This window comes from Thamnophis sirtalis, unplaced genomic scaffold (assembly GCF_051295495.1).
Source record: "Thamnophis sirtalis isolate CommonGarterSnake01/CBP01778 unplaced genomic scaffold, rThaSir2_p1.2 scaffold_2, whole genome shotgun sequence".
NCBI lineage: Eukaryota > Metazoa > Chordata > Lepidosauria > Squamata > Natricidae > Thamnophis > Thamnophis sirtalis.
The window spans coordinates 11,194,402-11,338,580 of record NW_028261382.1 but is presented as its reverse complement, the minus strand read 5'-3'; the positions used below and the strand labels follow the sequence as shown (position 1 = coordinate 11,338,580).

The following is a 144,179-nucleotide window of genomic DNA, read 5'->3' as shown; positions in this document are numbered from 1 at the left end:
CTACCGGTTCAGGCAAACTGGCCCGAACTGGTAGCAATTCATCCCTGTTCTATTCCCTTTTCATTATGGCGATGGGAGTGGTAAGACCATTTTTTTCCATCTGAGAACCTTTCCTTGGCTACGTCTACTAAGGAAGAGCAAACAGTGGTGTTTTTTTTTCTCCTGGGATCTCTCATTTTCTTATTGCCGTCTTCCCCATCAACAAACATTACGACTGGGCAATGAATGCCTTGTGAAAATCGCCTGGTTTAAAGGGCCGAACGAACCTAAATAGCTGGCACAGATACCAGCGAGAGGCACTTCCTTTCCAACAGAGAGCAAACATTTGTAGCTGTCCACATTGTGTCATTTCGTGCCCTGAAGAGGAGCATCCAGTTTATTTGGTTCTTTGAAACACAAGCTGGTTTTTATACTACCTTCTCCAAATTTTAGCTTGGAGGAGACATAAAGGGACTGAGCCAATCATGGAGGTCCGTGAAAACTTTCATCTTGGAAATTCCATGACCGAGTCTGTTTTTCTTTCCCTCCTGGAAAACAGGGCGCATCCTTTGAGGAGGAAACCTTGATGTCTTAAGCTTTGCAGGCCCTTATGAAATTCTTGGAATGGCCCTCCCTTTCCAAAATGGCTTTTGCTGAATGTGACTCGCGGACACAGCTATTAATTAATATTGTTGTTCGGTGATTTGCATTTCAAGAGAAAGGGGAAATAGAAGAATAAGAGAGTTGGAAGGGACCTTGGAGGTCTTCTAGTCCAACCCTCTGCTTAGGCAGGAAACCCTACACCACTTCAGGCAAATGGTGAAGAGCCGAGGTGGCACAGTGGTTAGGGTGCAGTACTGCAGGCCACTTCAGCTGACTGTTATCTGCAGTTCAGCGGTTCTAATCTCACCGGCTCAAGGTTGACTCAGCCTTCCATCCTTCCGAGGTGGGTGAAATGAGGACCCAGACTGTGGGGGCAATATGCTGACTCTGTAAACCGCTTAGAGAGGGCTGAAAGCCCTATGAAGCGGTATATAAGTCTAACTGCTATTGCTATTGCTAAATGATTATCCAACCTCTTCTTAAAAACTTCCAGTGTTGAAGCACCCACAACTTCTGGAGGCAAGTTGTTCCACTGATTAATTATTCTGTCAGGAAATTTCTCCTTAGTTCTAGGTTGCTTCTCTCCTTGATTAGTTTCCACCCATTGCTTCTTGTCCTGCCCTCAGGTGCTTTGGAGAATAATTTCGCTCCCTTTTCTTTGTGGCAGCCCCTGAGATATTGGAACACTGCTATCATGTCTCCCCTAGTCCTTCTTTTCATTAAATGAGACATGCCTGATTTCTGCAACCGTCCTTCGTATTTTTTTTTAGTCTCCAGTCCCCTAATCCTCTTTGTTGCTCTTCTCTGCACTCTTTCTAGAGTGAGATCTTTCTAGAGTCTTTTTCCAGACACCAGCTGGAATGGATTGCAAATGCCTGAAGCCCATTGCTAGGCATTTAACAAGCATCCCTTGCAGAAGCTGAGCTTGGTGGGCTGATCTTCCGAGCTTCAGCCTCAAGTGAAGCCGCAGCAAAGTGACACCATCCCCTGGGATGGCAGAGCTGCAGCAGGAGGTCATCTTGCATGGGATCAACTTTGATAGGTTCCTTTTGTGGTTCGCCAGTGGCCAGCAGAGCTGGCAGCAGATTCGGACAGTGAGGAAGTTGTGGAGGAACATGGGCCAGTCCTGGAGTCTGGGGAAGGCTCTGATGAGGGCTCTGTGTCAGAGGCAGAGAGGGGGCAAGAGCCGTATGCCAGTTATCAGCTGCCTTCAGAGTCAGACATCAGTGAGGCAGATGAACAGCTGGAGCCTGTTCCCAGTGTGCGCATGTGCAGAGTTGCCAGACAAAGGGAACAGCTAAAGAACAGGGGTCGACTTAGGAGTAAGGCCACAGGTGGACGATGAATGGCCCCTCCCAGAGGAAATAAAAGAGGAGCAAAAGGGGAGTGGAGTTTGCAGGAGACAATTAGCTCGCTTAATTGGTTCGTGACTCTCCGAGACTCCTTGCCAAATTCTGCAGATATCCGCCTGTCAGCTCTCCAAGCCAGATAAGGTCTGTGGCTGTAAATCTTCCTTTGAAAGACTTTACCTGGATGTGAATGAGCAGAATTCACAGTCAATTAATAAAAGGGTTTTTTGTTGGGACAAGGTGTTTGCTTCATGCTCTTGGGAAGCCTCGGTCAGAACAGTTCCATAAGACTGGAAGCCTAAAGCAAGACCCTTCCCTGGTTTTCAGTGGGGTTTTTTTTTGTTGGCTACCTCTTGCTATTCTAAATTCCTACTGTTTTGTTAAGCTTCTGAGGAACCTGGCCTGTTTAAAGCAACCTTTTAAGAATGACATTGACAAAAGACGAAGGAGGAAAAGCTCCCCCTGTTTTTCCCTTTTACTGCCATCTCTCTGATGTGCAGAGTTGTTTCCCCTTCCAGTAAGTTTATTTTGGAAACCAATTCGAGTTACTGTTGGCATTCTCTGAGGCTTCCCTGGCAGAGTTTACGTGAGCTGCTGCATTCATAATGGAGTTCCTATTTCGTTCTCTCCCTCCGCTAAAGGGCAGCCGTTGGTTGGCATGGATGCCTGTGTGAAAATGCGCTTCCCACTCGCATCCTTGTAGCCTAAACCTGCAACTGGTATTTAATTTTGAAGTTATATAAAGCATCAGAGATGCAAGAATAAAACATACCTACGCAAACCAGCAGGATTTTTCTGGCTGAAAGAATTCTCAACCGTCCTACAATAGTTTGGGACTTTATGCCACATTTCACAGAATAGAATAGAATCGTGAAGCTGGGAGGGATCTTGGAGGTCTTCTAGCCCAACCCTCTGCCCAAGGCAGGAGACCTTATAAGAATAGCAATAGCCCTTAGGCTTCTATATTGACCCACACTACTTTATAGCAGGGATCACCAACTGGTGGTCTATGAAAACGTTTTGGGAGAAAAATTATTTGCATTTATAATCCTTGCCTCTTTAAGCAAGGAAAGGAAAAGAGAACCAGGTTGTCCTCAGCAGAGGAAAATATGTAAATGTAACAAAGGTTAGAGGGGAGGGAAGGAGGACAGTAGGGAAGTCAGGATGGAGAGGAGAAAGGAGAGGAATAGGAAAGGCAGAAGAAGGGGGGAAGGATAAAGAGGAGGAAGAGAAAGAAGAGAAGGGAAAGAAGGTGGGAAGAAAGAAGGAGAGAAGAAAGAGAAGAAACTGGGGGAGGAAGGAGGGAGGGAAGAGGAGAGGGTAGTAAAGAGGGAAAGAGGGAGGGAAAGAAAGAGAGAAGGAATGTTGAAAGGAAGGAAGGAAGGAGGGAGGAAAGGAGAGAGATTAAGAGAAAAGGAAGGAGGAGGGAAAGAGGAAGGGAAGGAGGGAAGGTATGTGAGAAGGAGGGGGGGATCGAGGGAGGGAAAGGAGGGGGAAGGAAAGGAGGAAAGGAGAAAAGAAAGGAGGGAAGGCAGGGGAGAAGGAAGTAAGGGGGGGAGGGAAGAAAAGGGTATGGAAAAGAAAGAAATGAGGGAAGAGAAGAGGGAGGGAAGGAATAAGATACCTAACCTTTGATGTTTATATGATTTGATAGTATGGGAATATCTTGAAATGTAGTTGTATTGTTTTTTACAAGTTATGGATGTTGTATTTTCGTGTTACCAATAAAATCTTATTTTAAAAAAAAAGAAAAAAAAGAAAACGTTTTGGCAGAAAAAATATTTGCATTTTTTATATTACACTAAATCAGAGGTCCTCAAACTGTGGCCCCTGGGCCGGGTACATGCAATGAACGCTTGTGTTGCTGCAGAGAGTCTCCCCCTTCGGGGTCTTTTTGTGCGGGGCAGAGGGGGGCAGAAATTCCGACTTGGGGTCTGCTTCAGCCTCCTGGTGGGGGGCTTTGGGCGAAGGCTGGAGGGAAGCACTGTTGGTGGCAAAGAGCCGGAGGGCCTCGTTCCAGTGGGACTGCATCATGGCCTGGAACTGGCTGACCATCTCAGCCCGCTGAGCCTCCAGGCACCGGTACCTGGCCTTGCACTCCCACGGGTCTTCCCTCTGCTTGGAAAGCCTATGCTCGTAGTCCTCAGTGAGGTGCTTCTGCTGAGCCACCTTCTCAGTCAGATCCAATTCAAACTGAGCCAGCTGTTTTGCAAACTCTTTCTGTTGGTGGCTGCTTAGCTCCAACAACTCCCGAGCTCCATTTTCAGCAGCAACGGCCTCCTGCAACCCTCCGCCAGCGAAAATGGAGTTTGGAGGGCCACGTGCAGCCCTCCTGAACTCCATTTTCACTGGCAGAGGAACCGTGGCCCAGTCCTTTGCTGTTTCCAGGGTGGCCCTGAGGCCCGCGTGCCTTGAGTTTGATACCCCTGACATAGCCGAGGTGGCGCAGTGGTTAGAGTGCAGCACTGCAGGCTACTTTAGCTGACTGCAGTTCTGCAGTTCGGCTGTTCAAATCTCACCGGCTCAGGGTTGACTTAGCCTTCCATCCTTCCGAGGTGGGTAAAATGAGGACCCGGATTGTTGTTGGGGGCAATATGCTGACTCTGTAAACCGCTTAGAGAGGGCTGAAAGCCCTATGAAGTGGTATATAAGTCTAACTGCTATTGCTATTGCTAGAGGTTTGGGAACATCTACTTTATCTCTCTCTCATAGAGGTAAAGGTTCCCCTCACACATATGTGCTTGTCGTTCCCAACTCTAGGGGGTGGTGGTCATCTCCGTTTCAAAGTCGAAGAGCCAGTGCTGTCCGGAGACATCTCGGTGGTCATTTGGCCAACATGACTAAACACCGAAGGGGCATGAAACCCTGTTACCTTCCCACCAAAGGTTTTCCTATTTTTCTACTTGCATTTTTACATGCTTTCGAACTGCTAGGTTGGCAGAAGCTGGGACAAGTAACAGGAGCTCACTCCGTTATGCGGCGCTAGGGATTTGAACCGTCGAACTGCCCACCTTTCTGATCGACAAGCTCAGTGTCTTAGCCACTGAGCCACCACATCCCTAAATCTTTCTCTCATACACACATACATATCACATTTCCTTGCATCCCACCCCGACCCCCACCAGTTCCCTAGATTGTATCGCTCTTTCTTCTGAGAAATAGCTGGCCTCCGCTTCTGGTGTGCGAAACGCCTTCGCCTCGAATGTATCTCCAATTATGGGCCATTTGGAAGCAGCCACTGCTGACCTTGCTTGGCAGATGGCGGCTAGACTGTTTTGGAAACGAGATGCAGGGAATTGAACACAATGCCCTCGCACTCTGGCTGGTGTTTTTATTCTCTCTTTCCACCTCCCTTCAGGTCTGCTTCGTTTTTTTACGAGGGATGCTTCAGCTCCTTGGCAAGCCAGAAGATTCCCCAAGTCTTGTTTAGTCTTAGGCTGATATTTAAATAGCAAGCCAGCGCTAAGGTGACGAGCAAAGATTAGAAGCGGCTGTGGAGGAGGAGATGGTAAATCAGCTGCTTTATGAGCAGAAGGCTGGAGGGTGACTTTTTGCAATAAAAGAAAAGGTCAGGTAGTGGGTGAGGATGAAGTTTCTGGCTGAAGCGCTGGACAGACGCTGTGGGTGAGGGTGGAGCAGTCTTTCTCAACCATTTTTTAGCAAGGACAAAACCCTGGAAATAATTTTAAGGTTTCAAGGAACTCTTGAATGAAAACCAGTGTATTATATCTCTGGCTAGCATGACAGAATAGGCAAAATTTAAAGATCCCCCCCCCCCCCCCAATCACAATCTTTCTTGCAACCCTGGAATTCCATGAAATCTCTCTTGAGAAAAGTTGGTGTAAAGTCGGCAACCTTAAACACTCAAAAAGTCACAAAGGTCCTAATTGGAAGTCCCCGTTCAATTCTAGAGCTGACCGGAGGTCCTGTTCCCCCACCATAGAGTTGCCTCCAAGCGTGGCATCCTTTTCCCTCTGCTGACCGGAAGTCCGGTTTCCCCACCATAGAGTCTCCTCCTAACGCAGCATCCTTTTCCTTTTACTGACTGGAAGTCTGGTTCCCCTACCATAGAGTCTCCTCCTAGCGCAGCATCCTTTTTCCTTTTACTGACCAGTAACACTGACCAGGAGCCACAGCAGAGGGATGAAAGAGCCACATGCGGCTCCAGAGCCACTGGTTGCTGATGCCCAGGGTAGACAGAGCTGGGCTTCATGGTGTTGGTCTATGGCAACTTCCCAGGATAAAGTTGCCACAGCCCAGGGCCATGTGATCCTCTTGTGTGACCATCGGACAAGCACAGCCAATGAGGAAGCCAGATTCACTTCACAATGATATTATTAACTTAACAACTGCAGTGATTTTGTGGTGAGAAAGGTTTTTAAAATGGAGCAAAGCTCCCTCAACAAATGTCTCATTTAGCAGCGTAAATTTGGGGTTCCCCTTATGGTCATCCACTGAGGACTACCTGTAGTTGGAATTGATGTGGGGCAGAGCTGCCCCATTGTTGGGGGTTTGTTTGTAGGAAGAAATAAGAGACGCGGTGGCTCAGGGGCTAAGACGCTGAGCTTGTCGATCAGAAAGGACAGCAGTTCAGCGGTTCGAATCCCTAGTGCCGCGTAACGGAGTGAGCTTCTGTCACTTGTCCCAGTTTCTGCCAATCTAGCAGTTCTAAAGCATATAACAAATGCAAGTAGGAAAATAGGAACCACCTTTGGTGGGAAGGGAACAGCGTTCCATGCATCTTCGGTGTTTAGTCATGCCAGCCACAAGACCACGGAGACGTCTTCATACTGCGCCGGCTCTTCGGCTTTGAAAAGAAGATGAGCACCGCCCTCTAGAGTCGGGAATGACTAGCACATATGTGCGAGGGGAACTTTTACCTTTACCTTTTAGAAATATGAAATGAGGAAACAAATCAAGATAACAGCAAGGCTAGAGATAAGTCCAGGCAATCTGGAGGCCTTCCATATTTCTGAGTTCAGCTAGGGGTGTGTGTGAGCATGCAGATTTCAGAACGATGGTTAATGTTTAACCTGACGCACTGTTTTCGACAGAGAGGGAAGTATGTGCAAAATGCCGATTGTGCAAATCCAGGAACGTTGATTGGCAGATTTAATAGCTATCGTGTGGTCTTGCTTAAACTCAGCTTGATAGCACGGCTACATTGTTTTTACCCCAGTGGACCGAGATAGTGAAGGAGAATGATTTTTCCCAACAGGGGCAGCCATAGTATCTGGAATAAATATTTTATATTGGCCAAGAAAAGTTCATAGGGGAAATGAAGAATTTTAATGGCAGGGGGTGTTAGACCATTCCTGGGGTCATCTGTAATGCTGACACTTGAGTCTCGTGTATGATTAATTCTTTTGTTGACTTGGCGCCAAAAAAACATCCACCGATGTATTGGAAGGTCACGACATGTTAGGAGAGATGGAATTTTCACTGGCCTAGATTTATTAGCTGATATCAGTTAGTGGCCAGAATGCTGAGTTGACATATCCCGCAAAGCTAAGGTTTATTTAATTGATTTAATTTTGGCTTATAGCATGCTGTGTAAATTCCACCCGTGTACTTTTGCAAACCCATGTAGTTGTTAAGGTTGGGTAGAAACACTGTTCGTGGGGGGGGAGGGGCGTGGAGGTAAGGCGATTGTTGGGCCAAGAATGCGATGCATCTATAGGAATTTTAATTGCCCCTGTGGAACTCATAAAAATAATTTGGGACCTGCTCTTGTTTAGCATTAGGGTAGAGAAAAGCTTTTCCAGGCCTATAAACCTGTAATAATTGCAGAATGGATGTTCTGTTTGTTGTCAATGTTCTACCACTATAATTTCAGCCTCTTGTCTTATCTTTGCATCCATTCTTTGCGTAATGGGTGTGGTGGCCTAACCTCTTGTCCAAGGCTGGATCAAATTGCTGATCATTTGATGGAGGGCAAAGACTTTCAGTAGGTTCTGCCTTGTGAGGAAGATCAGAAGAGGAGTTTTTAGGAAAGGATAAAGATAGCTGGTGAAGTTGGGTGAAAAAAAATTGGACACGTCATGAATACAAAAGGACAACAAGTCAGCAACAGCCCAGGTCTTTTTTCTTTGCCAGCTTTGAGGACAGGAAAAGTGGATCACATCGTCAAAATATTCATTCATGCAATGAATGAATTCAATTGGCCTGACTTAATCATGTGCCCATATCTTCTTAATCATGTGCATCTTCCAGAATGCGACAACATGCAGTAGCCAATTCACCATGGCCAACTCATCATGGTTAACTCACCATGGCCAATTCATCATGATCAATCCGCCATGGCCAACTCATGATGGTCAACTTGCTATGGCCAACTCATCATGATCAATCTGCCATGGCCAACTCATGATGGTCAACTTGCCATGGCCAACTCATCATGATCAATCTGCCATGGCCAACTCATGATGGTCAACTTGCCATGGCCAACTCATCATGGTTAACTCACCATGGCCAACTCATCATGATCAATCCGCCATGGCCAACTCATGATGGTCAACTCACCATGGCCAACTCACCAAAGGATAACTCACTGCGGGACAATTCAACAGTTCAATTTAATTATTTTAAATGGTTAAATAATTATTTTATTTTTTCTCATTTGCATTTCATTCTCTCTCTCCTTTGGTATTCTTTCTTCAATGATTCTAGTCCATCATTTCTTCGATATTAGTGTAACTCTTGTCCCACAGTGAGTGGCCCCATGGCGAATTGTTCCATGGCGAGCTGGCCGTGGTAAGTTGGGTGCGGCGAGTTCACCATGGTGAATTGGCTGTGGCAAGTTGGTTATGGGCAAGTTGTCTTCTGCTTCTTCCATAATGCTGGAGATCTTAATTTTGCTTTTCATGAACTGAAGGGAGAATAGCTCTGCTAGCAGACCTTGGGTCTTGCAAAATGATTTACAAAGTTGAAGATTCCTTTCTCATGATGAAAGATTTGCAATCAGAGAACCGATCTGTGTGTCTGCTACTGTTGATTCTTATCAACAGTCTCCTAGACTTTCCTCTAGTGAAATTGGCAGTGAAGGCCAACCTAATAAATCTGCATATCTCATCCTGTCTTGAGCCAATGATAGCAAAAGTTGCCAGAGACACTCGCAAAAAGAGCTTCTCTTCAATGCTTTGTTGCAAGTCTGTTAAGATGAAATCTGAACAGAGATGCAAATTAACTAGTTGGCCTAAAATGGTTACAATGGGAAGTGTCCAAATTGCTTTGGGTAAGATTGAAAGGAATGTTAACACTTGGAATCCTTCACTCGAATATATTAGCTTGGGTTCAGGAGGTGGAATGCATTAAAAAGAGATCTTGGCACAAGATATAATTTAGAAAGAGTGGTTATACCATTCTCGCTAGGGATGGAATAAAATCTGGAAGAAACATGGAGATGCTGTTTTCAGCAAGAACCATTGATCTTGTAGAATGATGGCAACTAGAAAATATGAGCTACTGCATGTCAACCACAATCCATTTTGCACCTTCCTATCCAGGTTCCTCTATCAGTTTTGTAGCATTTAGAAGAAAAGGGGACATCTCAACCAGCTTGTTCTTCTAATACTAGCTGTGGCATGAATTGATTATGCTTTATGGGCTAATAAGATGGAGATGTGGACTTCAACAAGAGAGAGGTTTGAAGAAAGACCTCTGTTCATTACTCCAGCATAGATGGTCTTCTTTATTCTCCAAGTGGTGTCAGCTGTAGGATGATTCCTTGATTGAACAGAAGAGATAGCATCTCTTTGTTGCTGTCTTCCTTTCCAGTTTAATCTGTTTAGGAACACAGCAGCTTTGCCATGCTAGCCAATGGGAAGAAGTATAAGAAATAAGTCTCCTATTAGGTCTTTTCCAATAGACGCAAACTCATTGGAGGTACATCATAAAAATAGTAGTTTTTCTTCCCCCGTCTTGCTACCCACCAGCTGGTTTGGGACTACAACTCCCAGAATTGCCAGTCAGAGTGTTAGAACATCTGGAGAACACCAGACAGGGAACTCCTATTAATTTTTCCAGGCTCCCTATTGCATTGGAATAATAATATTGCTCTAGTAATATTGAGCTTTGAATGGGAATAACATAACAAAAACAACACAGCAAAACAAGACAATTGCAGGACTATAATAGTTTCTTTCTTTCTTTTTCTTTCTCTTTCTTTCTTTCTTTCTTTCTTTCTTTCCCTCTCTCTTTCATCTCACTTCTTCTTTCTTCTTCTACTCTCTTTCTTCACTGAATTAGAATAATAGTTTGAGTTTGAGTTTGAGTTTTATTTCATTTATATGCCGCCCTTTTCCCTAAGGGGACTCAGGGCGGCTCACAACTCAAAAAGGGAAGGGGGGATACAAACAGTTTAACAAGAACACAAAACTATACATAGTTAAAAAGCACAACAATCATACCATTCGAGATAGGGGCAGCAGATCTTTAGCCCCAGGCCTGTCGGAACAGCCAGGTTTTAAGGGCTATGCGGAAGGCCTGGAGGGTGATGAGGGTACGAATCTCCACGGGGAGCAGACACAGAGAAGGCCCTCCTCCGAGTAGTCGCCAGTTGGCACTGGCCGGCGGATGGAATTCGGAGGAGGCCTAATCTGTGGGATCTAATCGGTCTAGAGGAGGTAATTGGCAGCAGGCGGTCTCTCAAGTACCCAGGTCCAATACCATGAAGGGCTTTATAAGTGATGACTAGCGCCTTGAAGCGTATCCGGAGACCAATAGGCAGCCAGTGCAGCTCGCGGAGGATAGGTGTTACGTGGGTGAACCGAGGTGCACCCACAATCGCTCATGCGGCTGCATTCTGGACAAGCTGAAGTCGCCGAATACTCTTCAAGGGCTGCCCCATGTAGAGCACGTTGCAGTAGTCCAGTCTGGAGGTCACAAGGGCGCGAGTGACTGTTGTGAGATAATAGTTTTCTTTAATCTGTGCAGAGCTACAGTATATATGATTAATTCCTGGATCTGTGCTAACCAGCAAACATAGTTGGCTGTGGAGCATCCAATTTTCTCCCTCCTTCATTAGGGTGGGATGATGCCAGTAAAGAAAGAAAACTAGATGAGATGCATCTCCCCCCCCCCCCCGCTTTGTTTTTCAAAATGCGAAGAATTAGGAATTAACTCTAGGAAATTAATAACATGTGCTAAAGAGAAAGAAAGAGAGAGACCAATTGATAGTTGAGGGACACTTTGAAACAAGCAACAGCAGCGTTGAGCACATGCGTACTCCGCTAAGCCTCTCTGTATCCTACTTCCTTTTGAGTGTTATTCTTCTTTTCTGCTTTCTAAATTCTTAATCGCCCAATGATTAAATTCCTTGCTGGTGATACACTCAAGTGGGAGAGCAGAGTTAATACACCGAGGCTTGAGGCAGCCTGTTGCAGACATGCCTAGCTTAATAGGGACTTTTCTCTCTCTCCTCTTTTCCTCTTATGAGCAATTGTATTTGTCTTCAGAGGGAGAAAGAGGAAGAAGGTGGAAATGAAGCTTGAAGAGCTCTTAGGAGTTGCTGTTTTGTTGGCAACAAGGGTGCCAGTGAACTTCAATAATAGCTCTACTTTATAAGAAAATCTAGGGATGCAGTGGCTAAGACGCTGAGCTTGTCAGTCAGAAAGATCGGCGGTTCGAAGCCCTAGCACCTTGTAATGGAGTGAGCTCCCGTTACTTGTCCCACCTTCTGCCAACCTAGCAGTTTGAAAGCATGTAAAAACAATTAATCAATGGAACAACTTGCCTCCAAAAGTAGTGAATGCTCCAACACTGGACATTTTTAAGAAGATGTTGGATAACCATTTGTCTGAAGTCGTGTAGGGTTTCCTACCTAAGCAGGGTGTTGGACTAGAAGACCTCCAAAGTCCCTTCCAACTCTTATTACTCTATTCTAATGTATTCAGTTCCTTTTGCTAGCTGCTTCCAAGAAGACGAAAACAGAGCTATAGTGAGTTTATTTAAAAAGAAGGAAGAAAAAAATAAACACATTGGTGTGAAACGTTAAGCAAAAGAGTTATTTTAGGTTTGAGATTCTTGCTGCTGGGATCTTTTTTAAAGCTGATTGTAGCTTTGGGGTTTAGATATCTTTTGTGTACTGTGCTCTGCAGAACTTTACAGAGATTTAATACTGAGCTCTGTTTCTTCAAGAGCAAACATTTAGAATGGAAACCAGAGGGAGAAACAGCTTTCCAATAATAAAAAGTGGAGGGGAGGAAAGAAAAGCCATCTGTGATGCGGAATAGATCCTATTCCTCAAAGGAGTTGCAGATAGAGATATCAGCTTCTGGATTTCTCTGTGTCTTGGAGAAGAACTCTGTGATTTCTTGAAAGCCAAATAACTTTCAAGTGTTTTTTGCACCAGACAAAAATATAGCCAGTAAAGTTTTTTTTTAAAAGCAGAATTATTAGGGAGAAGGATTTTGTTGTTAGTTGCAAAGTCATGTCTGACCCATCGCAACCCCATAGACAACGTTCCTCCAGGCCTTCCTATCCTCTACTATCCTCTGGAGTCCATTTAAGCTCACACCCACTGCTTCGGTGACTCCATCCAGTCACTTCATTCTCTGTTGTCCCCTTCTTCTCTTGTCCTCAATCTTTCCCAGCATTAGGCTCTTCTCCAGGGATTCCTTCCTTCTCATTAGGTGGCCAAAGTATTTGGGTTTCATCTTCTGGATAAAGAGCAGTCAGAGTTGATCTCTAGGACTAACCGGTTTGATCACCTTGCAGTCCAAGGGACTCGCAGGAGTCTTCTCCAGCACCAGAGTGCATGGATCCTTAGAAGAATTCTAACGTGATTCTAAAGATAAAGGTAAAGGTTCCCCTCGCACATATGTGCTAGTCATTCCCGACTCTAGGAGGCAGTGTTCATCTCTGTTTCAAAGCCGAAGAGCCAGCACTGTCCGAAGACGTCTCTATGGTCATGAGCTGGCATGACTAAACACTGAAGGCACACAGAATGCTGTTACCTTCCCACCAAAGGTGGTTCCTATTTTTCTACTTGCATTTTACGTGCTTTCGAACTGCTGGGTTGGCAGAAGCTGGGACAAGTAACAGGAGCTCATTCTGTTACGCTGGTGCTAGGGATTCGAACTGCCAAACTGACGATTTTTCCGATCCACAAGCTCAGCATCTTAGCGTCCCTAAGATGATTCTCAAGCTTTATTAATAACTAAGGAAGCATAGGGCAAATTTTTAATCCTCTCTTTAAATCCTGATTAGCAAATCTCTCAGATTGTTTTTTTTAAAAAAAAAACAAGGAAAAAGATGAAAGAATATGTTCTAAATTTCAGAACATTTAGAACAGAAGCCGGAGTGAAATTCATAGGCTACCCTTCTGTAATTTTCTCTGGCAATAGTCCTGTTGTTTTTTTAGTTTCAGCCTGTGGCTTATGCATAAATAGACACCCATGGAGAGATGCTGTTTTTAAGTTAGACCTGCTGTAAATTCCTGCCAGGGGAAGAGGTTGGCAGGCGTGACTCTGGAGTTGTCTGCTGTAGGCGTGAGCTGTTGGCTTGCAACCAAGGGGCACGGTTATTATTACATTTTGGTGAGTAAAGATGGCAAGGAGAATGGCACCAGCATGACCGCCCCAGGGGAGAGTAAGTTTGGAAACTTTCGGCCAATGTTCAACCTGCGTGGATTAATATTAATAGTTGTGTTAAGTTTCTCCAAGACCAAACATGTCTACCTTAATACAATTTACCACCCACATTTGCTAGAAAATAGCCCTGCCAGAATTCAATGGTTCTAGGGCTCCAAGCCAAAGGAACCCAACCAATAGCAATAGCAGTTAGACATATACCGCTTCATAGGGCTTTCAGCCCTCTCTAAGCGGTTTACAGAGTCAGCATATTGCCCCCACAGTCTGGGTCCTCATTTTACCCACCTCGGAAGGATGGAAGGCTGAGTCAACTTTGAGCCGGTGAGATTTGAACTGCTGAACTGCAAATAACAGTCAGCTGAAGTGGCCTGCAGTACTGCACCCTAACCACTGCGCCACCTCGGCTCACCTTCCTCTATTCTGTAGGGGGGGAAACATGGATTTTGAAAAGCAAAGCTTCAAAAACTTATAGTTTTGGAAAAGAAGACTTTTGAAAGAAAAGGTTTGCTTTCCTTCATGAAAAGATTCTATTTTTTTTTCTAAAGGGTCAGCTAATTTAAATGCAGGTAGTCCTTGACTTATGGCCACCATTCAGCCCATCATTTCTGTTGCTAAGTGAGACATTGCTTAGGTGAGTTTTGTTTCCTTGTACGGGCTTTCTTGCTACACTTGTTATGTGATTCACTGCAGTTGTTAAGTGAGTATCCTGTTTGTGAAGTGAATCTGGCTTCCCCGTTGACTTTGCTTCTCGGAAAGTCACCAAAGGGGATCCTTTGACCCCAGGACGGTCATAAATATGAAGCACCTGAATTTTGATCACATGACCACAGGGATGTTGCAACCGTCAGAAGTGTGAGAAACAGTCATAAGTCACTTTTTTTCCAGTGCTGTTGCAACTTTGGGTGCTCACTAAATCAACTGTTGCAAGTTGACGATTACCAGTATTTATTTACTTAATTTGCTTGTTAAAAGTATGGGCCACTCATCTCACCGTCCAAAGTGACTCTGGGCAACTAGAATAGGATAAGTGTTCTGACCCCCACCTTGCTCATTCAGAAACTACAGCCAAACAGAACTTCAAAGGAAATATTTTTATCAGTCCTGGGTTTTGCTGGCTGCGAGCCCAAAATAAACGCAGATAAATTCTCTGGCAAAAAGTTAGACAGCAAATGCAAAAACAAACTCTTACACCAAACCACTTCTCCAAGTTGGTTTCTCTGAATCATGAACACAAACGGGGAACCTTGACTAGAACAGGAACGGAATGGAACGTTGACTTCTGCAACTAGGGCGTGGCACTATTAGTCTTTTATCCCCAGGAGGAGATCCTTAATGAGCCACAGCTGCTTGTTATCCTCTCCTGTGAGCATCCTGAAACCACTCACAGGAGGTTTCTGTGTCAGAGTCTGATAGCAGCTCCAAAGGCTCCTACCGAGCCACAACAGATAAGGATAGAGAGATTTGCTTTGTACCGAATCAAGATTCAGAGCTACAATTGATCAGCAGTAAGCTTTCAGGATTTGATTTGGAATGTTTTTTTAGATGTATTTGGAAAATTGGTGATTTCAGTATGGAAAACAGGATCTAGGATAGTAATGGCGAATCTTTTCGTCACACGGAAATAGCACGCATGCACATATGCACATTTACTGGGGCCGCGCTCTGAAAAAGCCGAACTTCTGGGTTCTAATGTGCACGTGCGCCCAATGATCAGCTGGTTGGGGCACATGTGCATGCAGGTTTTCAATGCTGCTACATGCGTGAAGGCATCGCACTCTGGAAAAGCCAAACTTCCAGGTACTGGCACGCATGCACACCTCGCAATCAGCTGGCCGGTGGGCAGGTGCCCACCGGCTTTCGCCACTGCCCTTTGCACGGACAGCTGATCATCATGCGCTCGTGTGGGCCAGAAACCTGGAAGACAGGCAAGGCTGCATGTGCTGGGCAACATTGCTTCGCACGCTACTTTGGGCACACGTGGCACATGTTCGCCATCATGGATCTAGGACAATTTGTTGCAGGAGAACTCGCCCTGGCTAATTTGCTGCTGGACAAGAGTTATACTAATATTGAAGAAATGGAGGAATAGGATTATTATATAAAGGAGGCCCCAAAACTGAACTTTCTTGTTTCTGCCTTTTGGAGACATTTCGCTACTCATCCAAGAAGCTTCTTCAGCTCTGACAGGATAGTGGGGGATGGAAGGATTGATGGATTGATCCCCATTATCCTCCGTGCTAAAGAAGCTTCTTGGATGAGAAATAAAAAGAAAAAAACAAGGAAGTCCAGTTGCCTCCTGAAAAAAAGCACTTTGGGACAACCGTGACTGAGAATCTCTACAGACTTTTTCGATAAAGGACATGCTACAGAGTGGCGTTTGGAAGATATCGGCCTGGCAGCTCTCCAAGGCTGATAAAGATCTGTAGTTGTGAAATCTCTTGAAAGACTGTTGGCCGGGACTTTGCTGGAGAGGAATTCCTTTTAACCTAAATAAAAGAGGTTTTATTGGGACGAGGAGTCGGCTTCATGATCTTGGGAAGCCTAGGCCAGAACACTTGTTGGTTCTAGAGCTTTCTTAACTCACCTACAGAACAGGTGCATTTTATAAACTCAGTTAAACTTAAACTCAGTTTTGAACTTTGGGGGCTACTGTGGTTCAGATAACAACAGCAAGCACAATAAACACCGGCTAATAATAGTAACCATTGCACAAGCAAGCTCACAGTTTTAACCACATGTTTGTGCTTGATTTCAGAAAAATAATAATAGGAAATGGCTTTAAAGGAGTCTAATCCTTTCCTGAAGTGCGTGTGGAGAAAATAGACACACTGTCCTGAAAAGAGACGTCTGCATTGCAAAACCCCAAGCGTTGAGGCTGTGTTTAATTTATAGTTCTCAGCTCTGGAACTAAAATTAGAATTTCTCATGTGTTTGGACAACTCTTGTTGACCCCTCAATCTGTGGAATGTAAGTTCCAGAGCAGAGAAGGACAATCTGTTAACGTCTGCCTGTCACAATGGGAATTGGGTAACTGTCATTTATTTCTCCCTTTAAGGAAGTGGGAAACATGTTACCCCCAAATTGGGCAAATAGCTTGTTTACCAAAAATGGTTTATCCTCACAATGATGCATAATGTCACAACTTTATTTATTTTTTTAAAGTCTGAAAACTTTTTTTCTTTTAGACTTTGAGCTGAATGAGATGGAAGTTTAATAGCTTTCCTCTGTTTGGGGTTAGGATTGTTATTCCCTGATTTTTTTTTTACTACCTCCTACCTAGAATATAAAGGAGAATGTGTTGGCTTAGTGGCTAAGATGCTGAGTTTGTGGATCAGAAAGGTCGGCAGTTTGGTGGTTCAAATCCCCAGCGCTGCGTAACGGAGTGAGCTCCCATTACTTGCCCCAACTTCTGCCAACCTAGCAGTTCAAAAATGTTTAATCCTGCCGGCACATGACCACAGAGACATCTTCGGACAGTGCTGGCTCTTTGGTTTTGAAATGGAGATGAATACTACCCCCTAGAGTTGGGAACAACTAGCACATACTGTATGTGCGAGGGGAACCTTTACCTTTACCCAGAATATGTTGTGAGTTTGGAGACAAAACCTTCTGCTTTTAGCTGGTTTTATTATTGTGAAGTGAAGGACTTAGTTTTATTGGGATAGCTTGATCCATTGGAGACTTCAAGGCCCAAGAGGCATCATTTCATCCTGTGATTTTGATCATCCACTTTGCAAACTCTGAACTTTGTGTGATACGTACCTTCTAACTGATCAGTGTAAAAATTGACATGGCGCTGTTCATGTCTGTTTACCAAATACAGTGGGTTAATCGGTCTCCATATGAGAAATCAAAATGAATAGTTAGATGCCAGAAATAGCAATAGCATTAAGACTTATATACTGCTTTACAGTGCATTCACAGCCTTCTCTAAGCGGTTTACAGGGACAGCATATTGCCCACAACAATCTGGGTCCTCATTTGACCCACCTCGGAAGGATGGAAGGCTGAGTCAACCTTGAGCCTGGTGAGATTCAACCTGCCAAATTGCAGGCAGCCAGCAGGCAGCAGAAATAGCCTGCAGTACTGCACTCTAACCACTGTGCCACCACGGCTCACAATCAATCTTATTGCAGATTGGAGATTTATCCAATCCAATCAAGCACTTGAAAACCAAACAGTTAGTCAGCCCAGTTTTTCATGTTCCCAGGTGGGCCTTTCCCTGCAGCAGCCTTCTCCTCCTTCCAAATTAACAGTTGTACAAAATTGTTACCCTTAAACTGCCATTTTTAAGGATGCACTGCTGACTTCTCGTTTAAGGGGATAATTGCCACCTTCGATCAAATGAAAGGGCCAGCCTTGTGTCTAGAAGACAGCCACACAAATGCCTATCTGGTTTAGATACCCAAGCAATAGCAGTAGACTTATATACCGCTTCATGCTTTTCAATGTCTTTTATTGATTTACTTGTATCCCAGCCTTATTGTTTATTGTTATAACTCAAGGCAGTGAGTAAAATCCGACACTCCTTTCTCCTTCTAATTTCCCCGGAACAACTGCCCTGAGTTGGGTTGGGCTGAGAGAGTGTGACTGGGCCAGGGGTGGGTTTCAACCAGTTCGCGGCGGTCCCTGCGAACCGGTTGGTCGCCGAACCCGGAAGTAAGTAACTTCCGGGAACAGCGAAGGGCGCGCCTGCCCGCCCGTGGTCCTTACCCGGTTTTGACGAGTTCTGTGCTTCCACGCATGCGCAGGATGCATACAGCGCCTGCGCGATCGTCCAGGAGCAGCTGGAGCGTCGCACAGACGCTAGTACGCATGCGTGCACCACGCACATGCACGAGGACGCCACCGGCCCCGTTCCAACTGAACCGGTTGGAACGGGGCGAGAAACCCACCCCTGGACTGGGCCCAAAGTCACTGAGCTGATTTTTCATGGTTCACACTGGATCTGAACTCAAGATCTCCTGCTTTCTAACCTGGGACCTTAACTACTAGATCAAACTGGCTCTATATGATATGTATGAGCATTTAGGGTTGGTTGACAAGCCCGTGTCTCCTAAATTTTAGAAGTTGGTGCCTTGTTGGAGGATGCGGGGAATTATATTTATGGTTTTTGCAACAGTAGTGGAAATTGAGTGTAACTCCAATATAGAGGTTCCAGATGAATGCCTTTGCATGAAACTTCTCTGGTTTCAAGTCCTTTTGCAGAACCTATATGTGGCCTTCCCAGTGGCCATGTATGGCTGTGAAAGTTGGACCATAAGAAAGGCTGAGCGCCAAAGAATTGAGACCTTTGAACTCTGGTGCTGGAGAAGACTCCTGTGAGTCTTGTGGACTGCAAGGCAATTAAACTGGTCAGTCCTAGAGGAGATCAACCCTGACTGCTCTTTAGAAGACCAGATCCTGAAGATGCAACTCAAATACTCGGGCCATGAGGAATGACTCACTGGAGAAGAGCCTAATGCTGGGAATGATTGAGGGCAGAAGAAAAAGGAGATGACAAAGAATGAGGTGGCTGGATGGAGTCACCAAAGCAGTAGGTGTGAGCTTAAATGGACTCCGGGGGATGCTAGAGGACAGGAAGGCCTGGAGGAATGTTGTCCATGGAGTCGTGATGGGTTGGACATGACTTTGCAACTAGCAACAACATATGTGGTCTGCCAGTCCACTGAACTGGTCCATCTTCTTCTGCAACTGTCCTCTCCAACAAGGCATGCTCTGGATGTGTTGAAACTACAGCCCCCAGAATTCCTAGCTATTGGTTGGACTACCTAGGAATACTGGTTGTTGCAATCCAGAGGGTACCACATTAAAGAGGACAGTTCTAGACTCTCCCAACAGTTGTCAATGAGCCAATGGGATATGGGAGTAAGGGCATTAACTCAAAGACATCTAATCAAGCTTAACTTCCAGGCCCAGAGAAGACCGGAGAGGTGCTGAACCTGATGTATTTGACCCGTGCAAAAATTCAAACAGTTGATCCTATTCTAGTCCCAGTAACCTAGCTGTTGAATCTAGTAATTAATTATGTGTGTTAATTCAAACTACCCTTTTTTGCAAATAATTTCAGGTTGGTGTCAGGAGCAGACATTCAATTGATGTACATGTGGATCTGGATTCAATTTCTCAGGATGGTAGAGTCAGATAACCACGCCAAGGTGGCTTTTGATAAGGTAGGTCTGTCATTCAACATGATATATGTGTACAAGCAACAGTCCATGTAGTTTAATAGCTGCATGGTCTGGTTTTCTTGTATCTCAACCAGGGGATATTTTTTCCACCGGGATGGGTGCTCTGTCATATTTGTGTCTGAGAAGCTCTTTGACACAACCAATGCCATGGAGGTTTATGGTGCACTAGCCAGTTTTCTTGAAATACCTATAAAAGTCCATGACAAATGTCCTTTATATAAGTGACGGTTGGGTGAAAAATAGTGCTGAAAGATAGCAATAGCACTTAGACTATATACTGTGTCATAGTGTTTTACAACCCACTCGAAGCAGTTTACAGAGTCAGCCTCTTGCCCCCAACAATCTGGGTCCTCATTTTAATGACCTCGGAAGGATGGAAGGATGGGTTAATCTTGAATTCATCAGGATCAAACTCCAAACTGTGGTCAGATTAGTCTGCAGCACTGCATTCTAACCACTGCACCACCACGGCTCCTTGGCATATAGACTGTGTTTTCCAGCTAAGGTAGATGCCTTAAAATCAACTTTTATCGGCTCTCTGTCTTGGATAATAGCCTCCTAAATCAAGGCAGAGCAACAGGCTGATCAGGAAAATCTGGGAGTTGAAGCCTACACTTCTTCAAGCCACCAGAGTTGAGAAACACTGAGGTCGAAGGATCTGTTTCTTCACCCAGCAGTTAGTTAAACTGAGGAAGGCAGTGGCAAGACATGCCCTGTTGGCCACGCGCTTAAGACAGTTTGAAAGGAAGCACGGCCATGAATGAATGAAAAGGCTATTAATGACCACTAATCTTGTTAATATTGAAAGATAAGCTTCCTCCCTGTGGTTAAAAGCTGCTTGAATGCATCGGGCTGGCGGTTGCATAAGTCAAACAGCTAAGCCTCCTCCTGCCAAGTTCTTCTTAATGATATTATCAACTATGGAATGCTGGTAGCAGCATTGTAGTTTTTGATTTTTTTCTCACCGTTCCATATTAAAACCTTTTAAAAGAGGCGTTGTCAATAAGCATGTTCTTTTCAAGAGCTCTTATCATTAGCCCAAGCAGTTTCTAACAATCATCTGAAAATAATCCTAGTTATTATCTTCAGGTTCTCCTTGACTAGTCTTTCTTTCTTTCTTTCTTTCTTTCTTTCTTTCTTTCTTTCTTTCTTTCTTTCTTTCTTTCTTTCTTTGTCTTTCTTTTTGTCTGTCTGTCTGTCTTTTTTCTTTTGTTCCTTCCTTCCTTCCTTTTTTCTGTCTTTCTTTTTCTTTCTTTCTTTTGTTCCTTCCTTCCCTCCCTCTTTCTGCTTTCTGTCTGTCTTTCTGTCTGTCTTTCTTTCTGTCTTTCTTTCTGTCTTTCTGTCTGTCTTTCTTTCTCTTTCTTTTTGTCTGTCTTTCTTTCTCTTTCTTTTTGTCTGTCTGTCTGCCTTTTTTCTTTTGTTCCTTCCTTCCTTTCTTTTTTCTGTCTTTCTTTTTCTTTCTTTCTTTTGTTCCTTCCTTCCCTCCCTCTTTCTGCTTTCTGTCTGTCTTTCTTTCTGTCTTCTTTCTGTCTTTCTTTCTGTCTGTCTTTCTGTCTTCTTTCTGTCTTTCTTTCTGTCTGTCTTTCTTTCTGTCTGTCTGTCTGTCTTTCTTTCTTTCTTCTTTTCTTCCCTTCTTCCAAAATGAATGGTGCCAGTAGACTTTCCAATAAAACGTGCCGTGTTTACTTTCCCTCCCTTTCCCTTTCATTTTCTTTTCTTTCTTTATTTATTTTAAAGTAAATCAGTGACTGGACCTTCCTATTTGCATGCTAAGTCTTTTTTTGTGTGTGCCTTGGATGTATTTTAAGCAGAAGAGTTAGATGCTGCCTTTTATTTTTTTGCATCTGTTCCACATTCCTTGTGGTTTTTCTTTCTTGCCACATAAACATGGAATAAAACAGATTTATAGGCAAAATTCTTGGCTGCTGGCAAAAGCAGGTCAAATAATCTGAAAACAGATTCGTACAGTTCATGATCCTCCATCCTAGTACTCTCCATCCTTCCCTCTTTTAACTGTCCCTAAATGCAACGGCATGGCTTCACGAAGGAGGAAGATTTGAGTTCACTCCTCCAGGCTTAAACAGGGACACAACCTTCCCAGCTTCACTCCAAGTCTGAGAAGCATCAACTTTGAATTTGACTTCCGAGGGGATTAAAGCAAACCGTGCCCTCTTAAGGAAAGCAGAGATGGGTTTTCTTGAAGAAAATAGGTGGAAACTTTGAGTAAAACTGAGAAAACAAGAAAATGTGAGAAAGAAAGACAAGATTTTCCCACCTCAACTGTCTTTGGTATAAGGAGAAGAAGTGAAAGGAAAATGCTCTTACTATAGCCTAAAGGTGAAGGTTCCCCTTGCACATATGTGCTAGTCATTCCTGACTCTAGGGGGCAGTGTTCATCTCCATTTCAAATCCAAAGAGCCAGTGCTGTCCGAAGACATCTCCGTGGTTATGTGGCTGACATTACTAAACATCAAAGGCGCACGGAACGCTGTTACCTTCCCACCAAAGATGGTCCCTATTTTTCTACTTGCATTTTTACATGCTTTCGAGCTGCTAGGTTGACAGAAGCTGGGACAAGTAATGGGAGCTCATTCCGTTATGCAGCACTAGGGATTCGAACCGTCGAACTGCCCACCTTACTGATTGACAAGCTCAGCGTCTTAGCGACTGAGCCACCGTGTCCCTTTATAGCCTATAATCAACAAAAAACAGTTTTTAAGAATTTTTTGTGAAGTTTCCTGATCTGGCCTACTTATAAGAGCTGTAGACTGCAAAGTTTTGGGGCAGTAACTTTTTTTTAAATCCTAATAGGATTTGGCTGAGTTGAGTACCGTAGTATGGAAGTCATCAACCCAGTGCCCTAGTTACCAACAATCCTGGACAATATATCTAATCTCAAGGGATAGCCTGAAAAGGTTGGTAGGCATCCATGATTCCTCATCTCTGCTTGAGGGCAAGTGGCAAAATCCATGGATCAGCATTAATTGAAGCCTCCTGCTTCTCATCCAAATTCAACCCTGCCCTGATGCATTCACCATTTTTTGACAGTGTCTGTCATGCTAGGCTGAAACTCCCTGCTTTTAGCCAAACGTGAAAGTGACTCATTCAGAAAGGATGGGGAGAAACCTGAATGGAAAGAGGGAGGGGAAAAAAACATGGAGAGCATAATATTAGGCAAGGTCAGATTTCCTCCTTCAGCTTGGACATTAAAAAAAAACAAACCCCGGATCAGCAAATTCTGCGATGCTTAAGGAGTCATATAAAAGACTGAAAAAAGTTTGAGTTGGAGGAATGAAAATTTCCCCATCTGTGGTACCAGTAAAGGAGAATATTTGTAGCTCAGGTTTGAAATGAGAGGTCTTTGGTGCTCTCGAACCTTGGTTGTTTTCTTACAGATGTTTCATTACCGTACTAGGTATCATCATCAGTGCTAGAAGGGAGTAGAGTTTCCACTGATGATCTTACCTCGTTTGGGTAATGAAATTTCTGCAAGAAAACAGCCAAGCTCAGAGAGCACCAAGAAGCCCTCAATTTCCCCCATCTCCTTGGATCAAGGAGTAATGGATTGTGGTTGTTGTTAGTTGCGAAGTCATGTCTGACCCATCGCAACCCCATGGACAACGTTCCTCCAGGCTGTCCTGTCATCTACCATCCTCTGGAGTCCATTTAAGCTCACGCCTACTGCTTCGGTGACTCCATCCAGCCACCTCATTCTCTGTCTTCCCCTTCTTCTCTTGTCCTCAATCTTTCCCAGCATGAGGCTCTTCTCCAGTGAGTCCTTCCTTCTCATTAGGTGGCCAAAGTACTTGAGTTCAATCTTCAGGATCTGGCCTTCTAAAGAGCAGCCAGGGTTGATCTCCTGTAGGGCTGACTGGTTTGATCGCCTTGCAGTCCAAGGGACTTGCAGGAGTCTTCTCCAGCACCAGAGTTCAAAGGCCTCAATTTCTTGGCGCTCAGCCTTTCTTATGGTCCAGCTTTCACAGCCATCCATTGCAACTGGGAAAACCGTAGCCTTGACTATACGCACTTTTATTGGCAGGGTGATGTGTCTGCTTTTTAGCATGCTGTCTATATTTGCCATAGCTTTCTTCCCCAAGAGAAAGCGTCTTTTAATTTCTTGGTTGCAGTCCCCATCTGCGGTGATCTTGGAGCCCAGGAAAGTAAAGAGCCGAGGTGGCGCAGTGATTAGGGTGCAGTACTGCAGGCCACTTCAGCTGACCGTTATCTGCAGTTCAGCGGTTCTAATCTCACCGGCTCAAGGTTGACTCAGCTTTCCATCCTTCCGAGGTGGGTGAAATGAGGACCCAGACTGTTGGGGGCGATATGTTGACTCTGTAAACCGCTTAGAGAGGGCTGAAAGCCCTATGAAGTGGTATATAAGTCTAACTGCTAAATGTCCATAGGGTTTTCATGGCAAAGATACTGGAGTAGGTTGCCATTTCCTTCTCCAGTGGGTCATATTTTGTCAGAGATCTCTGCTATGACCTGTCTGTCTTGGGTGGCCCTGCATGGCATAGCTCATAGCTTCCTTGAGCTACGGAAGCCCCTTCGCCACGACAAGGCAGTAATCCATGAAGGGGGAATAATGGATACAGTATTTAATTAAGGTTAAGTTGAAAATGAAAGGGAATCCGGGTTAATTTTTCTATCCAGCCTTCCTATGTCTTTGCTGCCCACCTAAATGGGCTGGGAGCTGTTTTCTAATCTGTCACTCACAGGTGAGAGCAACCAGTGATAGCATGTGGCTTAGAAGAATTAAGAGATCTCATTCTTTGAAAGCCTGTTCCCCAATTGATTCTGAAATATGAGCATCAATTATTCAAATACTTTTCGAGGATTGTTCCAATCTGGTGACATTTTGGTCCAAAAGTTTTTAAATGCAGAGGCAGAACTTGACCAGAAGATTATGCACAGTAAGATCAGCATTTCATGGATGGAGTGAGAGCCAGGTTTTATGTTGAGTGCCTTGCATTTGAACTGGGCAAGATCCGGGTCTCAAAAGGAACAAGAAAAATATTTAAAAGAAAAGAAAATTAAATGTCTGTAAAAGCAATCTTTGCACAGATGTGAGGTTCAAAGAGCTGGCTATTCTCTTCTTCCTAAACTGTGGTTCTTCGATTAAAACCTGTTTCAATTGCAAATCCATCCCAGTCCTTAGAAAGGTTTTGCTTCAACTTTTTTTCTTTTTTGCTGGACTTAAAAAAAAAAAAAAAACACTTAACAGAATTCATCATAATCCGCAACCCCAAAATTTAGGTAGATGGTATTAGTGAAATAAAGCAATTGCCATTTGCTTAGCAAATGGGTTGATGGGTTTGGTTTGTTTTTTGCTTTTTTCCCCACCCTCTATAGTAATTCTTCTGAAAAATAGGTCAAGAATATTTGGCTGGAAAACTCAGCCAAATCTTTGTTTTACAAAGAAAAGATCTTGCCCTGATAGGAAAGCCAGAACCCGTGACGCAGTTCTGAATCTTTTTCCTGCAAGTTAACAGCTTTATTTCCAATTGCTGAATATTTAGTCTTCTGTAATGTTAGGGTTTTGGGAGGCTGTCCTTGCTTATAGCCTCCAACGTGGGGGTATGGTGACTTATTGAGAGGAGTGGAGTGGAGTGGAGTGGAGTGGAGTGGAGTGGAGTGGAGTGGAGTGGAGTGGAGTGGAGTGGAGTGGAGTGGAGTAGAGTAGAGTAGAGTAGAGTAGAGTAGAGTAGAGTAGAGTAGAGTAGAGTAGAGTAGAGTAGAGTAGAGTAGAGTAGAGTAGAGTAGAGTAGAGTAGAGTAGAGTAGAGTGTGATTGGACAGACAAGGAATTTGTCTCCAGTGCATAAGCTCTCAGTGTACATACAAGCAATATTGTATGTGATAAATCATGATCACAGTCATCATAAAAATATTCATAGTCATAAGATACAACACTTAGTAATAGGCATAGGGTACTAAATAAGCAATCAACATAAATCATACTAGGATACAAAGTAAACTCTAAGATACAAGCAACAAAGTTATATTCATAAGAAGATAAGGAGATAGGTAATAGGAAAGATGACAATAGTAATGTAGACCTGCTAGATGGTTTGACAGTGATGTGGGGTTTAGTTGTTTAGCAGAGTGACGGCATGGGGGGAAAACCTGTCCTTGTGTCTAATTGGTGTGGTGTGAAATGCCCTATAATGTTGTTTTGAGGGTAGAAGTTGAAACCATTTATGTCCAGGATGCAAAGGGTTTGTAGATACTTTCACAGCCCTCTTTTTGAATCCTGCAGTATACAAGTCCTCCATGGAAGGCAGGTTGGTAGCCATTGTTTTTTCTGCAGTTCTAATTATCCTCTGAAGTCTCCATTTGTCTTGTTTGGTTGCTGTAAAGCCTTCATACGGAGAACTTCCCTTCCACAAGGGATACATTTCTCAAGCTGCGCTGGTGGGGCCCTCAAATATTGGAGGAGCGACCCCATGGAGCGTCAATCTTTTCCTCCTTTCCCAAAAAGCATGATGGCCTTTTGACATTCTCCGCTGTCCTCACTTCCCAGTCGCCACATCCAAATTTCTCTCTGGGTTGTTGCAGTTGAGCTAATTAAAACCCATCCCCTGCCAGCCACAGGGCGTGTGGAATCTGCCCCCCGCCGACCCTTTTAATCATTCTGCCCTCTCCATTTTTCAAAAGGCTATCCCATTCCACCTGGGAGGTGGCCATGGCAGGAGGCAGAGGCCCCGGCATTTGCCATCTATGGATTCCTTAGCTCTGACAGATTTGCTTGCATAAGCAGGAGAAGTTTGCTGACAGGCGTTTTTGCCTCCTTCCTTCCCTCCAGCTGTCTCCCTTCCTACAGAAACATATCAGAGTTAATGATTGCTGTCTTGAACGGGTCAACCCCATTGTTTCATTGCTCTACCCACGTGCCCATTGCACAAAGGGACTCCCTGGCCCATCATCTCCTTTGTGTCTGCTTCTCTGTAAAAACAGGAAGGCTGGACTGGGAGAGTTCTTAGATTCTCCTATAGACCCTAACACTAAATTCTTTTTCTCAGTGCTGCCAACTGGGGCAAGGGGCTACCCAGTTAAGATACAGCCTTTAATCAGCCCAGGGATGGACCACCTAATGGCCACCAGAAGCTACACTTTTTAAGCATTGCATTTAATTTATTTATTTGGTTTGTCAAACATGTACAAGATAACGCATAAGTATAAACATGGACATGAGCACCTGAAATGAGTACAAATAAATGGGGACAGAAGGACAGGGACGGTAAGCATGCTGGTGTGCTTATGCACGCCCCCTTTACGGACCTCTTAGGAATGGGGTGAGGTCCACGGTAGACAGTTTGAGGTTGAAGCTGTGAAGGTTTGAGGATGTAACAAGGGAGTCAAGGTAGAGCATTCCAGGTGTTGACCACTCTGTTGCTGAAGTCGTATTTTCTTCACTCGAGTTTGGAACGGTTTACCTTGAGTTTGTATCGATTGTTTGCCCGTGTATTGTTGAGGTTGAAGCTGAAGAAGGCGTTGATAGGTAGGATGTTGTAGCAGACAGTTTTGTGTACTACGCTTAGGTCAGACTATAGGCGGCATAGTTCCAGGTTGCCCAAGCCCAAAATTTTGAGCCTGGTGGACATAAAGGATTCTATTGTGAGCAGAGGAGTGGAGGACTCTTCTCATGAAATACCTCTGGACCAGCGGTGGGATTCAAACAATTTAACAACCGGTTCTCTGCCTTAATGATTTCTTCTAACAACCAGTTCATCAAACTGCTCAGAAAGTTAACAACCAGTTCTCCCAAAGTGGTACGAATTGGCTGAATCCCACCACTGCTCTGGACCCACTCAGCTGGAGCAAGGGGTTGTCCAGTTAAGACACCCTTTAATCAGTCCAGGGATTGACCACCTAATGGCCACCAGAGTCTACACTTTTAAACATGCATAAAGTTTTTCTTTGAAAACTAACCTTTCAGTGAATGCAGTGGGGTGGTGGGCATGGACATCCTACAGGTTAGTTGATTGCTCTCACTGTTAGGAAATTTACCCTTAGTTCTAGGTGGCTTCTCTCCTTGATTAGTTTTCATCTGTTGTTTCTTGCTTTGCCTTTTGGTGCTTTGGAAAATAGTTTGGACTCAGACCCCTCATCATCTTTGTAGGAGCCCCTCAAATATTGTAACATGGCTATCCTGTCTCCCCAAGCCTATCACTGGACTAGACATACCCAATTCCTGTAACCGTACTTTGTATGTTTAAGCCTATTTGGCCACAGATGTCATGAAATGTTGAGACTCTAGAAAGAGTGCAGAGAAGAGCAACAAAATTGATTAGGGGACTGGAGGCTAAAACATATGAAGAACGGTTGCAGGAACTGGGCATGTCTAGTTTAATGAAAAGAAGGACTAGGGGAGATATGATAGGTGTCTTCTGATATCTCAGGGGTTGCCCCAAAGAAGAGGGAGTCAAGCTATTCTCCAAAGCACCTGAAGGCAGGACAAGAAGCAATGGGTGGAAACTAATCAGGGAGAGAAGCAACTTAGAACTAAGAAGAAATTTCCTGACAGTGAGAACAATTAATCAGTAGAACAACTTGCCTCCAGAGGCTGTAAATGCTCCAACACTGGAAGTTTTTAAGAAGTTGGATAACCCTTTGCCTGAAGTGGTGGAGGGTTTCCTGCCTAGGCAGGGGGTTGGACTAGAAGACCCACAAAGTCCCTTCCAACTCTGTTATTCTATATTCTAAAATAGTCAGAATTGAAAATCAGTTACAGTTCTCAATCAGAAATATTCAGCCCTGGGTGATGATGCACCGTTGATGAGTGCAATCTTAAGGCCCCCTATGTTAGGTTTTGGATTCTTTAGAGTAGATTGCATACTTTTTCCATTAGAGAATCAGATTCTGGATGTTGCACAGCTGAAAGACGGATCAAAAATCAGTCCTGACAGTTAAGCACTTTTCAGGAGCTTGGAAGGTAATAATGCTAAATGAGGGCCTATTGCCAGAAAAAAAAAGATCTCTCCAAAATGCACCCTTATGTCTCCTTTGGTGAGCCTGTCCTGGTTTTTTGTTCTGTATCTTTTAAAAAATGGGCATGTATTCAAAAGCAATGTGAAGGGGGAGCATTAAGCAACCGACACTATATCATATTTCATGGAATGCAAGCAAGTGTGAACAAGAATTCCGAGTACTGAAAATTGCATACATTTTTCTACAAATCATTTGCCCAAGTGACCAATTGTATCTTCTTGTTTTTCTGTCTTTCTCTCCCATTCCAGTCACTTTTGCTAAGCTTGCAAATCAAGGAAGATCCGATCCCTTGGGATTCAAATCTGCAATCAAGGTGCTGATCAGAAGTCCGTATCCCTCCAATATTACACCCCCCCCTAATACGGAGAAGAGTGCAGATGATGGATGATGTGAGAAGCCCTTTTGGGAACAAGCCAGAATGTCATTTTACGACCTCTCGAAAGCTTTCTAAATCAGCTACATCATCGTGAAACATCCTAATTGCTGGATGCAACTTCATATCCTCAGATGCTTGTTACAGGCTTTTCATTGGAGAATGCCTTGAAAATATAACCTTCATTTGACCCTCCTCCCCCAATAAATATATTTTACTGTATTTTGATGAGGGGCGGGGAAGCTTTGTTGTGTTGTTTTATATGCCGTCTCTGCTTGAATAGAATAGCATAGAATAGCATAGAATAGCATAGAATAGCATAGAATAGCATAGAATAGCATAGAATAGCATAGAATAGCATAGAATAGCATAGAATAGCATAGAATAGCATAGAATAGCATAGAAAATAGGAGAAGGAATAGAATAGAACAGAACAGAACAGAATAGAAAATAGAATAGGAGAAGGAATAGAATAGAATAGAATAGAATAGAATAGAATAGAATTCTTTTTTGGCCAAGTGTGGTTGGACACACAAGGAATTTGTCTTTGGTGCAGATGCTCTCACATTAAAAAAAAAGATACATTCATCAAGAATCATAAGATACAACACTTAGTGATAGACATAGGTTACTAATAAGCAATCAAATTATACTATGAAACAAATAAAACAATATAAATTTTAAAAGATACAAGGAACACGGTCATAGCAATAAGTGGGAGGAGATAGGTACTAGGAAAAAGATAGATACTAGGAAGAAAGAAAAGAATCGTAGTAATACAGTCTTAGTAGGTAATATGACAGTGCTGTGGGAATTAATTGTTTAGCAGAGTGATGGCATTCAGGGAAAAAAAACCTCTCCTTGTGTCTAGTTGTTCTGGTGTGCAGAGCCCTATAGTGTGTCGTTGAGGACAGAAGTTGAAACCATTTATGTCCAGGATGCGAGGAGTCTGTAGATATTTTCACAGCCCTCTTTTTGACTCGTGCAGTGTACAGGTCCTCAATGGAAGGCAGGTCGGTAGCCATTGTTTTTTCTGCCATTCTAATTATCCTCTGAAGTCGGTGCCTGTCTTGTTGGGTCGCAGAGCCAAACCAGACAGTTATAGAGGTGCAGATGACAGACTCAAAATTTGATATGCAGGCTCTGCTCCTTTCTAAGCAGAAGAGAACAAGGGTTTAAGTTTCACTAGAAGTCAGATTCTGATAGTTCTGTTTCTCTAATCCTGAAAAGATGGAGGTCAGCTTTGGTTTGAAAATAGTTTTTTATAGTCACAAAAGTATTCACTGCAAATTGCTTTGGATGGCATGGAACATTCCTAGATCCTCAAACAGGTTCCTGGCATCCAGTGGCAGATCTGGAGAATGGAAACAGATCTTTAAAGCTCTCCTTTCCTGAGATATCCTGGCAAGGATGTGGAAGACTTAGAAGGAATTAAATGTATTAATGTTTGCCGGGTCTACAAGGCATGGATAACTAGTAGGATATATATATCTCCCCCTTTGGCTCTGCATTCCCTTGAGACTTTCTGATGATTTTGTTTAATTTGGATAGCAAAACACAATCCTATGGAATTCTTTGGCTAGGAAAACCACTGAAAATAAGTGTGGCAACCTTCGCAGGATGTATTGCTAAAGGTACAGGGATGAAGAGAGTTCAGATGAATCTTTGACATAAATTATATTGATGGTTTTGCAGGATGCAGTGGCTCAGTGGCTAAGACGCTGAGCTTGTTGATCAGAAAGATTGGCAGTTTGGTGATTCGAATCCCTAGTGCCGCGTAACGGAGTGAGCCTCCGTTACTTTGTCCCAGCTTTAGCCAACCTAGCAGTTCGAAAGAATGTAAAAATGCAAGTAGAAAAATAGGAACCACCTTTGGTGGGAAGGTAACAGCGTTCCGTGCACCTTTGGCATTTAGTCATGCTGGCCACATGACCACGGAGACGTCTTCGGACAGTGCTGGCTCTTCGGCTTTGAAACGGACATAAACACCATCCCCTAGAGCAGGGAACTACTGGCACATATGTGCGAGGGGAACCTTTACCTTTATTGAATGGTTTTAGAGATGCTTTTAAATAATTTTGAAATACCTTCTGGGGGTGCGCAGATACCTGAATTAAACTGATTTTCCAAATCGGAAATCTTAATGGGATTGCCAATCTAATAGATGATTCAAATTTGATTTTTTTCCCCCAAAGAATTGCTCCCATCTACTATTTGCCTTTTTCTCATCAATCCCACAAAGGGCAGGAGACATCAGTGGTGTCTCAACTAATGTTACAGCCACTCCTCCAGGCTTCCGAGACCAGAAAATTAAAAATTATAAAGTAGGGGTAGCCTCCATTTGAAAAAAAGTGTGCAGTTCATAGCCTGGAATGAAGATTATGCTGCTACTGTAGTTTTGAAAAATTGAACTTGCCACTGGGTAGAATCCATATTTTTTTTTTCCAAATAAAAAGTGATTGTTGAGTAGATGTACGTTAAGAATCTCTTTGGCAGGGAAGATTTTGCAAATGCTCTTTTAATCACACTCTAGTAGGATTGTAAAACACCATTGCCAAATTCTCCAGCTGTTTTGTATTACAGCTCCTAATCCTTGACTTATGACCCGCAATTGAGCCCAAAATTTCTATTGTTAAGCGAGACATTTGGTAAGTGAGTTTTGCTTCATTTTATGACCTTTCTTGTCACTAAATTCATCATTGCAATTGTTTATTTTGTGACGTTTCTTGCCAATCAAATCAATCTTTGCAATTGTTCAATGAGTCACATGGTTGTTAAGTGAAACTGGCTTCCCACATTGACCTTGATTTCCTGTAGAAATCAAAAGACAGAATAATAATAACAGAATATCAAGAGTTGCGGGGAGGGACCTTGTAAGTCATCTGATCCAACCCCCTGCCCAAGACATCCTATAGAAAACGACATCTAAAGAAAGCTGTAACTTAGTGAGAGTCCATCTATTTTGCTTAAGAATAATGTCCAGTTCCATTTTCTGTAAGGTTGAGGGGCGGGGGAGAAACCCTTGGCTTCAATTATTAGAAACTGGTCAGTCTAAAATAAACAGGCTGAGATGCATTGTGGTTTATTTTCCAGGCACAGATCAAGACCAGCCTGCTTCAGAATCCTCCGCAACTCGCAGGGTTTCTGCAAAGTAAACCCCAGAGTTTGCTGTGATGGCTGATGTTGAAGGACTAAAAGCCATTATTTTAGAGTTAAGGTTAAACTGCCCTTTAGATGTTTTGGAAAATTGTAATTATCCACGTAGGATCCTGCTTCACTTGAAGATTCCGTCTTGTGTCCTGTGGTTTGTCTTGAGCAACTCCGACTGTCGGGTGCTTCTTCGTAGGGAAATAAATCTTGTCTTTGGGGTAATTTTAGAGAGGGGGCCACAGCCGTTGGCTATCATTTTAGAGTTTTGGCCAAGTTGCAGATGGCTCCGGCTGGAGTTTCCTCCATTTCTCTCTCTCTCGTTGTGTTAGGAGCCTTCAAGGCTCAGATCCAGAGCATCACGAGGTTAGGTCCCTGGCCTGCATTTTTCCTTCCCTGGTGGCTCAATTTCCCTTGCGTTGGCACAGCCTTGCCTCCTGTCTGCCTGACATCATGTCACTGACTCATTCTCAAACCACAGAGCATCAGTTGCTTGCATGACTCACGAACAAAAGTGTGTCAGATAAAAAGAGGGGAAGTTTGGAGAATTCGAGGGCAGAAAGACACCTGAGGCTGCCAAGAAAAAGACAACAACAGAACAAAGCTAGAAACTGGTCTGTAAAACACAAGTAAGGCAACTTTCTTGCTTCCATTATCCTGGATTTGTTTTACTAAGTTTGTGAAGTTTGGGGCATGGTAATATCCCATGCAGACCCCATCTAGGAACATCAACTGTGGCAGTGCAATATGCCATGGTGGCGCAGTGGTGAGAGTGCAGTACTGCAGGCTATTCTGCCAACTGCCTGCAATTTGACAGTTCGAATCTCACCAGGCTCAAAGTCAGAGATGGGATTCAATTTTTTTTATTACCGGTTCTGTGGGCATGGCATGGCTTGGTGGGGGTGGCAGGGGAAGGTTACTGCAAAATTTGCATTCCCTCCTGATCAGCTGGGACTCGGGAGGCAGAGAATAGATGGGGGTGAGGCCAATCAGAGGTGGTATTTATCGGTTCTCCGAACTACTCAAAATCTCCGCTACCGGTTCTCCAGAACTGGTCAGAACCTGCTGAATACCACTTCTGCTCAAAGTTGATGAAGGTGGGTAAAATGAGGATATGCTGACTCTGTAAACAACTTAGAGAGGGCTATAAAAGCACTGTGAAGTGGTATATAAGTCTAAGTGCTCTTCCTTCTTTCCTTCCTTCCTTCCTTCCTTCCTTCCTTCCTTCCTTCCTTCCTTCCTTCCTTCCTTCCTTCCTTCCTTCCTTCCTTGCACATTGGTTACAATGCGGTATTGCAGGCTAACTCTGCTCATGTTGCCAGGAGTTTGATTCCTGACTAGCTCAAGGTTGACACAGCCTTCCATCCTTCCAAGGTGGGTAAAATGTGGAGCCAGATTGTTGGGGGCAAGAGGCTGACTTTGGAAACGGCTTAGAGAGGGCTGTAAAAGTGAAGTGGTGTAGAAGTCTTAAGTGCTATTGCTAAGTGCTATTTGGTTGACTTTTATTTGCATTGGCCATCTGTGGTAGGAGCCTTTTCAAGGAGAATTTTCAAGAGGGTGTAAGAGCCACCTTCTCAGGAAAGCCTCACCCACAGGTGAGAACCTGAGAACCTGCTTAGCTTCTCTCTGCCTTCTGCCCTGTCCCCAAGTTATTGCCTGCAGGCATTCAAGCCTAATGACGGATCCTTGAGGATTCTCCGCTGCTGTACAAAAACACACACACACACACAAAAAACAGCCCAAACCAAAACAACCACAAAGAAATTCAGGAATGTGGAAGGCAAATTTACATCTTGCTTAATCATAGTCCATTGGGGCTGCCTGGATCTATTTACCTGCTATTATCTACAGGAAGACATATTTTCATTGAGGCACATAGAACCTGAAAAGTTATTTGCTGCCTTATGCAAAGTCTTTTTTTTTTAACCTTCCACGAGATTGAAATTGTGAACTGGAAGGAAGAAGTTCCTAGACCATCAAGAATAGAATGACAAGAGTCGGAAGGGTTCTTGGAGGTCTTCTAGTCCAACCCGCTGCTCGGGCAGGAAATCCTACCCTTTCAGACAAGTGGCTGTCCAGTCTCTTTTTAAAAACTTCCAGCGTTGGAACATCCACAACTTCTGAAGGCAAACCGTTCCATTGGTTGATTGCCCTCACTAATAGGAAACTTCTAGGTTGCTTCTTTCCTTGATTAGTTTCCATCCACTGTTTCTTGCCTTCCAGTGCTGGAGCAGTCACAACTTCTGGAAGGAAGTCGTTCCATTGATTCATTGTTCCAACTGTCAGGAAATGTGAACTAACGTCAGAGTTGCTCAGATTTGGGTCAGGACCAGAGAGATATAGGGACGTGGTGGCTCAGTGACTAAGACGCTGACCTTGTCAATCAGAAAGGTTGGCAGTTCGAATCCCTACCTCCGCATAACCGAGTGAGCTCCCATCACTTGTCCCGGTTCCTGCCAACCTAGCAGTTCGAAAGCATGTAAAAATGCAAGTGGAAAATTGGGAACCACCTTTGGTGGGAAGGTCACAGCGCTCTATGTGCCTTTGGCATTGAGTCATGCCAGGCACATGACCACAGAGATGTCTTTGGACAGCCCTGGCTCTTCAGCTTTGAAACAGCACTGCCCCCTAGAGTTGGGAACGACAAGCACATATGTGCTAATCGTTTACCTTTAGAGAGAGAGAGAATATTATTCCTCACTCTGTCTTTTGCTCTTCTGCGTGCAAGATCTCAACCTTCACTCGACAGAGTCAAGGATGTTCTACTTCAATTTCTGCTTGGGACAAGGGTAGTATTACTCGCCCAGAAGAAGAAGAGGAAACAATAAGTTTGACCTTCTGGAAAATTACACATTCACTCAAATTGCCACCCCGACAAGGGGGGAAACAAGGTGAGCTGAGCTGCTGGTAAACAAGATCTATGCTACAGAGACAGAAAGGAAATCTGTCTCCACCCCAGTGTGTTAAGAAACAAGCAGGTACAGGAGCAGGGAGCAGGTTTCAGCAACTAGCCAGTCAAGCCATTGGAACAGATCTCAAGTTGGGGAATCCACAAAGGGTCTCGGTGGAGAGCAATCCAGGTGCAAGCCGAATCTTCGAACTTCTCCAGGTAAGTTTCAAGCGAGCTCAGACTTGTTCTGCATCTCCCAAGTAATTTGTTCCTCGAGCAAATGAGGACATTTGAACTCCTGGTTCTTGTCGTGATGGAAATTCCTTGTTACACAGTCAGGGACTGGATTGTATTCTCGGGGATCTAAATCAGAGACGTCCAACTGGTTTAGTCTTTGGAAGAAAATAGGTAGATAGGGCTAGGATAGAATTGAAATTGGGCTTGTTCTTCTGTTAAGGGCAGACAAGGTTGTGGGTCATTGGCAAGAGACAATTGTCTGTCCCCCCCCTTCTGTGTTAATACCTACAAATCAGTACAAAGAGGAGGGGGCTTGGAGTCGGATACTTAAGGAGTTGGAGAGTTGGATTTAGCCCTGGAATTTTAAGCTGTACACTGAAGGTCCCATTTCTAGCAGTGTACTGTATTTTTCGGAGTATAAGACGCACCTTTTTCCCCTCAAAAAAGAAAATCTGGGTGAGTCTTATACACTGAATACAGCATTTTTGGCCTCCCGAAACCCCACCCCCTTCACCAAAATGGCCATGCAGAGCCTTTAGGAGACTTTTAGAGTGCTCCTGGGGGCTGGGGAGGGCAGAAATGAGCAAAAAACGTCCCGTTTTTTGCTCGTTTGGGGGGGTTACCCCCCAGGAGCACTTTGCCTTCCCCATCCCCCAAGAGCACTCTATAAGCCTCCTAAAGGCTATTCATGACCTTTTTTCAGGGGGGGGAATCGGGCCCATTTTTGCGAAAAACGGACCGTTTTTCGGGAGGTCTGCAGAGTGCAAAACCTGTTTTTTTTAATTTGCCTCTTTCTTTAAAATCTTGGTGCGTCTTATACTCTGAAAAATACGGTAGTTTCTGTTTCCCTGAACAACAGCATTTTTCAGCACATCCAGAAGAGAAATAAGTGAAACAGATTCTTGGAGCCTTGTGGAGTCCAGTATTTTGCAGGCATGCACACACATACACACACTGCAGCATATAGTATAGTACCTATAGTATGTGGGCTACACATGGCACACAGAGCCATCCCGTTGATCTTCCGGCTTCCGGTGCGCCGGCCGGCTGGTATTATTACGTGCAACAGTGCCAGAAACTGGAAGAGCAGCCACCCGGTGCACAGATGACTTTGCACATGCATCAGCCAGATGGTCTTCATGTGTGCATGCGTGCCAGAAACCAGAAGACCAGGTGGGCAGTGCGTATGTGCATGCCGGAAACTGGAAGACCATCTTCCCGGCATGTGCATGCGCACTGGGTGGCTGCTCTTCTGGTTGCCAACATGTGCATGCACACTGTCTCCAAATGCACCTGTACACCAGAAACTGGAAGACCAGGTGCGGTGCACAGGCATGTGCTGGAAACCAGAATTTCATCTTCTGGGGTGCGCCAGACAGCTGCTGTTCCAGTTTCCGGCACACGCACGCCACTCAATGCCGAACAGGTTTGCTAACACTGATATAGTGGAATAACAGAAGTTACAATGCGGGGGGCCCCAACCCCTGGTGCATGGATTGGCACTGGGCCACAGCATGTCAGAAATGGGGCCACACAAACAAACGAAGCCCCATCTGTGGGATGCAGGCAGCACGTGAAACCCTACAGCACTTCAGACAAATGGTTATCCAACCTCTTCTTAAAAACTTCCAGTGTTGGAGCATTCGCAACTTCTGGAGGCAAGTCGTCCCACTGATTAATTGTTCTCACTAGCTGGGACATTTTTCCTTAGTTCTAGGTTCCTTCTCTCCTTGATTAGTTTCCATCCGTTGCTTCTTATGCTGCCTTCATGTGCTTTGGAGAATAGCTTGACTCCCTCTTCTTTGTGGCAGCCCCTGAGATATTGGAATATTGCTATCATGTCTCCCCTGGTCCTTCTTTTCATTAAACTAGACATACCCAGATCCTGCAACCATTCTTCATATGTTGTAGCCTTTAGTTCTCTTAATCATCTTTGTTGCTCTTCTCTGCACTCTTTCTAGTGTCTCAACATCTCATAATCTACAACTGCAACTCCCATAATCTCTGGCTTGTTCCATGTTCATCCGTTAGGTTTAGATGGATTGGATTTACGATGCATTCGGCAGTCTAAAAAAAATGTCTTGAGGCCAGCAGCTTGCTAAGGTCGAGCTGAATCTTCTGCCTTGAGTGGGCTTTGAAGATTTGTGTTCCCAATTCCCCAAGGGACCTGGGTGCATCAATCTGATTGCCTGACCCAGCTGGGCCTTCTGGCTCGAATAACAATTGTGACCTTCCACTGCTTTGTTTTGCATTATTATTATTATTTGTCTGGAGACTGACACCTGCAGTAAGCAGTTATCAAAGGTCTTCTTTTTTAAATCTGCTTTCAGCACCATCTGCTAATATTTGCTATCTGGAAAGATCCCAGGGACTGGGAATCTTTTCAAAACAAGCCTCTGGCCAAAATAAGAGATGTAAAAACCCATTGATGTCCTAGCCAAACAGCTCCTTAATGGCTACTTGTGTGTGTGTGTGTGTATTAGAGGAATTCCAGCTTATATTGGAACAATTTTTCTAACTCTTTTGGCCCAACCGGCTACTTAATAAATGAGCTACTTTCTAAAGAGGGGGGAAAAATCACAAACACCTTTTGGAATGTACTGTAATTAAAGACATTAAACTTTCTCCTTTCTGTGCAGGATAATGTGGCACCTGCTAAATTTCTCCTTTTAAGAGGAGCAAACATGGACTCCTTAAAAGAAACAGATTTCGCTGCACAGTGTTGGTTTGTTGACTTTAAATCTTGCAAGCTAAACTTTAAATCTTGCCAGCTCTGAAGTCTGAGAAGAGCTAAACTATATCTCTTCCTTGGCATTGTTCCTGTCCTTTCTCTTGCCTCTTGTACTACTAGGTTTTCTCTGCCCAGAAAGCAGCCCCTTCCAAAGTGAAGATGTTCAAGCATCTGTCTCATCATAGGGAATTTCCCACCCAGTCTAGAATAGAATAGAATAGACTGGAGTTGAGTAGAGTAGAGTTGAGTAGAGTTGAGTAGAGTTGAGTAGAGTTGAATATAATAATAGAGTAGAGTAGATTAATAGAGTAAAGTTGAGTAGAACTGAGTAGAGTAATAGAGTAGAGTAGAGTAGAGTAGAGTAGAGTAGAGTAGAGTAGAGTAGAGTAGAGTAGAGTAGAGTAGAGTAGAGTAGAGCAATAGGACAGGACCAGTCTGGACCTTGGAAGTCTTCTAGTCCAGCCCACTGCTCAAACAGGAGAACCTGTACTATTTCAAGTGGCTGTCTAGTTTCTTCTTAAAAACCTCCAGTGATGGAGCACCCACAATTTCTGAAGGCAAACTATTCCACTGGTTAATTGTCCTCCCTGTTAGGAAGTTTCTCCTTAATTCCAGGTTGCTTCTCTCCTTGATTAATTTCCATCCATTGTTTCTTGTCTTGCCTTCTGTTGCCTTGTAAAATAATAATTTGACCCCTTCTTCTTTGGGGCAGCCCCACAAATACTGTAACACTGCTATGACATCACTCCTAATTCTTCTTCTCTTTATTCATGCTAGAGAAACCACATTGTAGCTTATCTTTTCTCTTCTACTGCTTTAGGAGAGAGAGAAAGTGCAACCTTTTCTTGTGTCTAATCATTAAAATAAACGATAACCTTCTTCCAAACTATGCATCATCCTAGTTCATGCACTGCATAAGCTATGGTTCACTAAATTATATTTCCATAAATAACTGATTGCCGAGGGGAACAAGTAATGCTGTGCCATAAATCACGGTTTATATACCATAATGACTGGCTTTGCATTAAAGACCAAGTCTAAACCAAATCTTATCTCATGGCAGCTTTGGTGCAGTTGTGAACCTGGTCATGGTAGGTTTTCTCTGAGACAAGTGAATAGGTAGCCAAAGCAAGGATATGGTGTCACTATGGACAGGGTTTTGTTTAGGAGTCAACAGGCCTCATCCCACAGATGTATGGCACCAGCCTCTTAATAAGGTTGTGTCTCCTGATCTTCACTGATTCAGTTTCCATTGTTGAATAGTCAAGCCTGTGAGTAGCTTCTCTGCACCTCTCCTAAAAATTTCACATATTCAGAATCTCAGTTAAGTCCAGAGATGGTATTCAGCCAGTTCTTACTTGTTCTGGCAAACTGGTAGCGGAAATTTTGAGTAGTTGGGAGAACCAGCAAATACCACCTCTGGCTGGCCCCACCCCCATCTATTTGCTGCCTCCCAAGTCCCAGCTGATCGGCTGGGTCGTCTTCTGTTGCCCTGGGCAGGAGAACAGAGATGGAAAACAGGTTAGTGGGGTGGGGAGGGAATGGGGATTTTGCAGTATCCTTCCCCTGCCACACCCACCAAGCCACGCCAACAGAACCAGTAGTAAAAAATATTGAATCCCACCAAGGGTACATTCTCAGAGACTCTCCCAATCCTGCTTACAATCTTTGTAGACTGTTGCCTCCTGGCAGAAGATACAGAACAATTGAAACTAGGCCCACACGTCTTCTGAATGGCTTTTATCCCAGAGCTATAATTGCACTCAACAATGAACTAAGGGGCCACCATCAGTGAGCTATTGGACAGCACTACTTGGTCTGTTGTGTGGATGCTTAAGTGGTTTAGGGGTGGAGAATTTTTGGGTGGGTGGAGGTGTGTTTGGGGATTGTCTTGTTTGTTGGGCCTGGTCTCTGAGTGCTATGTGAATTTCGTTGTATGTGTATACTGTGCACACACGTACAATGACAATAAAGTAAAGTAAAGGTTAAGTCCCACTTACATAAATGAGACGGATTGCATTCGAGTGAACAGGATGGAAAGTTTCTTGCTGATTTATCTGGGAGTGCAGGGGATTTAAAGAGATGAGACTTGGGATGGGGTCACAGGCTTGGCAAGCACAAGGACATGAAGGCACTCTCTTGGCTTCTGTGTCCTCTGCCATACTCGGGCATCGTCCCCTCAAAGCAAATTTCCTCGAGGCGGGTCACTGTTGTGAGTTATCTACACAACGGTGGACCTCCTCGAACATTAAAAGAAATAAGAAAGCTATTCGATGAGAGATGATAATAAGGCAGCCTTTTCAGCGAAGCTCAAAGCCACTTGCTGTATTTCCACATGACTATGGAATTAGTGGCTTACTAACAGAGCCAGCTGGCAGTAGGCTAAGTTCGCTTTGGCATTGGGAGACAATAAATAGTTGGACTTGTGTTTTCCATTGTAAAGAAGAGAATTCTGACTGTCTCTTCCTCCTCCTTCTCCTCTAACTTCCAAATCTAACAGGCTGAAAATCTATGTTCTGCCTTCCACTGGAGAACCTAGTTTGCCCGAAAAGAGTAACAGTGGCCTTTTCACATAGCTGCTTATGGAATTCAAAAGCTGGTTAGTTCTGTTTGGAGCAAGTAGCCATCTCTTCAGGGACCTGTGCTTCCATATCTTGAGGGATTTCTTCATCTTTACATGGAGGAAAAAACTTTATAGGATCTTTTCAATTCTTCCTGAGCCGAGATATATTGAGTTGTACTTTCTAACATCTTGCAAAAGTTGACTGGTTAGGAAAAAGTGGTCCATATCAAGATGGAGCTTGTGTGTGGGGGAGGGACACATTTAACTGGGCTACAACATGGTTTTATATTTCGTGTCCAGTAGGTATCGGAACAGTGGCTCACAGGTGGCTCAGTGGCTAAGACGCTAAGCTTGTCGATCAGAAAGGGCAGCAGTTCGGTGGTTCAAATCCCTAGTGCCATGTAACAGAGTGAGCTCTCGTTACTTGTCCCAGCTTCTGCCAACCTAGCAGTTCAAAAGCACGTAAGAAATGCAAGTAGAAAAATAGGAACCACCTTTGGTGGGAAGGTGACAGCGTTCTGTGCACCTTTGGTGTTCAGTCATGCCGGCTACATGACCACAGAGCCGTCTTCGGACAGCGCTAGCTCTTCGGCTTTGAAACGGAGATGAGCACCGCCCCCTAGAGTTGGGAACGACTAGCACATTTGTGCGAGAGGTACCTTTACCTTATGTATGGGAAACACAGTCATTATCTTGATTTGTTGTTTGGTACTGTGTGTTATGGAAACACAGGAATTTCGTGTGTTGAGTGACTTTAAGGTTTAGCGTACATGCGCACACGCGCGCACACACACACACACCTACATACATACATACATACACACATACATACACATACATACATACACATACATACATACCGACAGACAGACAGACAGACTATGGCACCAGGTTTATGCTGTAGCCTGAGACTCCAGATCTGCATTTTTTCTCTGCAGGAATCCAATCATAGCTGTGTGCTTTGTGCTGTCTAAGAATGCTGCTTAATATTGTTGGCCTTGTCTTATCCAGTATAATTGTTAAGAAGAGGTTGAGCACCCTTTGTGTTTAAAATGCCATTGACGTGTTTACTGCAATGGCTCATAATCTTTTCCCCTACATGCCCAGCAATTATTGTAAGTTAAGTCAACAGCACTGGCAATTGGGCAATGGTGTATTTGTGCTTTAGAATAATTCTCATAGTCTTGCTGGAGCATAGCTGGCTGAGTAGGATGAAAAAGCTGTGGAGAGCTTGGTGTGCTATTTAGTTCTCATTTAATTTATATCATAAGCATTCTGAGTTGTCTAAAGCAGTGCTCCTTAACCTTGGCAGATGTGTGGGCTTCAACTCTTAGGATTTCCCATGTAGACTAGATAATTCCAGCAGTTGAAGTCTACCTCCTCTTCAAGTTGTCAAGGTTGAGATACACTGGTCTAAAATATTAATCAAACTGTTTCTTTCATGGTTAGAGGCTCTGTGTCTTTGATCTACAGCTGTTCCGTTTTTAGCCTGGTATTTCCTAGATGTGTTGGCATTGGAACTCTCAGACTTTGCAGCCAGCATGTTATGCTGTTTGATGTTTGCAGTTGTTGCAGATGTGTGTCCAAGAAATCTAAAGGGCCCTAGATTGGAGAAATATATTGGAACTGTCTCACCCCTGCATGATGCAGTTATGGGTAGCCTTGTCTATCTCCTCACTGGGAATCATACCTGCCTTGGCCACCAGTTTTAAAAGACAAATAATATTATACCTTCAAGTCAGAAAGGCTCATGGCACAATTTCAAAAGCTCTTTGCAGGTAGTGATGTCATACATTTGAGGGAAGCCGCTTACCTGTCCTGCAGTAGCCTGTTTTGTAAGGGCTGAGAGAAAGGAAAGATGGTGTCAGAAAGGTGAAGAGAGGGAATAAAAGGGATGCCAAGAAAAGTGAGGGAAGCATGCCAAAGAAGAGAGAGAAAAAGGATGGCCTAGCCTACTTTTCTTTGTGCGGCCACTCAGGGTTGACATGCTTCAGCTTCCAAACTAATTACCCCCATAAATACTGTAGGATGAGTCAAAATTTGCCTGATTCTTACTTAGCTATAAGTAAGAATCAGATAAATTTTGACTCATTCTACAATGGGGTATGGTGGCTTATTGGGAGTAGAGTAGAGTAGGAGGTGGAGATGGAGGTGGGGTGGAGTGAAGTGGAGTAGGAGGTGGAAATGGAGGTGGGGATGGGGTGGAGTGGCATGGAGTGGCGTAGAGTGGAGAGTGGAGAGTGGGGAGGGGAGGGGAGGGTGGTGTGTGTGGTGTGGTGTGGTGTGGAGGAGTGGAGGGGAGTGGAGAGTGGAGAGTGGAGAGTGGAGAGTGGAGAGGAGTGGAGAGGAGTGGAGAGGAGTGGAGAGGAGTGGAGTGGAGTGGAGTGGAGTGGAGTGGAGTGGAGTGGAGTGGAGTGGAGGAGTAGAGTAGAGTAGAGTAGAGTAGAGTAGAGTAGAGTAGAGTAGAGTAGAGTAGAGTAGAGTAGAGTAGAGTAGAGTAGAGTAGAGTAGAGTAGAGTAGAGTAGAGTTCTTTATTGGCCAAGTGTGATTGAACATACAATAAATTTGTCTCTGGAACATCAGCTCTCAGTGTACCTACAAGCAACAAATGATAAATAATGATCATAACCATAAAATACAATCATAAAGCATAACATACAACACTCAGTGATAGTCATAGGATACTAAATAATTGACATAAATCGCAGTAGGGCACTAATAATCAATATAAATCATGAGATACAAACCACAGAATAATAGTCATAAGAAACTAAGGAAATAGATAACAGGAAAGTAATTTCAGGCTTTTGTAAGCTATGAATTAACTATAGCTAGAACCATTAGCTTAGTTGTGTCTTTGCTTGCTAGAAGTAACACTTCTCTAACATGCCATAAGTTCACCACAAATCTTTCTTATATACAGTAGATTGGCTTGCAAGATACGAATATCCAGGAAGGTGATATGATATTTAGCTTAAGCAGTGATTAGGAGACTCTGGACCAGGGGTAGTCAATCTTTTTATACCTACCGCCCACTTTTGTATCTCTGTTAGTAGTAAAAGTTTCTAACCACCCACCGGTTCCACAGTAATGGTGATTTTATGAAAACCTAATGAAAATGTTTTTAAATAATGCTATGAATTTCTTTTTAAAAAGTCAATTAAATTTAAAAAAAGGAAAGTGCTTCAGTATTGGACAAAACCCCTACCACCCACCATGAAAGCTGGAACGCCCACTAGTGGGCGGTAGGGACCAGGTTGACTACCACTGGTCTGGACAAATGACCAGAGAGAAGCAAAGTTCATTATTGTAATAGTAAAACACCCCACCCATATAAGGTAGACAATTTACATGATAATGGAGCGGAATTAAATAGGGCATCGTTTTGTGAGCATGTGTGACTCAATCAATCAGTATTCCTCTTATTTTTGTTTCCTGTAGTAAATGATACAAAAATAACTATGCTTGATTTGTGATGTGCTCCTTGGGTGTGGAATTCAAAGGCATCCTTTTCTGCTTCTGTACAGAAACAAAAGTTTGGTCTTTCCTCAATCTTGTGTGGATATTGGCTTCTATGCACCATCTTCTCATACGAAACCAGACCTCTGGCCATAGATAGTAATCAGCAAGAAGAAAACAACCCCATTATGACTTTCATTAAGATTTTCTTTCAAATTTCTCCTCTGGATGCCTTGACAACCTGATGGAGGACAGGAGGAGAAGACGACATTTTCTACTGGGGTACCCGTTTATGGAGGACTATCACTGGGCATTCTCCCCTTTCTTGGTCCTAAATTTTTAAAATCTGGAATATTTCTTTCTCTGCTATATTGGGTTGTTTTATAATTAATGCTCTATCCACTGATGTTCTATTGTTTTGAGGGTCTTTTGAAAATGTGCTGAATATGTTTATTTGGATATCTATGAAGAGTCTGTCTGTCTGTCTGTCTGTCTGTCTGTCTGTCTGTCTGTCAGTCATCTATCATCCCTCTACCTACCTACCTACTATCTACTGCTATCATTTCTTCTCTCTCTCCCTCCTTCCCTATATTCTATTATGTATCCATCCATCCATCATCATCATCATTATCTATATCTATCTATCTATCTATCTATCTATCTATCTATCTATCTATCTATCTATCTATCTATCTATCTATCATCTATCTATCTACCGTGTTTTCCTGAAAATAAGACAGGGTCTTATTTTCTTTTGACCCCCAAAATAAGCACTTGGCCTTATTTTCAGGGAGGTCTTATTATTTTTGTGGTGCAGGAAGAGGCAAGCATGGTCACCTCATGGCTGCTGCTGTGTTGCAATATTTTTGAGGAAGGGCTTATTTTATCACATGAGCTCAAAAGCCCGATTGACTTATTATCCAGGGAGGTCTTATTTTGGGGGAAACAGAGTACCTACCTACCTACCTACCTACCTACCTACCTACCTACCTACCTACCTACCTACCTACCTACCCATCCATCCATCCATCCATCCATCCATCCATCCATCCATCCATCCATCCATCTAGCCATCTAGGCATCCATTCATGCATGCATCCATCATCTATCTATCTATCTATCTATCTATCTATCTATCTATCTATCTATCTATCTATCTATCTATCTATCTATCTATCATCTATCTTTTTTCTAAAACAAATCGCCCAGAGATGATAATGGTTCACTATTCACTAATTCCTAGGTTAAAGGCAAAATCCACTGAATATATCATCATGACAAATCACCTTCTAGAGGAGACGGACGGCATAGAAATTTAATAAATAACTAATGAGTCAAGTAATATAACATACTCTGCATCTGAAAGAACACAATTCTTGGGGTTGTTTTTTTGTTTTGTTTTGTTATTGTGTGCCATTGACGTTCATCTTAAAAGTTTGCAAATGCTCATTCTTTGTCTGGTGTGTGATCAAACCACTCTTTTTTGTCTCAAGGGTGTGAGCTTTAAGATATGCGCACTTAAAGCTGAAATAGATTTTGAAGCCGGGGGATAACTTGAGACAGCGTTCTCTTGTTTCCACATGAATCTTCAACCACATGAGTTAGTGTACTTGCACAAGACTTTTATTTTCATTGTTTCTTTCTGTGTTTTTATAATGCCAAGTAATTTCAATGCTAAGCCCACGCAAAGGGTGCATAATAGGTGAGGCAGTACGGGCGAACGTAAACACAATTTTATAACCTTTGTGCAGCCAAGCAAAGGGAAACATTAGCATATTACTTAGTAATACAATAAAGCTTAATCTTGCTTGCTGCTCCTTTTTTTTATATAAAACATACGTGCACGAAGGTTGAATGATTCCTCTTTATGTGATTCTTCCTGTCTGCAGGTTTGCAGAAGACAAAGAAGATCAAGAGACCTTAACGCATCCAATGATGTTTCTGGCTATCGGAATACTTTCTGTCTTATTTATGCTACCTGCTCAACATATGGGTAAGAACTGTTGTGTTGTGGCCCGCCAGCAGCCAATAGAGCTGGCAGCAGATTCGGACAGTGAGGAGGTTGGGGAGGAACATGGGCCAGTCCTGAGGCCTGGGGAAGGCTCTGTTGAGGGCTCTGTGTCGGAGGCTGTCTGGGAGTTATCAGCTGCCTTCAGAGTCAGACATCAGTGAGGCAGATGAACAGCTGGAGCCTGTTCCCAGTGTGCGCATACACAGAGTTGCCAAATGAAGGGAACAGCTAATGGGTTTAGGTTTAGGTTTCGTTTTATTTATATGCCGCCCTATTCCCAGCGGGACTCAGGGCGGCTCACAAACCCAAGGGGGGAAGGGAAGCATAGAAACTACAAATACAAGCATTTAAAAATAACCAACAGACACACAGATCGAGAGGGGAAGGGAACTCATCAACCCCAGGCCTGCTGACACAGCCAGGTTTTAACGGCTTTTCGGAAGGCCTGGAGAGAGGTGAGGGTCCGGATCTCTGCGGGGAGTTCGTTCCAAAGGGTAATGAACAGGGGTTGACTTGGGAGTAAGGCCAGACAATGAAAGGCCCCTCCTAGAGGAAATAAAAGAGGAGCAAAAGGGGAGTGGAGTTTGCAGGAGACAACTAGTTCGCTTAATTGGCCTGTGACTCTCCGAGACTCCTTGCCAAGTTTTGCAGATATCGCCCTGGCAGCTCTCCAAGCCAGATAAGGTCTGTGACTGTAAATCCTCCCTTGAAAGACTTTGCTGGATATGAATGAGCAGAATTCACAGGCAATTAATAAAAGGGTTTTTTGCCGAGACAAGGAGTTTGTCAGAAAATGTTGCATGCCAATGATCGTGGCTCAGTGTTTCAGTGAAGAAAATCCCTATGTTAAAAGCAACATCCATTTAATATCTCTCTCGGTTTATCATGGGAGATGTTAAAAACACCGCGGTAGTAACGTCGGCCCCTTTCCTCCCATGGTCTTCTATGCTACCTGTTTGTTTTCTCTGACTTTTAAAGAAGTGTGCTCAGAGTTGTAAGACCTCCTAAGCTACAATTAAAGCTATCTGTTCCTTTTCCTAGTTCTCTCTCTACTGAAAAGCCAGGGTTTCTTGATATGATCTTCTGATAGACCAGGAAGGTGCAAGGGGGGGAGGGGATTCCTAGCTGACTATTAAATCATGGGGACATTTGCGCTGGATGAGAGATTTCATTTGTGTCGGGAGGCAACTAGAGAATGGACAAAGAGAAAGAGAGCCTGAGAGAGGGGTTGTAAAACTGTCACTGCCCCACATTGGAGTTTGCAATCGCTTTCTTTGATTTATCTTCCAAGCTTGGCCATTAACCATCTGTGCAACTTAAAATTGCCCCCCCCAACCCACCCTTGAATTACTGGCTTTTGATGGTAGGCTATTAAAATGGTGCCTTCTGTTCAGTCATCTGGGCATTTCCTCGTCGAAGCCAAAGTAGGAATATTCTAGACTAGAATTCCCCAACTTTGGAATGTTGAAAGCCTGTTTAGGACCTCTTGTAAAATGGTAAGGGTGGCCAGTCATAAAACACCCTTTTATCAGAAGACAATTAACAGCCTTTTATTTTCTAAGAATGCCTCTGGAATGCCTTCTTGGAGAGCTTAAGGATAGTGAGCCAGTGACCAGTCTTCACTCTCTTGAGCAGGTCAACGTGTCCAGCTAGTGTGGAATTTTGCCTTCCAAGAGCTTTTGACCATCACAAAAATAGTTAGATTAGAATAAGATGGGGTAGAGAATTTTTTTTAATCTCCTGAAACAGCTCCACCATGGTCCACATATCAGGAATTATTTCCCTGTTTTTAAAATATAATTTATATTGAAGAAAAGTTTAACGAGATAAAAACAATACAGATATTAAAAAACCAAGGAAACTAAGAGTGAATAAGTAAGAAAGAAAGAAAAGAAAGAAAGAGGAAGAAAGAGGGAGGAAAGAAGGAAGGAAAGAAGGGAAAGAAAGAAAAGAAAGAAAAAGAAAAAAGAAAGAAAAAGAAAAAAAGAACATAGAAATAGAAAGGAGAAAAGAAAGAAGAAAGAAGAAAGAAGAAAGAAAAAAGAAAGAGGAGGGGAGAGGGAGAGGAATTTCTGAACTTTTGGATAGCAGTTATAAATGCAATTATATTTTACTCTCTCGCTGAGATTACATCATATTTTCCTTCTTTCCATAAGATAGCCTTTCTAATCCTAGAAGCCATAAACACTAATTTGTTTTTCTCTTTTTCCCCCTAAAGATCCCATAGGGGGTAGGAATTATTTCTCAATGTATTGGAACTTGAACAACAACATTGTATGGATTGCTGTAGAAAACTGCCTTGGCCCCTTGAAAATAAGAGTTATTTCTTATATCCTTAGCCAGATATATTGTTTATTTTTATGCAAACAAGTATAATATGGTTTAAAGCCCAGTCAAGACTAGTCAACCTCCAGGGCATCTTGAAGTTGTCAGTCTGGAAGGAGGGAAGGTACACAATAGAAGATAGGAAATAAGCCTTTTTTTAAAAAAGGAATGTTCTCTATGCATGAAATTGATCATTTTCCACAGACAGTTTTGTTACGCGTGTTAGAGTATATTGTTCACGTGACATTATTTCAAGTGAGAGCCAGCCATTAGAATTAGGGATATAATAGCAAGAGAAACCACAATTTTTCCATCAACAATTTTGGACCATAGAGGGAATTTTGGCATGTGCAGTTATTCTATCCCTGAGTAATAAGTCAGGATATTTGTAGAAATGTCAGGGACGCAGTGGCTCAGTGGCTAAGACGCTGAGCTTGTTGATCAGAAAGGTCAGCAGTTCGGCGGTTCGAATCCCTAGCGCTGCATAACAGAGTGAGCTCCCGTTACTTAACCCAGCTTCTGCCAGCCTAGCAGTTCGTAAGCACGTAAAAATGCAAGTAGAAAAATAGGGGCCACTTTGGTGGGAAGATAACCACATTCTGTGCTCCTTTGGCATTTAGTCATGCTGACCACATGACCAGGGAGACATCTTTGGACAGCACTGGCTCTTTGGCTTTGAAACGGAGATGAACACTGGCCCTTGAGTCGGAAACGACTAGCACGTATGTGCGAGGGGAACTTTTACCTTTACCTAGAAATGTCATCTCCTCTTCCAGACCCAATTAAAGGAAAGAGTACATTTTGGTTAGTTCTGATTACTGCAGTGGGAAGTTCAGTGAAGTACAGAGTGGGCACATTTGACAGATCCATTTCAGAGATGAATACAAGCAGGAAACTCTGGGGGGAAATTGTCTCTACTTGCTTTATCCTTCCAATGGCATAGAGGAATTCTGTCAGTTGGAGAAATCCTCAAATATTTGGCTCCAAAGCTATTTACAGTGAAAGTGAATCCACATTGGCTCTTCCTAAGGAAATACGATTCTCATTTCTGTGAGCTGTGGGGAAGGAATTAGCAGCTTTGCTAAGGCTTAAAGAGACTAACATATGGTACAGGCTGGATTGTGAGAGAGGTTTATTTTTATTTAGTTAGTTTAGTTAGTTAGTTATTTGTCAAGCATGTATAAGACAGTGGTGGGTTTCAATTTTTTTTGGAACCTACTCTGTGGGTGTGGCCTCCTTTGTGGGAGTGGCTTGCTGGCCATGTGACCTGGTGGGAGTGGCTTGCTAGCCATGTGTTTTCTTTCTTTCTCTCTCTCTCTCTCTCTCTCTCTCTTTCCTTCCTTTTGTCTCTCTGTCCCTTTTTTCTTTTTTTCTTTCATCTCTCTCACTCTTTTTTCTTTTTTCTTTCTTTCTTTCTTTCTTTCTTCCTTTCTTTCTCTTTCTCTCTCTCTCTGTGTCAGTCTCTGTGTGTGTGTGTGTGTGTGTGTGTGTGTGTGTGTGTGTGTGTGTGTGTAAGATAGCAGATGTAAGTATAAACATGATTATGAATACATGAAATGGATACGAATAAATGGGGACATTAGGACAGGGATGGTAGGCACACTGGTGTGCTTATGCGCGCCCCCTTACAGACCTCTTAGGAATGGGGTGAGGTCAACCATAGACAATCTAAGGTTAAAGTTGTGGGAATTTGGGGAAGAAACTACAGAGTCAGGTAGTACATTCCAGGCATTGACCAACTTTCATGAGTTGAAATTAGATCTAGTCCAAGGTTTAATCTACCTCAAGGTCATGCATTCACTTTCTTCACCATGGTTGAACTGCCTTCATCTATTGTAGGCCAGTGCATTTTTAAAAAAATCATGAAGGATGCTGAAGCCACATGACATCCAAGCATGATGGATTGAAAGTCAATCCCTCTATGTTTCAGCTGAGGCACAAGTGTAGGAAAGTGTAGGTAGCATTCCAGCTTGAAGATGTCATGTTTTCTCTGTGATTCTCCAAAATCCACTGTGGGCAATACCATTCTTAAAATTATCTCTGCCTTCAGCCCAAATTTTCATTCTCTCTCTGCTTCCTAACTCAGCAGCTTCAGAAAGGGTTCCTTTGTCTTCTGAGCTTAATGGACTTGTGTTCTAGGTATCAGATAAAGAAGTCCATGTTCTTTATCGTTCCCTTTGTGTGTGCCAACAGGAATGGTCCCGCCTTGTCCCCATTTGGATCCAGAACTGAAACTCTGGCAGCCAGGACATGATGAAGAGAATCGCGTGAACATTAGCCAAGGCCAAAAGCTTCTCTTATCTTCTTCTGCCACCGTTCATTCCATTGTCATCACAAATGGAGGTAAGGCTGGTGTGATGGAAAGCCATAGCATCTATGCTATATTCAGAATGCAGAGCAGCTGACTCGGTTCCTTGATGAAGACCTTCCCTTCTTGAAAATAAGCTTAATATTCCTAAAATGATTTTTAAAATTGCATTCATTCTTTGATATATTTTTTATGAAACTCCTAAGAATAGAGCAGAGCAGAGCAGAGCAGAGCAGAACAGAACAGAACAGAACAGAACAGAACAGAACAGAACAGAATAGGTGGAACGGAATGGAACAGAATAGAATATAATTCTTTATGGCCAAATGTGATTGGACCAACAAGGAATTTGTTTTTGGTGCATATACTCTCAGTGTACATAGTGTAAAATAAAATAGAATACATTCATCAAGAATCACAAGATAAAATAATATAAGATAATCATAAGATAATTATCTAATGCTTTTTATTCTAATAAGCATCTAATTTCCTGTTTAGGTTAAATATGAACTTATTTAGCTGAATCCACCTCTTCCAGATTGACCTAGAACAGAGTTTCCCAACTTTGGCAAATTTGAAATTTTGTGGACTTTACCTCATGCTGGCTTGGGAATTCTGGGAGTTGAAGTCCGCATGTCTTCAAGCTGCCAAGTTGGAGAATCATTGAATTGAGTGATGAAATGCATCCTGGGACAATTAAGTTAATCAAATACCTCTGGACTTGCTCAGTTGCGTTAATGTCCGCTATACAGTGTGGATTTCAGACAGACGAGCTGTATTCGAGAATTGGTCTGGCAAAGGTTTTGTATGCCCTAGTTTGCAGTACAATGTTCCTGGAGAAGAAGCTTCGCAAGATTAGGTTAACAACTCTTAATGCCTTTTTGGCAATGCTGTTACAGTGAGCTCTGGGGCGTAGATCTTTTGAGATGACTACTCCTGGGTTCTCGATTTACTTCATTATTTATTACATTTGTTTTGGAAAGAATGCAAAATTTGTTCTAAAACAAAAGCACATTCCTTATTCCCAGAATCTCAAGCAAGCAAGGCTGCATGCCTCTCTCTGGTATTCTAGTTTGCTTGTGCCAGGTGTAAGTATTACAGCGCTGTCTTGGCTAATGACTGGATTCGATACAGACAGTTTCAGTTATTTATACCGAGGGCAGCTTTGTATAAACAGCATCACCTCGCAAACATTTTGCTGGACTTCCTTGCCTGAAGCCTGGCTGGCCTCTATTTATGGGGAGATTTATGTTGGAATGCTGCTGCTCCCCACTAAATGAAAAGACGAAGAGACGTCATGCAACGCAGATACAAATATAGCATTGTCAAGATAAACAGTGTTAAATTTAATGCGGATAAAACCAACTGTGGTTAATATCAGGGTAGAAATGCTGGGGGAAATATGTCATCAGCTACCTTGTCTGCAGCTAAGCTTGTTTTGTTGTCCCAGTTGGAAAAACTGTAAATTTGATTGTTGTGTTTCTTTTCCACTTCCTTTTTCAATGTCCTCCTAACCATTCACCGAGAGTCCATAATTATAGGATGGGTAAAGGCGCAGTCGGCTATAAAAAGGCACTGTACTGCAGGCTAGTGGTGCCAAGAGACCTGGCTTGGGGAAGTTCTTATTCCCTCCTTGTCTTGCAGAATGGAAGGAGGTAAAACCTTTTAGACCAGGAGTCTCCTGTCTATAAATCTGTGGGCTGCAGCCCACTAGTGGGCCATAAGGGGTTTTGCAACCGGGCTGTGGAAACAGCTCTCCGCGCACGCCATGCATTTACTTACCGGCATCCAAAATAGGCCGTGTGGGGACTCCTGGGAAGGGTGGGGCAGGATGGGCGGGGCCAGCTAGGATTTGGAGGTTCTCCGAACTGCACAGAATCTTAGCTAGAAGTTCTCCTGCACCCCACAAGCCCCGCCCTGATACAAACAATAATCACAAACAACAGCGCTAACCAGTCTGATTTTTTTTTCTTCTGAAAAAGAGAAAGTCTTTCTTTTCAGGGAATTTGTTTAGAGAGAATCCGTCAAGGAAGGTGGTGGTGGGGGAATCAGAAGATTAAAAATCTTTGCAACTTTGCAACTTTAATAAGATTTGTATGCCGCCCACTCCCTAGGGACTCTGGGCGGCTCACAACAAGAGTAAAACATAAAAATTAAAAATACAGTTATTTAAAATAAATAGAGCCGAGGTGGCACAGTGGTTAGGGTGCAGTACTGCAGGCCACTTCAGCTGACTGTTATCTGCAGTTCAGCGGTTCAAATCTCACCGGCTCAAGGTTGACTCAGCCTTCCATCCTTCCGAGGTGGGTGAAATGAGGACCCAGACTCTGGGGGCGATATGCTGACTCTGTAAACCGCTTAGAGAGGGCTGAAAGCCCTATGAAGCAGTATATAAGTCTAACTGCTATTGCTATTGCTAAGACATCATCCATTCAATCAAGTGGGGCTGGATTATAATCAACAGCCCCAGGCCTGCCGGAACAGCCAGGTCTTGGTTGCTTTATGGAAGGCCGGGAGAGTGGTAAGGGTCCGGATCTCATTATAATCTGCATTATAAACCATGGTTTATCATTTGCCTTCCATCAAACGAGGCACGACTGAGAAGTCCAAGCAGGGATAATATAGAAGGAAAAAATCTTAACTTTGTGGCACAGTTTTAAGTCAACCCACTTAAATACCCCTTTTGCTTCTCGTCTGTTAGGAAAACTAGTGATTAAAGATAACACAGCCCCTATTGTTCTGCGCACTCGTCATATACGGATAGAAAATGATGGAGAACTACATATCGGGAGTGAGAGCTGCCCTTTCCGGAGCAGCCTGACAATAATCTTATATGGACGGTATGTAATTAAACCAACCTCATCCATAATTTGGAAGATTACCCCCACAAGCCTTTTCTTTCTAGATGGATGGATGGAGGAGCAGAGATCTGGTACATTAGACGCCAAAACTACTACAGCGCACTAGGAAGAACAGAATAGAATTCTTTATGGACACACCTGGGCGCATCATCACCCAGGGCTGAATATTTCTGGTTGAGAGCTGGTAACTGATTTTCAATTCTGACTATTTTAGAATATAGAATAGCAGAGTTGGAAGGGACCTTGGAGGTCTTCTCATCCAACCCCCTCCTTAGGCAGGAAGCTGCTGGAACCGTTGGAGCTGCCACCAGACTCTGACAGTGAGGGGCCTTCTGAGTCAGCTCTGGAGGATGTGGAGGACCTTGGACAGGGTTCCGACTCCAAGCAGGGCACAGAGAGGCTGGTTGGCCACCAGGAGGCACCTGAGCCTTGGACCAGTAGGGAGGAGACAAGGGAGAGTGAGCCGGAGGCCAGTAGTGAGTTGTTTCTGGATGCACGCCATCGAAGAGCTACTAGGCGTCAGGAATAATTACGCAATTACAGGAGGTAATTGCGCTCAGCTGGTGGTCATTAGGCTCCTCTCCAGACTATAAAAAGGCTACTTGTGCACACGCCCCTCTTTGCAGAAGTCAACACAGAACCGAATGTCGGAGAACTTTGTGTGAGCTTGGCAGGCTGGATTGCTGCCAAGGACCTGTTTGTCTGTTAATTAAATGCCGTAATTTATCTCTGGCTCGGAGTGTGCTTTGGTGTGGAACGAGGGGGGTCAGAACAGAAGCCCTACACCATTTCAGACAAATGGTTATCTATTTCTGTAGAGAGGTAATTATTTCTTATATATAGTGCAACTCCACCTCCTCTTTTATTTGGTCTATTTCTTTTAAATAAATACTAGTTCAATAATAGTAGCTTCCCATGTGGAATTCTTGCATCACAAATCCTGCTTCTTTTGGTGTGGAAGTGAAAGAATTTCATTTTTCTGATGCCCTTTCCTAATTCTGCTGCAATGTAATAAATGGTCTTCCTTTATTTTTTGGATTATATTTGTCTGCTGCTTTCAGAAAACATTTATTCATCAGTGAATCATCCTTTATTTGATGGTTCCAACTGATGGCTTTATAATACACTCGGTTTATTTATTTTTTGGCACTCTTCAACTATTGCTGTACAGCAATTCCCAAAGGTGGAGAAATAAAATGCTATTCAAATTCACCCCGCAGAGCTGATGATGGCAGCCAGCCTGACAGTTACTTTGGGCGAAAGTTCATTGGCGTCTTTAACGGTGGGACTCTTGAGGTTCACGGTGAGCGAAAGCTATCCTGGACTTTCTTAAACAAGACTCTGAATCCAGGGGGATTGGAAGAAGGGGGCTACTACTTCGAACGAAGCTGGGGGCATCGCGGGATCATTGTCCATGTTGTTGATCCCAAGACTGGAGCGGTCATCCATTCTGATCGGTGAGTTCAAACTCTTTCCCTATTTCAGCCAATGCAAGCAAGCCTTTCTCTTTCCTTCATTATATTGTTTGCCCGAGGTCCAAAAACAAATTCTCAGCCGCTCTGATCTCCGAGCTGATGGGGTTTTGTGCAAACACAGTTTGTGAATTGCAGGATGCAATATATTGAAGGAGCCGAGGTGGCGCAGTGGTTAGGGTGCAGTACTGCAGGCCACTTCAGCTGACTGTTATCTGCAGTTCAGCGGTTCTAATCTCACCGGCTCAAGGTTGACTCAGCCTTCCATCCTTCCGAGGTGGGTGAAGTGAGGACCCAGACTGTGGGGGCGATATGCTGACTCTGTAAACCGCTTAGAGAGGGCTGAAAGCCCTATGAAGCGGTATATAAGTCTAACTGCTATTGCTATTGCTATTGCTATTGAGATTTTGGAATGGGCCAGGGCTGCAGGTGAATATAGAAGAGGTGGATGGAATGGGTGTGGTTTAGGAATAGCTGGAGGTCAAAACCCACATTTTTTCCCTTAAACTTCATTCTGAAGTTGATTGCCCCTTCGACTTTATCAGGCTTAAAATTACAGTGTTTAACTTCCTGAAAATAGGCAGGAACAGAAGAGACGGCTGTAGAATGCACAGAAAGTGGTTTGAGTGGCTTAGTTAATTATGGACTAGCCCAGCATCATAAAAAGGAATAAGCACTTCCAGTAGAACCATGTATATATCAATGATACAATCGTGAAAGGAGTAAAAGATATATCAACTTGCAAGTTAAGGCTTGAAAGTTAGAAAAGAATGGAGAAATACATTCAACATTTCTTGTTATTTCCGTGACAGATATAATGGCAAGAAGAATCCATTATAATCATGGGTGGGCTGCTGGGAGTTCTCAGGGATTTGGGACAGTGATGGGTTTCCTTTTTTTTTTACTACCAGTTTGCTCGTGCGCACTCGTTCGCTTGCACGACGATTCTGCGCATGCACAGAAGCTTCTGCGCATGCTCAGAATCATCCGGGCAGGTGGGCGGAGCCTCCCACCACTGCCACTACCTGTTCGCCCAATCCGGGTCAAACTGGGAGCAACCCACCTCTGATTTGGGAGAACCTCTAGCTAAGATTCTGTGCAGTGCGGAGAACCCCCAAATCCCACAGCTGGCTGGCCTCACCCATCCCACCATACCTCTCCCAGGACTCCTCAGGCAGCCCATTTTGGGCGCACACAGAGATTCAGGGAGGGTGAAAAACAGGCCTACCGGAAGTTCAGGAAGGCTTGAAATGGGCCAGTTTCCACCCTCCAGAGAGCCTCCGGAGCCTGGGGAGGGTATTTTCATCCTCCCGGAGGCTTGAAAAAAGCCTCCGAAGCCCAGGGAGGGCAAAAACACCCCCCTCCGTCCTGGTGCAGGAAGCTGACTAGGCCACATCCACCATGGCCACGCCCACCCAGCAACCAGGCAGAGAACCCCTTGCTAAAATAGCAGTTAGACTTATATACCACTTCATAGAGCTTTCAGCCCTCTCTAAGCGGTTTACAGAGTCAGGATTTTTTGAAGCCCACCCCTGACTATAGTGGGATGAGTGTGAATTATCTGATTCCTGCAGGTCATTCTGTCCTGCAGAGTTGGCTTCTCCTAAGTGTAAAAGCAAGCACTGATGCTATCTTCTTCTTCTTCGAGAGTGCCTGTGCATGAATCAACATGGCAAGGGCAGCTCTTTCTACTTCTCACCTGTCCTTCTGTGTTTCTTCAGATTTGACACCTACAAACTCAAAAGCGAAAGCCTCCGCTTTGTGCAGTATTTGAACGCTGTGGAGGATGGCATGATCCTGTCGGTCGCGGTCAACGACGAAGGCTCCAAGAATTTGGATGACTCGGCCAGGAAAGCAATGACCAAACTGGGCAGCAAGCATTTCCTCCACCTTGGCTTTAGGTAGGAGCCTGTCCTGTCAGGGTTACAACACAAAGTCCTTATTGTGCTTTTCCTGGATCTAAAATAATTCCGCTTTCCTCATGGTGATTTTCCCTCCTCTCTTCTTCCTTTTCACCCGAGAGCATTTCAGAGGCCAAGGACAGTGCTTGAGAGGGGTTTGGGCCACACAGTTGGGTTGAAGGAAGGCTTTGAAATTGAATCAATCGGTGCAAATTGGACTAATGACCTCAATTCGGAGTTAGCGTAGAAATGTTCCATGCAGAAGGTCCCAGGTTCAGTCCCTGAATATTTCCACAGGCTCTAAAATTCCTTCAAGATCTTGTAGAGTAGTTATGAAGCTCTACAAGAAAGCCATGGGTATCAATGCATCAAATGACTGTATACTTTGCCTCCCTAGGAATCCTGCTCTACCTGATGATTTGCAAGATTCTTTTAACTCAAAAGATGGGAAGCAGGAAGTTCACACATTGCAAAGGAAATCACTAACATTGTAGCATCATCTTAGGTCCAGCTTATAGTAGAGTCTTCAAGGTTTACAGGGTCATTTTTGGAAAGCAGGAATTAGTGTGGTTGCATTTCATAGTTTCTTTTGGAAAACCTGCCCAATTGTCCAAAACAGGATATATAGTAGTTCTGCTGGAGTAAAACCTCTTGTGCTGGGAAAGCTTAAAGGGAGTCGCTTTACCAGTTTCTGTAATGGTATGTGAGAATAACCTTCAGAGGCAGGAAGAAGAGCCAGGGGGAAACAGTCAGATAATAAGAGGCAGCTGAGCCTGCAGAAGGAATGGGACCCTCCCTCATTTCTTGGGTTGCAAAGGCGACAGAGGGAGATGTGTACTTTTAGACTTGCAAGATTCAATTCCTGTAACTTTACAGTAAGGTAGAATTGGTTCGCCTGGGCATTGCTTCCAGCCTGGACTACCTCACAGGCTGACCGTTTCCTTGTCACTATTTGGTGAGAGATGTATTTCTTTTATCTATTTATTTAGTTTGTCAAACATGCATGAGATAACAGGTATAAGTATAAATATGGACATGAGCACAGGAAATGGGTACGAATAAATGGGGACAGTAGGACAGGGACAGTGGGCATGCGGGTGCGCTTATACACGCCCCCTTTACGGACCTCTTAGGAATGGGGCGAGGTCAACATTAGACAATTTAAGGTTGAAGCTGTGGGGGTTTGAGGCTGTAACAACGGAGTCAGGTAGAGCATTCCAGGCGTTGACCACTCTGTTGCTGAAGTCGTATTTTCTGCAATCGAGTTTGGAGCGCTTTACCTTGAGTTTGTATCGATTGTTTGCCTGTGTATTATTGTGGTTGAAACTGAAGTAGTTATTAACAGGTAGAACATTGTAGCAGATACTTTTGTGTACTATGCTTAGGTCAGACCGTAGGCGGCGTAGCTGCAGGTTGTCCAAGCCCAAAATTTCAATAGCAGTTAGACTTATATACCACTTCATAGGGCTTTCAGCCCTCTCTAAGCGGTTTACAGAGTCAGCATATTGCCCCCAACAACAATCCGGGTCCTCATTTTACCCACCTCGGAAGGATGGAAGGCTGAGTCAACCCTGAGCCGGTGAGATTTGAACAGCCGAACTGCAGTCAGCTGAAGTAGCCTGCAGTGCTGCATTTAACCACTGCGCCACCTCGGCCTGGTAACATAGAGTACTCTTCTGGTGAAATACCTCTGGACTTGTATTAATGTCTGATATACAGTGTGGATTCCAGGCATATATACCATATTTTCGGTATATTCCCCACCCCCCCTAAAAGAGGGTGAACATTTGGGTGCATCTTATACACTGAATGTAGCTCCACCCATCCACCAGCCCCAACTCTTTGGCCTCTGCCTCCCTGCAATTTACCTCCTTGCAGCAAACGGGGGGCTTCAATAGGCTATAGCAATCCCTGCAGCCTGAAACAGCTGATGATCGGGAGAAATTGAAAGTGAAACTTGCTGTTTGCTCCAGGAGGCAAATTGCTGGGAGGCAGAGGGAGATTTTTTTTCTTGTGCTAATCAGGCTGTTTGCTGCAAGGAGGTAAGTCAACAACTATAAATGCCTATAGAATGTTCAAATTATTACTTATTTTTTAAAGGCTGATTTATTATTCTAAACAATTTAACAAAATTAGGAAGCTTTTTAAAATAAATGCTTGATCCGAAGAGGCCCTGTGCGATTGGTTTTAAAAAGTGTTATTCTTTTAAATAGCAGAGAATAACTATACTTCCAGAAAGCACATCGATTTTAACAATAACTGTACTAGTATAGTCTGAAATATAACACTACAAACAATGTATATTGTCTGTGCTGTTTGTTGCAAGGAGGCAAATTGCTGGGAGGCAGATTTTTCCCCATGTTTTCCTCCCCAAAAGCTAGGTGCGTCTTATACCTCGGAGTGACTTATATTCTGAAAAATACGGTAGTTCATTCATTCATTCATTCATTCATTCATTCATTCATTCATTCATTCATAGTTCATTCTGCAGTAGGGTCTCAAAATTCTTAAACCATAGAAAGGTTGCCTTTTCCTTACGCAGACGGTGGTGAATTTCTGGTCTCACTCAATATGAAGCCACTTCTGGTGGGGTTCCACCAGAGTGTGCCAATTCCTTGTCTTTTTATTGTCCCTCTCCCCAAAAAACAAACTGCAGGAATTCTGACCCCCCCTCCGCCAACTTACACTCCGAAATCTTGAGTAATCTTGATTAAACCACCCGCCCTAAACTTCCCAGACTGGTCTTTTTGTTATGAGTAAAAAATAAGCTGCAATCTTCAGGAAGGACTTACCTGGCAGTCGGCTGCCTGCCTTACTTATGAGTAACCCTGGAGAGGGTTGCCTCACAAGCGTTGGGCTGTGGTTCCTCACTTTGTTTTGGAGTTTTAGTTGTGGGGTGTGTGTGTATTTGTGATATCCTGCCTTTTGTGGGGGTGGCATAAATAGCACTCCGTTGTTTCCTCCTAAATCCTCATCCTGCCAGGTAGGTTTGGATGAGAGCCTGAAGTCACCCAGGAGTTTTGGTGGCCAAGGGTGGACTTGAGCCCGGGCCTCCTACTCTGTCGCTTTAGCCATTATACAACATTGCCTCTCCAGTGTGTGTGTTTTTTAGAACGTATTCTTAGCTGATCTAGTTCTGTCAAGTGTTTGTGGTTGGGTTTGATGTTTGCAGGCATGGAAGCAAATCTTCTCTCCCCGCCAGCCTTCTAGGAGGCTGACATGCAGTTTCTTCCAGTTGTCCACCCCATTCGCTTGGACACGGTTCGTGATCTTTCCAAATTCCTTTTCCACATGGCATGTCCAAATCCTATCCAGAACCAGCCCTGGCTTCCCATGGACAGAACTTTTTCTCTCTCTCTCCACCTCTCTCCCTGCTCAGAATAGCACTCCAAGCACTCCTCCTCCTCCTCCTGAGATTGCATTGCTCAGAATTGTTCTAATTAGGCATCCCTCATCTTGGGCAGCCTTTGCCGTTTTTGATTGAAACCAAACCCGCGATTGCCGCTTGAGGAAAAACGCCGCTCTTAATCCTGTCCAATATCTGTACCTTGAAGACAAGAAATCTTGCCGCTCCAGGCAGAGGGGACACATTCTCTTCCGTCTGCCAATTTGTCAAGTGCAAACATATTTTTTCGCTTTGGGCCACTCTTTTCGTCGTTGCTGTAGCTCTGGGTTGCTGCCATGGTCCTCTTGCTCTCACTGCAGGCTGAGCTAAACCGTTGGTGAACCCATCCTGCCCTTTTGGTGGTTTCAATTAGTGGTTTTTCCTCATTGGAAGGGGTTTAAGCCAGAGGTTCCCCAGGGTCCCCCCCCCTTGCAATTCCATGCACTTTCTCCCACTTTCTCTCTTCATCAATCCTTCTCTGTTCTCAGTCTCTGTCACTTTTTTTTTTTAAAGTAACATGTAGTTCTCCGGCCAAATGGAGGACAGCCAGCTGTGTACTTGTCGCCTGCCAGTTGCTTAACGATTGTCTGCCTTTACTGTCCAAGGCAGACAGTAAAAAAATGGGTGGCTTGTGTCAATCAGCTGCTTATTGTGCATTCGGAGATGCCTTATGGAAGGCAACTATAAATAGAAGAACCTTTGACCAACTTTGCTTGACCTGGCAATGAAAAAGGCGCGTGCAAATTGTTGTGGGTATAAAAGGAAGGTGAAACCTCTCCTCATCAGGCATGGATCCCAATGGCTAGGCAGTTGGCACCTCCGTCTGGATCCAAGTCAAATGTTAGGTGGGAAAGATCAGGCCCACATAAGGGACGCAGTGGCTCATTGGCTAAGACGCTGTGGTTGTCGATCAGAAAGGTCTGCAGTTCAGTGGTTTGAATCCCTAGCGCCGTGTAACTGAGTGAGCTTCCATTACTTGTCCCAGCTTCTGCCAACCTAGCAGTTCAAAAGCATGTAAAAATGCAAGTAGAAAAATAGGCACCCACCTTTGGTGGGAAGGTAACAGTGTTCCGTGCACCTTCGGCATTTAGCCATGCTGGCCACATGACCAAGGAGACGTCTTCGGAAAGCACTGGCTCTTCAGCTTTGAAACAGAGATGAGCACCGCCCCCTAGAATCGGGAACGACTAGCACATTTACCTTATCAAGGCCGCATATGATATTCTAATTAAAGTGATTTCTTGCTTGTCATTCCGATGCATGGGAATCTATACAATGAACAGTTAGCACTATCTTGGCATAAGATCAGGTTAACAGAATTCAATAGGAGGTTGGACTTAAGTTTAGTTTGTGATTACATAGATATGCCAGGCCGATTCCTCTTTTGACTCTATCCCAGCTAGTGGAATCTACCACCATTCTAACCACACAGAGAAGCAAATTTAAATACGGCAATGATGGAACGTTCTATCAACATTATGCTCAATAATGTGTCCCTTTTAGTCTGATTTGTTTTAAACTTTTGAATCCCAGTTAGAATCCTGCAAACTGTATTGAATTCCCTACCGGGCTCTTCCCATTTGGTAGTGGCCAAAGCCATTAATTCATGAATTTGTTGCTTGGAACAGCAAGGCAAACTCTGGTAGGACAGAGAATTTCCAGTTCTTCTTGTTTATGTCTGGTTATTTACCCCCCACCCCACCCGCTGATCTGTGTCCTCTTTACTCGTGTTCTTAGTGGCCTCTGCAACTGTCTGGTTTGAAACATTAATAGCAAAAAATAATATATTAAGAAGACGAAAAAACCACATGCACATATTACTCATCGAGATTTCAGAAGGATCTATAAACACCACTGCTAACTTTTCAGAGCTCCATGAGTTCAAGGCAGACTCCTATTTATTAAAAACACAGGGAGAGAGACATATTTACTCAATTAATCAGTAAAATGAATCTACCTATAAGTCTTCTGCTTTATTGATTTGCCTAGTCTTGATTCTTCCAGAGAGTAGAATTAACAGCCAGATATTTTCAGTTCATAGAAAGGCATTTCTAAGAATTTGGCACTTTTCATCTTTGCAAAAGCTAGTTCTTTGTAGTTTGATTCCTGATGGGATTCCTCTGAAGAAGTTCTGAGAACTTTCTCATTCATAGCTGGAGCTTTGTCAACTTGGAAACGGATGAATTTTATGCTACAAGTAAGGCGTTTGCACGATGGAATCTTAGACGTTGTAACTCTTTGCTTTGCTTGAAGCTGAAGCAAATAAATTTGCTGAAGATACACAAAGGTATTCTGCCTTTATAACGGTTCTTGGATAATATATTTGTGTGTGAATAAGGGCAGAGGCTCCATTAACTTTAGCCAGGTTGAAGTTAGCTATACTTGGGAAGTCAAAAACACATTGCAACAGAAGGCAGCGTTAAACTACTTCCATCCAGCTGCCAGGAAAACAGCTGGATGCAGGCACCAGGAGTCTAGCTTCACTCATGAACTTTAAAAAAATATATCTCAGAGTTAGTCTCTCTGGGGAGCTGAGAAAAGAGAACACAACAAGCCATATTCCAAAAAGATGCATGCATTTCTTACAAAGAAGTAATATTGAGTTTTTGTGTTGTAAGATGCATGCATTTCTTGCAAAAGAGTAATGCTATGTTGTGTGTTGTTGTTCTTTAATACCCCAGGCATCCCTGGAGCTTCATTACAGTCAAAGGAAAACCTTTGTCCTCCGTTGAAGATCATGTTGAATATCAAGGTAAACATCAAGATATGGCCATGAGAATGGTGGCAGCTAAATTATATTGAGGAGCATTTTGGCATAAGGCATTTGGGCTACTTCAGGCATTATTTGAGGCCAGGTCTTAGGTTGTATGGAATGGAGAACCTACATCGGTCTTCTCCGGCCTTGATGGGGTTTTTTTGGTGGATGGGCTTCATTTCTCAAACTTCAGGCTGATCATTCTGGGAATGAAACGCCCTAGTTTTTAAGCACAGGAAGGATTATGTCACCATACGTCTTGAGTTTGTAGGGGCACCAGAGCCAAAGATCTAGATTCCTTTCTCTGATTTTGAATCCTATCTGCTGAAGTCTCTCAGCCTGTTATGTTCTTGCCCCCACTTCTGTCCAATGCAGGGATAGGCTTCAAAAATTTCAGCACTGGGTTCCCTGCTGGGTGGGCGTGGCCATGGTGGGTGTGGCCAAGTCATGGAGGGGGGGTCACATTCCCCAGGTTCCAGAGGCTTTCTCAAGCCTCTGGGAGGGCGAAAACTGCTTCCCCCCAAAACTTCCGGAGATCGGAAACAGGTCAATTTCTGGCCTACCGAAACTTCTGGGAGTCCCATTTCCCCCCCTCCCTGAGCTTGGTGCTTTTCTTGCAGGCGTTTCATTACCCAAACTAGGTAACATCATCAGTGCTAGCTTCACTAGCGCCTAGTTTGGATAATGAAACGTCTGTAAGAAAACAAACAAGCTCAGAGAACACCAAGGACCCTTCATTTCAGCCCTGAGCTACAAATATCCCCCTTTGTTGGTAACTTTCTTGTCCCTACACCTTTACCTCTGATTTAATTGGAACTTGAGAGAATGTGGGAAAATATAAGTAATTTATCTTCCTTTCACCCTTTGTCATTCTGCAGAATTTGCAGGCGGACAATCAGTTTTGCTGAAGAGATGATATAAACAATTGTGTCAATATTGAGCCCTTGCCTTTAAAACTCTGCAGGTCCCTTTCATATGTGTGTTCTAAATCCCCCAAAGGAGCATTAAAAACTGAACTGTTGACAGCTTCTCAGTAATGAACTGCAGCTTTGGGGATTGCTGGGAAGTCCTTCTCTTGCTTCCCTTTCGGTTTTTATTTTTATTATTATTTTTTTGCAGGACGCAAAGGCTCAGCTCTTGCCAAAGTATTCAAATTGTTCCAAGCTGAAAACGGAGAACGTTTCAATGTGTCTTCAACCAGTGAATGGGTTAAAGGTGAGGCTTTTCTTCTTTGGAGCAAGTTTTCAGTGCAGTTGGAAATATTCCTCAACCCCAACATACAAAAAAATCAACCTCAGGCTGAACTACAACTCCCAGCATCCCTCAGCATTGGCCCTGATGCGTGTAGATGCACAGCAACACAAGGACAATCCCTGAATTTCCATCTTTTTGGTCCTATAGTAGACAGGGGCATTGCAAGCTGTTTTGATGCTGCACAAAAGAACTGATAGCTTTGCTTCATCAAAGCCAGGCCAGTGATTACCGACTAGTGACACACTGACTGTAGGCAATAGCAATAGCACTTAGACTGTTATACAATTTCATATTGCTTTGCAGCTCTCTCTAAGCAGTTTACAGAGTCGATATATATTCCCCAGCAATCTGGGCCTTCATTTTATCAATCTCGGAAGGATGTAAGTCTGAAACAACCTTGAGCCGATCAGGATCGAACTCCTGGCTGTGGGCAGAGTTAGCCTGCAATACTGCACTATGCCACCACAGCTCTTAATAGCAATAGCACGTAGACTTATATACCGCTTCACAGGGCTTTTACAGCCCTCGCTAAGTGGTTTACAGAGTCAGGCTCTTGCCCCCAACAATCTGGGGTTTCATTTTGCCGATCTCAGAAGGATGGAAGGCTGAATCAACCTTGAGTCAGTCAGGATCGAACTGCTGGCAGTTGGCAGAGTTAGCTTGCAATGCTGCATTCTAACCCCGTGCCAACGTGGTTGAGGCAGCCCTCCAGCATCTATTTGTAGCACCCCCCACAGATAAAATAATTAAATTTGGAGATAAATTTAAAGGTGGGTACTAGCAATTGGCCTCAAGGCAAATCCCCTCTCTCTGTCTTATACTTAAATTCATTTCTCCCTCCACATGCTCAAAACAGATACACAGGCCTCCAAATTCATTCAGTTTGCTTCTAGTGGCATGACCACATCAGAGGTGTTATTCAGCAGGTTCTTCCCTGTTCTGGAGAACCGGTAGCGGAAATTTTGAATAGTTTGGAGACCCAGCAAATGCCACCTTTGACTGGCCCCGCTCCATATATTCTCTGCCTCCAAAGTCAAGGAGGAAATGGGGATTTTGCAGTAACCTTCCCCTGGAGTGGGGAGGGAATGGAGATTTTACAGTATCCTTCCCCTGCCACGCCCACCAAGCCAAACCACGCCCGCCAAATCAAGCCATGCCACCAAGCCACGCCCACAGAATTTGAATCCCACCACTGGGCCACATGGTCTTCTGCAGTCTTCCAGAAACTTGTGATGCTGCTCCAATCTCTCATAAATTGTCCTTTTTGGACATATTAAACCTTTGTCATTTTCTCATGGGAGCAAAATTTTGTGATCTGTGGAAGCATTTGAAATAAACATAAATTGAAGAAAAGAACATCATTTATTGGATAAAACACTCACATTAATCTTTATTTAATTATATTGTCATTGGAATCTCTGCGATATCTACCAGTAAACCATAAATGTTCCATCCTGGGCCTATTTATTTTGGTTTTGCAAAGGCTCTTCTTCTATAGCCTCTCCTTCAAAGGCCAAATATTTCCCGTGGAAAGATTAGTTTCTCCTTTCATCACTAGTCTGATGTGCCTTGGGACACCTAACATCTGATGACTTAGGGAAAACACCAGGAGTGGGTAGCTTTTAAACAGATTTGCCAACATATTTTGGCACCGAGATTTAATGGAACAGCACATTTTTTCCGGCAATCGTTAAGGCCTGTTTTCTCCAAAATGACCTTAATTTGCGTTGTTTCCTTTTTTTACCCCCAGATGTTGAGTGGACTCAGTGGTTTGAGAAGCCAAAAATATCAAAATCCAAAGATGGAGAGAGACTCTTAGACTTAAGAGCTGCTCACCCAGAAATCTGCGATCATCCTGTGGATCTCCAGGTATGACATACGGAGTAATCATCCTCTGTCCGAGGGGCCTTCAAACATGGCAAAATTAAGACTTGTGGACTTCAACTCCCAGAATTCCCCAGGCAGCCATATTGAAGTTGAAGTTCACAAGTCTTAAAGGTGCCAAGTTTACCTTAAAGTTGTTCTAACGTTATACCTGTTTCCCATAATTTGATTCTCTCTTGTATTGCAATTGATGGGAGCTTTGTTGTTGATAGATTTTTGGCTAATAAATGGTGGTCTCTCTCCAGATAGGAATGAGAGAGAAATTTGTACGGTTTGCAATTGAAATCAAATGTAATGAGGCATGAACGAATATGTGAAGCAAAACTTAAGCCTCATTTGAAAGTCACATTTTGCGGTTTTTCAACCCAATTCTCACTTTTCTTCTTAGAGAAACATCTCTAATATTCAAAATCTATATTGTCAGGAAAAGACGGTACTCAAAATGCATATTTGCTAGGGCAGTGGTTCCCAAACTTGGCAACTTTAAGACTTGTGGACTTCAACTCCCAGAATTCTCCAGCCAGCAGAGCTGGATTGAAGTCCACAAGTCTTAAAGTTGCCAAGTTTGGGAACCACTGTGCTAGGGGAAATGTTTTACAAAATTCTCCATGACAAAATTTCAAGTAAAAAAAAAAAAAATTAGGGAAATGAATTCCCCCTTAAACACACATGTGAACTGTATTTTTTTTTTTAAAAAAAAGTAGAATTCAACTTAATGGATCTGTGGAAACAAATGAGAAATGGGAAGACATTAACAGCCACCCATCTGTACTTTCCAGTTGGCATTACCTGTGGTTCCAATCATTGTGTAATAAAATGGAAAATGGAAGTAATTTCTTTTGAAGTTGATGGGACCTTTGTGCTTTTCAATGGACTGTCTTCTGCTTAGTATTGGCACAGTATATTGTTTTGCTCAGGTTGGTGTGAGATGAGTGGTGAAAACATGTAAGAGTCATGGAGCCTAGCTTTTTGTGCCATGATTATAATTTGCTGTTTTGGAATAATAGAAGAGCAAAATTGGAAGGGATCTTGGAGGTCTTCTAGTCCAACCCTCTGCTCAAGCAGGAGACCATCATTTCATCATACACCATTTCAGACAAATGACCATCTGAACTTTCCCCCTACAATATTTCATCCTACAGCTCAAGTATCAATGCCGCCTGTACACAGAGCATAGAGTAGTAGAGTTGGAAGGGACCTTGGAGGTCTTCTAGTCCAACCCTCTGCTCAAGCAGGAGACCCTACACCATTTCAGACAAATGATTGTCTGAACTTTCCCCCTACAATATTTCATCCTACAGCTCAAGTATCAATGTACGCAGAACATAGAATAGTAGAGTTGGAAGGGACCTTGGAGGTCTTCTAATCCAACCCCCTACTTGAGCAGGAGACACAATATCATTTCAGACAAATGGCTGTCCAGTTTCTTTTTTGAAAGCTTTCAGTGATGGAACAACCCACGACTTCGGAAGGCTAGCTAATCCATTGGTTGATTGCTCTCCCCGTTAGGAAATTTCTCCTTAGTTTTAGGTTGCTTCTCTCCTTGGTTAGTTTACCATCATTGTTTCTTATCTTGCTTTTTGGTGCTTTGGAAAATAAGTTGATCCCCCTAGTTTATATAGGAGCCTGTTCTGACCCCCCTCCTCCGTCCAGGAACGAAAGCCGAAACAAACGTAAATGAGAATGTTTTTTAATCAGTCCAGACTCTCGTTGGCTGAAAGCCACATAAACAAAGAGATAAGCACTCTGGCAGCAAGTCCTACAAACCTTGGCAGCAATGCCAACAAACGCTGGCAGCAGTCCAGCCTGCCAAGTTTGTTTCTCGTTATTCCCTAACGCTGACTTCTGCAAGAAGAGCGTGGCACAAGCAGTCTCTTTTATAATCAGGAGAAGATCTTAATGAGCATCAACTGAGCGTAATTGCATCCTGTAATTACGTAGTTGTTCTTGACGCCGAGTAGCCCTTCGACGGCATGCATCCCGGAACAACTCACAGGTGGTTTCTGGATCACTCACTCTTGTCTCCTCCCCACTGATCCAAGGCTCAGGCACCACCTGGTGGCCAACCAGTCTCTCTCTGCGCCCTGCTTGGACTCAGAACTCTGTCCAGGGTCCTCCGCATCCTCCAGGGCCGACTCATAAGACACCTCGCTGTCGGAGTCTGGTGGCAGCTCCAACGGCTCCTGCCAGGCCACAACAGGAGCCCCTCAAATATTGGAATAGTGCTAGTCCTTTTTTTTTCTAGACTAGCCATACCCAATTCCTGTAAACATTCTTCATAGAGGGCAGCCTCCAGCCCTCTAATTGTTTTTGTTGCTCTTCTCTGCACTCTTTCCAAAGTCTCAACATCTTTTTTTTATGTTGTGCAAACACTTCCTTTACGTAAGCGACACTTTTAACTGTTGAACAATTCCCTCCCCCAAACTATTATTTTGAGAGAGAGAGGGTGTGTGTGTGTAAATCTTCATTAAATAACTAATTTTTAATAGAACGAGAAAGAAGGTAATGCAAGGAACCTAGTCGGACTCACGCATTAGATCCTGGCTGCTATGCCCGATATTGATAATCTCTCTGTTTTGAAAAGCCAACTAATTAAGAAAATTCCATTCTTCTGTCACGGATGGATCAGAAGCCATCGGGCTGCCTATCATAATAAATAATCCCACCATAAACCGTTTCATAATGATTTATCATCGTTTAAGAACGATGAGTCAAGTAATCTGCTCTGTTCCAAAACCGCTCCAAAGTTTTCAGAGATTTCCGCGAAGAACTTGGCACCGCTTAATAAAGTGAAGCAAAATCTTTAATACACCCCTGAGGGATGACACTTAAAGGAAGAGATTCGCCTCAAGCCATCAAAAGCGCCGTGGCTCACGGATTATTTTCATAAAGAGCAACCTGCTGCTTGTTATGTTGGATTCGCTCCTGGATAAACCTGGAATAGACTGTTATTCTGTCAGAATTGTTATTCTCGGCCTTCTTGCTGAACTGTCTTCAGCACGTGGTTTTTAATCTGAGTGTCATTAGGCCTTTGAAACAAGTGGCAGCATGAAACAAAAAGATATCTCAGTCAATCAGGGCATTTGAGTTAAAAGATATTTGAATCAACATCTATATATTGTTTTAAAAAAAGAATTAGAGATAATCCTCAACTCTCGACCAGGGAATGTGGTGGCTCAGTGGCTAAGACGCAGAGCTTGTCGATCAGAAAGGTCGGTAATTTGGCGGTTCGAATCACTAGCGCCGCATAATGGAGTGAGCTCCCGTTACTTGTCCCAGCTCTCTGCCAACCTAGCAGTTCGAAAGCACGTAAAAAATGCAAGTAGAAAAATAGGAACCACCTTTGGTGGGAAGGTAACAGCGTTCCGTGCATCTTCGGCATTTAGTCATGCTGGCCACATGACCACGGAGATGTCGGCTTTGAAATGGAGATGAGCACCGCTCATACGAAGAAATAACTGCACTGAATCTATCTATCTATATATATATATATGTGTGTGTGTGTGTGTGTTCCAGCATAACTCTGGAACACCTCGAGCAATTTCAACCAAACTTGGTACATGGATGACTTACTCTCTGGAAAAAAATACTGTGTGGTATGACACCCCTAACACCCATCGTGGGTTGTGGTGTTCTGTTTAGATGCAGCCTGTTGTGCCGTACTGCCCTACTGGCTTCTACTGTGCAGCACAATGGAGTTGCCATGGTAATGGGTTCACAGTACTCCACAAGCGAGTTCCCTCTTTTAAGGGGGAAAATCCAACATTAGAAATTATGTTTGGTCAGGACATTTGCCCCCCACTTTAAATACCCAGGCAATGCCATGTTGTTGGCTACTTATTTATAAAAATAATAAAGGCTGGATAAAAATCAAATCGATAAAGAAAAGCTAAAAGTATTAACAGCAGACAGATGTATCAACTTAAAATAGGAATCTTGCAATATATTGAAAGAGCCTGGGGCAATTAAGAGGCCTTTGGTTTGGGGTGAAAAACAGAAAAAGTCGGTGGCAGACTATATAATCCCAGTAAGGGTATGGCTATCTGATGAGAGCTAAATAGCTTGAAATAGATCTATACTAGTCTCCCTTTATTTATTTATCAGCACAAATACAACACACACACACACAACACACACAACACACACAACACACACACAACACACACAACACACACACACACACACACACACACACACACACATATATATATTAGATTTTTACAACCCCTGGTAAGCCCCAATTATGGGAGGAAGCTAACTGCTTCCATCATCTGTCAATCGGCTCGTCACAAGAGTCCATCACGACAGAAACCCAATATTTTTACTGTTGCCTTTGTTATATTTGTGTTTTTTTATTTGTGCTGATAAATAAGTCTGATAAAAGTCTCCCTTTATTTATTTATCAGCACAAATAAAAACACACACACACACACACACACACACACACACACACACACATATATTTCAGAAGAACATTTAGGGGCCCCCATTTTTTTAAAAAAACATCCATTTTAAGTGTAAGGAATTTGCCTTGGAATGTTCTAGAGCACAAAGCCTCTCATGATGATCTTAAGATGGAGACACGGATGGGTTTTCCACAACTGTGGTCCAAAGCCAATAACTGCTTGATAGGCTCATATGGTGATCTCAGACCTGGGGGACCCAGTGGAGATCATGGAAAATACGAATTCTCTGTTTGTAATGGTGCTTTGGGTTGCGCTTCGAGGTAAATTCCTCTTCTCAACTCATTGCAATGATTTAGATAAGAAGTTACCGGGCAGAAAATGCTTGTTTTTCCTCCCTCTCTACAAGTGTTGCTGAGCCTATATACTTCCAGTTGTTGTTGTACCAGCTGTTGCTCTTGATAATCATACGCTTGGCTATTATTGTGTTTGCTCCTCCCAGGCGGTCACACTTGAGGGAATGAAACTGGCAACTGAAGTCCTGTACAAAAAGGGCCATGATTATAGGTTTTTCTGCCGCGGCCCAGAGCAGACGGAGAAAGGCTGTCATAACTACAGAGTGCGCTTCTTATGTGGTCAACCGGGTAGGTGACTCATTCTCGAAAGTTGAGCACAGAGTATAACTGGGAGGAAACTATTCCGAAATTTGCTCTACTGGTCTATATATTCTGAAGGCAGCAAGATTTTACCTCAGAGGCTTAAGTAGAAATGCAGGTCTGTTTGGTGTTTTTTTTTTTTTTGTTGTTGTTGTTTTTTGGCACAAGTCTAAAACTTTGGGGTTTCTGCAGCAGCTTCTGCCACACGAACGCTTTCTACATCCAACTTGGCTTTGCATTCTCTGTATCATGTTGCTAGTCCTCATGCAGCTGTTGAAATAGAGAGCATATAAGGCCTGACTCTAAAAGGATATGGAGCGCGACGGAGTCCTAGGATGGCATAAAGGGCTACACACTAAGTGTGCGTTTGATTTTTTTTTTCTTTAGAAAAAAAAAACTGCAGACGGAAAGCAAGTACAGCAAGGTGAAATCTATGTTACCCTGTCAGGCTAGCTTTCTACTTGCATGGAATATTTTCTTCTGGCATTTTATTTTATATGAATGGCATTCAATAGGCTACCCTCCATACAGAGCCTCTTTTGCCTCCTCGGGGTTTTGTCAAGGAGGTGGAATGGAAGATAGGGCAACCTCACACTGTTTTCCATGATGAATAGAGTAGAGTAGAGTAGAGTAGAGTAGAGTAGAGTAGAGTAGAGTAGAGTAGAGTAGAGTAGAGTAGAGTAGAGTAGAGTAGAGTAGAGTAGAGTAGAATAGAATTATTTATTGGCTAAGTATGGTTGGAAACATAAGGAATTTGTCTTTGGTGCATATGCTCTCAATGTACATAAAGAAAAATAAAATAGAATGCATTCATCAAGAATCATAAGGATAGGATAGAATAGAATAGAATAGAATAGAATTCTTTATTGGCCAAGTGTGGTTGGACACACAAGGAATTTGTCTTTGGTGCATATGCTCTCAGTGTACATAAAGAAAAATAAAATAGAATGCATTCATCAAGAATCATTAGACTAGACTAGACTAGACTAGACTAGACTAGACTAGACTAGACTAGAATAGAATAGAATAGAATAGAATAGAATTATTTATTGGCTGTGTGGTTGGACACACCAGGAATTTGTCTTTGGTGCAGATGCTCTCAGTGTACATAAAGAAAAATAAAATAGAATGCATTCATCAAGAATCATTAGACTAGACTAGACTAGACTAGACTAGAATAGAATAGAATAGAATTATTTATTGGCTGTGTGGTTGGACACACAAGGAATTTGTCTTTGGTGCAGATGCTCTCAGTGTACATAAAGAAAAATAAAATAGAATACATTCATCAAGAATCATAAGATACAACACTTAGTGATAGTCATAAGTTACTAATAAGCAATCAAGTTATACTAGGAAACAAATAAAAAAATATAAAATTTAAAGATACAAGCAACATGGTTATAGCAATAAGTGGGAAGAGGTAGGTACTAGGAAGAAAGGGGAAGAATAATAGTAATACAGTTTTAGTAGATAATATGACAGTGTTGAGAGACTTCTTAAAAACTTCCAATGTTGGAGCATTCACAACCTATGGAGGCAAACTCCGTGTGTATATAAACAACAATAATAACGACAACTTCCTGATTATAATCATCTATGCGGTAGATGGTAGCTACATAACAACAACACTTACTGTGCTTCCTTAATAAGGGGAAGACACACAAATTTAGCTTGTGGTTGAGAACAGCTGTCTTATCTTTCCAAAATCCTTGTTTTGTGAGTAAGAAACATGTTTGGGCCATGGAGAAATTAGAGAGGAGGCACCGGGGAGGTTCCTCTGTGCTTCCTACCCTCACCCACTTTCTTTCCCTCGTTGGCTTTTCAGCAAGACCCAAGCTTACCATGAAGGTAGATACCAACGTGAACAGCACAATCCTGAGGCTGGCTGACAATGTGCAGTCGTGGAAAGTGGGAGACAAGATCGTGGTGGCCAGCACTGATTACTCCATGCACCAAGCTGAAGAGTTTGAGATCTTGCCCTGCAGAGCCTGCAAGCCCAACGAAATCAAAGTGGCAGGTGAGGCTGGATGGCTTGTGATTTGAAGGAGAGCTGTTGTCCTGTGTTTGTGTGGGTAACTTTGGGGCTGAGAGTATTACTAAATATTAAGTTACATAACCAATCTCTTGTCCTCAATGTACAATAGCAATAACACTTAGAGTTATATATCACCCCATGGTGCTCTATGGCAGGGGTCCCCACCCTCCCACTCCAGTCTGCAAACCAGCACTGGTCCACAGCATGCCAGAAACCAGTCCATACAAACAAGTGAAGCCCCATCTGTGGGATGCAGGCAGCACACAAAACAATGTCCCCTCTGATCCACAGAAAAACCTTTCTTCACGGAACCCACTACTGCAACGTGCTCTACATGGGGCAGCCCTTGAAGAGCATTCGGAGACTTCAGCTTGTCCAGAATGCAGCCGCGCGAGCGATCGTGGGTGCACCTCGGTACACCCACGTTACACCTATCCTCCGCGAGCTGCACTGGCTGCCTATGGTCTTCGGATACGCTTCAAGGTGCTAGTCGTTACTTTTAAAGCCCTACATGGTATTGGACCTGGGTACTTGAGAGACCGCCTGCTGCCAATTACCTCCCAAAGACCCATTAGATCACACAGATTAGGCCTCCTCCGAATTCCATCCACTGGCCAATGCCGATTGGCTACCACCCAGAGGAGGGCCTTCTCTGTGGCTGCTCCAGCCCTTTGGAACGAGCTCCCCGTGGAGATTCGGACCCTCACCACCCTCCAGGCTTTCCGCAAAGCCTTAAAAACCTGGCTGTTCCGACAGGCCTGGGGCTGATGAGTTCCTGTCCCCCCTCAAATGGTATAGCTGTTGATTGTTTTTAAAATTGTGGTGTTGTGTTGTCTGTTGTTTTTCTTTTTTTTTTCTTTTTGTTCCCCCCCCCCCCCGACTTGGTTTGTGAGCCGCCCTGAGTCCCTCTGGGAATAGGGCGGCATAGAAATACAATAAAATCGAAAATCGAAATCGAAACCCGTCCGTGGTGGCCAAAAGGCTGGGGGCCACTGCTTTACGGAGAATCCGCCTATTGCCCCCAACAATCTGGGTCCTCATTTTACCGACCTCGGAAGGATGGAAGGCTGAGTCAACCTTAATCTGGTCAGGATTGAACTCCTGCCTGTGGAGGGAGTCAGCCTGCAATACAGGCAGTCACCAGGACTCACACTGATTCAAAGGAACATGCCACACACACAGAAACACACACGTCTCAGACAATCCTGCAAAAGGCAATCCTTCCTACCTTCCAGAATAGATGTAAAGTTATTCAGATAATTTGAGCAAGGCACTACATGCTCTACAATTGGACTCTTCCGTTGTGCTCATGATCTTGGCTTGCCTTCAGAAGTTGTGGCTGCTCCCTGATTGGAGGTTTTTAAGAAGAGTTTGGGCAACCATCTGTCTGAAGTTGCATAGGATCTCCTGCTTGAGCAGGGGGTTGGATTAGAAGCCTTTCAAGGTCCCTTCTAACTCTAATATTTTGTTACCATTGTTCTTCCTTTCCTTCGGCCTGTAAGCGAGCCCGTTCAATTGCAGCTTATTCCAAAACCATATTTTAGCCACCTAGAGCTTTGAGTCATCAGTCAAGCCAGTGGATTAATGCAGAATGAGACTGTTGATGGGTCTGTGACTTTGCAATGAAATTGGGCCGCACGAGAAGAGGAGAAAGGGAGATCGGATCCTCCCCTACCTCTGTCGTGGTACTGCTCATCCCTAAATCATGAATCCCGTTAACTCTGATGCAAGTGGTTCAGTAGGAAATACAGCTTTTTTGGCTTGTGGTTTGCCAGGGCTGAAAGAAAGTGGGAGACTTATGCCAAGGAAAATATTTTTTTTCTGGTTTTTGAAATGCATCATAGCCTCATGACTAAAGATGGCAGGCATTTTCTCTGTAGAGAAAGTGTCTCTATAGTTCTATTTTCTTTGTCCTCCTCCTTTCTCCAGCAACATTTACATGATTAGCAAAAAAATCACGCTAAATGTGACCCCCCTCAAAGATAATCCAGAGATAGTAGAAAGAAAGTGGAATGTTGAATGTCTGTCCTAAACTCCTGATGTATCTGAAAATGAGGGTGGTGGGAGAGAGCTGAAGAGGGAGGAGAGAAAAAAAGATGTTGAGACTCTAGAAAAAGTGCAGAGAAGAGCAACCAGGATGATTAGGGGACTGGAGGCTAAAACATACGATGAATGGTTGCAGGAACTGGACATGGCTAGTCTAGTGAAGAGAAGGACCAGGGGAGACATGATAACATCCTTCCAATACTTGAAGGACTATCACACAGAGGAGGGGGTCAACCTGTTTTCCAAAGCCCCTGAAGGCCAGACAAGAAATAATGGATGGAAGCTGAACAAGGAGAGATTCAACCTGGAAATAAGGAGGAACTTTCTGACAGTGAGAACAATCAACCCATGGAACAGAAGTTGCCTTCAGAAGTTGTGGGAGCTTCATCACTTGAGACTTTTGTGAAGATATTGGACTGCCATTTGTCAGAAATGGTGTAGGGTCTCCTGCTTGAGCGTGTGTGTGTGTGTGTGGACTAGATGACCTATAAGGTCCCTTCCGACTCTGTTAACCTGAAATGCTTAAAGAATTCCTTCCTTTTGCTTGTCCCAAGAATAATAAACTAATAGGGTTGAAAGGGACACTGGAGGTCTTCTAGTCCAACCCCTGCTTAGGGGACCGTCCACCATTTCAGACAAGAGACTGTTCAATCTCTTCTTAATAGCCTCCAGTGAGGGAGCACCCACAACTTCTGGAGGCAAGCTGTTCCACTGGCTCATTGTTCCCACTCTTAGGAAATTTCTCTTTAATTGCTGTTTTGCTCTTCCCATTGATTGCTTTGCATTTGGGGAGCTGGCGACTTTAAAGAGCCAAAGCTATGCGTGGATCTGTGGTCCAGGGGGAAAAAAATTACCCAGTTTTCTAAGGCTTTCTCCGGAATGGTAGGATTACAATAAATACCTTTACCAGTAAACTTAAAGGTAAAGGTTCCCCTCGCACATACCTGGGAGCTCACTCCGTTACGCGGCGCTAGGGATTCGAACAACCAAACTGCCAACCTTTCTGATCGACGAGCTCAGCGTCTTAGCCACTGAGCCACCACGTGTCTCTACCAGTAAACTTAAGACAGCAATATTTTTCATATTCTGCACACCGAATACTTGCTGAAGGAAGGGAACTATTTTAGAGCAATTTAAATTTGTGGTATAAACAGCTTCCCGGAGGATCAGCAAGGAATCAAGCCTCTTTTGTTTGTCAGTAGCAAAGACCATTAAATTGGTTGTTAAGAAGTGCGGTCACCCCCCCCCCCTTCCTCCTTCCTGCCAATCTACTTTTAACTCTTTAAAATTAAGGCAATTTAACATCAATGATTCAACTCAAGAAAGCCATCAAAACAGATTAGACATCTGGCATCGGAGGGCCTGTTTTGTTCATTCCCATAAAGTAGCTGCAATGAGAGGAAAGTTATCTCTTTACCAACCAAAAAAAACCCCACTAACAGACTTGATGGGGATGGCTGAGAATATTATCAAAAAGCAAATAGCTACCAGTCACCCAGGGTTGGTTTCTATCCATCCATCTTATCCTTGTCTTATTTTTGTTTCCTTCCCTTGGCATCCTTCCAACCAGAAAGCACTAAGTTGTAGCTACCTGCTATCTTTATTTCTCAACAATATCTGCAGGACAGTTTTAGATCCCGGAGTAATTTTAGAAATGATGACGATGCAGAAGGCCTGGGCTTTGTAACATGCCAACTTTCCCTTACTTTCTTCTTTCTTTCTAAAGCTAAGCGTGTTACACGACCCGATGAAAAATAAAATCCCCACGAGTGAAGGAAACTAGCGGTTTGCCCATTGGCATCTTCACCACTGCCTCATTTAAGATGACTTTTTGACTACCGTGTTTCCCCCAAAATAAGACCCCGTTTGTTCTGTACGGAGAACTGTGGGGGTTGCCAAATAACTGAAACGCAGACAGGAATAAAGGCTAACAAGTTTATTCCTACAACGATAACAAGCTAACAGTGAAACGGGATCAGTGACAGGCAACAGCTGAGGCTTCCGTCTGACAGCTCCCTTTTATCCTTCAGCTGTCAGGCGGCCAGCCAATCAGCTGCTAGGTCGGCTCCCACCAAAATGGCGCACCAGAGTGTAAACCTAGTATCAGCGTTCGAAATGCCATGTAGAATCAAATCAGAATCGAAGGCAAAACTATGCTTAAAGTTCCAATTTAATAAAGCAGGCATGTTGGCACATAGCTGTGGGGTCCCAACTCTGGAAGTTACATCAGAATCCCACCAAGCTAAAAGTTCATGATCTTGTCCCCACACCCACAATCCATCACATGGTCCAATCTCCTTCTTTCATGCTGGCGTCCATGCCCAGCTTCTTCCAGCCAGGTGTACTGGTGTGGAGACAAAGGATGACCTTGGCTTCTAACAAAGAATGAAAAACAATACATTCCAAAAACCTACTCCTTCTAATCCCCCCTCCCATTGACTATACTTAAAGAAACAGCATAATGAAATAAGAGAAAGTGTGGCAGGCCAAAATTCTAAAAGGAATATAAATGCAGGCCTGACACCTAGAACATGACACTGTCTTATATATTTTTTGCCACCAAAAAGGCACCAGGTCTTATTTTGGGAGGGGGGAGAGGGATGTCATCCATTGACTCGCCTCCCTTGCGCATGTCGCCCTTGGCCTCCTGTCGGAGAAAGTTCTGCAGCTGGCAAGGCTTTCCTGAAAGTTTCTCAGTGCGGGCTCAGCAAACCGGTAGTAAACCGGTTATGAACCCATCACTGGGGCAGATCCATGTAAAGCACATTACAGTAGTCCACCCAGCAGGTGACTAGGGCATGAGTGACTATGACCAGGTATCAGCAGCCTTCTCTCGGCCTGAGTTTCCTTGTGGGAAGAGAAAGTCAAAATATTAGCCATGGTGGTGCAGTGGTTAGAGGGCAGTACTGCAGGCTATTTCTGCTGACTGCTGGCTGCCTCCAATTTGGCAGTTCAAATCTCACCAGGCTCAAGGTTGACTCAGCCTTCCATCCTTCCGAGGTCGGTCAAATGAGGACCCAGATTGTTGGGGGCAAGAGGATGACTCTCTAAACTGCTTAGAGAGGGCTGTAAAGCACTGCAAAGTGGTACATAAGTTTAAATGCTATTGCTATTATTGACGAAGGAGCGATTTCCTGAACCTCCTTCCTCAATGCTCCTGTCCCACAGCAACATTCAGTGTCATTTCCTTTCATGATTGCTATGCTGAAACTTGGGTTGCCATTGCAAGAATGTCACAAGGAAAGCATCTTCTAAGGAAAGTTTTCTTTCATAAAATAAAATTTGAACAAGACCTGGTCGGGCATCAATTACGTAGGATGATTTTGTTTTCTAAACAGCCTGTATACAAATGGTCGAAGTTCAGAAGACCATGTAAGATTTCAATTCCCATGCCAGGCAACTGGGTGAAAGGAAATACCTCCCTTATTTTGAGATATTGCAGTTTTCCTATCTTGCATCAGATTTGGGTTTTCCTGACATGGGTGAGCTCTGAGATTTCCCTACCCCCCCACCCCCCACTTTCTGTGAAGGATTCGATGCTTTTGATGCTTTGTATCCGGACTTTGCTGAATTGGAGACTCGGAGCAAAGGCAGACAAAGGGCTGCAGGAAAGCAGGAAGGGAGGTTCTGGGAAAAAGGAGATCAAACAAAACCTAAAATCCCTGCCGTTATCTTTAGACTTGTAACTATGTGGAGGTGAGGCTGCTTTAAAATCTTGTACGTGGAAAGAAATGATGCAATGCCCCCTTTTCACATAAGAGAGAAAAACGGCGAATAAATTGGCAGGCAAAATGATCAGATAGACTAGCCTGGTTTTTATAGAGGGCTTGTGATGACTGCGAGACAAAGCACGAAGGTCACACAGCCAGCTGAGAGTTCAAATGCCCCTTTAATGCTCCAAACTCCCCCCAAAAAAACACTCCCACGTTCTTGGCAAGTCCCAGAGCAAAGCGCGCACACACAGACCCATGGCAGCCTCTGGCTGCACCCAGTCCAGCAAAGTAAAGGAACAGGGAAACAATGAATGCACAAAGTCAGGAACAAGGCACTGGATCCACGAAGTCTGAAGAAGCAAGCAGTCCAAATGTCTCTACCAGCACACCAAACTCTACAAATTCAGTGTTTGTTCCCGACAAACTCCCCTCCCTACAGCATCTCCTTAAATCTCAGTCCACAAGTGTGCCTTGTGAAGAGGGGTGGGGCGCTCTCCTCTTGAGTCTTCAGGTTGGCCTGCACTGTTCCCATCTTCTCTCCACTCTCCATGCTCAGGGATCAGGAGGAGACAGTCCTTGCTCATCGCCTGAGCTCAGTTGCTCCTCATTTCCATTGCTTGCCCTCTCTCGGTCATCCTCCCCCTGCTCCTCCCTGCTGACAAACCGTCCTAATTCTGAGGGGTCCTGGGCTGCCTTGTCCCGCTTCTCCCCACATTCCTCCAAATTCAATGAAGCCGTCCCTTCAATCTCTGTCAGCTCCAGCTCTGGTTCAGATTCAGGCTCTGATGGGGGCTATTTCTAGTTTGGCCTTTGCCGATATCTTGGACTCTGAACAGGGTTACACAAAGTGGATTCTCCATAGATTTCTGCAAAGGTTTACCTTAAATCCGTAGGAATCCTAACAGTGTGTAAAATGTATGGGATGTCTGAAGTCAGATGGAGGGTTGGTTTACAGCCCCGATTGTCTACTGTATCTTCTTTAAAAATGAATAACGCCAGGGTTTTTTTGGGGGTGGGGGGACATAGTGACCTAGTGGTTAAGGCTTGTTGACCAGAAGGTAGATAGTTCGAGACCCATGATGGGGTGAGCTCCTGTTCCTTGCTCCAGCTCCTGCCCTCCTACAGTTTGAAAGCATGCAAATGCAAGTATATAAATAGGTACCACTTTGATGGAAAGATAATAGCATTCTGTAGCCTCAGCATATCGTCATGCCAGCTACATGAACCATGGAAGCACCTTGGCTAGGAACCAGAGATAGGTACTTCCCTAGTGTCAGACACAACTGGACGGGAGAAATGTTTACCTTGTTTTCAACGGCAGTTTCACCCTTCAGAACCGTTTGAAGTTCAAACACACCCATAGTTGTGTTCACTCAACCCACTGAAGTGAGTCAGGTTTAGCAGATCCATTTGTCTCAAATACATCATTTAGTTAATTGCTTTGTGGCTGAGCATCTTGTGAGAACTGGGCTCATTTGGCTGGCTTATCATCCAGTGCCGTGTGAAAATGGTTTCGTTCGGAAACCAGGTTATGGCATGATCACGTAATGCATGCAGATGGGTAGATAGGAAGTAAAGCAAGCAATGAGTAGTGCTTATTATAAAGATAAATATCTGAAATGTTTTGATTACTATGAGCTACTTCCTCTGAATGCGTGGTTCAGAAAATTCCATACCAGGATGGCGCGTCTCCAGATGGATAATTCTAAAAAGTTTTTTTTTTAAATTGATTTATGTTCCAGCCTGATGTTTCACAGCAACATGCATTTCGCAAAAGCCTTGTGTGATGTGCCCCAGATCTTCTAAAGTTGATCCTAAGAAGTTATTTTTAGTTTGATGAAAGAAGAAAGCGATTAAGTACCTGACTGGAGCATTCTCACCTTAATGATATTTAATTTTAACAAATTAAATGCAAACCAGGCCAATCTTTAATTTTGTCTTGTCCCAGACACTGCTTTGCAGGGTATGATTGCTGGAATACCACTCCAAGGCTAAATTTTGATCTTCAGCCTGGGGAAAGCCATGCATCCCTCTGACTTATCTTGTCCAGTTCTCCTAATGCAAAAGCTTTTGCGTGCATTTATAAAAAAATTAGCAGCTTAAATTGCTCAAGAATAAAGCCTTGAGGAAGTCTATCAATAATATCGCATGCCAGTGTCTATATAGGGCAAAATAAGCGCCCTCCAGCATACGGACAAATATCATCCTCCAGAATTTCTCAGCTGGACTGGCTAGTCCTTCGAGAATTCTGCAAGGGATTGGTAAAATCCAATAGAGAGTTTCAATACAGATGAACAGAATGGATGTGAGGGCGATCTGGCTGCGACATCTGGTTCACCCCATTGATCACCAGGGTTGATTCAGCTGATCTGGCTGGCTAGGCAGGTGTCCCCTTCCTTCCTCACCGCTCCATGTGCGTCCCTCCCGAAGCTGCGCACTCGGTGGAAGAGGACGACCATCCCAGATAGAAGGAGTGTACCGATCTTCGGTCAAGGGTATACGATAGCTGCACTCCCCTGCTAGAACCTTGTGACCTCTAGGCTGGAGTACTGCAATGTGCTCTACATGGGGCTGCCCTTGAAGAGTATTCGGCGACTTCAGCTAGTCCAGAATGCGGCCGAGCGAGCGATCATGGGTGCACCTCGTTTCACCCACACAACACCTATCCTCCGCGAGCTGCACTGGCTACCTGTCGATCTCCGGGTACGCTTCAAGGTGCTACTTATCACCTACAAAGCCCTGCATGGTATTGGATCTGGGTACCTGAGAGACCGCCTACTGCCAATTACCTCCACTCGACCAATAAGATCACATAGATTAGGCCTCCTCCGACTTCCATCAGCCGGTCAATGTCGACTAGCAACCACGCGGAGGAGAGCCTTCTCGGTGGCAGCTCCGACCCTATGGAACGAACTCCCCGTGGAGATTCGTACCCTCACCACCCTCCAGACCTTCCGCACAGCCCTTAAAACCTGGCTGTCCCGACAGGCCTGAGGTTAAAGATATTGACCCCACCCGAATTGTATGAATGTTGTGCTTTTAACGATGTATTGTTTTACGTGTTTAACATGGTTTGTCCTCCCTCCCCCTGAACTGTGAGCCGCCCTGAGTCCCCCCAGGGAAAAGGGCAGCATACAAATAAAATATCTATCTATCTATCTAACCTCCAAACAAGCTCAGATGAACAGAGTTGGAAGGGACCTTGTAGGTCATCTAGTCCAACCCCACGCCTAAGCAGGAGACCCTACACCATTTCTGACAGATGGCAATGTCCAGTCTCTTCCTGTAAAGCTTCCAGTGATAAAGCTCCCACAAGATAAATGTTTGGGCATCATGAGAAGATTTAAATACATCTGCAGATTTTTTACAGATCCCCCTTCTTGGCAATTTGCGAAGTGAATTTGCGATCTTCTGCATTCACAGGAAAGACTTTTTCGGTGTACCAGGCTTCACCCTTAGATATAAGAGCTTGATTTATTGCTGATCTGGATAAGATGTTTTTTGTCTCATTGTGTTCTGTACAGTTGGCAGCTTCCTGCCGCTGTTATCTAATGCAAATTGGCCTGCCTTTAATGTGTGCTTCTCAATGTTATGTGCATAGGAGTCCTGCTATTGTAGGTTTCTTCTGCATTATTCATGTTAAACCTTTCTTAGAATCCAGTGGCTTCTGGTTCCCTCCCTTCTCCCAGGCACGTGGGTTGAGCTACATTTAAAATGCCAAGATTGTGCCTCCCAAAATGTATGGCTAAAAAAAAACCCACTGAAAACTGACACTATGCAATCAGATAACCAAAACACAAATTGCTTTTCAGCAGCTGTTACTGAATAAACTAGAATTCTACTCCTTTCTTTTAAGACCTGGATAGTTCAAAACAACTCACTTGTATGGGACAACCAGACCAAAAACATGAATAACAGAATAACAAAGTTGGAAAGTACATCCAACCCTCTGTTCAAGCAGGAAACCCTATACTATGTCAGACAAAAGGTTGTCCAATCTCTTCTTAAAATCCTCTGGCATTGGAGTACCCACAACTTCTAAAGACAAGCCTGATTAATTGTTGTCACTGTCAGAAAATTTCTCCTTAGTTCTAGTTTCCTTCTTCTAATTTCCATCCATTGCTTCTTGTCCCGCCTTCAGGTGCTTTGGAGAATAGGTTTGTTCCCCTCTTCTTTGTGGCACATTTTCTTTCCACGGGATACACATATTTTGAAATGTGAACTCTGGAGGAAAGTTTAGGAAGGAAATTAATACTTTGCCCTCATTATTTTCCCTCTCCTCCTGATTGAATTCTTTCAGCGAAAGCCTTTAAGGAGTAAGAATGCTTCCTTCCACACTTTTCTTTTGTCTTCACCTCTTGAACCAGTTCTTTCAGAGGTGATCTTAATAAGCAGGAGCAATGCATATTTTGTGTAAAAAATATTTTAAAACCCATCATGGATCCATTTTCTTTTATTCCAAGAAAAAAATATCAAGCTGTAAGGCCTTGAGTGATGCAGATTTTACAACACCTGCAGAATATGGAAAAATCTCTGCGTGCTACTTCATTTCTGTTGTTTTGTACGTCGGGAATTGCATGTCATTTATTCCATTCAACATGTACTCCGAATATTGAAACTCTGTGAGATTTTTGTGCAAATCTCAGCTAAGCAGAAGGCTTGAATCATAAACATGATTGGCCTTCAAGGACGAAGAAACAAAAACAAAACCAGAGGCATAATTAAAGAGCCCAAAGTCAGATCGGGGAGAAATGCAAACACGCCAACTCTCTCCAGCTATTTCTCGTGGGTATCCAGAGATGCTCATGGATGTGGTTGGATTATTTAATGCAGGACACCGTGGACAGTTCTAGCTACCACTCTGATGGCATGACTTCTAAATAAACTCATTTTTTGCTGTGGGTATGTTCACCATCAAACAAGGCAATTCCTTTAAAGTTAATGGCTGTGGTAATAAACACGGCATCACCGTTTCTGAAGGAGAAAAACATACCTAGCTAAACTCACCTCAAACCACCTGTGGTTGTTCCCTTATCTCAGATTGTGTCAAATCAGCAAAACGCACAGTGTAAACAAGGTCCAGCACATGAGATGTCAAGGAACCTCTTGCTACACATTCAACATTCTTGCCACAACATTCTTAGCAGGTCTGGGCAGATAGCTTCTGAATGCTGAGGCTAGCGTAAAAAACATTGCCGCTTCCAGGTGGATGTTTTTATAATTCCCTTCTCTGGATCAGGGCGGTGGGTGTTTGAGCAAAGAACCCTTATCCAAAGAGAACAGACTGCTTGGGATATTTTTAAACTTTTGGCATCATTCACTTAGATATAATTTTGTTTTGTTTTGTCCAGTGGTGGGATTCAAATAATTTAACAACCGGTTCTCTGCCTTAATGACCAGCTGGGTAGGCGTGGCTTGGTGGTCCTGTGACTGGGTGAGTGTGGCCAACTCAGCATCACTCACTTCGATGGGCACTTCGCCTTAGCTGTTACAATCCAATAAGGGTTAAGTGGAGAGGCAGTTTCTGTAAGCAGGGCACTAAAGATCAGGCTAGAAACAACACCAGAATGTTTCCTTCCTTCCTTCCTTGCAGGATTAGCCCAGTAAAGTGGGAAAAAACAAAATAAGATTTCTTCCAACAACCGCTTCTCCGAAGTGCTTAGAAAGTTAACAACCGGTTCTCCCGAATAGGTACGAATCGGCTGAATCCCACCACTGGTTTTGTCTTTAAAAATCCACCTTGTTACCCTGTAAAGTCACAAAACTCGCCGATACCAGGTGCAATGGAAGTACAGATAGTCCTTGACTTTTAACTATTCATTTAGTGACAATGAGTTGAGGTGGCACAATAGTTAGAGTGCAGTACTGCAGACTTCTTCTGCTCACTGCTGGCTACCTGCAATTTGGTAATTCAGATCCCACCAGGCGCAAGGTTGACCCATCCTTCCATCCTTCCAAGGTGGTTAAAATGAGGGCCCAGATTGTTGGGGGCAAGAGGCTGACTCTGCTGAATATGCTTACTGACCACTTAGAGAGGACTGTAAAGCAGTGTAAAGCTGTATATAAGTATAAGTGCTATTGCTATTTAAAGTTACAATGGTAATGAAAAACAGTGACTATTTTTTAAACTTAACGACCATGGTCATGTGATCAAAATTTGGATGCTTGGCAACTGGCATGTAGTTGTGACAGTTGCATAATGGCCTGGGATCAAGTGATCACATAATGTGATCACTTGATCTGAGAAGCAAAGTCAATGGAGAAGCCAGGTTCATTTAACAACTGCATCACTAACTTAACGACTGTAGTGTTTCACTCAACAAGTGTGGCAAGAAAAGTTGAAAAATGGGGCAAAGCTCACTTAACAACTATCTTGCTTAACAACAGGTATTTTGGGCTCAATTGAGGTCATAAATTGAGATTAAGTGTATAGAGAGAGGCAGAATCAAATATTTATATGGTAAAATGTGGTAAGACTCTGATAGGTCTTCGTGATCTAGGCATAAAGTTTGAGGTTTTTTTGTATGGGTATGGGTATGTGTTTAGAAAATGGATTCAGTTTATTGAGGACAATGGATTTGCCCATCCTTTGCTGCTTCTTGTCTTCTTCGCAAGACCTCTTGGCTCTTTCCAACTTTTAGAAAGGGTTCCTGGCCAGAACAATAGCACTTAGCACTTATATACCGCTTCATGGTGCTTTCCAGCCCTCTCTAAGCAGTTTACAGAGTCAGCCAATTGCCCCCAACAATTTTGGCTCCTCATTTGACCCACCTCGGAAGGATGGAAGGCTGAATCAACCTTGAGCCTGGTGAAATTCGAACTGCCAAATTGCAGGCAGCCAGCAGTCAACAGAAGTAGCCTGCAGTACTGCACTCTAACCACTGCACCACCATGGCTAACTGGTTGATCATGCGGATCTGTTTCCCTTTGAATCTCTCCCGCTACGTTAATCTTGTCCCTTTTGTGACACCCTGACTGTTACGTTTTCCCCTAGGAAAAGCCAAGTACCTTCACACCGGAGAGATAATTGATGGAGTTGACATGCGAGCGGAAGTCGGGCTGCTAACCCGGAACATTCTGGTGAAGGGAGAGATGGAGAGGAGATGTTACAATTATAATGCCCATCTGTGCTCCTTCTTCGATTTCGACACTTTTGGTGGCCACATCAAGGTACGGCTTGTTGGTTCCCTTCCTTGGCTGGTGGAGGTCTTCTCTGTATCAAAAGCATAAAATAACACGGCAGAAATGGCAAAATTGACTGCTCTGGTCAAAGGAAAGACTTTTGCTAGCTCTGTTTCCAACCCCTTTGAGACTTTTTCCTTGAAACAGAAAGAAATGTTAACTTTAGAGTTGGATGACCAGAACTATTTAAAAGAAGATGATAGGGAGTCACATACCAATCTACTTCACAAGGCTTTTGTGGGGGGAAATGGGAGGAAGAATTTATATACTCTTCAGTTCCTTTTGCGGGTAAGGCAGGAAATTCTCATTACTATAGTATAGCCTTTTGTTATCATTGTACAAAATAAATACAACAAAATTGGTTTTATTTACTAATGCAAAATAATAAATACAATAGCTAAAGCCTTTAAAATAGCATAAATCTGGTTGGAAAGTATTACACTTTTTTTAAAAATAAAAAATAGATTTAATTGATTCTGCAGAAGTACGGTGTGCTATGCAGTGGTGAAATCTATTTTTTTTGCCCACCAGTTCTGTGGGCGTGGCTTGGTGGTGGTGGGGTCATGTGACTGGGTGGGCATGGCGAACTTTTTTTCACTTTTTAAAGCATTTTTTTCCTGCCTATTCTCCTGAACCGGCAGGAAAAAAATGCTTTAAAAAGTGGGAAAAAATGGTTCCGATGATCACACGGCTCACAGCTGAGCCACACGATCATTTTTTTTACTACCGGTTCACAGAACCAAGGACAATCATCCCTATCAGTTCAGTCGAACCAGGTTGAATTGGGAGGATTTCACCCCTGCTGCTACGGTTTACTCAGGTTCAAAGGGACATTCTATTTCATGCTTGTATCTGTAAACGAACAAAGTTGGAAGTTCTTTTCTTGTAGCTTTTTTCCTCCTTTTTTGTCTGCATCAGTGGTGGGTTTCAAAAAAAATTCGAACCTACTCTGTGGGTGTGGCCTCCTTTGTGGGAGTGGCTTGCCAGCCATGTGACCTGGTGGGAGTGGCTTGCCGGCCATGTGTTTTCTCTCTCTCTCTCTCTCTCTCTCTCTCCTTCCTTCCTTTTGTCTCTCTGTCTCTCTGTCCCTTTTTCCTTTTTTTCTTTCATCTCTCTCTTTTTCTTTATTTATTTCTTCCTTTCTTTCTCTTTCTCTTTCTCTCTCTGTGTGAGTCTGTGTGTGCATGTATGTGTGTGTCAGTGGTGGGTTTCAAAAAAATTTGAAACCTCCTCTGTAGGTGTGGCCTGCTTTCCGGGTCCACTGGTGGAACCTCTTCTAACCGGTTCGGTAGATTTGACGAACCGGTTCTACCGAACTGGTGTGAACTGGTAGGAACCCACCTCTGGTCTGCATCCTCCAACTTTGCTTTTTCCCCTATCACACAAAGTGCCGATATCACTATCTTCCAGTCTGGAATATTTTGAAGGCCCGGATGACAACTCCAAGCCCCTTCCACCCTCCTTGTCATCCAGCACATCTGGAGGGTACCAGCAGTCTGAAATCCGCAATTAACTTTTTTTAAATGCAGCCTGAGCTCAATTGTTTCCATGAGTTCCAATGGACTTGTGGGAGAATTCAGTCCTTGCTTCAATTTTTTTCCCTTTAAAAACAATCCTCATTATTTAAAATGACTTAATTTGATCTGGATCAGAGGTGGTATTCTACTGGTTCGCACTGGATCGGGCGAATCGCTAGCAGAAATCAGGGGTGGCTTTGACCACCTGCGCCCAGCTCGATGGCATCCCGTTTAGGCCCTTTTTCCCATAAAAGTGCATGTGCACTCACATTTGCAAACTGGTAGGAAAGGTAAGTGTATATCACTCCTGATCTGGATCAGTGGTGGGTTCCTGCCAGTTCTAACCTCTTCTATACAAGAGGTTCCACAAATCTACATTGCTGTTTAGAACCGGTTCCAGCTCCCTCCCCCTGCCCATCCGCACATCATCAAGATGAAGGGTGAGAGAAGGAATTCTGAGAATTGAAGTCCACAAGTCTTAAAGCTGTCAAGTTTGAACACCCCTAGGGTTTTTATTCTAAAGAGTTAGGGGTGCAAGGGTCTTGTAACTTGACAGCTTTAAGACTTGCATGCTTCAAATGCCAGAGATTCTGAGCCAACATGACTGGAGGAGGAATTCTGGGAGTTGAAGTCCACAAGTCTTAAAGCTGTCAAGTTTGAATACCCCTGGGGTTTTTTTTCTAAAGGGTTAGGGGTGCAAGGGCCTTGTAACTTGACAGCTTTAAGACTTGCACACTTCAATGTTTATAGTTTATAGTTTATAGTTTATTTATTTGTATGCCGCCCTTTTCCCTGAGGGGACTCAGGGCGGCTCAGAATGTCAGAGTTCCTGAGCCAATAAGACTGGAGGAGGAATTCTGGGAGTTGAAGTCCACAAGTCTTAAAGCTGTCAAGTTTGAACACCCCTGGGGTTTTTTTTCTGAAGGGTTAGGGGTGCAAGGGTCTTGTAACTTGACAGCTTTAAGACTTCAATGTCAGAATTTCTGAGCCAACATTTTGGTTGCTAAGCAAGAACATTGTTAAGTGAGTTTCACCACATTTTACAAGTTGGCCATGCCCACCCAGTCACATGGCTGCAAGCCACTCCCACAAAGCAGGCCACACCTACAGAAGAGGTTCTAAAAAAATTTGAAACCCACCACTGATCTGGATGCCCTTTGATGGTGCGCGGTGGCTGTGCGTTAATAACCTACTTAAAGATGCAAGTTCAGAGATTTTCATTCCATATTTATCTCTTGTTTTCTAGATTGAGTATGGATTTAAATCGGTCCACATGGAAGGCCTGGAGCTGAAGCATATGGGCCAGCAGTTGCTGGGGAACTACCCTATTCATTTCCACATGGCTCAAGACGTGGATGAGAAGGGAGGCTACAATCCTCCTACCTACGTGAAAGATATGTCTATCCATCACACCTTCTCTCGTTGTGTCACCGTGCATGGCTCCAACGGTTTGCTGGTAAGATGCTGGGATTTGGTTCTCCTATTCCTGTAAAGATGAGATGGCATCAGCTAGATGGAAATTGACGGGTTTTCTGATCTGACTATGCATCCACTAAAGAGAGGGGACGGGAAGGTAAAACTTCCCTTGAGATGATCTCAGCGGGTGGTGGTTTTGGAGACCATCAATATTGTTTTCTTGGTCACAATTCTAGAGCAGTTTGACATTTCCTTTTTCCTTTTTTGAATATCCAGTTCAGCCTAAAGGTTGGACACCTGTTGCAAGGTAGGCTCCATCCTGCTTTTTTTTTTTTTATAATTAGTCAAGCTAGGTTCTAAGAATTGCCACTTGCAAGGTGAGTCTAGTGCAGGTAATATTTGGATGAAGGGTTGATGGTTCCCTTTGCATTCTCAAAACATATTCCAGGTTGTCATCTCAGTAAGGATGGGACCATTGCCCATTCTTCTTCTCATCTAGAGCAGTAGGTCTCAACCTTCCTAATGCCACGACACTTTAATACAGTTCCTCATGTTGTGGAGACCCCCAACCATAAAATTATTTTATGTTTTCCGTATTTTTTTGAAAAAATGTGTTTTCCGATGGTCTCAGGCGACCCCTGTGAAAGGGTCGTTCGACCCCCCAAAGGGATCCCGATCCACAGGTTGAGAACCACTGATTTAGAGGCTCCTTACTCCATGAACTTTGTCCCCTATCTTTGGAGTGTGGGGCAGAGGTGAAATCCAGCAGGTTCTGACAGGTTCTGGAGAACCGGTGGCGGAAATTTTGAGTAGTTCGGAGAACCGGCAAATGCCACCTTTGACTGGCCCCAGAGTGGGGAGAGAATGGAGATTTTGCAGTAGCCTTCCCCTACCATGTCCACCAAATCACACCCACCAAGCCACACCACAGAACCGGTAGTAAAATAAATTGAATTTCGCCACTGGTGTGGGATTAATATATTTAGAATGAATGAATAGAATAGAGCTGGAAGGGACCTTGGAGGTCTTCTAGTCCAGCCCCTATACCATTTCAGACAAGTGGCTCTCCAGCCTCTTCTTAAAAACCTCCAATGATGAAGTGCTCATGATTTCTTAAAGCAAGTTGTTCCACTGGTTAATTGTGCTCACTGTTAGGAAGTTTCTCCTTAATTCCAGGTTGTTTCTCTCCTTGATTAGTTTCCATCCATTGCTTCTTGTCCTGCCTTCTGGTGCTTTGGAGAATAATTTGACCGCCTCTTCTTTGCGACAGCCCCTCAAATATTGGAATACTGCTGTCATGTCACCCCTAGTTCTTCTTTTCTCTAGACTAGCCAAACCCAAAGCTTTAGACACTATCGGGTCAACTTGCTTTCATATAGCTATATGTTGTACGTTGTATTCTACATTTGGAAGCAAACGTAACCTCGAGCATTGAAAGCACCTGGTTAGGCCAGCCTGGTTGGTTGGTCAGTTGCTTGCTGTCAGTCCTTTGGGAAATGGGAAGAGTTTCATTTGGAGCCTCTGGAGTAATATATATTCATGGCTGTTGTACTTGTTTTGAACTGCCTTGGATTGCTGCTGTTTGTGTTTTGCCTCTGATAGCTGCCCCAGGTCATCCCAGCAAGGTGGATCAGCATATCAATTGCTTAAATAACATAAATTAAATACAAGCTGCAGGTGGCAGGTCTATGAGTCATAGGCACGAGGATGAAGCCTCAGGATGAAAGCCATGGAGCTGCCCACATGGAAATGGGAATGAGCTTTGGCAAATTCAGTTGGGTTGACTTGCAGTTTAGCTTGGAAGGAATTCCCAGAGGTGCTTTTCAAAGGGCAACTGGACTGTCTTGATTTTTTTTTCCCCCTTTGAAAACCTTGTGCTCCTATTACAGCAGAACTGCACCAACCTTTAGGTCCAAAGAAGGTCTCTATTCAGCTAGTCTTTAACTACATGGATTGCCTGCACAGGCAGCAAACGGTCCTAATGGGGCAAGAGCCAAGGTGGCGCAGTGGTTAGAGTGCAGTACTGCAGCCACTTCAGTTGACTGCAGTTCTGCAGTTCGGCTGTTCAAATCTCACCGGCTCAAGGTTGACTCAGCCTTCCATCCTTCCGAGGTGGGTAAAATGGGGACCCGGATTGTTGTTGGGGGCAATATGCTGATTCTGTAAACCGCTTAGAGAGGGCTGAAAGCCCTATGAAGCGGTATATAAGTCTACCTGCTATTGCTATTGCCTATCTGGTGTGAAAAATACCATACATAACTGAAAACACCCCCACCCCACCCCTTACCCAGGAGAGGCCGGTAAATCAGTCTGGACTGCCTGCCATCTGTACCAGTTAAAATGTAAAACGGTGCTCTGGTTGTAATTGAGGTTTTAAAGTGCCCTGCGTTTCTGCTCTCCTCATTACCTTCCTAAAGGCTGTGGCACCCTGGCGAAACCTGCCGCCTTCCCATTCTGGCCCTGAGTTATGGGGAGGGATGTTGATATTTATGGCCGTGGGGGGAGGCGCACGTTCAGCCAGAAAACATCGATATGCTCTAAATATGTAGTGGAAGCGGTCCCTGGGTGCGAAGCTTAATGAAGCCTGGCAGAGAGCCTGCCGAAAGGAAGAGGTTCCAGATGCATTTCGAAGCTGACCAACTGTGGCCGTTATTGCATCTGGTAGTGGGTAATTTCCATTTTTAATTCATGGCTCTGGCTTTGACGGGAGGAAAAAGCCCATCCCTGTTCCTTTGGCTGATTTTTAGGCATTGCTCGTTTATAAATTCTCTGACTTAAAGCCATGTCTTCTTTTGGGCACATGATGCTTGAAGGAGTGAAGGAAGGCGGGGTGGGGGAGAAGAGAATTAAAGCCAGTATCCTGATCCAGTTTACAGCTATTATAGTCCACTGCAAGGATGGTGAACCTTTTCAGCACTGAGTGCCCAAAGTAGAATGTGTGTGCATATGCGCATGTGCCAGAGCGCTGCAAACCCAAAATCCAGCTGGCCTGTGTGCGCATGCCTTTTGGGGGGAGTTTTCAGGCCATTTTTCAGGCTGTTTTGGGGGATCAAAAACAGCCTGAAAATGGCCTTGAAAACGCCCCCAAAATGGACTGGAATACAGCCAGAAACACCCCAAAAAGGACCTGTTTTTGGTCATTTTTCAGGCCGTTTTCTGGCACCGGGGAAGGCCAGTTGGTTGGCACGCATGTGCATGGAAACCAGAAAATGCAACTGGTGTCTGCGTGCTTGCGCACAGAGAGAGCTCTGCATGACACCTCTGGCACTCATGCCACAGGTTTGCCATCATGGCTCTACTGCATGATACCTTATTTTGATGAAGTAAAAGCCTCTTCTACGTACTTGCTTTTATCCATTGCAAGAATGGGGGAGAAGGAATTGTTTCCTTGAAATAGAAGTTGTGTGTCCATGCAATCAAGGGACCATAAGCAATGGCACTTATTGTAGATTCATACGCTGCTTCACAGTGCTTTACGGCCCTAAGTGGTTTACAAGTCAGCAGATTTCCCCCAATTTTACCCACCTCGAAAGGATGGACGGCTGAATCAACCTTGAGCCAGTCAGGAATCGAACTCCTAGCAGTGGGCAGAGTTCGCCTGCAATACTGCATTCTAACCACTGTCCCATTATAGCTCGTACATTCTCAGTGATCTGGGCGAAAAAAGAACTATTAAGCCAATTGGGGTGTAAACTGTGCTTCAAACCCAGCAAGAAGGGTGAGGAAAAGTATTGCAAAGTTTCCATTCCTTTGTAACTGAAAAGAATTGGATTCAACAACAACAATTCAACAACTGAAGGGATTTGTTGAAAGTTTCAAGATTAAGGCAGTAGGTCCCACTGCTTTTTTTTATAAGAGCACAAAGGAAGGTAATTTAAGGGAGGCAATTTGGTAAGGAATTAGGCTAGAAACCAGAAGGTTTGAGTTCTGATCCTACGTTAGGGAATGAAAGCCGGCTGAGTGATTTTGGGCCACTCTCTCTCAGACCAACCCACCTCACAGAGTGGTTGTTGTGAGGGGAAATAGGAGAGGTAAGGTGTGATGGATAGGTTGACCACCTTGAGTTATTTGTAAAAATAAAAATGGCGGAATATAAATAAATAAATTCTTGGTGTAACAAGTGGAGCAGACATAACCCATCAGGAATAACAGATAAGCATCAAGAATGTGAAAATAGATATAGATAGATAGATAGATAGATAGATAGATAGATAGATAGATAGATAGACAGACAGACAGACAGACAGACAGACAGACAGACAGACAGACAGACAGACAGACAGACAGAAAGAAAGAAAGAAAGAAAGAAAGAAAGAAAGAAAGAAAGAAAGAAAGAAAGAAAGAAAACATTACACATTGGGACTATGTGCTGTCACTGTAATTTCCCTTCCAAGAAGGATTATTTATTACCTACGTATCTATGTGGCAAGAAGGGAGATTAATAAGTGTCAGCATGCAGGGAGGGGAATCTGCAAATAGTTGAAGCCATATAGAATAACAGTGAAAACAAAATACAAGCCCAGGAAAATATGTACCTAATCTTGGAATATCTGTAACATAAGACAAGAGAACTCCAAAATATGCTGCCAAAATATAAAATACAGCACGAGGACAGTATGTTTGGGGCAGAGTTTCTGCATGCATCGAAAAATAATAAGCCAAGCAGATGTGTTAAAGGTAAACATTGCCCTCGCACATATGTGCTAATTGTTCCCGACTCTAGGGGGAAGTGCTCATCTCGGTTTGAAAGCCGAAGAGCCAGCGCTGTCCGAAGATGTCTCCGTGGTCATGTGGCCGGCATGACTAAACCCCAAAGGTGCACGGAACACTTTTCCCTTCTCACCAAAGTAGTCCCTATTATTTTACTTGCATTTTTACGTACTTCCAAACTGCTAGGTTGGCAGAAGCTGGGACAAGTAACGGGAGCTCACTCCGTTATGCAGCACTAGGAATTTGAACTGCCAACCTTTCTGGTTGACAAGCTCAGTGTCTTAGCCACTGAGCCACCGTTGTGGTGTGGTATAATGTGTTAAGCCTCTATTAAATTTAATGCCTTTGTTTTAACTTCCATACAAATCCACAAAGCCCCAAAGGATAAATATGTTGGCTATATTAGCAGAAAGCTGATCCTTGGAAGCTAATTTTGTTTTTTAGAAATGTGGCCATCCTCACTGCAACAAGGTTTTCCTACTCTTGCATATTGCAAGGAGTGTTTTTTTTTAAATCATTATTTATTTTAAGGTGTAAAAAAGATGTGGAGACTCTAGAAAGAGTTCAGAGAAGAGCAGCAAAAATGATTTGGGGACTGTAAGCTAAAACAGGTGAAGAATGGTTGCAGGAACTGGGTATATCTAATTTGATGAAAAGATTTGTGAAAGGGATCTTGGAGTCCTAGTGGACAACCATTTAAATATGAGCCAGCAGTGTGCAGCAGCTGCCAAAAAAGCCAACACAGTTCTAGGCTACATAAACAGAGGGATGGAATCAATATTACATGAAGTGTTAATACCACTTTATAATGCCTTGGTAAGGTCACGCTTGGAATGCTGCATTCAGTTTGGTCACCACAATGTAGAAAAGATGTGGAGACTCTAGAAAGAGTGCAGAGAAGAGCAACACAGATGATTAGGGGACTGGAGACTAAAACATATGAAGAACGGTTGCAGGAACTGGGAATGTCTAGTTTAATAGAAAGAAGGACTAGGGGAGACATGATAGCAGTGTTCCAATATCTCAGGAGTTGCCACAAATAAGAGGGAGTCAAGCTATTCTCCAAAGCACCTGAGGGCAGGACAAGAAGCAATGGGTGGAAACTAATCAAGAAAAGAAGCAACTTAGAACTATGGAGAAATTTCCTGACAGTGAAAACAATCAATCAGTAGAAAAACTTGCCTCCAGAAATTGTGAATGCTCCAACACTGGAAGTTTTTAAGAAGATATGGGATAACCATTTCTCTGAAGTGCTGTAGGGCAGTGCTGTACTCTGGGAGTTGAAGTCCACAGGTCTTAAAAGTTGCCAAGGTTGGAGACCACTGCTGTAGGGGTTCCTATCTTAGCAGGGGGTTGGACTAGAAGACCTCCGAGGTCCCTTCCAACTCTGTTATTCTAATCTATTCTTCTGTTTGATGGGGTATTGGAAGTTGAGCATTCTTGAAGCTGTGTCCTTTACATGCTTTTGTTGAGAGGAAGGCTTACCCTTGGACCATCCTGGGCTCAGATCCATCATCCATCTTCTTGCTATTTTTTGTCCATTCAGATCAAGGACGTGGTTGGCTATGACTCGTTGGGTCATTGCTTCTTCACTGAAGATGGGCCTGAAGTACGTAATACCTTTGATCACTGCCTTGGACTTGTGGTGAAACCAGGCACTTTGCTACCGTCTGACCGGGACACCAGAATGTGCAAGACCATCACTGAAGATGCTTATCCAGGATATGTCCCAAAACCTAGGCAGGATTGCAAGTGAGTAGGGAAACATTTCATTTTTAAATTATCTCTGGCTTACAAAATGTTGCATGGCTGGCTGAGAACTCATAACCAAATGAAATGTTCTTTGTTTTGCTTGTATGAAATAGCCACCTGAACATTGGGTCCTTCCCAAAAAGGCATTTTCCATGAGGAACATCAGACCAAATTAAAAAATAAATAAATTCTTTTGCTCTCTGGTGGGAGAATAGAAATATGCACCTTATTCATCGTTCCTATTTAAAATGCCTGGAAAACAAAAGGCCTAGCTATTATTTCAGACAAAGATTTAACTTTTTATCCACGTTTTCCACCAGATGCCTTAATTAAATCATGAGCCTTGAGCCAAGCTTCAAAAGAAATTCAGTTATTTATAAGGAGCAACATATCGGCACATGCCTAAATGAAAGCCAGCTCTGACCTCACATAATTTGCAGCCCAAGTATGACCCTGTTTCCCCTCTCCTCCTAGAATGTGTCATAAATCACATTCACCAATAGAGCACTTTCCCCGGCTGCAGAGATCATGCCCGCCCCAGCTGGGAGACAGCCTTGAGAAAGATATGCGTAGAATGTGCTTCTGGTTGCGGCTGCTGTACTGCTCCATCCGTTCCCATCCCCCTTGCCTATGGCAACTCGAGGGCAGGCCAGGGATGCTTTGCGAGTTGACACTCTGTTTTTGAGGCGGTATCAGACATGCATGATTTCTGGGCATTGATTGAACTGGATAAAGTTCCATGTATACATCATACAGTTCTTAAATGTACAGCCCACCAGGATCAAGGAAAATAGTCCTTCTACTTATACTGGATCATTTTCCACAGGAAATGCTTGGGTTTTATTTCATGTATGACATTTATATGCTGCCCATCTCACTGTCAAGCCACTGTTTTTGCTTTCTCATACTTGGTTATCTTATCCAACAGTGCCGTATCAGTTTTCTGGCTGGCAAACCCACACAACAACCTCATAAACTGTGCAGCTGCAGGATCTGAAGTGAGTATGATGATTTTCCCTCTCGGGCCAAAAGTTTTCCAATGGGAAACAAAAGTGCCATTTGTGGGCATGCTTAGCGGGATGAGATTCTTTCATCCAACCTGGGTTGGGAACAAAAGCTTACTAACCCATCAGCCAGTCTGCAAATCATTTATGTAAAATAACCCTTTTGTTTCCTGAGTAATTGCGAGAGACCAGCCCTTTCTTGAATTAAAATTGATCACACCCTAAACACATACAAAAAGTATTATTTTTAGGATGTGGAAGAATTACAATATATTTCCTGAAAGCCATTCTGCAAAGATATGTCTGGGCGCATTGTTGTTGTTGTTTTTAAGCAAATTTTCCAGTTGAGAATCCAGAGCAGTGATTTAAGCATAATTGTAACCAAGAGCTTCCCCAAAGCAGCTGATTTACTGAATCTTTGTTTGAGATTGAAGGACCCAAAGAGAGAGAGAGAGAGTAACAGGCTTCAATGGACCTCCTTTGATGTTCTTTTGACATAAGTCTTGTTGTTATTGGAGGACACGTGTAGGAGAAGCAAGCCTGAAACTGCAACTCGCTAAGTAGCTGATGGGAATTCTCATGCACAACAATGCCAAGGAGAGAATGGAATAATGTATAGAAAGAGGGCGAAATGTCCTGCTCTTGTAGGGAGGATAGAAAGGAAGCAGGTGCAGAATTGTATGTCACATAGAATTGTGGTCTTTGATCTCCTAGGAAGCTTTAATTACTTATACTATGCATATTGTGAGGCATGAACAACTAGATCAACACTTGCAAGGTTCAAAGAACATACCCACCAGCTGTTCTATTCTATTCTGTTCTATTCTGTTCTATTCTGTTCTATTCTATTCTATTCTATGTAAAATAATTAGATTTTCCTTGTTTGTAATATCTCACGTAACCCAGTTCTGCTTTGTCTGAAACCGTTGTTGTTTTCCTCTGCAGGAAACAGGATTTTGGTTTGTGTTACATCACGTGCCAACAGGACTTTCTGTCGGAATGTACCCACCTGGCTATTCGGAGCACATTCCAATGGGCAGATTTTATAACAACCGGGCCCACTCCAACTACAGAGTAAGTCCACCATGAAAACACACACAGACTGCACTTCAAGTGGTTTAATGCTCGTTTTCCTCTTCCAATTTCTGATGGGGAACTCTGTTATTGGTCACTGTTCCCCTGAAATCAATGGCAAACTCTCCTGCTTTCTGTAAGCAAAGAAGAAAATATGCATATTCTGTTTTGTTACCTTTTCTCCATGGGGGGAGAGGGAAAGAGAGAGGAAAGAGAAAGAAAGAAAGAAAGAAAGAAAGAAAGAAAGAAGAAAGAAAGAAAGAAAGAAAGAAAGAAAGAAAGAAAGAAAGAAAGAAAGAAAGAAAGAGAAAGAAGGAAGGACTGACTGACTGACTGACCTGACTGACCTGACTCGACTGACGGACTGACTGACTGACTGACTGACGGACAACTGACTGACTGACGGACGACTGACTGATGGACGGACGACTGACTGACGGACGGACGGACGGACGGACGGACGGACGGACGGACGGACGACTGACTGACTGACTGACTGACTGACTGACTGACTGACTGACTGACTGACTGACTGACTGACTGGAGTCATCAATTTGAGACAGGTGGTGGACTGGAATGGAATCTCCAAAATCATGAAACTAAAAGAAATAAAGCATCAAATTCCTTTGCTGTGGTTGATATTGTAGACTGCCCTCCTTAAAAAATGTATGCTTTGCCCACCCTCTTAAGGTTTGTTCAGCATAGATATTGCTTACCCAACAACCCCTTTCCTCTTTCTCCCCAGGCTGGAATGATCATTGATAATGGAGTTAAAACAACGGCAGCATCAGCCAAAGACAAACGGCCAATCCTGACTCTGATTTCTGGAAGGTAAACTGATTTTGGTGACCTTGGATTTTGGAATCACAGTTGTTGCTCCCCTCCATGGGAAATTTTGCATGGATTTGGGCTATTTTCTGGCAAAGAGGATCTGATCTGCCAAGCCACAAAACGTTATTATCTGGGAACACCTTTCCTACTCCAAGTCTCTGTCTTAAGTTCTCGTTCCCTGTAGGTTTCTAATCTTCTTCAAGAATCCTGATTGTCTTTTTTTCTTCTCATGCATCTCCTGATCTTTGAAGTTCTCTAATGAGAACTAGAAGCTTGATTTGGATGCAGGAACTTGGGAGGGGATAATATCAAAGCAGCTGATCTCAAGATGTTTCCTGAGGTTCACTGATCTCCCCCTTTTTTGCCTCTTACAATTCCAGATACAGCCCACACCAGGATGCTGATCCTTTGAAGCCCAGAGAGCCAGCTCTGATTCAGCGGTTCATCGCTTACAAGAACCAGGACCATGGAGCTTGGTTGAGAGGAGGAGACGTGTGGCTGGACGACTGCCAGTGAGTCTTAACCTGTTCTGAGCTAGGCTTCCCGAGAGCATGAAGCAAAAAACCCTTTTATTAATTTGCTGTGATTTCTGCTCATTCACATCCAGCAAAGTCTTTCAAGGGAGGATTTACAGCCACAGCCTTTATCTGGCTTGGAGAGCTGCCAGGCCAATATCTGCAAAACTTGGCAAGGAGTCTCAGAGAGTCACGAATCAATTAAGTGAACTAATTGTCTCCTGCAAACTCCACTCCCCTTTTCCCTCCTCTCTTATTTCCTCTGGGAGGGACCATTCATCGTCCACCTGTGGCCTTACTCCCAAGTCAACCCCTGTTCTTTAGCTGTTCCCTTCCAGCCCTATGATTCTACGACTCTGTGACCCCTGCCTTAAACAAAATCATTAATAATAATAATAATAATAATAATAATAATAATAATTTAAACAGTTAAAAATTGACAAAATCACCATCAGTCAAATGCAAAAAGCCGCACTGCTTGGATCTGCACGCATATTACGAAAATACGTTACAACGTCCTAGGCCCCTGGGTGGGGCCCGACTAGTAACCAATGCCAAATCCGGCGAAACAACTGGCCGCTGTGATACAATTGTATAATAATAATAATAATAATACACCAGACATCACACTGGTTGAGAAAAATAAGGTCACAATCATAGACATCGCAATACCAGGTGATAGCAGGGTCGCCGAGAAGGAACATGAAAAAATCGCAAGATACCAGGACTTAAAAATTGAAATTCAACGACTATGGCACAAACCAGCAGTGATAATTCCAGTGGTAATTGGCACACTGGGTGCTATTCTAAAAGCACTGGAATTACATTTAAAACAGTTAAAAATTGACAAAATCACAATCAGTCAAATGCAAAAAGCCGCACTGCTTGGATCTGCACGCATATTACGAAAATACGTTACGACGTCCTAGGCCCCTGGATGGGGCCCGACTAGTAATCAATGCCAAATCCGGCGAAACAACTGGCCACTGTGATACATTGTATAATAATAATGATGATAATAATAACAACAACAACAATAATAATAATTATGGCACAAACCAGCAGTGGTAATTCCAGTAGTAATTGGCACACTGGGTGCTATTCTAAAAGCACTGGAATTATATTTAAAACTGTTAAAAATTGACAAAATCACCATCAGTCAAATGCAAAAAGCCGCACTACTTGGATCTACACGCATATTATGAAAATACGTTACGACGTCCTAGGCCCCTGGGTGGGGCCCGACTAGTAACCAATGCCAAATCAACTGGCCCCTGTGATACAATTGTATAATACTGATAACAACAACAACAACAACAACCTTTATTATCATTGTACATACTATATATACAACGAAATTCATTTAGCTTCTACTGGTGCAATGTACAACAAAATACAAAACAACATGAATAATCCAGAAAATGGTCCTTTTACAAATAATTAGAGAAAAACCAGTCATATGTTTCCATGTATGCATGGAGTGATTGTAGTTGTATTTAGGAGTCTGGAAGTTGTTTTTAAACCTGTTTATCCAGCTGGCTATACTTTCTGTGTCTTCTGCCCAATGGTAAAAGTGAGAAAAGACACTGACTGACCAGGATGTGAATCATCCCTAAGTATCTTCCTTACTCTGCTGAAACGAGACCCAGATTCATCTTTTTTTAAGTTTTAATGCAGCTCCGCTCAAAGCTGACTCTCCAAGATTTCCTGTCTTGGTGAGATTCTGCTTGACCTGGAGTCACCCCCAATTTCCAGGTTGCTATTGGCGTCCTCTAGAAGCCAAAGAGCGCAAGCAACTCTGGTGTGCGCTTATTTGACACCGGAAATTGCCCTCCTCTTCAACAAACAATGGCTGTGCTGACTCCATCCATTCCAACAGGTGCTTGTGGTTACTGTGGCAAATTGGCCACTTAACCTTCCCCAGCCTAACATCTTCCAAATGTGTTAGGTCTGCAGTTGTTCGAAGTGCCAACCCTCAGAGCTACCAGCTGCACAAAGCCCTAACACACCTGGATCGGATCCTGTTGCAGACATCCGAGTTTGGCAACACAACTCTGCAAAGCACATGACGGTTGTTTTGCCTCTGAGCTGACTGCAGTCTGTTTGTGTCTTGAGAACTGACCCTGCTTATTTCCTCCTCCTTCTCCTCCTAGGCTCAGGGCAGCCTGTCTTAGTTTAAAACAAAGCAACCTCGTGTTTTTGAGAACTACGGATATTTTACCCCCAAAAATTGTTTTGACATACGTAGGCCTGCTTCTAATTTACACACAGCCAAGTATTATCTCAGATAAGCAAGGAATTAATAGGAAAACTGTTCAGTAGCATTTCTGGTGGGAATCTAGAATTGTCCAGCAATCTACAGAAATCCAAAGTTAGTTTTAACAGTCTTTGCCAAAAGAGAAATGTAAGGGAAACACTTGATGCTGATAATTTAAAATACAGGCAGCCTTCGATTTACAACAGTTCATTTAGGGACCATTCAAAGTTACAGCAGCACTGGGGGAAAAAAGTGACTTGTGACCTTTTTCACACTTACAACCGCTGCAGAATCACCTGATCAAAATTCCGATGCTGGGCAACTGACTCGTATTTATGACGGTTGCAAAGTTCCTGGGATCATGGGATCAGCTTTGGCAACCTCCCGACCCAACCAAATCAATGGAGAAGCCAGATTCACTGAACAACTGGGTTACTAACTTAACAAACGGAGTGATTCACTTAACAACTGTGGCATGAAAAGTCGTAATACGGGACACGACTCACAAACGAAGGGGAATTATACATGTCCCAGGATAATGTTGCAGGATACAATCTGCGTCAAATCTCAGTTAACGAATGTTTCATTTGGGGCTCAATTATGGCCGTAACACAAGGACTACCTGTAGGATTATTTGTTCTTTGAAGAATGCACTCTTATTTTATCACTAGTCGCTCCTCCCTTTCTTACAAAGAGATTTCACTCCAAAAATACCTCTGGGTGGTACAGCTACAGGTTGACATCTTACAATTTAATTCTTATAGTGAAAAAAGTTTCTGGGAATTTGGTGAGGCTGCCACAGAGAAATAACAAGTTGCCTTAAAATAGACCTTACTGTTTGTCCATCCTACTCAGTCTTGGCAGTTGCATCTGGCAGTAACTTTCCGTGGTTCGTGTAGCATTTCTTCTCATCTCACCTGTAGCTGGTGCTTGTTTGTTTTTAATTGCCAAGCCCAAGGCTTTTAAACAGGGTGTCCTCTGAGTTGTATTCCCTCTCCATGCAGCTCTTAAACTTTCATTCGTTCTTAGATTGACATTGCACCTTTCGTTCATACTCAGGGCAAAGAATAGTGTAGCAATAGCATTTAGACTTATATACCGCTTTACAGTGCTTTCACAGCCCTCTCTAAGCAGTTTACAGAGTCAGCCTCTTGCCCCCAACAATCTGGCTCCTCATTTTACCCACCTCGGAAGGATGGAAGGCTGAGTCAACCTTGAGCCTGGGGAGATTAGAACTGCCAAATTTCAGGCAGCGGGCAGTCAGCAGAAGTAGCCTGCAATACTGCATTCTAACCACTGTGCCAATGCTCCTGTGTCCTATTTCCTCACAAACACAACTTGTGAATGGGGTGGCCTGAGAGAGAGAGAGAGAGAAGGACAGGCCCAAGGTCAACCAACTGGCTTTCATGCCTAAGAAAGGACTAGAACTTACAATCTCCTGGTTTCTAACTCCGCACCTAACCACAATTCCAAGCCAGCTACCATGTTACATTTATAGACGTCAATGCTATTAAAACTACTTTAAATACATAATACAAATTTAGCCTTAAAATAGTTCTAAACCTTGCTTGTCCTCTTATTTCCTGCCTTTGCTTTCATGCCACAAAAGGCAGATTCTCCTTTTTGTTAACCTTTAGATTAGCAATTTCCTTAGAACAAAGAGCTTTACTTACTCCAGCTTCAAAAACCACAATACGAATGATGCTGCATGGTTAATTTTAGTTGCTACTGGACAACCAGTGCCTTGTTGAGCCATTGTTCCAGAGATACTTTTTTACCTAAATAGAAAAACAGAATGACCGAAGGCAGCCAAAAAAAACCCTATGGAAGTAGGAGTGACTTCCGACTTCCTGCTGGCTTCCCCAATGAATTTCCTTGTTGGGAATCTGGCAGGGAACATCGGAAATCTCCTTCCCTTCTCTTCTCAGCAAGCAGGTTAGTGGCTGCTGGTGGGGGGAGTGGAGGGAGCAAGGGATTATGAGACTGGCTGAGAAACTGTCATGGAACTTTGAAAATGAAGATCACATGACCACACAGCCCAGCAGTGCAGTAGCAGTTGGCAGCATGAAAGCAGCCACAACCTTTCACAAACTTCATTCCCTTGGTAATTATGGGTCCTGGATGTTGGACACATTCTGTAAATTAGCCTATTTGGAACACCTTGGTTCATTGTGCAGCAGCTGCCAAAAAAGCCAACACAGTTCTGGGCTGCATCAACAGAGGGATAGAATCAAGATCAGGTGAAGTGTTAATACCACTTTATAATGCCTAGGTAAGGCCACACTTAGAATACTGTATCCAGTTTTAGTTGTCACGATGTAAAAAAGATGTAGAGACTCTCTAGCAAGAGTGCAGAGAAGAGCAATAAAGATAATTAGGGGACTGGAGGCTAAAACATGAAGAACGGTTGCAGGAACTGGGTATGTCTAGTTTAATGAAAAGAAGGACTAGGGGAGACATGATAGCAGTCTTCCAATATCTCAGGGGCTGCCACAAAGAAGAGGAAGTCAAACTATTCTCCAAAAGCACCTGAAGGCAGGACAAGAAGCAATGGATGGAAACTAATCAAGGAGAGAAGCAACTTAGAACTAAGGAGAAATTTCCTGACAGTTAAAACAATTAATCAGTGGAACAACTTGCCTTCCGAAGTTGTGAATGCTCCAACACCAGAGGTTTTTAAGAAGATATCAGTCAACCATTTGTCTGAAGTGGCGCAGGATTTCCTGCCTAGTCAGAGGGTTGGACTAGAAGACCTCCAAGGTCCCTTCCAACTCTGTTATTCTATTCTATTCTATTCTAAAAAGTGTTGAACGGATGCACTGTTTCACCCAGTTAAAAGTCAGAGTCAGAGACTTTTAGTAGAATATAGATTTAATACATATAAATGTATTATATGTATAATGCATATAATGGTGAAACATGGTGGAAAGCAAACCAGCATAGGCAATATCAAATATAGGCTTGTTTCTCTTCCTTTTAGCCTTCGGGTTTCTTTTCACCCATCAAGCCCTTGTAATTGTATATTAACAACCAATTTGAATATCTCAGCTCTTTTTCTTCTGCTTCCAAATCGCAGAAAGTTTTTTCTCCCCAACTTGTTAGGTTTTTGGCAGTGTTTATCCAGGCCAAGTTCAAATAAGTTTCCAGGTTTCATAACTTAAGTATTTTTATAGCTGTAGGGATCTAGCTGTCTTAATATTTTGTTACTGCACCAGAGCAACACTACCTATGCTAAAGTATATTGCAATTTCCATTGTTTTTGCAGTGCAGCAACTTGGGAAGGCAACAGAGTAATTTACTTTCAACCGGGGACTTAACTTGCTAGCTCTTTTAATGCAATAATTTTAATTTAATTTAATAAAAGGCAGGCAGACACTGCCTTAAGAGCCGAGGTGGTGCAGTGGTTAGGGTGCAGCACTGCAGGCCACTTTAGCTGACTGTGATCTGCAGTTCAGTGGTTCAAATCTCACCGGCTCAAGGTCGACTCAGCCTTCCATCCTTCCGAGGTGGGTGAAATGAGGACCCGGACTGTGGGGGCAAGTTGCTGACTCAATTTGCTAAAAAAATTTGTAAACCGCTTAGAGAGGGCTGAAAGCCCTATGAAGCGGTATATAAGTCTAATAAATAAATAAATAAATAATTTCAGGGGGTTCCCCCATCTTTCTATCCCACAACTTCCCCCCCCCAAAAAAAATCAAATTTAGATCCACTTTCTGGTCTAAAAAATAAGCAGGATTGAACCTGAATAGTAGTTAGAAGGAGACATCTGGGAATCCTGCAGCTAAGTTAAACTGGAAAGTGCCAGTTGGCGTAGTGATTAAGGTGCTGGGCTTGAAACTGGGAAACTGGGAATTCCACTTTAAGGAAGAAAAACCAGCTGGGTGACATTGAGCCAGCCACTCTTGCTTAACCCTAGGAAGAAGGCAAAGGCTTCTAAAATCTTGCCAAGAAAACTGTAGAGACTTGCCTGGGCAGTAGTCCCTAGGAGTGAATCTTGTCTTGAAGAAAACTTCACTGTAATTGTCCTTCAACTTCATGGGGTGGCTTCAGAATAAATGATCAGAGCCACAATTTCCCAAGAATGTAAAGGACTGGTTAGGAAAGGCCCAACAGAAAGATTTCATCGAAATGATCTTGGGCGGGGTAGGTCATCTGCAAAATGTGTGCGTTATTAAAGTAACATCTTTACAGAGTTCTCTAGGGTTTGCAGCTTCTGTTAGGTTCAACTAGCCGATAACCCGGTGTTGCCCTGGTATTTATTTATGGGGGGGGGGGGGGAGAATGTCCCGACCAAAGGTAATTTCTTGTGCTGGATTTTCCCCCTTATCAGAAGGAGCCCCCTTGTGGAGGACTGTGAAGTCGTTACCATGGCAACTCCACTGCACAGTAGAAGCCATTTTACCACAGTACAGTAGAAGCCATTTTAAGGCACAACAGGCCTCATCTTAACAGAACACACACACCGAGGGGCTTTAGGGGTGTTCTTACCCCCCACAATATTTTTTTCCAGAGAGTAAGTCATCTGTCTACCAAGTTGAAATTGGTTGAAATTACTCAAGGCGTTCCAGAGTAATGCTGGAACACACACACACACACAGCCATTTAGATAGATAGATAGATAGATAGATAGATAGATAGATAGATAGATAGATAGATAGATAGATAGATAGATAGATAGATAGATAGATGATAGATAGATAGATAGATAGATAGATGATAGATAGATAGATAGATAGATAGATAGATAGAGATAGATAGATATAGATAGAGAGAGAGAGAGAGAGAGAGAGAGAGAGAGAGAGAGAGAGAGAGAGAGAGAGATAGATAGATAGATAGATAGATAGATAGATAGATAGATAGATAGAAAGGTAGGTAGGTAGGTAGGCAGGCAGGCAGGCAGGCAGGCAGGCAGGCAGGCAGGCAGGCAGGCAGGCAGATAGATTCTGGTTGAACAGTGCAATGAAGGAAAAAGTTATCTTGTTTATGCTCTAATCTAGCACCATTTTGGGAGACCCAGGACTTCTGAAACAATACATAGATTCAGATTGTAAACTCTTTGTTTAATGAGTTTTCCTTCCATATCCTTGAATATTCGAAGAAGCTCATTTAGTCTAAGAAATCATTATTCCCCCCTCCCCCACACTGCAACAATGGGGGAATGTTACTGAGAACCAAGGACGTTAAATAGCCTAAATTAATAATGTCATTAAGCACAGACTGGAATCCAGTCCTCCAGATTAACCCAGGAATGTCTCTCTTCCTTGCAGGTTTGCTGACAATGGGATTGGCCTCACTCTGGCTAGGTAAGCATTCTTGTCTATGGAGATTCTCAGTCATCCAGGTCATGGTTGCCCCAAAGGTGGTTTTTCTAAAGGCAACTGGACTTTCCTTGTTTTTTGCTTGGAGACGTTGCGCTTCTCATCCAAGAAGAATGGAAGAAGCTTATTGCAGTGTTTCTCAACCTTGTCAACTTGAAGATGTCTGGACTTCAACTCCCAGAATTCCCCAGCCAGCGAATGCTGGCTGGGGAATTCTGGGAGTTGAAGTCCAGACATCTTCAAGTTGACAAGGTTGAGAAACACTGGCTTATTGGATGAGTAGCAAAATATCTTCAAGCAAAAACAAATCCAAGGTTCCTTTTGGAAAAAGGACCTTTAGGCAGCGCTGAGATTCAAATAATTTTTTTTTATTCATAAACATTTTGGAAAGACCAGAGGTATGTCAGGACAACAGTTACAAATAAAGCAAAGCCAAAGAAAAGTTGATAGTAAATCTTAACACACAAGTTAATAACAGTAAAAATAACATAAGAACAGTAATGATAGTGGTATGACCAAAAAGGGGAAAAAAAACCTTTTAATTAATTTTCTTTTTACATTACCCTATTTACATTTTTCCCCTAACTATAGTTATTGTTTTATACATCTTTATTTTCCATACTAACAATTATTGACGTTCGTAAACTTATTTTCTCTCTCGTTTCCACCTCTTGTCTCTATCCATTCATAAAATTTATTCCATGAATAATTTAACCGCTAGTTCTCTGCCATAATGACCGGCTGGGTGGGTGTGGCTGGGTGGTCATGTGAGTGGGTGGGTGTGGCCAACTCAACATCACTCACGTTGAGCGGCCCGGCTCTCCTCTCCCCTCCCCTCCCAGCCACTTCTTTTCATGCCCAGCCTCGCCTCGTCTTTAGGTAAGCATTCTTAGTTCTTGTTCAGGATTTTTCACCTCTTGCAATTATAGAAAAGCAGAGTTTTGGCCCATGCTGACCCGCCATTTTGTTCTCTCCTAGTGGGGGAACCTTCCCGCACGACGACGGATCAAAACAAGAAATTAAAAATAGCCTTTTCGTGGGTGAAAGTGGAAATACGGGGACTGAAACAATGAACAATAACATCTGGGGACCTGGAGGATTAGACCACAGTGGACGGACATTACCCATTGGACAGTGAGTTTCTCTCTGGATATTTTTTTTAACACTTCAAAAGGTTTTTGTTTTCCATTTTTTCATTTTCATCCACTCACATATATACTGTGCATAGCCAGAGCCATACAACATTAAACAATAATCGCAGCAATTCCTCTTGTCAACAATAGCCCAAAAAATAGAAACCCAATATACATCTTCCACTCTCCGTACACCTCTTTCTTCCGCCCCCCTCCAACTTACTATCTTCCCTCCATCATCCCCCTCTACCCTACTTCCCCTCCCCCTCTACCACTCCTCTCTCCCGATCCACTCTCTCCCTTCCTTCTCACCCTCCCTCCCATCCTCTCTCCCGCCCTCTCTACCCATCTTTCTTCTGTATCTCTGGATATTTTCTTGTTGGGTTCAGGTTTTCAAACTAGGGTAGAATTTAATTTGATTCTTTCTTTTTTTTTCTAAACCTGCCACTGAAGAGACCATAGCTGGAGAAAAAGGTCCCTCTTTGATCTCGTTCTGTTCTTCTACAATGAACAGCTACTGATAACAGATTTGAGATTCCTAAACCCTGGCAGAAGGTTGCAGGAGGCTGTTGCAGCCGAAAACAGAGCTTGGGAGTCCATTTTCGCTAGCAGAGCGATCAGGCCACTATAGGCACCCCCAACACGAGTGACATCAAGCTGGCCATGTCCAGCCTGGCCCCAAGAGGTCAAACACAACCCTGGTGCTGTTCTGACTGATTCCCAAGAGCCTGAAGCAAACTCCTTGTCCCGACAAAAATCCCGTTTATTAATTGACTGTGAATTCCTCTCAATAACATCCAGCAAAGTCTTTCAAGGGAGGATTTACAGTCGCAGACCTTATCTGACTTGGAGAGCTGCCAGGCCGATATCTGCAAAACTAGGCAAGGAGTGTCGGAGAGTCACGAACCAATTCAGCAAACTGTCTCCTGCAAACTCCACTCCCCTTTTGCTCCCCTTTTATTTCCTCTGGGAGGGGCTTTTCATCGTTCACCTGTGGCCTTACTCCCAAATCAGCACCTGTTCTTTAGCAGTTCCCTTCATCTGGCAATTCTAGAGCCAAGGTGGCGCAGTGGTTAGAGTGCAGTACTGCAGGCCACTTCAGCTGACTGTTATCTGCAGTTCAGCACTTCTAATCTCACCGGCTCAAGGTTAACTCAGCCTTCCATCCTTCCCAGGTGGGTAAAATGAGGACCCAGATTGTTGGGGGCAATATGCTGACTCTGTAAACCGCTTAGAGAGGGCTGAAAGCCCTATGAAGCGGTATATAAGTCTAACTGCTATTGCTATTGCTAATTCTGTGCATGCGCACACTGGGAACAAGTTCCAGCTGTTTTTCCGCCCCACTGATCTCCGACTCTGAAAGCAGCTGATAACTGTTGGATGGCCCTGGCCCCATCTCTGCCTGTGACACAGAGCCCTCATCAGAGCCTTCCCCAGACTCCAGGACTGGCCCAGTTTCCTCCCCAACCTCCTCACTGTGCGAATCTGCTGCCAGTTCCACTGGCCGCTGGTGGGCCACAACAGATGCGGCCCTGAATGAAATAGTTTGACGCCCCTGCCTTAGAACCAATCTAATGCACATCTTTCACAAATATTTTTCAGGAATTTCCCCATCAGAGGCATTCAGTTCTATGATGGGCCAATCAACGTTCAGAATTGCACTTTCCGAAAATTTGCTGCACTGGAAGGCCGACACACCAGTGCTCTGGCTTTCCGCCTGAACAACGCCTGGCAGAGTTGCCCCAACAACAACGTCACAAATTTGTTCTTCGAAGACGTCCCGGTGAGTTTGTCTTTAAGGGTAGATTGATGAACTGAAGGCTTGTGCCAAGAACAAATCTTGAAAACATCGTAGAGTTCCAACATAATTTGCAGAGGAAATTCTGCCCCAGTGACAGAATTTCCTCCCTGTACGTTTGCAATTGATGTTGAACTGAGTTTGGATTGAGCTTCAAATAAGGATCTACAAGTTGGCTTTGGCTATGTTAAAGTTTACAATGATTTTGTTGTTGAGGCCATCATCGGAATCCCATTTTAGGGATTTATCTTTGCCTTTAATAGCAATAGCAATAGCAATTAGACTTATATACCGCTTCATAGGGCTTTCAGCCCTCTCTAAGCGGTTTACAGAGTCAGCATATTGCCCCCAACAGTCTGGGTGCTCATTTTACCCACCTCGGAAGGATGGAAGGCTGAGTCAACCCTGAGTCGATGAGATTTGAACCGCCGAATTGCAGATAACAATCAGCTGAAGTGGCTGCAGTACAGCACTCTAACCACTGCACCACCTCGGCTCTCAACTGACAGCCATTCATTTAGCAACCATCCAAAGTTAAAATGGCACTGAGAAAAGTGTCTTATGACTCGTCCCCACACAAGCATTTCAACATCCCATGGGCACATGATCAAAATGGCCCTTGTATATATTTATGATGGTTTTAGCATCTCGGGGTCACATGATCACACTTTTCAATTAAAATGTCTGTCTAATTAAATTAATTAGAACTACACCAGCTTCGTTCTGACCTAAGCGTAGTACATAAAATTATCTGCTACAACGTCTTGCCTGTCAATGACTACTTCAGCTTCAACCACAATAATACATGAGCAAACAATTGATAACAAACTCAAGGTAAATCGCTCCAAACTCGTTTGCAGAAAATACGACTTCAGCAACAGAGTGGTCAATGCCTGGAATGCACTACCTGACTTCATTGTTACTTCCTCAAACCCCCAAAACTTTAACCTTAGACTCTCTATTGTCAACCTCATCCCATTCCTAAGAGGTTTGCAAGAGGCATGCATAAGCACACCAAAGTACCTACTGTCCCTCTCTATTGTCCCCATTTATTCGTATCCATTTCATGTATTCATAAGCGTGATTATATTTATATCTGTTATCTAATACATGCTTGGTGAAATAAATGAATGAATGAATGAATGAATGAATGAATGAATGAATGAATGAATGAATGAATAAAATGATGAGCATATATTCCATTATTGGGAGAAACACCATGAACATGTCTATTCAGAGATCATCATGTGGGAAGCAAGTTGTGTTCCTCCTCAAAGAGATCCAAGCATTTACTGAGCAATATGTCTTTCTTCTCACGTATAGATTTCCTCCAGAGTTTTCTTTGGAGAACCTGGGCCTTGGTTCAATGGGTTGGACATGGATGGCGATAAAACGTCCGTTTTCCATGATGTGGATGGCTCAGTGTCAGAATATCCTGGATCATACCTTATCAAGGAGGACAATTGGCTCATTAAGCATCGAGACTGCATTGAAGTTCCAGACTGGAGAGGATCCATTTGTAGTGGACGCTATGCACAGGTAGCAGGGATGGTGGTGGGAGCACAGATTAGAGGGCTGTTGGTTCACAGTTCTGTGTCACACCTAGGACAGGGTGAAAATTGAATTTTTGGGCTATTTGCAATCCAATAGGAACCCAAAGATATAACAGAATTGTCAGTGTATTCATGAACTGGAATAGGGCTTAGTAACAAGGTCAGCCAATGGAAACTGAAACAGTAAGGAGCCTGGGCGTGGCTTAGCTTAGCTCTGAGTCTGTGCTGAGGACTGAAAGAAGAAATTCCCTTCTGTCCTGCCTGTGTTTATACCTACTTACAATCTCTCCTCTCTACCACATTGAAAGAACCACTCTTGGTATTGTATATATTACTTCATGTGCTATTATGTATATAAAGAGAAGTTAATGAATCCTGCTGAATCAGTTACCTGTGTGTGCTTTCTGGATTTGATTGCTGCAACAAACTCTAACAAGAATTAGTAGAATGAGTTTGTTTTCCACAAAACCCCATTGAAGTTAAAAAGTTCCAATAAACTCAATTACAGCCTTCTACAAGTCTTAGTTTCTTCTATGCACTGATAGCTGAATGGGAAGCCAAACTTCATGCAACATGAAAGATTTAAATAATTTAAAAACAATGCCATTGCCTGAAAGATAGAGGTGCCTAGAAAGCCCTTATTGAAGGTAGGAATTTCATAACCCCTGGGAATAAATAGCAATAGCACTTAGACTTATATCCTTCTTCACAGTGTTTTACAGCCCTCTCTAAGTGGTTTATAGTGTCAGCACATTGCCCCTAATAATGTGGGTCCTCATTTTACCAGCCTTGGAAGGACAGAAGTCTGAGTCAACCTGTTGAGCTGGTCAGGATTGAACTGCTGGCAGTCGGCAAACATAGCCTGCAAGACTGCATTCTAATTAAATATACTACAATTCAATATGCTTTCTCTCTTTTTTTTTCTGAACAGGTGTACATCCAAGCATATAAATCCTCCAATCTGAAGATGAAAATCATCAAAAATGATTTCTACACACACCCTTTGTATTTAGAAGGCGCCCTGAGTAAGAGTACCCATTATCAACAATATCAGCCTGTCATCACTTTGCAGAAAGGCTACACCATCCACTGGGACAAGGCGGCTCCTGAGGAATTGACTATCTGGCTCATCAATTTCAACAAGTGAGGATGCAAGCCCTAACCCCCCCCCCCAAAAAAAACTTTCTGAACTTTTAATGCCCATCATCTAGGGCAGCGGTCCCCAACCTTTCTGGCTTTGAAGACTGGCGGTGGGGGGGGGGGGAGAGAGGAGGGTTCTGTGCGAGTGGTGGGTCAACGTGTGTGTGCGTGCAGCTGCATTTGTGTAAGCGATGCCCCTCGCACAAAGGGAGCTGCACATGCACTCTCATCGATTGTGGGAGCGATTGTGGGTGCACCCCAGTACACCCACGTTACACCTATCCTCCGCGAGCTGCACTGGCTGCTCGGATACGCTTCGAGGTGCTAGTCGTCACTTATAAAGCCCTTCATGGTATTGGACCTGGGTACTTGAGAAACCGCCTGCTGCCAATTACCTCCAATAGACCTATTAGATCCCACAGAGTAGGCCTCCTCCGAATTCCATCTACTGGCCAATGTCGCCTGGCTACCACCCGGAGGAGAGCCTTCTCTGTGGCTGCTCCGGCCCTCTGGAACAATCTCCCCGTGGAGATTCTGACCCTCACCACCCTTCAGGCCTTCCGCAAAGCCCTTAAAACCTGGCTGTTCCGACAGGCCTGGGGCTGACGAGTTCCCATCCCCGCTCGAACTGTGTGGCTGTTGATTGTTTTTTAAATTCTTTCTGTAGTTGTTTGTTGTGCTGTTTTTTTCCCCCTTGTCTGTATCTCCCTCCCTTTGAATTGTGAGCCGCCCTGAGTCCCTCTGGGAATAGGGCGGCATATAAATGCAATAAATTCAATTCAAGTTCAATACATCCACCCACTGTAGATGCAAGTAAAGCCTGCCCTTGCACCCGCACTCACCCACTGCTTCCACAGCCCGATTCTGAATGGACCATGGACCAGTAGGGATTGAGGACCCCTGAACCAGGGATGGGATTAAAACTTTTTAGCAACCGGTTCTCTGTCTGATTGCCGGGTGAGCATGGCCATGGTGGGTGTGGGCTACTCAGCATCCTGCACCATGGTGAGGGGGGGGCACTTTCGCTCTCCCCAGCCTCCAGAGGCTTTCCTGGAGCCTATGGGAGGACGAAAACGCCCCCCCCCGGGCTCCGGAGGCTCTTAGAGACTGGAAACCAGCCTGTTTCTGGACTTCTGGAATTTCCAGGCTGCCCATTTTTCATCCTCCCAGAGTCTCTGCATGGGCCCTGCACTTGCCTGGCACCCAAAATGGGCCACATGAAGACTCCTGGGAGGGGAGGGGAGGGCGGGGCCAGCCGGTCTTTTTAACTATCAGTTTGGCGAACCAGATGTAAAATTAACATTTGGTTCATCTAAACCAGTCTGAACTGGCTGAATCCCACCCCTGTCTGATCTAGGGAAACTCTACACATTATAATCCTCTAGCTCTGCCACCATCATTTCAACAGCTTCATTCTGAGTTTTACCATCTTTCCACCTTCGTGTTCTAAGTTCTTGCAAACAGACAGGCAAAGCAATCATCATTTCAACGATGGAATACACGAAATGGGTCAGACTAATTCTTTGCTCGGAGGCAATGACCCACCACCGGGGAACTGTCCCATGTGGCATTAATGGATCTTTAAATCGTTTTGGAACTAGTTAAGCACCAGCATCTAAACATTTAAGCCAGCATGGAAAGAATCGCTTTAAAAAAAAAAAAGTTAAATATTTGACTTGGCTTGTGGTGCATTCCAGAAAAGTTATAGTCATGAGATTTGGGGTAGAGCTTTTTGTTTTTAGTAATGCTTATTTTCCTTTTCTTTATTTAGGAACGACTGGATCCAAGTTGGATTTTGTTATCCTAAAGGGACAACATTTTCCATTCTCTCAGATATTCACGATCGCCTTTTGAAGAAAACCTATAAAACAGGGGTGTTTTACCCAGCTCTTCAAATGGATAAACTTGAATATCGATATCCTACCAAAGGCTACTACTACTGGGATGAAGACACTGGGTAAGGAATTAGCAAGGATTCTCAAATTTTCGTGGGCACTGGGGGTAGAAAGAGCTATATTTCTGATTGGATTTGAATGCACGGAAAGCATCAGTCATCCTTAGGGTTTGTCTGTGTAAATTGTTCAAACCCTGCCCGTTGGCGTCCTTTTTGATGGGAACATTGTCAGCAAGGAAAGCAATACCATATGTGCAGAGGTGGTATTCAGCAGGTTCTGACCAGTGAGAGAACCGGTAGTGGAAATTGTGAGTAGTTTGGAGAACCGGTAAATACCACCTCTGACTGGCCCTGCCCCCATCTATTCTCTGCCTCCCGAGTCCCAGTTGATCAGGAGGGAATGGGGATTTTGTAGTAACCTTCCCCTGGAGTGGGGAGGGAATAGGGATTTTACAGTATCCTTCCCCTCCCACGCACACCAAGTCACACCATGCCCACAGAACCGGTAGTAGTAATGTTTGAATCCCACCACTGCATATGTGGCCTTGCAAAGTTCTCGCACAGCAGTCTTAGCCACTTCACTCCATGGGACAGTACATCAGTTGCATCTACCTTCATGGGTTTTGAAATCTTCATGAGAACAGAGAGAGAGAGGGAGGAAGGGAGGAAGAGAGGGATAGATGATAGATAGATGATATAGATGATAGATAGATAGATAGATAGATAGATAGATAGATAGATAGATAGATAGATAGATAGATAGATAGATAGATAGATAGATAGATAGATAGATAGATAGATAGATAGATAGATAGATAGATAGATAGATAGATCTTCTTTCCACACATTTCCAGAGTTCTTGTTGGCTATCAAAAAGAGAACGGGAACTTACCCAACCAGGAAGAGGGTTTGGTTTTACATCCTAGAGGCCTGAGTGTCAGGCCTCCAAGTAATACATCCACAACAAGGAGAACTCCAAGGCAGGCATTTTCATCAAAGAACAATTTATTGGTGTATCTCATATTGGCACGAACCTGGTCAAAACCGGCTCTAAAAGTCCCGTTGATCTTTCACCTAAGTAAAAGTTTTGTCACTTCCCCAGAGTCACTGTGTCAGGGGTCCAAGTAATACCCCTAATGAAAGAAAAGTCCGACGCTTGAGATTCCTCAAAGTTCCATTTTATTCGAGAGGTCCTATTGGCACATCTGGGAAAACCCGAAATCTGAAAATTTCCAGGTTTCCCCCCACCCAAGCAAAAGTTCAAGTCCCTGCCCAACATCCCCATGTCCATCCCATGGTCCAATCAGGCACCATCCCAACTGGAGATGCCTCCCAGTCACACCACTCCAGTTCCTTATTCAAGATATTGACTATCTTGAATAAGGAATGTTATTTTGACTATATCTACCCCACTCCATATAATCCCTCCCCTCCCAGTTTCCCACAGCTATAATTGTGGCAGGCCGGAAGGCCCAACGCAAAAGAGACACAGTCCAGTTGTTATATGATCCCAGTCTCCTCCTTCCAAGCACCTGCATGAATGTCCTTGGTTCCCAGGGGAAAGAGTTTTATTTTGACTACAGCACATCGATTGTTTCTACTACACCCCCACTCTCCCTCCCTTCCCCTCAGCTCCAGGCTGTGTCAGCACTGAAGCAACAAGAAAGAAAATGGCCTCAGTCGGGTCAGGCCAGCTTCAGGGTTGACACTGTCCCTTGCACTCCCTCCTGTCCCAAAGGAAAGAATCCATCCTAAACCTTATGGCCGTAATGATGAACCTATAGCACCCGTATCAGAGGTGGCACATGGAGCCCTCTCTGTGGGCATGCACACCATTGCCTGCTGCTCTTATGGTTTCCTCTCTTCAGGGTGCAGAGCACCAGAAAATGGCCCTCCAAAACGCCCCCCAAAAGGTCCAAAAAATAGGTTGTTTTCCGGGCCGTTTTCCAGCCATTTTTGGCCTGAAAACAGCCTGAAAAATGCCCCCAAAACAGGTATGCATGTGCCAGCCAGTGGGTCTTCGGGTTTCCGGCGCTCCGACGTGCACAAAGTTTGGCGGGCAAGTGCGCATGCCAGAAACCTGAAGACCAGCTGGTCGGTGCACGCATGCTAACATGCACACATGCGTGTACATTCTAGTTTGGGCCCTTGGTGCCGAAAAGGTTTGCCATCACTGCCTTATGGATACAGGCCTCAGGTAGAAGGGAGAAGGGTTTGCACCTCCACTGAAAATACCCCGTGGAGCTTCCTCTTTTTGCCACTGCCAGGAAGAGTTGCGTCCTATTCGGATTGCGTCTGTTGTCTTGATGACTATCTCATATCTTTGGCCATGGCGGTTCAACTCTTGCTTTCGTCTTCTTCTTTTTTCTTTGAATAGGTTGCTGTTTCTCAAACTGAAAGCTCAGCACGAGAAGGAGCCGTTTGCTTTCTGTTCCAACCGAGGCTGTGAACGCATCAGGATCAAAGCCAATATCCCCAAGCAAACTGGGACCAGTGACTGCGAAGCTCTGGCTTACCCAAAATATGCCGAGAAGCCAACCGTGGACGTGCCGATGCCCAAAAAACTGCCCAGTGCACACATGGTATGTTGATCTACTGTTTTAATTTCCTTAGGGGAATATCTCTCTGGGATTCTCGAGGTCTTGTTTTGACTTTAGGGGAAAGCTTCAGAACATGTTACGCCTGGAGGCTTGGGTTTGAGTCTCTCTTGATGTTGGCTTCAGTAGAAAAACCTTTCTTCATGTGTTGGCAGAGAGGAGGTTGACTGACAGGGGATTCTATCTGGCATACTTTGTATTTGCTCAATATCCTTTAGCCACGGTTAATTTAATACCTGCTTGTTCAATTAATAAAATGTTCCAGGTCCACCCAAACAACCATGTGGGCTGAAACCAGCCTGTGATTCAGCATAACATGTGAACAAAGTTATAGAACCGAACTCCAGCTCTGGGTCATCTAAGCCAAGAAGATTTTTCTCTTGATCAGCTCTAATTTCATGGGGCTAATAACATTTTAGTCTATTATATCTTCTTCCACATGGGTCAAAGTTCCTAACTTTATACCAGGAAAGGAAAGCAAAAGAGGTGGAGTTTGGGTGTGATGCCTTCAGAGTGAGGTCATTAATTGTCCAGATCTTTGTTCTTTCTGTGCCAACTCGGGAAGCTCAAATTGCCCAAGGAGCTGCTGATGCAGTTCTACAGAGGGATTATTGAGTCTGTCATCTGCACCTCCATAACTGTCTGGTTTGGTTCTGCAACCCAACAAGACAGACACAGACTTCAGAGGATAATCAGAACTGCAGGAAAAACATTTACTGCAAACCTGCCTTTCATTGAGGACCTGTACACTGCACGAGTCAAAAAGAGGGCTGTGAAAATATCTACAGACCCCTCACATCCTGGACATAAATTGTTTCAATTCCTACAATACTATAGAGCATTGCACACCAGAACATCTAGACATAAGAACTGTTTTTTCCCGAACGCCATCACTCTGCTAAACAAATAATTTCCTCAACACTGCCAAACTATTTACTAAGTCTGCATTACAATTACTATTAATCTCATCGTTCCTATCACCCATCTCCTCCCACTTATGACTGTATAACTATAACTTTGTTGCTTATGATTTATATTGATTGTTTCCTAGTATGTATGATTTGATTGCTTATTTGTACCCTATGACTATCATTAAGTGTTGTACCTTATGATTCATGACGAATTATCTTTTCTTTTAACTACACTGAGAGCATCTGCACCAAAGACAAATTCCTTGTGTGTCCAATCACACTGGGCCAATAAAGAATTCTATTCTATTCTACTCTATCTGATTCCAATATTAAAGTTGGTTTAGAAAATCCTTGAAGATTAGATATAAATGCCATTTTCTTTCTTTTTCATAAATAGATCAAGAAGGATCATTTTGTAGAGCTAAAGATAGAGAGCTACAAGACCAAATATTACCATCTCAAGGATGACTTTGCCTATATCTCAGTAAGTGTTTGCACCGCATATTTTTTTAAATTGCTTATTAACTTGCCAATTTATTTTTATATAAGAATGTTCATCTTGAGTTCAATTTACAATACAATTCTGTAGGCAGACGACATATCTCCAGAATGAAGCATGCAAGAAAACATTCAGAACAAGCAGCAATTTGTTTCCAAAACCTCCATTCTGGGAGGATGTTAAAAACCACTTTTTCCTTTTGTGTAGGTTGATGGCAAGTCATTCTACCTTTCTGAAGAGGGTATTCAAGTAGTCGTGATTGATGGTCACGAAGGAAAAATTGTTAACCGGATGAGTTTCAAAAATATTATTCTACACGGGATCCCAGCTCAGATCATCAATTATGTCAACAACATTCGAAACAAGTAAGTAAACTGAAAGTGGGGGGGTCTTCAAGTTTCAGAAAGAAGACATATTTGTAGAGTCATCCATTACAGCATGCAGCTTTCAACTATGGTAGCACCAGAAATATTCATCAGCATAATCAACATTCAAAAGAGACTTCCAGGAAATAATGGAAGGTGCTGAAATGAGTAAATTGACATTTAAAATTAGAGAACAAGAAGATAAACAATATTACAAGATATGGGATTTATTTAATCAGTGGTTAGATAAAAAAAACATGAAAGACACTAGAGAATTTTATTATAGAATGATACAGAATACAATATAAAGATACATTATTATTGGATAGATTTAAGATGATATAATGAATCATTATAATATAAATGAATCCAATATCTAGAATATCTCATTTAAAAGGAAGGAATAATAGTGATAGTCAAATAAATGACATACAATGATAATATGTATACATATATATATATTTAATACTACAATAGCAGAGTTGGAAGGGACTTTGGAGGTCTTCTAGTCCAACCCCCTGCCTAGGCAGGAAACTCTATACCGTTTCAGACAAATGGCTATCCAACATCTTCTTAAAGACTTCCAACGTTGGGGCATTCACAACTTCTGGAGGCAACTTCTGGAGGCAACTTCTGTTCCACTGATTAATTGTTCTAACTGTCAGGAAATTTCGCCTCATTTCTAAATTGCTTGTCTCCTCTCATTTGATTGATAATATGTGATTTCATATAAATTATAAGTGAGAACTATTGAAAGGATGCACAAAAATCTTGCAACCAATCAACACTCTGTATGTAATTGAAGATGGTCTTGTGGTTTATGTTTTGTCTACGTCTGTCCAAAAATAAAAAAATAAACTTTTAAAAAACAAAAAACAAAAGAAACGTCCACGACCAAACCATACGTAAATTGATTAGATTAAATAGGTCTATGGAGCAAATTTGGGCTGATTGGAGAAATTCTGTGGGTATCTATGATGATGACTGCAGTGCGGCTGCTCTGCTAATCAGTTTGGGTGAATCACTAATTCAAGGAAATGATGCATGTAATTTTCCTGCTCTCTTCTAGTTCTATCGTGGTAATGACCTCAAAGGGAAGATTTGTTTCAAGAAGTCCGTGGACCAAAGTGCTGGAGACGCTTGGAGCAAAACCCGGTTTTAAATTGAAAGGTAAATGCATTATTAATATCATGAAATATCATATGAAATGTGACATGCTTTTATTATGGCTAATTTTGTGAAGAACACACTTTCAGAGCAGGTTTTGCTGTCCAATAGCTGCACCTTTCTTTTCAGATCGTAATTTTTACTGCCCAATGTCTTTTCACATAGAAGGCTAGTAAAAGAAAAGACATGGTAAAATCCTTGAGAATTGTCCATCTGGTTTTTATATCTAAAAATACTCTAAATATTTCATTTTGGTAAACTGTTGAAATCCTTAATGCAAGTGCCTTGAGATGAAGCTTTGGAGAGGAGACGCCCTTTGTGTAACTCAGTTTTTGGCCTTCCCTTTTCCAGCCAAAAATACAGTAATGTCTTTTAGTATAATAAATATGGAGCAATAGCACTTATATACCACTTCACAGTGCTCTAAGTGGTTTACCGAGTCAGTATCTTGCTCCCAATAATCTGGGTCCTCATTTTACCCACCTCGGAAGGATGGAAGGCTGAATCAACCTTAAGCCTGTCAAGATCGAACTGCTGGCAGTGGGCAGAATTAGCCTGCAATACTGCATTCTAACCACTGCGCTACCACACATGGAGAGCCAGTTTTCTGTAGTGGTTAAAGCAGCAGGCTAGAAACCAGCCTGTGAAGTCCAATCCCACCTTAGGCATGATGTTAGCTGGGTGACCTTGGGCCAGTCAGTCTCTCTCAGCCCAAGCATGGAGGCAATGGCAAACTACTTCTGAATTCTTGCCACAAACTTACCTTGGCATCTTACCAGGGAATCAAGACAGGCTCAAAGGCACTCCCACCTCACCAAAGGATGAATATTAGTTATACAATTCAGCTGCACTTCAAATACAATCAATTTAGAAATCTTGGATTCTAAACCAGCAAAGAATAGTAAGGATTTTGCATCAGGAAAGAAAACTTGGGTGTTGAGATTTGGAAAAGTCCTTAGAAATATTGCACAGTGTTTACTGAACATAAAATGTATTTGAGAGGTATCTTTAAGTATTCCACACATAAGTTCCATCTGTCCCAATGTGGTAGCCGGAGAGAGAACTGGATTTAAAATAATTGGGTTCAGAACTGGATTTAAAATAATTGGGTTCTTCATACTTAGAACATTCCCAGAAATTCTGTTATTACCAAATGCAGAATGGCAACTTTTTCAATTCCTAGTTTGCTATTATTCAATCCACTCAATTAAAAAAAATAAATCTTAATACCTATTAAACTGGGGGGAAAGGGCTGTTCATACAATTATAGAAGTGTGGAGATGGACAGGACCAAAAGGAACATCAAGCTCAACCATCTTCAATTTTCAAAAAATAATAATAATAATTAACCAACTCTTTTTGGAGAACTGGCTATTTGATGCTTTTGGTTATGATCTCTAAAATGTTCTTGAGAGGACAAAGAAAGAGAAAGCAACATGAATCTTCTCAGGAAAAGATGTGGGTTGAAGGTGTAGCATTCACGGAAATGGCCTCTGAGTGGTGCAGTAGCCTACTGGTGGAGCTCTCGCCCCACAATCAGGAGCCTGTGAGTTCAATCCTAGGTAGAGGCAGATATTTCTCTGTGTGTGTGTGTGCACAATGAGAATATATCTGCTGAACAAAACTTCACATTGGCAACAGGAAAGGCATCTGGCCAGTAAGCACTCAGTTCCATTTAGTTGCCGAGATTCCCCCCTCCCCCGGGGCAAGGATTATTAAAAGATGATGATGATTCATGGAAATGGCCTCTGGTTGTGCTGAAATACACTCTCTGCAGAGTATTGGTTATAAATATTGTCCCCGGATCGTTTTTCTCACCGCACGCTCTTATTTATTTATTTAAAGATAAGATGGCTTTTGTCGGCTACAAGGGCAGCTTCCGGCCTTTCTGGATCAAGCTGGAGACCGATGAGGACGCCGTGAGAATCTTCCAAGCGCTGCCCGTTCCTGTGGTCAAGAAAATGAAACTCTGAGGAAGCATCTCCTCTTTCGAAATGTCCTCCAGAGAACAAGGATGAGAGGAATGGTGGCTCCTCTAAGGTGTAATATATTTTGTTGCTGTACATAAGAGAGAAGATACTGTAAATAAGCCTCCAGCTTGAACAACCAACATTCCTTAGCCAAATGAGTCTACTTTGGTTTGATCTGTTTCGATTACGAACAGATTCTCTGACTTGCCAGCAGGTTGAGGGCCACAGATATTTTCTTTTTTAATGGTCTCCTCTCATCTCATCTCCTTTCTATGAAGCCACCTTGGCCGCCTCATGATTGATTCGTGGATCACTGTGGTCCTGAATTAATTGGACGTACGGAAAATGCTTCTTCTTCTTCTCCAATTCAACCTTTCACTCATCTTGAATGTTCAAATGCAGACTCAGGAAACGAATCCCATTTTTACGTGGTACTGCTGCCTATGTAAATAAGGACGTGTAAGCTGAAGTCAAAAGGCAGAGCTGAGCAAGACCAAATGTTCAGTATTGCTAGGCTGGCCAACGGGGACCGCAAAGGGTGGGCAAGAGAGGGGAATTTGTATAGACGGACTTCCATGCCTCATTCAAATACTAGAATAGCCTCAAGCTCGCTAATTACACTAAAGCTATTGCTGAGATGGTGGGAAATCTCACACAAGAACAACAACGAAGATCCAGTCTTAGGAAACTATAGTTTATGAAACAATTACTCTGAGTGTACGGGATATATTTGGCTAAAGAGGAACGCCTTGCCAGTGATGGTTAACCTTTTCGGCATCAAGTGCCGAAACTGGTGCGAGCATGTATGCATACCGGAGCGCTGGAACCTGGAAGAAAGCAGCTAGCTGGTGTCCATGCATGCGACAGAATCTGGAAGAGCAGCTGGCAATGGTGCGCATGCCCACAGAGAAAGCTCTACATGCCACCTCTGGCACGTGTCATGGGTTCACCATCACAACTCTAGCCTGTTCCTAGCCTGAAAGATGCTACTTCTTCCCTCGTACTCATATTTAATAACTGAAACTATATTTTGCTCTAGGCAAACAGGGTTATGTATATCTTCCCTGCCCACGCTTCCTGGATCAGAAAGCTTCCAATCTCAGCAGCCATTGAGCGGGAATATTGTACGATAACGATAGTCCTTAAGGGCAGCTTCTCCCGCCTCTGCCCTTCTGTACAGGTAGTCCTCGACGTACGACCACAAGGGAGCCCAAAAGTTCCGTCGCTAAGTGAGACATTTGTTAAGGGGATTTTTGCCCCGTTTCTCACCGCCATTCTTGCCGCAAATTGTGAAGTGAATCTCTGCAGTTGTTAAGCTAGTAACGGGGTTGTTAAGAGAATCCGACTTTGTCAGGTCACAAAAGGGGATCATGTGACTCCAAGACACCGCAGCCATCATAAATATGAACCAGTTGCCAAGCATCCCAGCTTTGATCACGTGATCACGGGGGATGCTGCAATGGCCGTAAGCGTGGAAAACGGTTGTAAGTCACTTTTTTGGTGCCCGTTGTAACTTTGGCCACGAAACGAATGGTTGTTAAGTCAAGGACTGCTTGTAACCTAAGAGTGAGATATTAAGGTTTCTGACATCCGGCTGACCATTTGCGTTCTATGAACCGTGACTTTTTAAAAATTAGATCCAAAGTCAAGTTTTGTCTCTCTCCAGCCTACATTGAACAGTCAGTTTTACATGATATTTTTTTTTTTTTTTGTGAGTACGTCAGTTCAAATCTTTTACCCGAAATAGCTGGTCCTTTTTCGGAACAAGATGTATAGCGTTTTGTATATTTTCTAAAAAAAAAAAGAGAAAATCCTGAGGGTGGGAATGATATATTTATTTATTGCAAAGGCACTAAAAAGGTTATAATGGAAGAGAGCAAAGATCTTACAAGGGGGAGGAGGGGGGAGGTTGCCAAAAAAAAAAAAAAGAATGGAAAAACTCTCTTTAGAGTTGATTTTTTTTTAATGGCCACTTTATCTTGGCAGAAATTCTTTTTTTTTTTTTTTTACTACGATAAACCTCTTGTTTCAAAATGTTTTTAATTGCAATTTAACCTTTTGTGGTTTGGAATACACGGATTGAAATAAAATTTCAGTGCAATTTGTCGATTGTTTATCACTGTTTGATGACTTTATTACGCTAAACTACTAAAACACCTTTTATCCCATTCTCTACGGGTAAAAAAAAAATGTGTTTACTTTTTTGTGCTTGATCTATGTATATAAAGCATCCCTTAAAAAGTTTTTTTTAAAAAAAAACAAAACCTAACATTTCGCACCATTTGGGTGTAGGACAAGTTTAAAAAGCCATCCAGAGTCCTCTTATAAGGTAAAGGTAAAGGTTCCTCTTACACATATGTGCTAGTTGTTCCCGACTCTAGGGGGCAGTGCTCATCTCCATTTCAAAGCCAAAGAGCCAGCGCTGTCCGAAGACGTCTCCGTGGTCGTGTGGGTGGCATGACTAAACATCGAAGGTGCACGGAACGCTGTTACCTTCCCACCAAAGGTGGTTTCTATTTTTCTACTTGCATTTTTACCTGCTTTCGAACTGCTAGGTTGGCAGAAGCTGGGACAAGTAACAGGAGCTCACTCCGTTACGCGGCGCTACGGATTCGAACCGCTGAACTGCTGACATTTCTGATCAACAGGCTCAGCGTCTTAGCCACTGAGCCACCGAGCCACCGCATCCCTTTTGTATATAAAGTATCCCTTAAAAAGCTTTTTTTTTTAAAAAAAGAAACCAACATACAGGAGCAAAAATATCAAGAGCATTCCTCACCCTTTGGGTGAAGGACAAGTTTAAAGAGCCATCCAGAGTCCTCTTAGAGGGAAAATGAGCGGCATAAAATTTAATAAAATAAACAAGTAAAATAATAAAAAGCTGCATTTTGGGACCTTCTTCCAAGCAGTTGGCGAAAATATGGAATACAACCCCAATCTTCACCCTGCTGTTCTATGTAAACTGCAGTTCTGTTCACTGTTTATTTAGATGTGACTCACTTCTACATTCCAAATCCCAAACAGTTAAAAATTCCCTTTGGTATTTTAAGCAATCTACATAAGCAAAATCTTCCCCAGCCTTCCTTGGTCTGTGCCCCTAATGTGAAAAAAAAATATTTTGAAAAACAAAACGGCTAAAACGTTGCTGAGAAGCAGCTCCCATTTCCCAACAATGACGTTCCACAAATCCTAGCTGTGGCCAGATTTGCACAACAGGCATTGCTAGGATATGGTGCTACTATCCTGGTTTAGACGTCACCATCTTATGCAAGCCTAAACAACTGGGTTAACTCGGTGAACTTGATTTAAGTCAACCGTAGGCAGAGAAGCTGGGTCAACCGCAAGCTAATAGAGCAATCTTCTTCCTTGTGCTTGTTCTCCCTCTAGTGGAGTTCTTCAGGCTAAGCTGGTACGCAACATTTCTGAGGTGCTTTCAAAGGTGCTTTTTGCTTCAAAAGGCAACTGGGACTGTTTTTTTGCCTCGAGGAAAGGGAAAACATTTTGCTTCTCATCCAAGAAGCTTCAGCAGTTCTGACAGCGGGGAGGATGAAGGATGAAATGAGAGTATGTCAGAGTTTGTTGCATAAATTCAAATCCAGAAGCACAGACACAGAACTGATGCAGCAGGATTCATTAACTTCTTTATATACATAAGAATACAAATAGATGAATAAACGTACAATACTAACAGGTGGCTCTTCCAAGTGAACACAAGGCAGGAGAGTTACAGGCAAACACAAGCAGTTAGTTTCATCTCAGCAGACGAGTCCAGACAGACTGCTGGTTTACTTCTCAGAGCAGCAGACTGCTTATGTTTCTGTTTCAGTTCTCTGCACAGACACAGGATGTCAGCCTCTGTTTCGCTACTTGCTTTCGGCTGCCATTGAAACGAGGGAGGGGGAGGCATGGTATTTGGGAAGGGAAGTGTTAAGTACAGGAGAGATTGTGAAAAGGGAGTTTTGTTCTTACCTTCTACTGCGCATGCTGGAGATAGTGATTGGGCCCGCCAAGGCCAACTGTCCTGCATACCAACCTGATGATGCTTTTTGAAGATGGAACTCACGTGACACCTGAGGGATTTGCAGATTGGGCTATGGGATGGGGTTACCAGGGGGAGGGGGTTGGGTCACATATTGATATCTGTTCTGACCCCCGCCCCCCCGGCACAAGATTACTGCTAGACAATTTATTCACAGTAAATTAACACACCGACAAGACTTTGGCAGCAACCCAGACTTCCACAGACACAAGAGCTTCTCCAGCTTCAGTATAATAGTTGAGTCCTGCAAAAAGCCTCCTCCCAAAGTCTCTTCTTATATACTCTCTTGGGAGGAGCCTAATCACAACCACCTGGCCCCAATTATCTTCTATATCTCCTTAGTTGCTGTCGGCGCTTATTTGCCCGTCTTTGCCTGGCGTCCATGACCAACTCCCTTAGCTCCTCCTCACTGCTCCAGGGCCTGACGTCAGGGACCAAGTCTTTCACCGCTGCTCCATTCCTCAGGCACCTCCTGGTGGCCAACCAGCCTCTCTGGTCCCTGCTCAGTCTGAACCCTTTCCAGGGTCCTTCACATCTTCCAGAGCCGACTCATAGGGTCCCTCGCTATCGGAGTCTGTTTGCAGCTCCAACGGCTCCTGCTGGGCCACAACAGATATCTATGATTTCGCGCGCTTTTGCCTCAGATCTTGCTTTGCTTAGCTGAAATCTTTTCATAACCAGTAAAAGTACTCTTAATTCTGCGAAATGGAGTTAAGTAGTTTCTTTCTTGGTTGCTGAGGGAGGCTGGCTTGACACAGATCTATTTAAGCTCCCATTGGGCGGGCAAGGATAGTTGATGCGCAAAATATACATTGCAACGCTTATTGCAAAGCCTCTCAACTATCAAACGACAACCCGGCCTTCACGTGGTGCCCCCCGTTCCCACCAATCGGGCTCTGTCGACCCTTGGGACTGGCGTCCCCTTGGGTATATCCAGCCAAAACAGCTTCCATGGATCGCCATTTTAACAGTGGCGTCAAATTTCCATGGAAGTCGCCTATACCCACGATGGGTGAAGAGGCGTCAAGTACAAGTACAAGTTGGCTGACTTTGTTGCTATGCCTATTCATTGGCTGACCGTGTCCCCATGTCTCTCCCAGTCATGAATATTTTAGCTCTTAATAGTGACCACATGATCTTTGACCCTGGAAGTTGTTTATTAGTACTACCTGTAAAAAAGGCTGATGCTCTTATTGTGCATTTTGTAATATAGAAAATAAAGTGTACAGGTAGTCTTAGTTTAACAACTGCCTTCTTTAGTCACTCTTTGTGGTGACCCGGCACAGAGGCAACACAGGCAGCTGACAGTTCAAACTGCCCCTTTATTGCTCCAAATCCCCCCCCCAAAACACTCCCATGTTTCTGGCAAGTCCCAGAGCCAAGGGATGACACGCACGTCTGCGCATACACACACACCTCAAGCAGCCTCCGGCTGCAAATAGTCCAATCCAATACTGCGAGCACCATGGCTGCAAGCAAGAAAATCCAGCAGGCCAGGTGAAAAGTCCAGAAAGCCAAGGAGCAAGGCAAGAATCCAAATACCAAGAAGATATCCAAGGAAGTTCCAACATCAGCACTCAACACTCCACAAATGCCCCTCCCTACAGCATCTCCTTAAGTCAGTCCACAGGTGTGCCTTGTGAAGAAGGGCAGGGCACTCTCCTCCTGAGTAGATGATTCAGTCTGGCTGTTCTTGCCTTCTCTCCACTCTCCATACTCAAGGATCAGGAGGGGGTGCTCCCTGCTCATCACCTGAACTGTCTCTCACAGGTGGCGCAGTGGTTAAATGCAGCACTGCAAGCTACATCAGCTGACTGCAGTTCTGCAGTTCAGCTGTTCAAATCTCACCGGCTCAGGGTTGACTCAGCCTTCCATCCTTCCGAGGTGGGTAAAATGAGGACCCAGATTGTTGTTGGGGGCAATATGCTGACTCTGTAAACCGCTTAGAGAGGGCTGAAGGCCCTATGAAGTGGTATATGTCTAACTGCTATTGCTATTGCTATTCTCTGCTTCAGCTCTCTTCGTCATCCTGCCCGTTCCCTCCCTGCCTACAAGCCGTCCTAATCCTAAAAGGCCCTGGCCTGACTGGGCCTGCTCCTCCCCATCTTCCTCCGAAGCCACCCCCTCGATCTCAGTCAACTCCCAGCTCATCTTCCTCTGCAGATTCAAGCTCTGACAGGGGCAGGACACGCTTCGTAGTTTCAACTCTGATGAAAAAGTAACTTTACATTCCAACTTCATTTCAAATTGTATTTATATCCCAATTTCATTTTTAATGTTTTTTAAATCGGATTTTAGCAATAATTTGTGTTTGGAACTCTGCACTTTGACATGGCCTATGGGCTAAAAAAGAAACTATGTATGTATGCAACTTTACAACCAATCTTCACCTTTCCAACCGTCACAGGAGGGAAGATGATAAGCAGTCACAAGTGACCGCTTATTTTAACACCCAAGTTGCTGGTCCCAATTATGATTGCTAAACAATGGCTTCCTACATCTCCACTCCTGTCCCTTCAAATATGTTGGTGTCCCTCTGCGTCTCTCCCACCCCCAACGTAGGTTAAAGAACTGCAGGACAGGCAGAAAAATCTTCATGAAATGTTTGCACATCTAAATCTCTATTGGGATTCTCAATCATCCAGGTCATAATTGTCACACAGGTGCCTTTTCCAAAAGGCAACTGGACTTGCTTAGTTCTTTGAGAATGTTTTGCTTCTCAGCCAAGAAGCTTCTTCAGTTAAAAGAAACATTTCTGAAGGAAAAAAAGACTGAGAGAGCCCAGTTGACTTTTAGAAAAAAGCACCTTCGGGTATGTTTTTGCACATCTATTTCCAAAGTCTGTCTGCGCTTGAAAGCTCTTTATTTGTTAATGTGCTGACACTGCTTTTCCCGCTACCTCAGAGATGGTTCTGCCATCATCCCATTTTTCTCTCTCTTGGTTATACACTGGTTGATAAAAGTCTTGTACTGGAACTGAAGATTGGGGATCTCATTTCAAATAACTGCAAAATAGCAGGCAATAAATTTATTCGTCATGCAAATATGTCATCAGGCAGGGGTGGGATTCAGACAGTTCGGACTGGTTTAGCCAAACTGGACGTTAATTTTTTAATCTAGTTCGCCGAACCAGTAGTGACCCCGGCCCACCTCACCCTTCCCCTCCCAGAAGTCTCCATGGGGGATGTTCATCATGCCAAGTAAAAAAACGGGCCTCCCAGAAGTACCGGAAACGGGCCCATTTCTGGTCTCCAGAGGGCCTCCGGAGCCTGAAGGAGGCTGTTTTCGCCCTCCCAGAGGCTCAACGAAAGCCTCCGGAGCCTGGGGAGGGTGAAAATGCTCCCTCCCCTGCCGCTGTGGTGCAGGAAGCAGACTAGGTCACACCCCCATGGCCACACCCACCCAGCAACCGGACAGAGAAGCGGTTGCTAAAAATTTTCAATCCCACCCCTGCCATTAGGCATGTTTCTAATCTTGCCTATGGCTACTCCTTTCAGGTCTTTAAAAAAAATATATAAAGCCCAAGTTATTTTGCCTTTCTTTAAGCAGCACCAGTGGTGGGTTTCAAAAAGTGAAACTGTACTTGTGGCATGCTTTGTGGGAGTGGCTTGCTGGCCATGTGACTGGGTGGGTGTGGCCAACTTGTAAAATGTGGTGAAACTCACTTAACAACGCTCTTGCTTAGCAACCAAAATGTTGGCTCAGAAACTCTGGCATTTGAAGCAGGCAAGTCTTAAAGCTGTCAAGTTACAAGACCCTTGCACCCCTAACCATTTAGGAAAATACCCCCAGGGGTGTTCAGACTTGACAGTTTTAAGACTTGTGGACTTCAACTCCCAGAATTCCTCCTCCAGTCATGGCTCAGGAACTCTGGCATTTGAAGCATGCAAGTCTTAAAGCTATCAAGTTACAAGACCGTTGCACCCCTAACCCTTTAGAAAAAAAACCCCAGGGGTGTTCAAACTTGACAGTTTTAAGACTTGTGGACTTCAATTCCCAGAATTCCTCCTCTCGCTCTTCATCTTGATGATGTGCGGACGGGCGGGGGGGGGGAGGAAGCTGGAAGCAGTTCTAAATGGCACAGTAGATTTGTGGAACCTCTTCTATAGAAGAGGTTAGAACTGGCAGGAACCCACCCGCTTTGCATCTGACTCCAGATGTGAACCTTTAAGTAATGCTAAAAAAAAAACCATGAGGGTTTTTTTCCCACAAGCTGAAGCTTTTGTCGTACAACCTCTTGTTATTTCTATAGTGGATGAGTTCTAAATGGCCCTGTAGATTTGTGGAACCTCTTCTATAGAAGAGGTTAGAACTGGCAGGAACCCACCCCTGAGCAGCACCATTCCATCCCCAGGAGAAATCTTTTAACCTGCTGGAATAAAAAATGCACCTACTTGTCCTTGCAAGCTGAATGCCAGAAAACACTCTTTCAAAACAAAATCAAGAAAGGGGGGGGGGGGGAGACGGAAGTAGGAAGCAGACAAATTTAACATCAAGGATAAAGCGTAAATTATCACTCCAATCGCCCTCCAAAGTTCAAAGCGAGGAGGCTTTTATAGAACAACCTCTGCATGTAAAATGTCAATTTGTTAAAACAGGCCTGGCTTCTGGAAGAGATCTGCACATTACATTAGCCAGAGATCAAAACAAGCCCATTTCCTTTGGCGTACAGATAGCACCCCCATGTGGAGAGTCTGTGGTCAGCTACCACAGTTAAAGAGAAGGATGGATGAATAAGGAATTCCAAACAGCAATCTCTTCTGAAAAAAATCATAGAAATTTATTGAAGTTTCGGAGGAAGCATTCACACAGACAGCATTTTTTTTCTTAGTTATCTTTTTTTAAACAAACAACAAAAAAAAACCCCTGCCATGGTTGTTCAAACCATTGCACATTTTTTCCATGGCACGGAATATAAAACGGTAACAGCAAATGAAATCCAATATAATGGCCGCAAACTTGAACTGAACTTTTTCGGTTAACATTTCAGAAGAAACCAATGCCACCTGTAATATATCCATTCATGTGGATAGGTTTACCCACCGTACCATATTCCCACACACTTTGTTCTCGCAATCAATTGAATTGCACCTGTGAGCATTCCTCACATTTTATGCTACTTCAAACCATGAAGGAGAAGTACATCAATCGATTCAGTGTGGTAATTCTCTAGCCTTATTAGCCAATTAACAGAAAGTTTTCTTTCCATTTCAGTGTGGAATATTGGATTATCAGTATTTTAAAAAGCAAATCGACTTGAGAAACTGTTGCTCTGGATCTGTTTTTGGTATAATCGGTGACAAATCTCAAGCGAGGGATTTTAAGATGCAATGGGAAGTGTATTGTTAACTTTAGGATTAATCAAAATATTGAAACACCAGGAGTCTTCTACGTCTGGTTTTTCCTTCTTCTCCCTATTCTTCTGAGCCATCTGCGATACCACCTGTCAGAATCAGTTCTCCAAATGGTGACCCATTCAACCAATTTTCTCATCCTCTGGACAAACTTCCATAATACTAAACTGATAGGGAGTTGAGACTTAATAGTTGATTGAATGTAAGCAGCCCACAGCCTTTATCTACCGACTCTGCCATTTCTAAATGAATACCCCACATTAATAAGTAAACTGTTCCCTTAATCATTAATACTTTGAAACTTGGAAAACCAACCCAGTTTTAGCTTTCTGAAACATTCTAAACCTTTTGGACAGTATTTCAGTGCATTGATATCAAAGGTCCTCTTTTCCTCTGCTGGCACGGTTGCTATCCGTAATGGTTCCAGGTTTCACCTCTGGGCCTTTTTTCTTGGAGGATTTGTCAGGCTTCAGTTTATTTTTTTCTTTTCCTCGGCCTCCTTTACCAGGGTAGACTTGACCTTCCACAGTGACATCTTCACATCTTTCTTGGTTTACCAGAAAGTCTTTGATCTCCCACGCGTAGCTTCCATCACGCAGCATGAAAATGGCACGATTTGAACCCACAATGAATCTAGATTTCAGAAGAGATTCAGTTAGTCTTTGCTAAACTCCTACATTTCAGGAGGCAGAAATCCAGAAATATGTTTATATGGTACCCAGAGACACTCTGTGAGAGATGGGTGGTCATAAATATGACTAATAAATAAATCCAGAAACTGCATAGATGTTCAAGTATTAATGGGCACATCTGCATTTTAAAAAGTAAATGGTACTCAAATAGGGATTTATTATAGCATAAAAGGCAATGGTAAATGTTCCCCTTGCACATATGTGCTAGTCATTGCCTACTCTAGGGGGCGGTGCTCATCTCCGTTTCAAAGCCGACGAGCCAGCGTTATCCAAAGACGTCTCCGTGGTCATGTGGCTGGCATGACTAATCACCGAAGGCGCATGGAACACTGTTACCTTCCCACCATAGGTGGTTCCTATTTTTCTACTTGCATTTTTACATGCTTTCAAACTGTTAGGTTGGCAGAAGCTGGGACATGTAATGGGAGCTCATTCCGTTATGTGGCACTAGGAATTTGAATCGCCGAACTGACGACCTTTCTGATCGACAAGCTCAGCATCTTAGCCACCAAGCCACCGTGTCCCTTATTATTTATTATAGCACATAATAGTTTTATTACATTTTAAAGACTTTTTCCACTGTTTTAAATGGATCTATCTTTACAAGTTTGGAATGAGATAGATAGGAAGCAATTTCATTAAGATTGAGTGTGATGACAAAAGCTGCTAACACCCCCCCCACACACACACACAGTGGTGCTTCAAAGTAAAATGCTAAACATCTGTATCAAACCTGTGAGGAAATAGTATTGTCTGGATAAACTAAAACAGACTTGTGGCGAAATTGGATTAGTGTTTAAAATCTGATTGCAATCAACCCTGCATAGGTAGGGCATATTATATATGACCGAAACAAAAATATTCATTTCACATAAAGTGAAACAAAGTGGACAATCCTTGCACTAAGGTTTGTTCTCCAGAGAATGCATATGCAGATTTCAATTTAGATCAGAAAAAAAGCACAGCAAAGAGGGAAACTAGCTTCAATGCATACATGTATAGTGCTCAGTCGATAAAATATTACATTTACCTGAAGGTGATCCCCCCCCCCAAAAAAATTACTTCTTAAAATATAAGGATCAGGTTAAATATATTTCCAGTAAACTTCTAGAATTTCTGTCATAACTCAATGCACCCACGTGACTAAACCCAATTTTTGCAGCTGTCATTAAGCAAATCCATTTATTCTTAAGGGCATTTGGGGGGGGGGGCGGAAACTGTCAAAAAACATTGTAAATTGTGGTCACATGTCCATGGAACATTGCAACCGGCAGTAAAGATGAGCCCCATTTCAACCTGGACACAGGGAATCACGGCTGTCACTAGGAGAATGCTCGAGTGGAAAGAAACCACACAACTCTTAACGGGTCCTACCTCTGTACATCGTAATTGGCGTTGAAAAGGCTTCCTTGCCACAAGTTTGTAATTTGCTCCGTCTCCTTTTCAGTTGGCTCTCCTGACACAGTGACGAACATCATGAGTGTTTTCCCCTTTTTGGTCATTTTCAAGACACTCTCCGGTTGACTTGGATCGATCTTGGAGAAGTCGATTGGTGCAGATTGGCGCTTGTGCTCAGGAAGATCTCCTTCCTCTATATCATCATCCTCCTGTTTTTGAAAGAAAGCAGGAGCCTTGAAAAGACTTTGAAAAGGAATACAAGCCTTAACCATCTCCAAGGGATATAAGCGGATCCCTGAAAAAATAGAAGCACTTATTCAGTCCTTTGGCATCCTTTACACTCAATTTGATAGTCAACTAAATCATCATCTTCATTCAATGATCCCATAATCCCTTGCGGGGTGGAGTCTGGACAACTGAATGGAGCTAGCAGAGTGATTTAATGGCCAGATGCCCTTCCTGTCGCCAATGAATTGAGGCCTTTGAACTCTGGTGCTGGAGAAGACTCCTGCGAGTCCCTTGGACTGCAAGACAATCAAACCGGTCAGTCCTAGCGGAGATCAACCCTGACTGCTCTTTAGAAGGCCAGATCCTGAAGATGAAACACAAATACTTTGGCCACCTAATGAGAAGGAATGGCTGGAGAAGAGCCTCATGCTGGGAAAGATGGAGGGCAAAAGAAGAAGGGGATGACAGAGGAGGTGGTGGCTGGATGGAGTCACCGTGAGCTTAAATGGATTCCAGGGGTTGGTAGAGGACAGGAAGGCCTTGAGGAATGTTGTCCATGGGGTCGCAATGGGTCGACTTCGTAACTAACAACAACACATTTATTGAATGCATAATCCTATTTTCAGACCGCCCACATTCCCCCCGCCCACTTAGTGAAGCGGGACCTGAAGATTGATGGATTGCAAAGTGACCACAATGGCCAGATCCACCCAACACCTCAAACCCAGGATGGTTTGTGTGAGTGTGTGTGTGTGTGTGAGAGAGAGAGAGAGAGAGAGAGAGAGAGGGAGAGGGAGAGGGAGAGGGAGAGGAAGAGAGAAATAGTGCAGCACCAGCCTTGCTGAATTGCTGGATGGCCTGAGATCCAGGGGTGAAATGACAATGACACCCTCCCCCCCCCTTTGCAAATTATGGTTTAAGGATACACACGTTATCTGCATTAGCCAAGGGTGGCTTACAATTCTGTAACGCTCTCTTACTTGAGCAGGGGGTTGGAGTAGAAGGCCTCCAAGGTCCCTCCCAACTCTGCTATTCTATGATTCTTTAAGGGTTCCTGCTTGAACAGGGGGGTTGGACTAGATGACCTCCAAGGTCCCTTCCAGCTCTGTGATTTCATGATTCTGTAAGAGCCTCCTGCTTGAACAGGGGGGGTTGGACTAGATGACCTCCAAGTCCCTTCCAGCTCTGTGATTTCATGATTCTGTAAGAGCCTCCTGCATGAACAGCTGTTAATCTATGATCGCACTAGCTAGGATTGAGGCTGTTTAATGGAACCAAAGGAAGCCAAGCCTCGTTCCTGGGGGGACAGAAGAGCGGGGAAGAGGGCAGTGGGGGCTTCTAAGAAGTTTCCTCTCCCTCCTCTCTTCTTCCTCCTCTTCCTCATCCACTTCGCCTATACCTCCCATTGCTCCAACAGCCGAGCCATGTCGGCATCGTTGTAGTCCCGAATGTCTTTCTTCTTCCCCGGCTTGTCGGAGCTCTTCTTCGGCTCCTCCGCAGCCACCAAGCAGGCGCAGATCACCACCGCCACGAACAGCCACCGGCAGGACGCCGCCATCTTCTCCCGCCCACCTCGGAAGGGGAATAGGAAACCAAGGATTCGCCCGCCCGCCTGGCGGGGAAACCTCTGCGCAGGCGCACCGAGGCCTGAAACGAGGAAAAATCGGGAGGCGTTGGGCGCGACAAGCACTTTTTAAACAAGGACCTTTGCAACTGAGGCAGAAGGAAAGGGGGAAGCGGTCTGTACTACTTTGCATTCTGAGGGGGGAGATTTTTTGTTGTTGTAATGTAAACACGCTTATTTAATTCCTCTCGTTTTCTTCTCTTTAAAAAAAGCAAGCAGAAATTTAATTTTCATTAAATACCGAAATAATCCTAGACAAGCGTCCCAATCCAAAACTGTAATCTTCTATAAAGTTCCTTGGGAGAAAGCTCCTTAGCATGCATGCAGGTGGTTTACTTCTGAATCCATATGCTTGGAACGGAACGGCCAAAGTGATGAATTCTTCTATGTTCTTGTAAACATAATCTTTGTGTTACAATATCAGGAAATTGCTTTGCTACATACTGGCCATTGCAAATGTTTGTTTTCTTTTATTGGTCTTGTATTTGTCGAGTTCCAAGTAGTTTGCAACATACATACTGCATAATGCATATGTTGCATTAATAGAGAGATATAATCAAGATCAAGTGAGATATTAATACCACTCTATAAAGCCCTAGTAAGACCACACCTAGAGTACTGCATCCACACTATAAAAAATATGTTGAGACTCTAGAAAAAGTGCAGAGGAGAGCAACCAGTACCCCAATTAGGGGACTGGAGACTAAAACATATGAAGTACGGTTACAGGAACTGGGTATGGCTATAGATCAGAGGTGGGTTCCTACCAGTTCGCACCTATTCGGTAGAACCGGTTCATCAAATCTACCCAACCGGTTAGAAGAGGTTCCACCAGTGGACCCGGAAAGCAGGCCACACCTACAGAAGAGGTTCCAAAAAAATTTGAAACCCACCACTGCTATAGATAAATTATATAGAGAGACAGTTTGGTCTAGTGGCTAAAACACCAGGCTAGAAACTGGGAGATCATGAGTTCAAGTTCCGCCTTAGGATGAAAGCCAGCTGGATGACTTTGGACCAATCACTAGAAGACTATGAATTCTAGTCCCGCCTTAGGATGAAATCCGGCTGGATGACTTTGGACCAATCATTAGGAGACTTTGCATTTTAGCCCCACCTTAGTCATGAAAGCCTTTCTCTTAGCCAACCCACCTCACAAGGTTGTTGTGGGCGAAAATAGGTGTGTTGGATAGGTTTGCCCCTTTAAGTGGAATACAAACAGATAATTCATATGTGTGTGTGTGTGTGTGTGTGTGTGTATTATATTTGTGCTGATAAATAAATAATATCAGCACAAATATAACACAAAATGTGTAACAAAGGCAACAGTAAAAATATTGGGTTTCTGTCATGATGGACTCTTGTGACGAGCCGATTGACAGATAATGGAAGCTGTTAGTTTCCTCCTATAATTGGGGCTTACCAGGGGTTGTGATATATATATATATATATATATATATATATATATATATATATATATATATATATATATATATATATATATATATATATATATATATATATATATACATATACATATACATATACATATACATATACATATACATATACATATACATATACATACATACATACATACATACATACATACATATAGATTCATTCAAAATCTTTTAAAAATAGGTAATAGTAGCTGGAACAGTAAAATGTACAATAGACCAAAACATAACAGTTGTAGTTGATTAGTTAGAGTGTGCTGGTTCATGCCTGAGGCAATTTATGCTATCTTTGGTTGCCATAAGTATAAAGTGGGCATTTTAAAGAAGAGATTGGATATCCATTTGTCTGAAATGGTGTAGGGTTTCCTGCCTAAGCAGGGGGTTGGACTAGAAGACCTCCAAGATCCCTTCCAGCTCTGTGATTCTATTCTATTCTGTTCTATTCTTCCCATTTTTCCCGCCTTTTTCTTCTGTGTTCTATATACTGTTTGATTTACCTCATGATGTTCCTGCCTAATTTGTGTTTGTTCTTTCTGGATGATGTTGACCGATAAATGTATGTATGTGTGTGTGTGTGTGTATGTATGTATGTATATGTATATCTATATGTTTTCTGAATATTTGTATTTGTATTTATATTTATATTTGTATTTGTATTTATATTTGTGTTTGTGTTTATGTTTATGTTAATATATAATATATAATATATAATATATAATATATAATATATAATATATAATATATAATATATAATATATAATATATAATATATAATATATAATATATAATATATAATATATAATATATAATATATAATATATTACATATTACATATTACATATTACATATTTATATTTATATTTATATTTATATTATTTATATTTATATTTATATTTATATTTATATTTATATTTATATTTATATTTATATTTATATTTATATTTATATTTATATTTATATTTATATTTATATTTATATTTATATTTATATTTATATTTATATTTATATTATTTATATTTATATTTATATTTATATTTATTTAAAAGACTGCCAATTTCTATTAGTGTCTCTGACTTTTAGCTGGATGGCTGCTGCTCAGTTCTATGACAGGATACAATAAATAAATATTTTTATATAGATAAAATATGTATTTTAAAACATTTTAAATATATGTAAAAATATATTTATTTTCATAATCTTTTAATTATAAATACCAGGCCATGTTTTTAGATGACTTAGGATACTTTTATTTATTTGTTTATTTTTTTATTTTATTCATAAACATTTTGAATACAGTGTATTGTCAGGGTATACCATTTACAAAAGAAAAACAAAAAGAGAACTAAACGGGCAGTGTTAGGATACTTTTAAAAAGGGTGTTTAGCCCTGGGCTAGCTATCAGAGTTAAGTGTGGTTGTGTGGTTTCGTTTTGTTTTTTAAAAATGGGGAGCAGGAATTGGAGACTCCCTTTTGAGCCTGTTTTCGTTAACATCAAAGGAGTTCACAACATTTGCGCAGAAATTAAGTCAGCTCCCACCCTTCCTGACTTGCATTGTGTGTAACCCAACCCGTATGTTGCCCAGCTGTGGCAGAAGCACCCGGTCTATATTTCCTGAAATGTATGGAAAGATACAGAAGCCTCAGAAATGTAACAAATTGCCTTCAGCAAACTCACAAAGTAGCTGTCATTTTTACTAACCTTACAGCTATTTTGATCAATGTATTCATGTGCAACTGGGAAGTTTCTGATCAGCTTTTCATTCATTTGCAGAATTGATACCTTGACTTCCCTTTGGCAGGAAGTTCCTTTTAGCCCTGAAGAATGTACACAGGTAGGTCATAACTAGTGCAAATTTGATTCATGAGATACCCATGCTTTGCTATGAAACTATGTGATTGGGCTTGATAAATTGACACTTAAAGCTTGAAAATTAATGTAGAATGTGTAACTCCTTAGCATCAGAGCATGTTACTATAAAGCAACTGGCAGTTGGAACAGAGTTCTTTTCAGGTGGGGAGGGGGAGTAGAACTTCTAACTCCTTAGCATCGACATGTATTAATTCCGTATAAAAAATACTAATGATCTGATGGTCATTTCAAAAACTCCTTTCTTAGCGAGCACCTAGAAGCCAAGAGGAACATACGTGCCAAATTTCAAGTTTGTAGGCTTTATGGTTCTGGAGATTTTGTGATGTCACATGAGTGGCATTTCGCTTTTATATATATAGATTTAGTGTGAATCATACATTGCTATCAGATTGCAATTTAATGCAAGCCCAAATCCAGTGTGAGGATAATGTGTTGGGGTTTTGGACACTAATCAGCATGTGATACACTACGATATGATAAATATGGTGATTTTTTTTTTTAAAGTATGCAAAATGAAGAAAAGGAAGGATCCATCATTCAGGAAAAGCTCAAAAAAAGTAAAGGCTCATTTTGAAGTACTGCAGAATATAGGATAAAATTTGTATATGAAAGTTTGTATCTTCCATTTGAATAACCGTAGTTAAGTATTTATGAGATCTGTCTACCTAGAAGGTAGATAGGACTGCGATTTAGATTTTGTTTTTATTTCTTTTATTTCTTTCTAGAACTACTCTAGAAACTAGTCTACTCTTTAGCTTTATCAAAAATGAATTTAAGTTGTAGGTATGTTCTTTTAAAATGTACTGTTATACTAATACATTTATAAAAAATATGTTTAAACTTTTTCGTGGCCCGTTTTTGTCAAGCTGTAACCAGCTACCCAATTTTCCCTAGAAATCTCACTCTGGATAGTGCAAATTCAAATAATGTGAATTTCATGGGGTTTATTATCAGCACTAATTGATAAACTACCTGTTATCTACAAAAATGTGGGTAGGTTTCTGAAACCTCCAAAGTCAAAGAATCTCAGGGTTTGGAAGCAAAATCTAATCGTTTTGATTTGGTGTATAATTCTGGTCAGATTTTTAGGTGGGGGGGGGAATCACGAGTTTTCTATAATCTGGGGTGGATGGATATAGGTACCATAAGCCATAATGTGGTTCATTTTGATGTGGGTGAACTTAACCACCTTGGTTAGTTGCAGTGTCATGTCCGACCTATCGTGACCCCATGGACAATGTTCCTCCAGGCCTTCCTGTCCTCTACCATCCTCTGGGGTCCATTTAAGCTCACGCCTACTGCTTTGGTGCCATCTCATCCAGCCATCTCATTCTCTGCTGTCCCCTTCTTTTTTTGCCCTCAATCTTTCCCAGCATTAGGCTGTTCTCCAGGGAATAGGTACCCAGGGTACCAATTCACAAACAGATTAGTTTATTTAAGAAACAAAGATCATTCCTGGCTTGTACAAATGTACAAACCAGCACTTTCAACCAGACAAGTTCGATCATCTGTTAGGGGGTGCTTTGATTTTGATTCATGAAGATTACAGGGTTGAATTCAATAATTTAACCGGCCTCTTCAAACTATACAATGTAATGTATACACAACTTTCTAATGCTTGAAGTAAACACCAGAAAATATAGTGAGTTGCACACGCTAGTTTTTTCTTTTTCCATTTCTGTTAGAATTTTGCACCAGTGAGGTTAAAACTAATTTCGTTGTATTTAAGTATAATGACAAAAGATTATACTTACTTACAAGCTAAATCAAAAGCAAAGCCCAATGTGGCTTGCCGAGACGTGTCAATCTAGATTGTGAGGAAGGGCGAGAGAGCAAGATTGTCACAAAATAGAATAATAGAGTTGGAAGGGACCTTCGAGGTCTTCTAGTCCAACCCTACACCACTTCAGACAAATGGTTATCCAACATCTTCTTAAAAACTTTCAGTGTTTGAGCATTCACAACTTCCGGAGGCAAGTTGTTCCACTGATTAATTGTTCTAACTTTCAGGAAATTTCTCCTTAGTTGTAAGTTGCGTCCCTCCTTCATTAGTTTCCACCCATTGCTTCTTGCCCTGCCTTCTGGTGCTTTGGAGAATAGCTTTTATTAATAATTTAAAACAAATAAATAAATAAGCAACCCAGAGTTAATTTTTGCAGCAGTTTGTGAGTTAATTTTTGCAGCAGTTTGTGTTCACAGCAGTTTACTGTGACTTTAACACCACCTCCTGGATTTGCATGCACGAAACCATCCACAAACGAAGCCTATATTGCTGGCAGAATTTGTTCCATACATTGCGAATCAACAAACTACACAGCCACTCATTTTATCTTATATGTTGCTTGAATCCGGCCAATCGGTTCTCAGAAACGCTTTTCCGAAACCAGCTGCAGGATGAAAAACCAGCTTTCGACCTCTCACGGACCTTGATGTGGTCACGAGGTGTTCAAACGGTGGTGTTTTTGGTTTCTCGTTTTATGACCTATTGTTTTAACGGTCTTATGCACACTTTCCCCCTTTTCTTTTAAACATCGGGAACGCGTCCAATAATGAAAGGCAGCGCAGGTCTCTCTCTCTCTTTTTTATTTAAATTGTGCTGTTTTCTAATTGGCCAGCAGGAACCAAACCGCGACCCAATCAGCTCGCAAGACCAATGGGCTGACCTCATTAGTTTGCATTGTTATTATTTCTTCCTCCCTTCGCCGCCCCCCCTCCCCTTATTTTTCTATCTTGAAGAAGGGAAGGGGCGAAAAAAAAATCAAAGCCCAACAGCTGGCTTGGGGAAAGCTCCGTGGGCATCAGTGACCTCATCAATGTTGCCAGCCTTTCAGTAGATGGTCAGGTTTGCACAGCTAATAGAGTTGGGGACTATTATTACTAATAATGGATGGCCTCGATTTGAAGCCCTCCCTCCTCCGGAGGAGGAAAAAAAAGGAAGCGCGGGCACTCCCAGCCACGTGCATTATCGTACTTTAAAAGTCCTCCAAGAGACAACTCCCGTTTGAAAGATAACTCGGGAGGGGGGGATTAATCTTCCGTTCAGGTTAATGCAGTCATAACTTTTTTTTAAAGGGGGGGGGGACTTCGTCCTGAATGAATGCACAATTTAGATCAGGTTGGACAGGCGCCCGAAGACGAATGTGTGTCAAGGGCGGTAGCAGCCGCGCTGGCCCTTCAAGAGAAACCAAGCCCAGCTTTGCGCAAACCTCGAACCCAACCCGGGGAGCGCAGCAGCCAACGCGAAGCTGGAGACCGGCGGCGGCGGCGGCGCTGCTCCCGCCGCCCCGCCTTTCCTCTCCTTTCTTCCACCGGGGAGGAGTTTTCCGTAAGCAGCGGGCGTGAGCATTTAAAAGGAAGGGCGGCGACAAGCCGCACAAAAGATTGCTATAGGCTTAAGGCGAGGTTGCAGCGGAGGCAACGGGAGGGGAAAGGGCGGCGTGGGGAGGGGGGGTGAGCCAGGCAGGCAAGCAAGCAAGCAGGCGCGTCGGCTAGGGCGCACGGCCGCCCGCCCTTCCCAACCCTGCAGCAGCCAAGGCATCCCGGCCGGGCGGTGGCAGCCACCGCAGAAGCGGGCGCCGCTTAGCAGCCATCCCTCCCCCACTTTTTAAAACAAAGTTGGGAAGTCCGGAGAGCCCCCTCCCCAAGCCCGCTCCTCCCCGCAGATAGGAAGTGTTGCTTTCCGGCCTCGGAGTCCTCCACCCTTCTGGAAGTCGGGGCGTCCTCCAAGGGGGAAGGAAAGCTCGGCCATGGCCGGAGGAGGGGACCGAAGCCGGCGAGGATCCCGTCCCCAGGGAGTCCCCGGACAGCCCTCCACCTGACCGGCGAGGCGAGGCCGAAGTTCTCCGCCCGCCAAGCGGATGCGCCAACGCCTTGGAGGCCGCCGGAGATGCGTCTTCCCGGAAACGGGGGAGCCAAGTGGGTGGCGTGATCGGGCCAAAAGAGGCGAGAAACGGCCCAGAGGATTCCGGGTTGTCGAAGGAAGGAAAGGTGGCCGCCGAGCAAGAGGCGCTGCCTCTCCCGCCCGCTGCGCCGCGTCTTCCCCCGGACGCCCGTGTCCTCCTTTGCTCCGGAGGTGAGCGCGTAAAAACGCTTCTTGGCGAGCCCAGCCGGCCCTCCCCTCCCTCGCTCTCCGCCCGCCACCGCCGTCGCTGCTGCTGCTGGGCTGCTCAAGCTGAGCCGGGCCACACCCTCGCCTGCTCTTCCTGATAGCGGGGAGAGGAAGACCGGTGCCCTCCCGCTTTCCGCGCCAGTGGGGGCGGCAGAGCGAACGGGCGGCGCGCCGGTCTTGCGCTTTTACTGCCCGCGGGGCCAGCTTCCCTTGGAAAGGCGTGAAGTCTGTCGGGAGGTCGCTGGCTTTGCTGGGGGAGGCGAGATCCGGCCGAATGAAGCCAGCCAGCCGGGAAGTTTTAACGTTGCTCTTTGTATTGGCAGGTCTGCGTCGCGGCGGCGGCGGCGGCTGGGTTCTTCCTCGCCTCTCTCGGAAAGAAAAGTCAGCCGGAGCCGCGAAGATGCCCTTAAAGAACCGAGGCTTTGAGGGTCCCATGAGCCAGTGGCGGCCACCGCAGCGTTTCTCATCCGCAGGCTGGATGTTGTGACCGGTGTCTGGAGTGGTGGCACCTTTGGAAGGTGGAGGGGACCCTGGTCGCTTCTGCCCTGCTTGATCCCGACTTGGTGGTGGGTCTGCCAGCCCCTTTTCTTCCCCTCTGGTGCTCCGAGAGACTCTGGTTTATTTGTGCAGATTAATGGAATGATGGTGCGGAAAGGGCAGAGCGATCCTGCCGGGCTCAGCGGGGGCTCCTCAGGAGGCAGCTGGAAGCGGAGTGGTGGCAGCAGTGGGGTCCCCAGAGGCATGCGTGTGCCCCTCCGGCACCATGGCTAGCGGCGGCTCTGGCAAGTCCACTACTGAGACATCCACCCCCAGCGGCAGCTCTTTGCCAAGGAGGAAGCTTGTGGCCACCTGTGACCTCTGCAAGATCAAGATGCAACTGGTAGCGGATCTGCTCCTGCTAACCAGCGAGAGCCGGCCTGTCCATACAGAGAGCTTGTCCGTCTTCGGAGAATCCTTTGAAAAGTGCAGGGACACCATCATCGCCAGGACCAAAGGCCTCTCCATTTTGACCCATGACGTCCAGAGCCAACTCAACATGGGCCGTTTTGCCGAGGTGGGGGACATCCTGGGGGAGATGGGGGACTTGGTAGTCTCTTTGACAGAGTGCTCGGCCCACGCCGCTTACCTGGCGGCAGTGGAGACGCCAGGGGCTCAGCCGGCTTTACCCGGCTTGGTGGATCGCTACAAGGTGACCAGATGTAAGCATGAAGTGGAACACGGGTGTGGGATCTTGAAGACCACCCCTCTGGTTGACCTAAGCCCTCAGCTCCTTTTGGAGGTCTCTCAGAACATGTCCAAGAACTTGAAGTTCCTGACCGATGCCTGCGTCCTGGCCAGTGAGAAGTCCAAGGATAGGTTTGCCAAGGAGCAGTTCAAGCTTAGCGTCAAATGTATGAGCACCAGCGCTTCTGCGCTCCTGGCCTGCGTCCGGGAGGTCAAGACGTCCCCCAGCGAGCTGACACGCAACCGGTGCGTCTTGTTTAGTGGACCTTTGGTGCAGTCTGTGTGTGCGTTGGTGGGCTTTGCCACAGAGCCTCAGTTTTTGGGCAGAGCGGCCACCATCAACCCAGAGGGGAAAGCTGTGCAGACGGCCATTTTGGGCGGTGCGATGAGTGTCGTCTCGGCGTGCGTGCTCCTTACTCAATGCCTCAGGGATATAGCCCAACACAATGACAGTAGCACCAAG

General features: G+C 43.5%; 3 protein-coding genes across 3 annotated transcripts in view; 2 read left to right on the top strand and 1 right to left on the bottom strand.

The window, feature by feature from the left end:
- The first annotated feature begins 45,889 nt into the window (after positions 1–45,889).
- On the top strand, positions 45,890–123,833 carry CEMIP (cell migration inducing hyaluronidase 1). Its single transcript, XM_087704275.1, has 28 exons — positions 45,890–46,097; positions 50,634–50,783; positions 53,450–53,588; positions 54,830–55,066; positions 56,803–56,982; positions 63,049–63,119; positions 64,242–64,337; positions 66,127–66,245; positions 71,166–71,307; positions 73,148–73,339; positions 86,111–86,286; positions 89,062–89,271; positions 95,488–95,693; positions 96,622–96,691; positions 97,643–97,771; positions 98,517–98,602; positions 98,983–99,114; positions 106,642–106,677; positions 107,671–107,826; positions 109,428–109,608; positions 110,947–111,162; positions 112,108–112,319; positions 114,088–114,273; positions 116,588–116,792; positions 118,116–118,202; positions 118,425–118,582; positions 119,652–119,752; positions 121,595–123,833. Exons 1-28 carry the CDS (start codon positions 45,959–45,961, stop codon positions 121,720–121,722), a joined length of 4,140 nt encoding a protein of 1,379 aa, XP_087560401.1. The 5' UTR covers positions 45,890–45,958; the 3' UTR covers positions 121,723–123,833.
- A 6,681-nt stretch (positions 123,834–130,514) lies between these two features.
- Positions 130,515–135,020, bottom strand: MESD (mesoderm development LRP chaperone). Its single transcript, XM_087704273.1, has 3 exons — positions 134,830–135,020; positions 133,179–133,411; positions 130,515–131,745 (listed from the first exon to the last, which is right to left on the bottom strand). Exons 1-3 carry the CDS (start codon positions 134,986–134,988, stop codon positions 131,487–131,489), a joined length of 651 nt encoding a protein of 216 aa, XP_087560399.1. The 5' UTR covers positions 134,989–135,020; the 3' UTR covers positions 130,515–131,486.
- Positions 135,021–141,759: 6,739 nt separating this feature from the next.
- The window catches only part of TLNRD1 (talin rod domain containing 1), a 3,637-nt gene continuing 1,217 nt past the window's right edge, over positions 141,760–144,179 (top strand). Inside the window, exons 1-2 of the mRNA XM_014058056.2 lie at positions 141,760–142,456; positions 142,816–144,179. The exon at positions 142,816–144,179 is cut by the window's right edge and continues 1,217 nt beyond it. Coding sequence (XP_013913531.1) covers positions 143,256–144,179 — 924 coding nt within the window. The 5' untranslated portion in view covers positions 141,760–142,456; positions 142,816–143,255. The remainder of the gene's footprint in view (positions 142,457–142,815) is intronic.

Excerpts from the sequence above, each read along its gene's own strand:
- CEMIP (XM_087704275.1), top strand. The coding sequence starts at position 45,959 with ATGATTCCTCTTTATGTGATTCTTCCTGTCTGCAGGTTTGCAGAAGAC. Across the intron at positions 73,340-86,110 it reads CAACGAAATCAAAGTGGCAG|GAAAAGCCAAGTACCTTCAC; the intron begins GTGAGGCTGGAT and ends GTTTTCCCCTAG. Across the intron at positions 96,692-97,642 it reads GTGCAGCTGCAGGATCTGAA|GAAACAGGATTTTGGTTTGT; the intron begins GTGAGTATGATG and ends TTTCCTCTGCAG.
- MESD (XM_087704273.1), bottom strand. The coding sequence starts at position 134,988 with ATGGCGGCGTCCTGCCGGTGGCTGTTCGTGGCGGTGGTGATCTGCGCC. Across the intron at positions 133,412-134,829 it reads GGCTGTTGGAGCAATGGGAG|GAGGATGATGATATAGAGGA; the intron begins GTATAGGCGAAG and ends TTTCAAAAACAG. Across the intron at positions 131,746-133,178 it reads GCCAATTACGATGTACAGAG|ATTCATTGTGGGTTCAAATC; the intron begins GTAGGACCCGTT and ends TCTGAAATCTAG.